Source organism: Saccopteryx leptura, chromosome 2 (genome assembly GCF_036850995.1).
Source record: "Saccopteryx leptura isolate mSacLep1 chromosome 2, mSacLep1_pri_phased_curated, whole genome shotgun sequence".
Taxonomy (NCBI): domain Eukaryota; kingdom Metazoa; phylum Chordata; class Mammalia; order Chiroptera; family Emballonuridae; genus Saccopteryx; species Saccopteryx leptura.
This window is the reverse complement of record NC_089504.1, coordinates 3,608,752-3,740,144: the sequence shown is the minus strand read 5'-3', so window position 1 is coordinate 3,740,144 and position 131,393 is coordinate 3,608,752. Positions and strand designations below refer to the sequence as shown.

The following is a 131,393-nucleotide window of genomic DNA, read 5'->3' as shown; positions in this document are numbered from 1 at the left end:
TACCTGAGCCCCCCCACTGCCTCCAGCACCCCGTTCAACCTCCCGGCGACACACCGGACACCCTCCCGGGGCTTGACAAGGGTCCCCAGGCACGGAGGGTACTCTCCGGCCACCCCCCCCCACCCCCCACCCCCGTCCCCACCGAAGGCGCCTGATGAAGGCCCCCGCCCCGCCCGCCCACCCCAGGTAACTACGGCCTTCGGGACCAGCACATGGCCATCGCCTGGGTGAAGAGGAACATTGCAGCCTTCGGGGGGGACCCCAACAACATCACCGTCTTCGGGGAGTCGGCCGGAGGCGCCAGCGTCTCCCTGCAGGTCCGGGGGCCCTGGGAGGGGGAGGGGCGGGGCTACCCCGAGGGGGCTGGGAGGGGCGGGGCTACCCCAGGGGGCTGGGAGGGGCGGGGCTACCCCGAGGGGGCTGGGAGGGGCGGGGCTATCCCCGAGGGGGCTGGGAGGGGCGGGGCCACCCGAGGGGGCTGGGAGGGGCGGGGCTACCCCAGGGGGCTGGGAGGGGCGGGGCCACCCCGAGGGGGCTGGGAGGGGCGGGGCCACCCCGAGGGGACTGGGAGGGGCGGGGCTACCCCAGGGGGCTGGGAGGGGCGGGGCTACCCCAGGGGGCTGGGAGGGGCGGGGCTGGGGTCGACGCTCGGGCTGACCGTGGCGGGTCAGGCGAGGCCGTGCTGATAGGACCTCTGTGTGTTGCAGACCCTCTCTCCCTACAACAAGGGTCTCATCCGGCGAGCCATCAGCCAGAGTGGTGTGGCACTGACCCCCTGGTCCATCCAGAGGAACCCTCTCTTCTGGGCCAAAAAGGTAGAAGGGGCTCGGTTTAGATGCCCGGGGCTGGACTTCCTCTTTGCCGCTCTGGGTCCCGTCCCCGCTGCCCGCTGCCCCAGCGCTGGCCTCACCACCTCGCCTCCCCCCCGACCCCCAGGTCGCCAAGAAGGTGGGCTGCCCATTGGACGACACCGCCAGGATGGCCAAGTGCCTGAAGGTGACCGACCCCCGCGCCCTGACGATGGCCTATAAGATGCCCCTGGCCGGCATGGACTGTGAGTGCGGCTCCGTGTGGAGGGCGGGCCCTGCCCTCAGGAAGGGGGGACACGCGGGGGCTGGGGCTGGGCCTCCCTCCGTTCTGCCACCGCCCTCGCAAACCTCAGCGGCCCCCACTGAGGTCTCTCCTCTCATCCTCCGTGGGTCACGACCCTTTTGAGAAGCTGATGAACATCTGGGGCCCACGGTCGCTGGCACACAATTTTGGGGACCCCCAGACCAAGAGCCTTTGTATTAGATGACCGTTCATTCTCTCCTCCACTCACTTATTCAACCAACACTCACGGAACAACCGCTGCAGCATCTGGCCCGTCCAGCGCTGCACTCTGGGCCCCGGGGAGGCGCAGGGACCGTCAGGAGCCTCGGCCATGTCGGCGGCGGCGGCCCAGGAGGCTGCCGTCTCTGTCGCTCATTCCTCTCAGGCCCGGTACAGGGCCCCGTGGGTGCGCCTCCCTGTCCTGCATTCAAACCACAGGTGCTGGGTAGGATGGAGCCCAAGCAAACACCATGGCCCCGAATGCAAACCAACCGACTCTTTCCTCCCCTGGAGGGAAGCTGGCCTGGGCGTGGCAAAGGCCAGCGAGTCCACTGGTCCGAGCCAGTCCTGTCGGAGGCAGTTCGGGGACCTGGGGGGCAGCGTCCGGCGGACAGAGTAGAACAAAGCCCTCCCTTTCTCCATCGGCCCCTCCATTGATCTTGGTCCCCCTCCTCCCGATTTCAGCCCAGTGAGAAGAGGGGGAAAAGACAGGGTCATCCACTGCCGTGAGGACACAGACTTGACCTCTCACCCAGTGGCTCTCAGCCTGGGCGATTTCGGCCCCCGGGACCGAGTGTCAGAGAGTCTGGGGGCAGTCTGGCTCATCACGCTGGGGAGGGGATGCCGCTGGCTGTCAGGGATGGGGGGTCTGTCAGGGCTCAACACCCACAGGGTAGCCCCACGCCAGAATTACCCTGCCCCAAAGCCAGAGTGGCGGGCTGAGGACCCTGGTCTCCATGCCAGGAGGCCGGAGTTCTCCACCTGGGCCGGGGACTGGCAGGGGGGCTCTGGACGGAGGTGTGAGGACCGGCTGCTCTTCACACAGATCCCATAGTGCACTACCTGGGCTTCGTCCCCGTCGTTGACGGAGACTTCATCCCCGACGACCCCATCAACCTGTTTGCCAACGCGGCCGACATTGACTACATTGCTGGGACCAATGACATGGATGGCCACATCTTCTCCACCGTTGACATCCCGGCCGTCGACAAAGACAAGCAGATTGTCACAGAGTAAGGGGGGCAGATTGTCACAGAGTAAGGAGGGCACCGGGCCCAGGGCCCAGGGCGGTGCCCGAGGATGCTGGGGGAGGCCTCAGCTGAGTGAGGAGGCCGGCATGTACGGTGTAGAAGGCCCCATGCAGTCCCCTGGGGGTGTGGGTGGGGAAGGTCCCCTCCCTCTGGTCCTAGGTGGAGAGTCCAGTGTTGGCTTGGTCTCGGCAGGGAGAACTTCTTCAAGCTGGTCAGCGGGCTCACCACCCCTAAGGGGCTCCGGGGCGCGAACGCCACCTTTGACATCTACACTGGTCCCTGGGCCCAAGACCCGTCCCAGGAAGCCAAGAAGAAGACCATAGTGGACTTTGAGACTGACATCCTCTTCCTGGTGCCCACAAAGATCGCCCTAGCTCAGCACAGAGCCAATGCCAAGTGAGGACCTGGGGGAGGGGGAGACCCACCTGGGGGAGACCCACCTGGGGGGGACCCACCTGGGGGAGACCCACCTGGGCAGGGGAGACCCACCTGGGCAGGGGAGACCCACCTGGGGGAGACCCACCTGGGCAGGGGAGACCCACCTGGGGGAGACCCACCTGGGGGGGACCCACCTGGGGGAGACCCACCTGGGGGAGACCCACCTGGGCAGGGGAGACCCACCTGGGCAGGGGAGACCCACCTGGGGGAGACCCACCTGGGGGAGACCCACCTGGGCAGGGGAGACCCACCTGGGGGAGACCCACCTGGGCAGGGGAGACCCACCTGGGGGAGACCCACCTGGGCAGGGGAGACCCACCTGGGGGAGACCCACCTGGGGTTATGCACCTGGGGTTACGCACCTACCCACCGAGGCCTCAGCAGCGGGCTGCCCAGCCCACAGAGGTCTGGGCTGCCCGGGACAGCCGCGGTCGGGTCCCCACCGGTGCCTGCACCTCCCGCTTTGCCCAGGCCTGACAAGGCTTGAGAGGGCCCCTCTTCCCCTGCCAGCCTCTGAGGGCTCTACAAAGCCCTCCCTCGGCCCACGGGCCTTTGCCTGGCAAAGTTCTTGAGTCTGCCTCCCACCCCTCGTGCTGCGTAGGAGAGAACCCTGCATGATGGTCTCTGATATGGGTTTTGACTTTGCCCACCCTCAAAACAACTTTGACCCGCAGCCGCATGGCAAACCTCCACATAATAATGGCCAAGGGAAATAAAATAAAGTGAATTAGGAACACATAACACGTAGGAAGATAAAATGATACCCACCCGTCTACAACGAAAGCTTTGTGGCTATTAAGCTCTGAGCTTCCCGTCAGGGCAGAGAGGGAAACATGCCTTGTCCCCTTGTCCCATCAAAGGAAGAACACAGATATGTGTGCAGAGGAAACAATCTTTCCTTTTTTTTTTTGGTATTTCTTTGAAGTGAGAAGTGGGGAGGCAGTCAGACAGACTCCCGCGTACACCCGACCAGGATCCACCTGGCATGCCCACTAGGGGGGGGATGCTCTGCCTATCTGGGGCGTTGCTCCATTGTGACCAGAGCCATTCCAGTGCCTGAGGCAGAGACCACAGAGCCATCCTCAGTGCCCGGGCCAACTTTGCTCCAATGGAGCCTCGACTGCGGGAGGGGAAGAGAGAGACAGAGAGGAAGGAGAGGGGGAGGGGTGGAGAAGCAGATGGGCGCCTCTCCTATGTGCCCTGGCCGGGAATCGAACCCAGGACTTCCACACTCCAGACTGACGCTCTACCACTGAGCCAACCGGCCAGGGCAGGAAACAATCTTTCTTGATACTGAGTTGTAGGAGGAAGACGTCTCGACACATTCTGTGGAGAGGAAGTACACACACAGTTGAATCGTAGAGTCCACACACCCTTGAGTTTGGCCTATAGCTTTCCCTTCTCCAGGTTAAGCATCCGAGTTCTTCCAGAGTCTGGAGGGATTCCAGGCCCCTCCCTGCTCCCCCGCCCCCACCCCCACCCTGCGGCCTCCCTCCAGGGCCCATCTCTGGGCTGGGCTGCCCAGGTGAGCACCCTGCCAACCTGGGGGTTTCCCTCCCCTCCTCAGGAGCGGCAAGACCTTCAGCTACCTGTTCTCGCAACCCTCCCGGATGCCTGTCTACCCCAAATGGGTGGGGGCCGACCACGCGGATGACCTCCAGTACGTCTTTGGGAAGCCCTTTGCCACCCCCCTGGGCTACCGGCCCCAGGATAGGACTGTCTCCAAGACCATGATCGCCTACTGGACCAACTTCGCCAGAACTGGGTAAGGCGGGCATGAGGCTGGAGCCAGGGCCTCCTGCCCCCTCGACCCTACAGGCCTGGGTCCCACTCCCTCTCCCCTCCCTTACACGTGACCAGCCAATGCCCAGCCAGTGCCCAGGATACAATGAGATGCCTGATAGCTCGGGTCAGCAGGGGAGGCAGGGGACTTATCCAGGCAAGCCGGGGCCAAGCCTGGCCCGGGCACAGGTCTCCAGGCCCCTGTGAGCCCTTGCCCCCCACAACAGCCTTTCCCCTCACTCTGCAGGGACCCCAACGTGGGCCCCTCGGAGGTGCCCACACACTGGGATCCCTACACCCTGGAAGATGGCAACTACCTGGAGATCAACAGGAAGATGGACGGCACGTCCATGAAACAGCACCTGAGGAGCGAGTACCTGCGCTACTGGACCCTGACTTACCAGGCGCTGCCCACGGTGACCGAGGATGGGGCCGCCCCCGTGCCCCCCACAGACGACTCTGAGGTGGCCCCCGTGCCCCCCGCGGACGACTCTGAGGCCATCCCTGTCCCCCCCTCGGGTGACTCTGAGGTGGCTCCCGTGCCCCCCTCGGATGACTCTGAGGTGGCTCCTGTGCCCCCCTCGGGTGACTCTGAAGAGGCTCAGATGCCTATAGTTATTGGCTTCTAATGTCCTGTGGCCACAGAAGGTCACACGGTGGGGCCCCAGGGAGCCACCTCCCTCCCGAGCTCTTCCTGAATAAAGCCTCAGCTCTCTGTCTGGCATCTTTCCTTGCTCTCGTGACCTCGGTGCGCCCCGCCCTGGTCTCCGGTGGTCTCCAGCACTGGGTAGAACGATGCCACCCTCATTCCAGAGGAGGAGACAGGCTCGGAGAAGTGCCAGCGCTAGGGCCGGGCCTCGGGGGCCGGTCCCTCCACGCCAGGCTGCTGGCTCTGGGGGCTGGGCTCTACCCACAGGGCCACACCTGAGCGGGGCAGGTGGCCATGGGAGGGGCCCGGCTGCGCCCCGTCCTCCGGGATGTAGGGAGTGGCTCTGCTCTAACTGGGTCTGGGGACCTGGCCTGGGAAGAGAAGCGATTCTGCCTCCAGCTGCACCCAACTCAAGGACAGCAAAGCGTCACCTTGGACTGCCAGGAGCAAAGGGGGCAAGAGGACTGGGCCCTGGGTGCCGACCGGCAGGGGCCAGGGCTGGGTGCCCGGCTGGCAGGGGGCCACGGCAGTGCTCCATGGCTCTGGCAGAGTCCAAAGGGTAGTAGGAGGCAGAGGTCCACGTCACGGCCACCCCCACCTCTGCGAGGTCTGGGCCTGAGCACTAACCTCACCAGGGCTTCACCACCCTGATCTCACCGTGGCCCCACGCGGTGGGCACCGTGACCACCACCCCGACCTCACCGTGGCCCCACGCGGTAGGCACCGTGACCACCACCCCGACCTCACCGTGGCCCCACGCGGTGGGCACCGTGACCACCACCCCGACCTCACCGTGGCCCCACGCGGTGGGCACCGTGACCACCACCCCGACCTCACCGTGGCCCCACGCGGTGGGCACCGTGACCACCACCCCGACCTCACCGTGGCCCCACGCGGTGGGCACCGTGAACACCACCCCGACCTCACCGTGGCCCCACGCGGTGGGCACCGTGAACACCACCCCGACCTCACCGTGGCCCCACGCGGTGGGCACCGTGAACACCACCCCGACCTCACCGTGGCCCCACGCGGTGGGCACCGTGAACACCACCCCGACCTCACCGTGGCCCCACGCGGTGGGCACCGTGAACACCACCCCGACCTCACCGTGGCCCCACGCGGTGGGCACCGTGACCACCACCCCGACCTCACCGTGGCCCCACGCGGTGGGCACCGTGAACACCACCCCGACCTCACCGTGGCCCCACGCGGTGGGCACCGTGAACACCACCCCGACCTCACCGTGGCCCCACGCGGTGGGCACCGTGAACACCACCCCGACCTCACCGTGGCCCCACGCGGTGGGCACCGTGAACACCACCCCGACCTCACCGTGGCCCCACGCGGTGGGCACCGTGAACACCACCCCGACCTCACCGTGGCCCCACGCGGTGGGCACCGTGAACACCACCCCGACCTCACCGTGGCCCCACGCGGTGGGCACCGTGAACACCACCCCGACCTCACCGTGGCCCCACGCGGTGGGCACCGTGAACACCACCCCGATCTCACCGTGGCCCCATGCGGTGGGCACTGTGAACACCTCCGTTTTGGACAGTTATGGGTATTCAGGGGGAAACAAGGCCCCGAGAGGGGTCATGTGCTGAGCAAGGCTTCATTCAAACTTAGGTCTGAGACTCCAAAGCCCACCACCTCGGGGTGGGTGTGGGGCGGGGCTTGTCCCCCCCCCCATTCTTTAGTCACTGTGGGGCAGCCATGAGGGCTCAGGGGAGAGAACGTTCTGGAGTCTTGAGCAGCTCAGCCCAATGGGTGTATGGATGGGGGACCGGCCGGCCACTCTCTGTCCCTCTCTAGCCCACAGAGACCGAGGCCTGGGGAAACGGGTCCCGTGGCCGCAGCCCAGAGCTGGGCAAGCCTGACCCCTGGAGGGGCAGGGGGTTCGGGCTGGCCTGCGACCACCTTGCCTGCGCTGGGCTTTCGGGCTTGGTCAAGGGCTCTCAGGTGTGAAGGGGGGTCCTTGTCAAAGACCGAGGGGGAGGGACTCTCACTGAGTGTGGGCTGCTCCTGGTGACTGTCCCTGCACTCAGCCAGTGGGGCCCAAGGACGCAGCGACGTGCCGGCCCCCTGCCACACCCATAGGCACACGACTTCTCTGAGTGTTTCCACCTGCCCGGTCTGCTCTCTGGAGCCTCCCACGCCGCAGAAGAAAACCCCTCGGACCCCAGGGCCTCCTCCGGAACCTGGGACGAGGCCCTTCCCTCCCCTGTTGGGGAAAGCACGGTCCCGTCGGCCTGTCGTTTGGGAAGACACGTCCCTGGATGGCTAGGCCGCATCAGAGCGGCTGGGACTGTTGAGATCCAGGTGTGAGCTCAGCCCTGGGCTACATGGAGGCCTCCCCAGCAGAGGCAAGCCATTGGGATAATTCAGGGTGGTCCACAATTCATCTGGCTCTACCTTCACAGGTGGCATCCAAGGGTCCAAGTTGAAAATACTTACCAAGACGCAGGCTGGGGGGTGTCCAGGGTCCTGGAGGCGCCTGCTGGGCCAGGTGTTTCCCCGCCGCTCTGATCACAGAGAAGCCCTGGACGGAGGGCCCCTGGGCGAGCTCGGGACTGCGAGCTCCCACCTGATGGGGTGTTTCGCTGGGGAGGCCATGCCCGTGGGTCAGCAGCTCAGCGGTGCTCCTTCCTCCTCCTACCCTGCATCTTCCCACCTTCCCCACGAGAACGGCTCAAACCACCCACCTGCCCCACGACATAACCAAAGCTCAGACCCGGACCAAGAACGCAGCCCTCCCAGAGTGCTGCGCGCTCTAATGGCTCCAGCCCACGGCCCCTGTTAGCAGCCGACGTGGCTACCAACACGACTGAGTCTGAAAACCGGTGATTGCCCCAGAGACGGTGGACCCCAGTACCTCTCAGCCCTGGAACTCATCCTGGCCAGAGAGGGAAAATGTGGGGGCGCTTCACCGGCAGGAGTCGGCACCATTGTCCCGGCAAACCCACACTCGCCTGGGATTCGTCGGACCTGAGCCAGGATGAGTGCCCCCCTCCCCGGCCGCCCTGCCCCGCAGAGAGAGGCGAGGGGCCTTCCGGCGCGTGGGTTTCTGGGTGCACTTAATTGTACGCAGAGGTACAGGGGTGTGGCAGAGCCTCGTCCACAGGCTGTGACCTTTTAAAAGCTGCATCAGGAACCTTCCCGCTAAACACAACACCAGCCGGAAAGGGAATTCCAAGGCCAGAGACAGGATTCCAGGAGGACCCCAATCCAGGTCAAGGATGGGCCGCGGGCCCCTCGGAGAGAACCGGGGATGCGGAGTCCCGCCTGACAGAGTCCACGGGCGAGGACGCTCCCCTGCCTTCTCCGTCCCTCGTGGCCTGCTTTGGTCTGTTTACCATGTCCCTCCCGCTTAGTGCTGATGGAGTCCAGCTTGAACTTGAAATCTACAAATTCTTTATTGTAAAAACCACAGGATAGGCCAAACTCTTGTCCAAAACTCCCTCCAAAAGAAAGTCAGCCATCGTCCTGGGTCAGGAATCAGTCCTTGCCACTGTTGTTATTATTTTTTTAATTGGGGTAAAAATATACATAACATAAAATACACTAATTTAACTATTTTTAAGAGAGCGTTGGCCTGGCGTGTGGAAGTCCTGGGTTCAATTCCCGGCCAGGGCACACAGGAGAAGCACCCATCTGCTTCTCCACCCTTCCCCCTCTCCTTCCTCTCTGTCTCTCTCTTCCTCCCGCAGCCAAGGCTCCATTGGAGCAAAGTTGGCCCGGGCTGAGGATGGCTCCCTGGCCTCTGCCCCAGGCGCTAGAGTGGCTCTGGTCGTGGCAGAGCAACACCCCAATGGGCAGAGCATCGCCCCCTGGTGGGCATGCCGGGTGGATCCCGGTCAGGCGCATGCAGGAGTCTATATCTGCCTCCCTGTTTTTCACTTCAGAAAAACACACACACACACAAAAAGAAACAAGAGTATCATTCAGGCCCTGGATGGGTAGCTCAGTTGGTTAGAGTGTCCTCCTGATAGATCATGGTTGCAGGTTTGATCCCTGCTCGGGGCACACACAAGGATCAATCACCGAATGCATAAATAAGTGGAACAACAAATCTCCCTCTCTCTCTCCCTTTCCCTCAACTCAAAAAATTTAAAAAATAGTAAGAATACAATTCAGTGACATTAACTGCATTCACATGATTATGATGGTTACTATCACTGTCTAGTTCCAAAACTTTTCATCTCCAAACAGAAACTTTGTACTCGTTCGGCAGTAGCTCCCCCCACGACCCCTACGCTTCCAGTCAATTTGCCTATTCTAGATATTTCTCATGAATGGAATCACGTGTTCAGGGTCCTTCCCTGTTGTATGTAGCATGGGTCAGAACTGTGGCTGAGTAACATTGCAGTGTGCGTTGTTGACACGGTTGTGCCCAGGGCTCTTATAAACCTTTTTATTTCTGTCGAGTCATTAGTAGTTAGGAGTACCACACCAGGGGGCCCTGTGCAGGGGGCCCTGGTCAGTAATTTCAATGGCTATGGCAATCTGTCAAGTCCCCCCGCCCCCGGGAATGAACCGTTTCCCTGTGCTTTGTCCAGCATAGAGAACGAGGTATTGAGCACTAGAACACAGTAACTATGGAGATCAGGTTCTCCCCCTCCCGGGGGGCCCCGTTCAGTGCCAGCTCAGGGATGCAGCCCTCCATTGCTACAGTAACTTTCCCAGACGATTTCTGCAGAGCCTGCATTTCCTGTTGTGTATTGTCTCTGGCATCTGTCCCCTGGTCTCTGCGGTCAGCATGTGACCCAGACTTCCTCGCCTGTTCAACTTCAGCGGCCTGGCCCTCCGTCCAGCCGCCCCCGTCTGTTGTCTGATGAAGTTTCAGAGTCCCAAATGTGAGGATTGCTGGGAGCCCCCCAGCCCTCATCTTTTTTTTTTTTTTTTTTTTGTATTTTTCTGAAGCTAGAAACCGGGAGAGACAGTCAGACAGACTCCTGCATGCGCCCGACCAGGATCCACCCGGCCCTCCCACCAGGGGCGACGCTCTGCCCACCAGGGGCGACGCTCTGCGCCTCCGGGGCGTCGCTCTGTCGCGACCAGAGCCACTCTAGCGCCTGGGGCAGAGGCCAAGGAGCCATCCCCAGCGCCCGGGCCATCTCTGCTCCAATGGAGCCTTGGCTGCGGGAGGGGAAGAGAGAGACAGAGAGGAAGGAGAGGGGGAGGGTGTTGAAGCAGACAGGCGCTTCTCCTGGGTGCCCTGACCGGGAATCGAACCCAGGACATCCACATGCTGGCCGATGCTCTACCACTGAGCCAACCGACCAGGGCCTTTTCTTTCTTTATTTTTAAAGGCACTCCAATTTCAGAGGCGGTTGCTGTGCCCTGTGAGACACCTCAGACCTGTAACACAGAAGTCCTGAGGATCGTCTCAGCTCGCTGCCCCAGTGAGCGGCGCTCGAGTCAACACGTGCTCTGCGGGAGGTGGGACTGGGTGTTTCCGCAGGAGGCCGAGGAGCTGGGCCTTGTCAGTCACCGGCTTCTCCTTACCGGAGCAGAGACGGTGCGCGCCCGCCCGCTGCGGACATTAGACATTAGCACAGGAGACGAGAGAACGAAAGCACCGTCCTGGGCTAGAGTAGAAACAGGAATTTTAATATAATATTCAAGTCTAGCGTTTACTATTTACAACAAATAAATATTGCCCCTCCCCAAACTAGTAAACATGTTTTTTTGTGGGTTTTTTTGCCTTTTATACAAATATTCAGTCCCCTCTTCTCCCCCAAATCCTTTCCCACCGACCCCCGTCCCGTGCGGCCTCGCCAGGCCCCGATGCAGCGGCGAATGGCACTTGCAGGGTGGCGAGACGTCGTCACGTCGGTGGGACTCGGCTGAGACCGCCCTCACGCGCTGGGTGGCGAGACGTCGTCACGTCACGTCGGTGGGACTCGGCTGAGACCGCCCTCACGCGCTGGGTGGCGACACGTCATCACGTCACGTCGGCGGGACTCGGCTGAGACCGCCCTCACGCACAGGGTGGCGAGACGTCGTCACGTCACGTCGGCGGGACTCGGCTGAGACCGGCCTCATGCACAGGGTGGTGAGACGTCACGTCGGCGGGACTCGGCTGAGACCGCCCTCACGCACAGGGTGGCGAGACGTCGTCACGTCACGTCGGCGGGACTCGGCTGAGACCGCCCTCACACACTGGGTGGCGAAAGGTCATCACGTCACGTCGGCAGGACTCGGCTGAGACCGCCCTCACGCGCTGGGTGGCGACACGTCGTCACGTCACGTCGGCGGGACTCGGCTGAGACCGCCCTCACGCGCTGGGTGGCGAGACGTCGTCACGTCACGTCGGCGGGACTCGGCTGAGACCGCCCTCACGCACAGGGTGGTGAGACGTCACTTCGGCGGGACTCGGCTGAGACCGCCCTCACGCGCTGGGTGGCGAGACGTCGTCACGTCACGTCGGCGGGACTCGGCTGAGACCGCCCTCACGCGCTGGGTGGAGGGCGGCCGCAGAGTGGGTCTCGTCCCCGCGGGAGGGCCGGGGTGGGCGAGCTCCCTCACTCAGTTGGCCCTGAAGCTGGAATCTTTGGTGCAGCCCGAGGAAGGCGAGAGCGGCGGCCAGGGGCCCGGTGCCCGTGGGCGCGAGGAGAGAACTGCAGTGGTCAGACCTAGTGGATGAGCAGGTGCCCGGGGTGCCCGTGGGCACAGGTGGCAGTGACCCCACACCTGGCAAGGCGTGAGGGAGGCGTAGCGAGGGCGTGCCCGGTGGTGGGCAGGGCTCTGTGCCCCTTGGCAGCTCTCCTTGGCAAAGTTGGCGAGTCCTCTGGTTCCAGAGAGCAGAAGGCACCTAAGGTGGCGAGCGGTCCACAGGAGGCCAGGTCAGCCCGTCGGCGGGCGGGCGGGCGTCAATCCCGGCAGCAGGAGAGGTCCAGGGTGAAGCTGCTCCTGGGGGTGGCCTGGGCTGGCAGGCTGGGCAGAAGGTGCCCGCCTGGCCTGGGCCACTGTCGTCTGTGAGTGCTCTGTTGCCCGGCCAGCCCACCCCTGGAAAGGCGGTCCTGTGGCCAGGCCAGCACCAGGGACCAGCTAGAAGATGCCTTTGGCGATCTTGAGTCCCTTCTGCTTCATGCGGGGGAGGGTGGAGCTGGCGCCGTGCCTGACCTTTGCCCCCTTGGTGAAGGTCCGTTTCTTCAGGACAAAGTCATAGTTGGCAGTAGAGTTCATGGCGTAGAATACATTGGCATTGTCGGGAATCTTCAGCTCTGGTCAGGGGACGGGTAGAGGGAGAGTCAGTATGAGAGGCCCCAGGGCAGGCCTGAGCCAGAGACCGAGACTCCCAACCCAGCTCCTGGGACCTCCGAGGACACCTCTTCATGACACTGGCCCGAGGAAACTCTGGGGGCCTGGTGAAACCTAACAGCTCCTGTGTACAAAGGATCCTGACTCCTCGAGTCCCCACCTTGGGAGCCGGCCAAGGGTCACCCACACTGCCCCCCGGCTGCCTTGGCTGGTCAGGGTCTCACATGGGAACAGGTTCTGCAGAACCCAGACCCCCTGCCGTGAATCCTGCCTGACTCAGGACGGGAGCTCTGGGGCCCAGCGCGGGCAGGCGTCCACGCCGCCTAGCAGCCCGCAGGTCCTCACACTCGGTTCCAACGTCCCACCCGTCCGTCCCCGCTGGCCCTGAGCCTGCGGTGCCCCCCCCCCCCGGCTGGGCGGGGATCTGTGCCCTGCTCCATCGTGGGAAAGTCACTAATAAATAATAAAAGAATAAACCCTCTTTTGTGCACTCACAACGATAACCCTACTTCCACCCAGCCCGGTACATTTTATTTTCGTCAACGGAAGAGAACACAGAGCTGAAAGCATGTGCCCGAGGTCCTGGGCCCCCTTGCTCCAGGATCCCCTCCGTCTGGCTCCGAGTCTGCGAGACTCCCGCCCCGGTTTAGAACACAGAGCTGCACCGCAGCAGCCTCTGCTGTGGACTGAATGTCTGCGTCCCCGTAAGATGACTCTAGAAGTCCTAACTCCCCACGTAGTGGGATCAGATGAGGCTTTGGGAAGGTGATGGATTCATGAGGGTGGAGCCCTTGTGAACGAAATCAGCGCCTTTCTAACAGCGACCCCAGGGAGCTCCTCGACCGTCCCCACGCAGGATACAGCCAGACACCAACAGTCTGCAACCTGGACGGGGACCCTCACCCCGCCGTGCCAGCTCCCTGATCTGGGACGTCTGGCCTCCGGAACCGTGAGAAATACATTTCTGTTGTTCCCAAGCCACCCGGCCTGTGGTGTTTTGTTATGGCGGCCAGAATGGAACGGAGACAGTGTCATGTGCGTGTGGACTTGAACATACACGACACTTTGGTTCACGGCAGTCACAGTTCTTCCGACACACGTGTCCCACCCCAGCGAGAAGCTGCCCCTTGGCGTGGCCTGTGAGCTCAGCCATCTGGCTGCCTGGCCCCAGGACAAAAGCCTTTCCTCTTCACTCCAGCTATCAACGGGGTTCACGGCCTGGGGAAGGGCACGTGACAGGCCCGGCAGCCGGCCCGGCAGGACGGTGGGGAGACACTTGGGGTGTCCGGGCCTGGCCCAGGGCAGGGTGGTGTACGCACAAAGCCGACTCCCCGCTGCTGGTGTGTGTTCCAGGGCTGTGGGCCTGGGGCTGTCTGGTGCCCCCCCCCCCCCACTGACAACCCCCTCCCCTGCTTACTTCGCTCATCCGAGATGACCTGCACCAGCTCGTAGTTCTCGGGCAAGTCCTCCTCCAGGTTGTGTTTGTCCATGGCTTTGCGGATTACAGCCGGAGCCTTATCTTGGCTGGTCACCTGGATGGGGGCAGGGGACAGACCATCAGGGCAAGGGGCGCGGAGTATCTCCCTCGGAGTGCAGCAGCCAGTGGCCCTCGGAGACACCTTGGCCGGGTGCTGGGTCGGTGGGGGTCACACCACCTTCTTCTGTCCCCTGGGAAGGCCCCCACACAGTGATGAGGGGTCTTTCCCAATCAAGCCTGTTTTTTATTTTATTTTTTAGTGAGAGAGACAGAGAGAGGGACAGACAGGCAGGAAGGGAGAGAGATGAGAAGAATCAATTCTTCATTGCCGCACCTTGAGTTGTTCATTGATTGCTTTCTCATATGTGCTTTGACCAGGGGGCTACAGCAGAGCGAGTGACCCCTTGCTCAAGCCAGTGACCTTGGGCTCAAGCCAGCGACCTTTGGGCTCAAGCCAGTGACCATGGGCTTCAAGCCAGTGACCCTGTGCTCAAGCTGGTGAGTCTGCGCTCAAGCCAGAGAGAGACCCTGGGGTTTCGAACCTGGGTCCTCCATGTCCCAGTCCAACGCTCTACCCACTGCGCCACCGCCTAGTCAGGCTCTCCTACAAGCCTGTTACCCCCCCCCCCCAAGACACACACACACTACCTGAGGAAGCCGCTTGCCCCTGGGGGCTGCTTCCCTTGACCTTGACCTTGACCTTGACCCTCCAGCAAGTTACCCAGGAGCCTGGGAAACAGAGCCCTGGGCCACCCAGGGGCTGCCTGCGTGCCAAGCCTGCCCTGGGCTGGAGCTGCGGTTGTGGTCAGCACAGGCTAAGCCCTGCTGCCTCCAGCCCAGGCTCCAGAGTGCCGGAGGGCCTTAGACTCGGGGTCATCGGGTAACTGTGCCACGGGGCACCTGACCCAGTTGTGGGGGGCGGGGGGGCAGCAAACGGTTCATCTGTAGCCACGTTCTGGAGGGTGAGGAGGGCCCCCTCCATCCCGACAGATCAATCCCACCGGCCTGATCTCAACCTTCCAATCACAGGCAGCGCCTGACACCGCCAGCCACCTCCTTGGCCCCAGGCCTGGTGCAGCTGCTGTTCTGTCCCCGAGCTGCAACAGCAGCCTCCTACCCTGCCAGTGGCCTGTCCCCTCCCCTCGGACACGGCCCCTCCTCAGGACACTGCCTGGTGCTGGCCCAGGTGTGTTATCAGCGAGGCCCTCCCCGGCTGTGACCTAACCTACACCTACTGCTCTCACCTGACTGCCACCAAGCTCTGTCCTCCCTGACCCCCCGGGAAGCCGCTCCCGGAGGGCAGGACGGTACAGGGTGTCCAATCCCTACTTCCCGTCGGGCCGAGGGGACTGAGGGGACCGCCCCCGCCCCGCTCACCAGGATGCTCTTGTACATGTTGCCGTTGTCCACGTCCAGGCTGACTCGGATGATGCAGCAGTCGCCCACCTGCTGGTTGTAGAGGGGCAGCGCGGAGCCGTAGCTGCTGACCCCCGAGACGGAGCGGCGGTGAGTGCGGGTGCTGGCCACGGGCGTGGTGGAGGCCGAGGAGGAGGAGGCACTGCTGGAGGCGGAGCTGACGCCCGAGGTCTCCGGGGACGACTGGGAGGCGCACTCCCAGCACTGTGAGGAAGGCACGGTCAGTGGCAGCCCCGAGCCCTGCAGGCCGCCCCGGGCTGGGGCCCAGCTCTGGGGGCTCCTAGGAGATCTGTTCAGCTCCTAGGAGCTGGTGGGGTGGGGAAGTCACCTTCTTCTCTGGGCCGTCAGGGGACTCGGGGACGAAGCTCACGTTGATCTCTTCCACGTCGGAGCTGGAGGAGCCGGCCGAGTGCACGCTGAGTGCGTCAGCGATGTCCCCGCTGCCGAGGTAGGGGCCGCACCTGAGCTGGTCGCAGGACTTGGAGTGTGAGCTGCCGCTGCTGCTCAGCTCCGTGCTGGGGGCCTGGCGGCTGGATCGAGGGCTGGGTTACTCGGGGGGAGGCCTGCCTGGGAGACGGCCCAGCCCTGACCCCCGCGCTCTGCGCCAGGCACTGTGCCAAGTGCTCAGTCGGTCACTGCACCCCGTTCCCCTCAGCTAGCTGACATCACTTAGCACCGACCCCACCCGTTGCAGAGGAGGAAACCGAGGGCCAGAGAGGGGAAGGGAGGTGACTCCCCCGGTGCCAGGGCTGCTCAGGGAGGACTCGCTGAGACCCCAGTGCCAGCTGCTGGCCCTGCTGCACCCCGAGCGAGCCGCCCGCCCGCGGGCACTCACTCGCTCCAGCGCTTGACAATGGCCGTGTTCTTCTTGGCTTTCAGGGTGTTGCTGGCCGACTCGGAGGGGGGCTCCAGCTCACACGACAGGTTGTAGCTACGGGACAGAGTGGCGGCTGTCAGGTGCAGGCCAGTAGCGCAGTGGATAACGCATCTGGCTGTGGGTCAGGGTGGCCACTGTGGGCCACCAGGAGCCACAGCCAGGTCCCCCTGCCAGTGACTGGAGTCTGGACACCCAGCCATCTCACCGGGCAACAGGGTCCAATGCTGACCAGGAGCCCAAGCCACAGGCTCTCTGGAGCTGGCTCCAGGGACGGCCCGCCTGCAACGGGCCCGACGCCGGCCCCAGCCTCACCTCTCGGCCTCACTGAGCCGCTCCATGGACCGGAACCAGGCCCCAAACTGCTCCTCGGGCTCGATGCTGTAGTTGTTGCAAGCTGACTGGAGCAGTTTGATCTGGGCGATCACTTCGAATTCCTGGGGCCGGGGGGGAGGGAGACCAGGACGCTGATGGCCCGAGCGGGGTGCTGGGCAGGCCCGGGGTCAGCCTCTGGGTGCCCCTCCTCTTCTCTGCTCTCACCCGAGCCGCACCTGATTCTCGGAGCTAGACAGCCCCTCCCCAGGAAATCGTCCCTGATCCTGACCTCCTGGTTTCCCTACTTTGTATCCAACCTCCCCCATCAATGTAACAGGAAGGGGGATAGAGCCAAGTGTTCCACCCAGGGGGCACCTCTGATTTCCACCACCCCCAAAGCGAGGGCTGTGACTACTCACCTTCCTCCTCTTCTCAAAGTTGATCAGTCTCCCCTGGAAGGCAGAGAGCCAGCATCCATTAGAAAGTGTCCCCTTCTTACCCATAACTCCTAGACACCCCCTCAGGCTGCAGTACCGACAGCATACACTAGGGGGCAGGGTATGCACACAAGCTTGGACCCGGGGCAGATCCTGGGCGCTGGGCACAACGTGATCACCCAACCCTCTGAGGACAAATGGAGAGACTAAGGCCTCGGGCCAGAAGGCCTGGCTTGGCCACCACGTGCCTGACCTTGGAGGGTCTGGGCCTTGCTCGTCCATGGGCACCACCTGAAGGAGAGGGCTGTGTACAGCTTGGCCAAACTCTCCTGCAGCTCTGAGCCCCACCAGCCAGATGGGGAGCTGGTTACCCACTGAGGAGCAGGTGCCCTGACACTCAGGGGCCGGGGGGCTCTCATGAGACAAGGTGTGCCATGCTGGGGGCTAAGGGCTGGGTGAGAGCACTCTCCTCTGGGGCTTCAGGGCCCCGGCCCCGCCCAGCCCCCGGCTCACTCACATACAAGTAGTCCTTCATCGCTGTGTCCAGCATCACCAGGTCCGTGAGGAACGTGCCCAGGTAGGGTATGGTGCCCTGGATGACACCCTGTGACATCGGGGGTGGGAGGTGATGAGCAGGGCCCATGGCCGGTCCCCTGGACACCCCTCAGCCCCAGCCCCGAGCCCCAGCTCCGGCCTCCCACCTGGAGCAGCCTGGGGACACTTAGGCTCTAATCCTCCTCATAGTGTCCGTGGGCCCCAAACCCCCTCTAGTAACCCTCAGCCTGGCATTTGGCAACTCCCCCGATTCTACCCCCTCGGGCCCTGCCCCTCCTCAATCCCCCGAGCCCAGCTCGTCCAGGCCTTGCTCGGTGGCCACAACTAGTTCCCCTCAAGATACCAACTGGTCAGGCAAGGTTCTGCCAAGGCCCATGGAGGCGAGGTCTGGGGCATCAGACCCGACAGCAGCGGGAGGGGCCTCGGGAGGCCAGACCCTGCCTCTCCGTGGCCACGCACACTCACCGTCTCCTTGGGCCGCTTCTGGGCTCTCTTGGGGTTCATCTCCAGGGTGGCAAACTTGGAGGTCCCCTCCTGCCAGGGTTGAGGATGGGGTCAGGGAGGCCTTCTCCCATTGCCCTCTGCCCCCCTGTGCACCCAGATGTCTGGCCATTTGACAAACACCTGGTCAGCCACTTAGGGCCCTAGCCCTTGGGCATACCCTGCAGTGCCCTGTCTCTGGGCAGGCGGGTGCCCTTCCTCTGGAAGTGAGTTCAGACAGAAGGCCTGCCCGGGGAACAGGCTGGTCTGGTCTGGGAAAGCAGCAGTGCCCCCGATGCTGTCCACCCAGCCAGCCCAGAGGACACGAGTGCCCGTGGGAGGGGCAGCGGGAAGCAGGAGACTCACCTGCCAGCTCGCCTACCCCTTCTAGGAAAGCCTGCCGCCCGCAGGCCACCCCACTCCTGGGTCTCCTGTCCCCCAAACTGACCCCACTGGCCCACAGACCACACAGATCCCCCTCTCCCCCAAAGTCCCGACAGGCCAGGCCTGGAATTTTTCAAAGAACCCCCCACTAAGAAAGTCACCCCCTCACCTTGATGAGCAGCTCTCTGCTCAGGGAGTAGTTGTTCTCGTCGGAGAAAATCTCCGACAGCTTCTGGAAGACCCGGAGGCTGTCCCTGGGGATACGACGGGGAGGGGGGCTGAGGGCAGGTCCATCTCCCTGGAGGACCCAGAGACCCAAACTGCCGGGCGGTGGTTCCACTGGGTCCTCGGGGCTCTGTGGGCTGGGGGAGGGGAGCTCTCATGTTGGTCACCTGGGTCCCACTCCCATTCCTACTGAGTGGCCTCTGTTGTCCCCAGTTTTGACTTCATGTGGTTTAATCGGTACCTGACAGATAGGGAAACTGAGTCCTGAGGCAGAACTGATGGCCTAAGGCCGACACTTAAGAGACTCTACCTACCGATGGGTCCTGGCAGGTCTCAGCCTCATGAGGGGACAGGGGACAGTGCCTAGCCCAATGGAGGGTCCCTGGCGCACCGTAGAGCTGCTCCAGAGGCCAGTGGACACTTAGAGACTCTACCTACCGATGGGTCCTGGCAGGTCTCAGGCTCACGAGGGGACAGAGGACAGTGCTTAGCCCACTGGGAGGTCCCTGGCGCACCGTGGAGCTGCTCCAGAGAGGCCTGCCTACCTGGAGACTTCTTCCCACGTCTTCTTCAGGCGGTGGATGGAGTTGCTCTGAAGAGCAGAGAGGATGGCGTAGAGTGACGAGAAGTTCTTGAGGACCCGGCACTCCTGGCAAGGAAAGAGGACAGCGTGAGGCTGGGTGGGAGTTCCTGCCCGCACCAGGGCCAGGCCCCCTGGGCTGGGACCTCCATCCTGGATGAGAAAGATGCCTCGGGGAGACCCTGAGGGGACCTGGGCCCCGATGAGTACCACTCCAGGGGGGTAGACCTGAGCCCAACCCAGGAAGGAACCCAAGGAGGAACTGGACGCCCAGACGAAGGTGGGGTGGGCAGACGAGGTCCCTGAGCCCCTGACACAGGCCTGGGGTCTCCGCAGGGGCATGCACCACAGACCACAGCCCCGAGAGAGCGTGAGGCAGCAACGGGCCCCTCCGAGGCTCACCCTGGCCACCTCGATCCAGTGCTCCACCACCCTGGCCCTGTCTCGGGCCGTCACACTCCGGTCCCCGAGGCAGGTGGTGATGACGCAGTTGGCCACACTGTTGAACTGGGTGACGGTGGCACGGACGGTGGGAGCCAGGTGCTCCTTGCCCTTCTTGTCCCGCTGGGACCAGATGGAGCCCAGGCAGTGGTAGGGCACCACCTTCTTGAACAGCTCCTGGGGAGCAAGGGGAGTGTCACCCATCTCTGCCACACCCCAGCTCAGCAAGCAGAGTCCCCCCCACTGCAGCCCCCAGGCCCAGAGGGTCCCTGGTCAATGCCGGAGCTCTGGAAACTGAGGATGGCTTCAGCTTTGCGTGGGGGTGGGGGGCCTCTGGGTTTTGCTCCTGGGCCCCTGTGGGCACCCAGAGCGCGAGGGAGCCCAGATGGAGCGATGGCAGGAAAGAGTGGCATTTCACCAGCCACCCTCACTTACTCCGAGCGCCAGACAGTGCCTCCCACCCGCACACAGCAGGTGAGACCCCCCACAGCCCCTCCCCCCACCACCACCCCGTCCAGATGCTCACGCGCTGTGGGCCTGGCCTGGTGCCTGCCAACCTGTCAGGTACACATCAGGTGCCTAATAAGTGCTGAGGCTGGCGAGGCCTCCTGGGCACGTGGGGGGTGACCCCTGGAGCCAGCTGCACCTCAGGGCGCCCCCCTCCCACAGCAGACAGCCAGGCCCACAGTGTTCTAGTGTTCCAGCTCATTCCACCCTCGGTCACGCTGGGCAGAGGGCCGGGCCAGGCGTGGGGCCCCAGCTCCACAGTCCACAGGGAAACCGAGGCCTTGGGATTAAGAAGCTTGCCCAGCCTGACTAGGTGGTGGCACAGTGGATAGAGTGTCAGACTGGGGCACAGAAGACCCAGGTTCGAGACCCTGAGGTTGCCAGCTTGAGCGCGGGCTCATCTGGTTTGAGCAAAGCTCACCAGCTTGAGCCCAAGGTTGCTGGCTCAAGCAAGGGGTTACTCGGTCTGCTGTAGCCTCCAGTCAAGGCACATATGAGAAAGCAGTCAATGAACAACTAAGGTGCTGCAATGAAGAATTGATGCTTCTCATCTCTCTCTCTTCCTGTCTGTCTGTCCCTATCTGATCCTCTGTCTGACTCTGTCACACAAAAAAAAGCTTGTCCAGATCACATGGTTTTTAATGCTGGAGCTGGGCTTTGGGCCAGGACATCAGCTCTGGACCAGGGAACGACTGGTCTGGGCAGCAGAGGCAGGTGCCCCCTCCCTGCCCACTCATGGGGAAGAGCTGCTCACCGCATCCATCAGGGTAAACTGTTCTGCCACCAGGTCAGGAGGGAACACCAAGAGGTGAGGCTTCTCCTCGCTCAGCCCGTTCTCAGCAGCCACGGGTGAAGGCCAGGAAGGCTCTGGTGCCGGAGCTGGCTCCAGCTCTACAGCTTGCGGCAGAGTAGGCTCCAGCTCTGGAGCTGGTTCGAGAGCTGGCTCAAGCTCTCCAGCCGGCACTAGCTCTTGCTCTGAAGCCAGCACTGGACTGGGGACTTGAGCTGGTGCTAGAATGGGCACTAGAGCCAGTGCTGGACTGGGGACTGGCTCTAGCTCTGGAGCTGGCACAGAACTGGGCACTACAGCCGGCGCTGGAGCTGGATCTAGCTCTGGAGCTGGCACAGGACTGGGTGCTAGAGCTGGCACTGGACTGAGTGCTACAGCTGGTGCTGAAGCTGGCTCTAGCTTGGGAGTTGGTACAGGCCTGGGCACTAGATCTAGTATAGGACTGGGCGCTAGAGCTAGTACTGGAGCAGGCTCTTGCTCTGGAGTTGGCACAGGCCTGGGCGCTAGAGCTGGTGTTGGAGCAGGCTCTAGCTCTAGAGTCGGCACGGGTCTGGGTGCTAGAGCTGGTGTTGGAGCAGGCTCTAGCTCTAGAGTTGGCACGGGTCTGGGTGCTAGAGCTGGTACTGGAGCTGGCACTGGCTCTGGAGTCGGCACAGGCCTGGGCACCAGAGCTGGTACCGGAGCTGGCACTAGCTCTGGAGTCGGCACAGTCCTGGGCACTAGAGCTGGCACTGGAGCAGGCTCTCGCTCTGGAGTCGGCACAGGACTGGGCGCTGGAGCTGGTGATAGAGCTGCAAGAGGAGGAAAGCTCAGCAACATGACTGTTTTTCCAAGACAGAAACCATACCACTGCCTTCCCGAGAGTCCTCAGTCCAGGACGTCTCCCCAACCTGCACTCCACCAGATGGGGGATCAGAGGCCAGTCTTCGCTCCTGGCTCAAGCCAGCCTCTGACGGCCCCTCCTCGTGTACCCAGCACTGACGTCCCACATGCTCCCCACCGCCTCATTCCCCTCACCGTCCAGCTCCGCCTCAGTGAGCTCTGCGTGCTCCAGCTGAGCCAGGAGGAGGTGGGCACGGCGTTCCAGGTCGGAGCCAGGCATGTTGAGCTGCACGTAGGCCACCAGCTGCTTGAGGCACGGGAAGTCCGGGGGCTGGCAGAAGTCCTCCGAGTACTGGTCCAGCCAGGTGCCCAGGATGGAGGAGATGGCACTGGGGGAGCAGCAGGGGGCAGCAGAGTCAGAGGCCTGGCCTCTTCCTCCATGTGGCCCTCCCAGGGCACACCCCTGCGGGGGCTGGACTCTGAGCCTGTCCCTGCCCATCCAGAGGCGAGTGCACCCCGCCCACTGCCCACCGACCCTGGGCTGGCCAGGCAGGGCGGGCCTGGTGAGCAGGGAGGGGCTGGCAGTCTCCAGGCAAGGGTACCCTGCAGCAATGGTGTGACCCATCCGCTGCTTCCGGGAAGCCTAACACGCTCTGTCTCTGGCCCTCCCCACTGGAAGGTAGGCTCACGAGGGCAGGGAGGGCTGGCCTGCTGTTCATGGCACCGACTGGCACACAATGGGTGCTGCATAAGCATGAGAGGGATGAGGGGACAAGGGTGTGCCCTGCCCGGTCTTCACGGACACTCGTGCACCTCAGCCTCAGCTCATGCCCGTGTGCTGCCCTACTCTGCGGCACGTGTGGGCCTCGTCATCCCTCTGACACTGTTCCGGGGACCTGGGCACAGCCCGCCCCAGCCCCACCCGCAGCTGGGTGAGCGGGGCTGGAGTGGGGTCAGTGCGTAAGCGGGGTGAGCGGGGCTGGAGTGCGGTCAGTGCGTAAGCGGGGTGAGAGGGGCTGGAGTGCGGTCAGTGCGTAAGTGGGGTGAGCGGGGCTGGAGTGGGGTCAGTGCGTAAGCGGGGTGAGCGGGGCTGGAGTGGGGTCAGTGCGTCAGCGGGGTGAGCGGGGCTGGAGTGCGGTCAGTGCGTAAGCGGGGTTGGAGTGGGGTCAGTGCGTAAGCGGGGTGAGCGGGGCTGCAGTGGGGTGAGCGGGGTTGGAGTGGGGTCAGTGCGTAAGCGGGGTGAGCGGGGCTGCGGTGGGGTCAGTGCGTAAGCGGGGTGGGCGGGGCTGCGGTGGGGTCAGTGCGTAAGCGGGGTGAGCGGGGCTGCGGTGGGGTCAGTGCGTAAGCGGGGTGGGCGGGGCTGCGGTGGGGTCAGTGCATAAGCGGGGTGGGCGGGGCTGGAGTGGGGTCAGTGCGTAAGTGGGGTGAGCGGGGCTGGAGTGGGGTCAGTGCGTAAGCGGGGTGAGCAGGGTGCTCCTACACCTCGTCCTGGGCGCCCGGACGGGGATGGGGGGCGAGCAGGGCCGGGGCGGGGTGGTGGGGACGGGTTCTCTCTGCGTCCCCAGCCTCCCTCTGCTCCACGGAGACAGGGCCCCCCCGTCCTCGGCTCTGACTCCTTTCCTGCCGCAGAAGCCCCCAGACCCAGGAGACGCGGGAACCACCAGAAGTATGGGAGCCAGGGCCCCGCCCAAGCCTGCAGCCTTGGCCCCCAAACATCCCGCTGAGGAGACAGGCGGCCCTCCCGTCACACGTGAAGCCCACTCACTTTTTCAGTTGGTCCTGGGGTCCGCCGTCCTCGTGGGAAAAAGGGAGGATGCATCCGTATCTAGAGGAGGCCGTGAGGGCGTCACATCTACCGTACCTGCTATGATGTCTCAAGTTATTGGCTGGACCCCACCCCCATCCCTGTGACCAAGAGGGCAGCCCTGGAGGGCAGGGAGTTTTCTCTGCTTTTCTCACTCAATTACTTCACGTGCCCAGAGCACAGGAGGGGCTTTATCCGTATTTGTGGAATGAATGAACCCTGCCGGGCACCTTATAGATATCTGAGTGGATCTGGGGCCCCTCAGCCAGCCCCCAGGGGTCCCTGCATGGAGGGGACCCCCAGATAGAATCTGGAACCTCCAATCAAATGGGAAGACAGTGTCACCGAAGGGCCCAGGACAGCGAGGCCGGAGGCACAGGGCTCTCTGGGCGGGAGAGGAGTCAGAGTAAGAACCAGCCCAGCCCGGCCGCCCCTCTCCCCACAGTCCTGACAACCCTGGGAGGTGGGTCCTCTGAGCGCCCCAGTTCTCACACGAGCAAACCGAGGCTCAGAGAGGTGAAGTGACATTCCCGGAGACACACAGCCGTGGGCGGAGGGGCTGGGGCGCCCTCACCTTTTGAAGAGCAGGTCCAGGACCTGCTGGGTGGTGGTGAAGGCCCGGTAGGTGCACAGGAAGATGGTGACGTAGGAGAGGTCGCTGCCCTGGAAGGCGGGCACCAGGTGCTCCACCAGCCTCTCCAGCGTGCCGGCCTTCACCGTCCGCACCTTGCAGGTCTCGTACAGGTGCAGGGCCGACTCACTCTCACACTGGGGTGGGACAAAGGGAGGACATGCGGTCAGCAGCGGCAGCAGGGACCACCAAAAGGGTGGGAGCTGGGGCTCAGAAGAACTCCCAAGTGCACAGTGACTTTGGGTGAGAGATGGGACAAGAGTGTCCCCGGCAAAAAAAAGGTCCTCAGGCTTAAAAGCAGAATTTGAGGTGGGGGGTGATACCAAATACCAGCGCTTGTAGGTCGTTTGTTTGCTGAGTAATGACAGTGCCTGCTGCATTGAGAGGCCTCCCCCGTGAGCCTGGCAGGACAGCCCAGTCTAGAGCCGAGGAAATGGGCTGATCGGGGCGGGGTGGGGAAACCACAGATTAGGACACACAGGACATTCGGGGCAGCACTGTGGGAATGGCCACTGAAAGAAAGCAGGTCCCCGGGCCCCGAAGGGCTGAGCCACCATGGTAACTGGCCTCCTTTCTGGAAGGTCAGGCCCCAGCTCAGAGCTGGAGGGGCCCCGGGGCTGTGCTCCACAAGGGAGCAGGCTCCGGCGAGCTGTACACCATCGCCTGAGCCCCCACGTTTCTAGGATGAAAACAGCCCTTCCGATGAAGCGTGGTGACGTTAAACCTCAGAGGAGGTACAGAAGGTCTATGGGGCTGACAGCCCCAGGGGACAGCTGGGGGCAGCAGTCACAACAAGGAAAACCAAGGCCAAATGCAGAAATATTCCCATACTAGCATGAAGTGAAAACAGCCTGTCTTTTCTGAGGTTCATACACATATGCAGACAGTGACTCTGCACTTGGCCAAGCCCAGGGCTGGACAGTAAGGGGGAGGGTTGGTTCCTTTGGGAGCTGGACTGTGAGACCCACAGGCAGCAAAGCCCTGGGAGGGAGCCTGGTGCAGTCCCCGAGGTGGCACCCGGAACCCAGGGCAGCCCAGGGGCAGGGCTGGCGGCCCCGTGCCACACTCACCCCGAGCCAGCGCTGGCCCTTGCTGGTGCCGTGGTGCAGTTGCACCTTGCGCAGGGAGATGGAGTAGACAACCCCGTTGACCAGCTCCTCACCGATCTCCTGCGTGGAGCTCTGTAAAGACAGTGCCGAGCCACAGGACGGCCGTGTCAGGGCTCTCCCTGGCCAGCCAACGCCGCAGGGGGTGTCCCCTGCGACCTCTGTTCCCCAGATGAGGCGCAGGATCCATGACACACAGACCGCCCGTCCTGAAGGAAACGGGACAGCCGGGATGGGACTCATAGCGGCGCCATCCCCTTCCAACCTGCCAGCCGCGATGAGCTGGGTGTCGGCAAGGGGAGCCCGCCAGGGTGTCGGCAAGGGGAGCCCGCCAGGCTCCCAACCCCCCACAGCATGCTTCTGCCCAGGCTGCCCCTACCCCTTCCCGTCCAAGACGGGTCCTGGTCCTTGGTCGTTTCACGGATGAGCACGCAGAGGCTGACAGAAGAGCAACCTGGCTACAGTCACGCCTCTGCAGGCACGTGGCAGAGCTGGGACCCCCACAGCCCTGACGCAGCCGACTGCACCCCGGGGGTACGGGCCTCCTCACCTCTGTCCCTCCTCTGCCAGCGACCCCCCGACCCCCAGCTGACCCGGCAGGGTCGCAGCCCCCCCCAGCCCACATCTGGAGCCCGCAGCGCAGGTCTGGAGCAGGTGCGGGCGCCCTCGAGGCCACATCGAGGCCACTTCCTTCCCCTTCTGCTCATTCATGGCCTTGTGCCTTCTTGGGCAACAGAGGACTTCCCAGCTCCCTGTCATCACGTGCGCGGGACTGGGTAAGAGAGAGGCCCGTGCTGACGTGCGGACTGCTGGCAGGGGGTTCCATAGAACCCTGAGGCCATGGGACTTCGGCTGCGCCAGGAAGTGTGGTCATCCGGCTGCCAACTGGACTCCGGGCAGAAGAGAAGGCCCTTGTTTCAGGAGGCAGTGGCCCCGTCCCGCTGGGCAAGCTGTCCTGGGGGCTGTGTCATCAAGGCTGGGGCAAGGTCACTCAGTCACAGCCGAGCTGGGCTTCCCAACCCCCTCCCAGCTGCCCCGTCCACGTAGGGTGAGCATGCAGCAGGAGGGAGAGCCTATGAGTCAAGATGCCACCCTCTGAGGGCTCAGGGAGGAGCGGGGAGGCATCAGCGGGCACGTGGGCACCAACCACACGGTCCATACCAGCAGCTGGGACTCGCACGGGTCACTGCCCCAATCAGGGTGGGCGTGGAGCTCGGAGGAGGCCCCGTGAAAAGTGCTGGCTCAGCCTGGGCCCCACGGACAGCCTTGCCCTCAAGCCCCCGGGCTGAGCGGGGTCCCTGGGCAGGAAGCAGGAGCCGGCATCCTGCACTGTGCCCCAAGATGCCAGCACCCCCAGGTCAGGGACCAGGGGACCGGGGCCTCTCGCCTCCTGCCCTCCCTGGAGGGCTCTCAGAGGCCCAGGAGCCGTCCTCGTGAAGTCCACGTTTTCTGGCCCAAGGCCACCCTCCCACTCTGGGCATCGTCCCAACGGGAAAGCCGCTGCCACATGCCGGGCTCCTGACCCCCCGCTGCCTCCTCCTCCAGGGAGCGAGCCAGCCGTTTCTCAGAAGTCAGCAGGGAACCCAGAGTGGCGGTCCCCCCAGCCAGCGGCACTCCCACCCCCACACACCCCGAACAGCCCACGCCTGGGGAGGGCCAGCACCTCCACCAGAGGGGAAATGCCTCCCGAAGCAGAGAAACCGAAACAGATGCACGCTGCCCCCTCCCCCACCCAGAAGAGCCCCTCGGAGGGGGGTGAGCGAAGGACACGGACTTCTGAGGTCTGCCAGCCCTGCCATCTGCTACTCCAAACGGGGGCAGTCACCAGGATGGAATCTGGAACCCAGAACTTGATCAGGACTGTGACAGCCCTGGCCACCCCCACATCTCCTCAAAGGTCCCCGAGACTGCCTCCCACAAAGCCCTGTCCCTCTCCTGGGGATTTCAGCCAACATCTGGCACAGCTGGGGGCCAAACAGCGTCCTGAGCGCCCTAGTTCTTGGCAGCAGTTTGGCAGTCCGGTGCTGGACCTGCCTGCCAGAGGGGACTGGACATGAATCCCTTGGGAGTCCATAGCACCTGGCTCCCAGGGGCCTCCATCCAGGCCTGCTGGACAGAGCGCTTCAGGGCCAGGCCGAGCCACGGGTGGGGCCAGGGCCTCAGGTCTAAATAGCAGCTCTGCAGTGAGCCACAGGCCTCGCTGGCTGCGAGCAGCTGGCTGGCCCCGACTGGGTGTCATGTGATCCCTGAGCCCTTCCCCCACCCAGGAGGGGCCCCCTCTGCCAGCCAGTTGGGGGGCAGGGCTGGATGCTGAGCCACACGTGCTGAGCAAGGGGAGTCGCTGGCCTGTCGCACAGATGGGGAGCTGCTCTAACCGGAGCGGAGCTAATCCTGGCCTCCCTGGTTCACTCACGCAGCAGCAGGCGGAACACACCCAGACGTTTGGAGCACGTCGGAGTACAGGCTCCATTTAAACCATCTACCGAGAGACGGCAGAGGGGCAGCTCTAAGCACGTTCCCCGAGCCCTGGGCAGAGCGTGGCAGAGTGGGCCATCTGCTCCTTGTTGTCACCCTCTTGCCAGGAACAGAAGGCAAGCAGCCAACAGCCCGGGCATCTGCCCCCAGGCCCATCGGGGGCAGGAAGGGCAGTGCCTGGTGCCTACAGATGACCCCGGGCACCATTAGCCAAGCAGGCGGCCCAGGAGCAGCAGCTAAGCGGGCAGCACCAGGCCTCCCAAGGATGCTTTGGTGGGGGCTGGGAGGTCTCAGCCCAGCAAACAGATGTCCTGAGGCCAGGCGTCCACAGGGCAGCACTGAGCTGTCGGGGAAAAGAGCGTCACATGGATGCTGTGTCTTCACGGGACACAGCCTCCTGTCCCGCTCGAAGCAGGCACCTGCTGATGTCCCCAGGGCCCTGGGACCCAGCCGGCAGCGACCCCTCACGTACATTGCCTGGCCTCCCACCACCTCGGTCAGGTGGAGTGAGGATGCTGGGTGCCCCCAGGCCCTGGTGAGCAGAGGCCAGCTGAACGGCACCCAGGGGGCCCCACACCCCACTGTCCCCCAGAGTACAGTCCAGAGCCCCAGGCACGAGTTGGAGAAATGACCTGGGTGGCACCTGGTCATGTGTCACCAGATCAGCCTTCTCAGGATGACGGGCCAGCAGGTTGCTGGGTCCCCTACTGATTGTAGGCCAATCCCCAATGTCCTCAAAGTAGAGCGAGGGGTTTACAGGGCGGGTCCCACCTTACTTGGGGACAGTCCTCATGGAACCCACATCGGAGTACAAGCACCATTTAAACCATCTACCGAGAGATGGCAGAGGGGCAGCTCCAAGCACGTTCCCCGAGCCCTGGGCAGAGCGTGGCTGGCCGAGTGGGCCATCTGTTCCTTGCTGTCACTCATCCTGCCTTCCCCATCCTGCCATCTTCCCCAGAAGGCAGCTCATGAATGCACAGGTGGGGACGGCACCGTCCCACACCCTGACCAGCCCTCTGCTCCGACTCAGATGCGTGTTTCCCACGTAAGCGACGAGGGTCCACAGACGCCCCTGGCGGCAGACTGGCTCCTCCCTGAGGGAAAGCGGCTCCGCCTACTCTGCAGACTCCTCCCAGGCCGCACCCGAGAATCCCTGTGCATCAGATCGCCACTCTGAGCTGCTGCTGGGGTCCACTGAGGCACAGAGGTCAGCCCCAGGCCCTGACCAGCACCCACCAGGGGAGAAGCGCATCTCTCTAACAGGGTGATGGTGGCAGTCAAGAGACACCAGCGCCTGGCACACGAAAGCGCCCAGGACACAGGACCCGATGATGTTGCTGGCACGCACGTCGGCCCCCGAGCTGACGATGACCCTTCCCCCTCCAGGAAACCTGTGGGACACCTGCCAGAGGCTCCGGGAACCTGGAGGGAGCCAGGGCCCCTGAAAACTCTGAGGTTTGGAGCAGCCCTGCAGCTTTCTGACTTTTCAGCCTTCTGCTCGAGTGCAGGAGCTCAAACATGAGACAGACCAAGACAGCTGCTCAGCCCTCAGGAACCCCAGGGGCTCCTGGGACAGTCTGAACACAAGGTCAGGAACCCATTGTACAGAGCGGGAGACTGAGGCCTCGGGGATGATCAAGTAGAAAGTGTCCAGGACTTCTCAAGGCCATAAGCGCAGGGCGTGGAGAATGGATGCACAGAGCACGCGTGACCTTGTGTGTGCGTATGGGGGGGGGGCGGCAGCTGGGTGTCCTGCACCGAGCCTGAGGGCACAGACAGGGCCCAGGAGGGGACTCCAAGTCAGCCCTTGACAAGGGTGGGTCACACTGCTGGCCCCACAGAGGCAGCCTGGGCTGGGGACCACTTGAGGTGTCTTGTTTCCAGGGCAAACAGAAGCTCAGTGATCCCAGAAACGAGTTGGGAGGGAGGGATGAGTCCCCAAAGAGGGCTGAGCCATCTCCCCACAGACCCTCCTCCCTGCCCGCCTGAGCCCAGACAGTTAAACGGACCTCAAGTGGGGAGGGAGACCCAACCTCCAGGCTGGCCCTGCCCACCACCCACACTCCTGTCCCTCCAGGTCAGCGGGCCACCAGGGGTCAGGCCTGCAAGGGGCCACGGCTGGTGTCGGCTCAGGTGGAGGGAGGCTGAAGGTCCAGTCCCAGCAGCAACCCCACGGGCCCCAGTGTCAGCACGTGCGGGTACTTCCTGGGTGCCAGGCCCTGGGCACACTCGCTGCATTTAATCCTCCCAACGCCTCACTCGGCGGACAGGGAAGGAACTGCGTGGGGAGCTCGCCCAGGTCGAGAGCTGGGAAGTGGCAGCTGGGGCAGGGACTCGAGCCCTGGCCTGTGACTCTCTCAGGCCCTATGGAAACACACCCAGGCCACGTTCTGTTAGTGGCGGCTGGGGTCACAGCCTCAGAACAGAGTCCAGCCACCGGTCACATGGACGCAGGCGAGAGAACAGTGATGGGAAGGACTTCCTCAGGTCACACAGCCAGGCGGGTTGGCCAAGCCCAGCTCCCTCATGCCAGCCCTCTCTCCGGAGAGGGGATGTCCAGGGCAGCCACGGGCCCCGAGGCCAGCGACCAGAAACAGACCTGGGGCACGCCACACTGACCTGGAGCTCAAGGCGCGGGCACTCCCCCGAATCCTTGCCAGGAAACACAACTGGGGCAGCCACCGCCTATCTAGCTCTGGCGCTGTGCCCGGCACTACGGGGACTGCTCCTTAGGTTGCTGTCTCCCTTAATCCTCACCAGAACCCTAAGCAGAGACTGGCACCAGACCCATTTTACAGAAAAGAAAACTGAGGCTCAGGGAGCAGGAGCAGGTCCAGGGCTGCAGGGGCCAAGCCAGCGTTTAAGCATGGCTCTCCCCTACCCCCCGCCAGAGCCCAAGCTCCTGACCCCTACACTCAACTCTGTCCCCCGGTTCAAAAGAACAGCAGTGTGCCTCTAGACGTGATGGTGGAGCAGGCTGGGCAGGCACCCCACACTTCCCGGAGGGGAGAGGAAAATGCCAAGGCAATGCCCGCACCCAGGTTCCCCACGAGCAGCAGCCTTGGTGCTGGGCGCTCCTGCCCCACTCACTCCTTGACCGTGGACAGGACGGGCGGGCCAGCCTCCCGCCCTAGGCTGCAGGTGTCAACTCCCAGATCCTCAGCACCGACTTGGGGGGGGAGGTCACTTCACTGGAGCTGTGTGTCCAGGAACATGGCGTTTCTTGGCCTTCAAGGCTGAGGGCCCTTGCCTGGGACAAGGTGGCCAGAGCACGGTGCCGCTCCGTGAAAGCCACCTGGGCCGCCAGCCAGCAGTCCCGTGGGAGCCAGGCCTCAACTGCCGGGGTGCAGCCCCCTGGAACCGCCCCCAGGCTGAGGAGGGTCCCTGCTAAATCGACTTCGATGAAGACAGGGCCTGGCTCTGCCCAACTTCCCGGCAGAGGGCGGGACCCCAGCCTTGCCCACAAGTGGTGCAGCAGCTCCCATGGCTGACCTTCCTGCCACCCACTCCTGCTCCGGGGCCTGTCCCTGAGCCCCCAGGGACACAGCTCAGGGCACGCAAGCATCTCCCAGGGAGAACAGCCAGCTGGGTACCCGCCCTTCTCCTGCAGCTCCTGAGATGCAAAGCAAGAGGGGAACTGGAGGGGCTGTGGAGGCCCCGCAGATGGCAGACAGAGAGACACACGTGTGCATGCATATACACGCGTGTGCACGCACCCCTTAGGCCATGCCTCTGGGCCTCCAGGATCAAAGGCCCTGGGGGTTACACTGAGGACCTGCACACCCTGTGCTCAGGAGACCAGATGACTGGGAGGGAGGCAGGGAGGCTGAAGGAGACTTCCTCCCTGTGCAGCTCCACCCCCAGAACAGAGATGCCCCCTCATTCTGTCCTGCCAACTCAGGCCTGCCAGCGCACTGCCTGGGTCAGAACCCTGCCCCTGACGCTAGCTAGCAGAGAGCCTGTGCAATTCAATTAACCTCTACAGCAGGGGTCCCCAAACTTTTTACACAGGGGGCCAGTTCACTGTCCCTCAGACCATTGGAGGGCCAGACTTTAAAAAAAAAAACTATGAACAAATCCCTACGCACACTGCACATATCTTATTTTAAAGTAAAAAAAACAAACAGGAACAAATACAATATTTAAAATAAAGAACAAGTAAATTTAAATCAACAAACTGACCAGTATTTCAATGGAAACTAGGCTCCTCTCACTGACCACCAATGAAAGAGGTGCTCCTTCTGGAAGTGCGGCGGGGGGCGGATAAATGGCCTCAGGGGGCCGCAGTTTGGGGACCCCTGCTCTAGTGCCTTCGTTGTTTCATCTGTTAAGTGGACTAGCGATCGTCCTGAACACAAAAGGACATCATGTACTAATTACTGAGCACGGGGCCTACCACAAATTCTGGCTCATACGAGCTATTATTTTAAACCTTTGGAGGTCCAGCCGTGGGTTTGCTTCTTCCAGGAAGCTCTCCCGAGTGTGCTCTGGCTCAAAGCGCCTTGCCTCCCTCTGGTCTGTAAGCATCCCTGCGCCTCACCCGACCTGGGGGGGCTTCTGGGCTGCCTGGGCCCGGTTCCATTTCCCGCACAGCTCCCATGTCCTCCCCATGAACTTCACATTGTCTCGCTAGTGATCCTTCTCTGATCCCTCTGGTCCTTTGCAGACAGTAGGCACCCAATAGAGAACAATGCCCATGTTCCTGGCTGTGTGTACAGTTAGAACCGGGGGCTTCACTTCCCAGAGCTCCAGACCCCTATCAAGTGGGGCTGGCACCTACTCTGGACGGTTGCCAAAGCCAGCTGGAAGGAGGTGGTGGCATCTGCATCCAGTAGGTGCTACAGATGCAAGAATTCCTGCTTGGCCGGGGCAGTGGCCCACCTAGAGGTGGGGGCACAGGCCAGGTGGCCTCCGGGAAGCACAGAACTGCCAGGCTGCGCTGGGTCACTGGCAGCTTGGCTCAGAATCAAGATGGTGAGTGAGCGGACGCCCAGATGTGCGAGGACATCTGGCCGCCCAGAGAGGGAAGGACTGGGCGGAGGCTTGTGGGGAAACGGGGAGCGGGGGAGGACAGGCAGAAACTGCCTGGTGGTTTCCAGAAAGGACAGGGACCACAAGCAGGACAGCTTCAGCTCTGGCACACCACAGCGACCAGGAAATCAGCCCCAGGGTGGGGGGTGGGGTGGGGGCATTGGCAGGAGGGACAGGGACTTCCCCGCCCCCTCCACCGGCCCATGGTAAATGGTCATTGTGTTTGATTTCCGGCAGTGGCCTCCTCTTCTGCCAGGACCCTGGTTTTCCTGCCTCAGCCAGAAGCTTCCCCTTTGACTCTAAACAGTGGCCATGGCCTGGATCTAGTGCTGAGGCCTGGAGAGCAGCAGCAGGAGTGCGGGGAGGGGAGGGGAGGGGAGTGGAGGCAGGGAGGAGGCAGACCCCTGGGCAAGGGTAGGGCTCAGCTGCCTCTCCCTCAGGTCCTCAGGGATGCACATGGACAGAGAGAAGAGGCCAAGCAGCTGGCCCCACCCCAGCCAGGAACCTGCCCGGCCCCTGAGAGTCGTGCGGGCCGGACCCTCCCATGCACACAAAGCCTGCTGGCTGCCAGATATAATGAAAGTCAGATGAGCACTGGGCTGGTGTCAGGCCTCCTGGGGTCCTGCTCAGTGGCCAATGAAAGCCAAAGCTTTGGGTGAATGAGGGTCCCAGGGGGAAAATGCCAAACTCAGGAAGAAAGGGTCTCAGTGCTGGGATTCCCCCACCCAGAGCTCCCCCGACGCCAGCATGGAGACACACTTGATCCTCAGGCAGATATGCATCGATGCCCTGTCCAGGTACTGGAAACACACAAAGGCACAAGACCCAGGCTACAAAGTGCCTAGGATTATTACACACACCAGGGCCTAAAGCGATGGGGGGGGCAACACACCAAGTGGGCCCTAAGTAGCACTGGGGCTCAGGAACTTGACTGTTAAGGCTCAGGCTTGGCCTTGATGTGTGGAGCCCCTTAACACAGGGCTGGCCTCTGTCCGGGCCCCAGGCCCATGCAGAGTCGGGGTGAGGGGCTCGTCCCTGGACCTGCTATCTCTGCTGCAGGTGTCAGGTGCACAGTCAGGCAGGAGGAGGGAGGCATTGCTCCCCTCAACCTGCACGACCTCGTGACTCACGGAACCCCACTGCACAGAGCACACTAGAAAGAAGAGCCCAGCCCTCACCTAGATACCGTGACCCCACCCGTGACAAACAGATCTCTGCTTCTCTGAATCCTCCCAAACACATGGTGTTAGCGCATTTTATAACCAAGCAGAAATGAGTCAGCCACCCCCTCCGGGCATGAGAGGGCCTTGTCCCACAGGTTGTTGGCCTGCGGCCCCACCACTCCCCTCCTCTGGGCAGCTAGCCCTGCGCATCAGATCCTCCGCTGACCCCATACGGGGAGGTCTGGAAGGCACTGGTTCCAATCACCTCTAAGGATTCTAGGTCTCTGCCACCCTAACCACTAGTTCGTCACCTGTATTGCGAAGCCCAAACTGCCCGTGCAAGCCGGGGCTGGCCACAGAGATGAAACAGGGCCCAGCCCCTGCTGTCGGGAAGCGGGGAGACGTCAACAGACAGTGACAGCCCGCGGAAACAGGTCTACCTGGGCTTCCGAGGCACGAGGCTGGCACACCTGGGCTCAGTGAGGGGCAGGCAGTGGGATGGATAGAGAGCGGCAGGTAGACCCGGTTCTGGTCCCTAAACTGCTGGACCGGCTGCCCTGGCGGTCCCCACGTCCACCTCGCTGGCCTTGGGGTCGGCGCAACGAGGGGGATCTCTGCACAAGGACCGTCCTTCCGGACCAATCAGGACGCAGGACCTCCCACCCACCGCCGCAGCTCACCCACCTCCAGGCGCGGCAGGTCCGGGTCGAGCTGCGTGAAGCTGTGCAGGACCACCGGGCAGCTGTCGGGGCCGCCCACCTCCAGGCGCACGGCGTCCCACACGCTGCGGCTCCGCCATGAGCCCGGAAACAGCGGCTCGCCGCCGCCCGCAGGCCCGGCCGCCTCGGCCCACATGCGCTGCACCATGGGCGGCTCGCAGCGGCGCGGGCGGCCGGCCGGGCGGCGGGACCCCGGGCGGCGCGGGCGGGGGAAGCCCGCGCGGCTCCGCGCTGCCTGCGCTGTGCGCGCGCCGCCCGGCCCCCCGGCTTAGGTCAGGCCGGGGGTGGGGCCTGTGGCGCGGAGGGGCGGGGCCTACAGCGCAGGGGGCGGGGCCCGAGGGTGCTTGTGTGTGCGCGCGCGCGCGGACGCCCCCGCGAGACTGCGGGCTGTGTGTGTCCTTTGCAGAACGGGTGTTGTGTGCGTAGTGGCTGTGGGCTCCCTGGTTTGGCACTTCATGTGGGTACGTGCGCTCGTGCGCTGTGTGTTGTGTAGGTGTGTGTGTGACTTGTGTACGTGTTGTCAAGCGGCCCCTGGAGTCAGATCCACCACCCACAGATTCCAGTTAAGCCCCTCCCTAGCTCAGTGGCCTTGTTGGACAACTCCCTGAGCCTCAGTTTCCTCTTGGAGGAAATCCCGGGGGGTCACCGATGGACAGCACAAGGCTGGTGCCTTGCCTTGCTGTGTGCTCCTGAGGCCAGGAACTGCGACCGCGTCTCTGGTGCCCACCTGCACTTGGAAGGGCTGCCTGTTGGGGGGGCGGTGTTTGGTGTGGGGAGAGGGGCCTTTGCTTGCACATCTCCTTTCCACCCTCCAGCCACCCGGAGGAGGAGCACTGAGGGAGGTGAGGGGGGACCAGGCGTCACAGGGAACACAGATTCAAGAGGAAGAGATCAAGGCCTGGCCAGAGAGCTGGGAGCACAGAGGTTGACGGTTCATCCCCCGTCAGGGCACAAACAGGAACAGATTGATGTTCCTGTCTCTCCCTCTCCCTTCCTCTCTCTCTCAAATTAAAAAAAAAAAAAAAAAACAAGGACAAATATCAGCTGCCACGGGCCTGGTCAGTGGGGCCCACTTGTGGCTTGAGTCCTCAAGGTCTCAGGGCTGAGGTGAGGCTGAGGGCTGGGAGGAAGCAGGGCTAGGGAGCCTTCTCCTCTCTAGAAACCAGCAGGGTAGGAAGAGGGATCCTAGAGTTCACAGCAGGGTCAAGAGAGTAGATGGATGAATGAATGGACAACCCCCCACACGCACACCTAACCCAATGCTGGGGCCTCAGGCCTCAACCCTCACTGAGGCCCGTGATCATGATGGGCTTCCGTTTTCCACCTGTAACACGAGAGGGCAGGACCACACTCCACATCCCACAAGCTTATCTTGTGCACACCCACCGGGAGCCCACCCGGGCAGCTTGAGCATCGGGGTGGGGTGGGGTGGGGTGTGGGGGATGTGGAGCACAGAAAACAATGTGGCAGTTTCTATTAAGGACATTAAAAAAACCTGAAAAACGCCATGCTCTTCTATGTTGGCAATCCCACTCTTAGGAACTCACCCCGCGGTGGCAATCCGAGGTGTGGACGTGGATGTCTGCATGAGCTTGTTTACGGAACCTCGGTTACAACCCTGCCCAGCACAGTGAACTCGGATGCCCTGTGCTGACGGACGGGGCCCTCCGTAACCCGAGGGTAGACCGCCCGTGACGTGGGAAGGGCTGCTATACTGTGTGTGACCTGAGGAACCAGGGTGCACTGTGTGCTCACAGGCCGTACACCCGCGCTTGTGACTAGAAGGCCCTACCCTGCCAAAGTCACGGTGGTTATTCTGGGTCGTGCTGTGCAGTTTTCCTTTTCACTTCTCAGAATCTTCTCGTATTCCTAAAATATTTTTATAATCACACGCGGAATAAATGCTGTTTTTGTTTGTGTTGAAGCTAGATTGGGCAGATTGGGTTTGGGGTGGAGGTCCCTAGGAGGCGGGTTGGGAAGCTTCCGGGACCTGCCCCTAACTAAGAAGGGTGGGGGTGGGTGGGGCACATTTAGAAGGATGCCCTCAAAGAGCAACAAAGGGGTGACCTGGATGCAGGACACTGCCCTCTGGCTAGAAGCTCCTCCTCCCACTCTTTCTCCTGGGCCAAGCTCTCGGAAGTTGCCATGTGAATCTGGCCCCTGCTGGTAGCTCACTAGATCTGTTTCTTCCAGAGAGGGGCCTGGGAAGCTAGCTCAGGCCCATTTTACAGCTGGGAAAAGGGCCCCCAGAGGCCAAGTAACTCACAGGTACACAGAGAAATGCACCTGTCACCTCCTCTCTAGGCCTTGAAGGTCCAGGATGTCAGGCAGGCGGGGGAGGTGAGGCGTGGGCAAGACCAGCACTACACATGCCCTGGTTCTGGGGCTCCCCTCTGGGGTCCTGGCGAGCCTGCTCATGACTCCGCTGTGTGCACACATGCACAGTCTCACACACACACACATACACCCCAGGACCCAGCGTGACAGGGTGGCACAGACAGGTTCAGGCACTGAAAGGCTGGCTTTGAGCCCAGCTCTGCCCTTTCTTACTGTGTGACACCCCCCCCCCCCAGCAGTCACCTCACCTTCAAGGAACAGTACTTCCTGTGTAAAGGGGGTGAAAGGAACAACACAGCACAGACAGAGCACCTCACCCAGGTGCCTGGTGCCCGCAGGCCAGGCAGACAGAGACTCTGCCCCAGTTAGTGGCAGGGCATGCGACTCACGGGTGCCTCCCCTTATACTCTCCACCACCCCAAACCTGCGGGAAGATAGATGCCTTACCAAGGGCAGGACCAGCCCAGAGCAGAGGGGACCGAGAGAGCTTGTGCCTGCTGCCCTGATTGGGGGGGACATAGAACCAGACATGAATCCAACCAGACCTCTGTGTGTAATCAGCATTTTGGAGGGAATTATGGGGAACAGAGGGACACGTTCAACACACCCTGAGGATGCAGCCCACAGATTCCAGGCGGTAAGACTCTACAGGACACGCCAGCCAGTTTCCTCAACAAAGTTCAGGGCAAAAAATAAAGGGGAAACTTAGAGATGAAAAGAAAGACGAAAGACAGCAACCAAATGCAACCTGTAGATTTTGGACTGTGGTTTAAACAGGGCAATTATTAAAGCAAAACCAAACAAAAAAACAAATCCTCAGGGACAACTGGGATCATTTGAACACTACTGGATATCTGGCAACATTTGACATCACTTCTGGGTGTGACCACAGGACTGGGTTACTATTAAAGTAACATACCGGAATATTTACGGACGGGAGGATGAGCCTGGGACTTGTGTAAACATCGTCCACTGAGCAGAGCGGGGGAGGACGCGGGGTAAAGGACAAACAAGAGTGGCCCTTCCTATGGTCATTCAGCTATAGGGGGGTGTCTTTATACCATTTTCCCCACTTTTGTGTTCATTTGGAACTTTCCACATGAGAAGTTTAAAAAGAAAAAGAAAACCACACACAGAGATTCATCCTCTGAGGCTGCGCAGGTCCCAGCAGCCGTTGAGGAAGGGCAACAATCAGAGCCTGGGCCATGACAGTGACACCTGGCCAGCTTCACTGTCCCCTGTGTTCCTAGCCCTGTGCCCAGGGGCCACCCATAGCATCCTTACAACAGAAGGGGCCAGGGGCTTCAACGTGGGGGCGGAGGTGGTAAGCAACCGGGAAACTGAGTCTGCGCAGCTCAGAGGGTGCTGGAGGCAGCCCTAGTGACAGGGGCGAGTCTGAAGGTCCAGGCTATGAGAACCTTGCCCTTGGAGGGCCTGCTGGGAAGAACAGAGTGCAGAACACTGTGCAGGACGCACGGGGTTATTCTAAGTGGGTGTCACTCCTGTCCTCCCATCCTGCTCACCCTGACCCCCGCTGCCCCAGGTTCCCAGCCTTGCCCTGCCGAGGGCACCGTCCCTCCTTGGTGGGGGGGTGGAGGGGGTCGCTGAAGCCCCAGAGGACACCGCTCCACAGCTGGGATGCTCCTTGCCCAGGATGCTCGGCAGCCAGGCTGTGAACGGACCACCGGGGTGAGACCCAGGCCAGCGCCAGCACCAGCCCCCCATGTGTGTTTTGTTTGGCTTGCAAAGTGTTTTTCAATTTGAGAGCCAACACTGAAAAAAGTCAGGTGATTTCATATAACAATCCACACTCTGGCTTCTCTTGTAACTTTGGATGACCTGGCCACACGAGGCCTGCCTCCCGTGAGCAACAGGAGGCTTGGGAGGGAGCTGGCGGCCCCTTGTCCCCTGCAGCCAGGGCCTGTCTGGGTGTGCCACAGGCCCCCTGGTTTTTGTCACTCCCGCCTTAGAGGCCTGCTGAGCAGCCACCTGCAGTTTAAGGGGAAGGTGTTCCCAGGCCAAACCCGGGACCCCCTTTTCCTTCCCACTTTCATCCCACCATGGTCCCCCTGACGCAAGGCAGCCGGAGAGGTCTTGACCCTCCCAAAGCTCCCCCTACCCCACCTGCCCCCGCCTGTCCTCAGGCTGAAGACCAACTGCTAGGCGAGGCCCCAGCTGCACGGCTGGGTCCCTCCCATAGTGTCCCTGGGGCCCCAGGCCCAGACCTCCCACCTCCGCCCGCCCTCCCTTGACCAGGTGCCTGACAGGTCAGTCAGGGCCCCAGGCGGCGGCTCAGACAAGAACTAGGCTCAAGGCAATGTTTGGGTGACCAGAGGCCCTGGCTGTCACCTCCTCCAACCTGGGCTCAGCCAAGGCCATGGAGGAAGCTGGTGGCCCAGTGAGGACCAGCAGCCAGGTACCCGGACTTGGGTCAGGTTGGTGGGAAACCTTTGACCTCTCTCTGGGCAGGTGGAGGTAGGTCACCCTGTCTGTCTGCCTTTTGTGGTCTATATTTAGAACCCAGGGAGGACACGAAGAGGGTGTGGCCTGGCCCGTCTCCTCAGTCACTTCCCCGTACAGACAGACGTCACCATTCCTGACCCGCCTGGGACCTGGGGTGGCCCTCTGTGGGTGGATGAGCACACACCTTGGCAGGAGGTGACACACCCGGGCCTGGCAGAGGGGGGTGGGGGCTCCTGCAGCAGCCGGAGCGCCTGGTTTAGCCCCGCCTCCTCTCCAGCTAGCCCCGCCTCCTCCCCGCCTCCTCTGGGAATCGCCAGGGGCCTCCGCTTCCTCCAAGGAAGGAAGGGATGTTTACCTGCGGGATGCAGCCTCCAGACCCAAGGAGACCATCTTGGGTGGAGGGTGTGACATCATCACTACCCAATATCTCTGACCTCACTGGGCGTCACTGTCCCAGGACAATCTGAACAAGACACAGCAATGCTTGAAGCCGTGGAAACCACGGCCCTGGGATGCCGTGACCTCGCCGTGGCCTTGCTGTCCTCCCCGGGGAGGGCGCTCGCAGCCCCTGCCTCTCACGCTCGGATGTTGACGGAGACCCAGAGCAAATCCACAGTCCACGGTCACTGTGACAAATGCCATCTACGGAGCGGGAATCAGGCTGCTCTGACAACTATCCCCCTTCCCCGGCCCAGAATGCTTAGTGCCCAACAGGCACTAACAACGGACACCTCTGAAGGCCACCAACCCAACAGGGGCCAGCCTCAGGCAGAGGCAGGAGATCAGAGAGAGAAGCAGAGACCCGGACGCTTCCACAGAGCCCGAAACACGGAGAACAGACGGGCAGGGGGAGAAAGGGAGTCAGTTAGAAATGGGGCCCGAGCTGGTCAGCACGGGGCACACATGGCCCGGCAGGTCCCGGTCTCAGGCCGGAACCTGTCCCCAAGCAGAGTCACCGATCAGGAGGCAACAACGTCCCACGGCAGTGCTGGGTGGGAGACGCCACAGCCTGCCTGAAAAGTTCCCGTCACACCCGAGGGACCCAGCGTGCCCTTGACCTCCCCTCCTCCGCTGGGGAGGGGGTCGGCCAGCCACCAGCCGGGAACCGTCCGGTGCCGTGGGGCCTGGGGCGACCCGGTCCCAATGGCGACCCCCTTTCCTGTACGTTTGGGAGACTCGCCCTCTGTTAAGACTTGGAGCCCAGGCTTCTGTTCAGGTCCCTGCTCTGCACCTTCCTAGCCACAGTGTCACCTCCTGAGCCTCAGTGTGTCCATCAGGAAGATGGGGACAACGACCACAATGACAATAACAGTAACAATGCCACCACCTGGTTCTCAGGAGAGCAGATGACAAAACAAAGCACAAAAGTCCTTTGCAATCTGAGAAGCACCGTCCCTCTGAACCGGAGCCGCTGAGACAGCCCCGGAGCTGAGAGACAGGCCACCGGGTGGGCACACTCAGGCCCCATAGGCAGTGCCACCCTCCCACCCATTGGCGGATGAAGACTCCCATAGCGGCTTCCAGCCAAACTCCTTCAACCAGTTCCTGCGGGCAGGAGGAAGCACCCAGCCTCTCGCAGAAGTACCGGTTGCCCGGGAAACTCACCTCGGTGTTGGCCGGGGCTAGCAGAGGTGTTGGGCAAGGCGTGGGGCTTCGGACTGTAGGGCGGGGACGGCGGGCGACAGCCCACCTCCTGGCCGTCACCACAGAGACGCAGGCCAGGAACACCCAGCCCTTCCTGCCCCTGGGCCCAGCGAGCCTGGCTGTCCAAGCCATGGCGGGGCCGGAGTCGGGCTCCCCGGGCAGCCCTCTGCCTGTCGGCCCGTCTGCCTGCCCGCCCCAGTGCAGTCGAGCACCTGAGTGCCTAGACCTGGTGTCACCCGGGTGGCTGTCATACCTGCTCCTGTGACGGGCAGGGCCAGGAATTCCCGCTCGTACCAGGCCACGCGCCAGGCAAGGAAGTGTGGACGGGGCTCTGGGCTGAGCTGGACCGGAGGCTCTCGTGGGGAGGGCCCAGCTATCTCCTTCAGCGCCTTGGGGCCCGGGGCCCGTTCCCCCGGCCCGGGGAGAAACCACACCCCGAGCCAGGAAGGGAGCAGGTGCAAGCCACTGAGGTCAAAGCAGGGTTGGGCCAGTGGGACCACCAGGAGGGTGGGCGCCCAGCCAGGCGCTGTGCGGAGCGCAGAGGACCCACTTGCTCCAAGCCACGGACTCACCCCGGAAGCCTCCCTCCTCTACCAGTCAGAGTTCCACCTCTGGCACCTGCACGCGGGATCGCGTTTTAAACTGCAGAACCAAACCAGGGTTGCCAACGGTTTAGTCTGCCAAGTAGCACACTAAAAAAAAACCAATACTGTCACCAAAATTACCACTAAAGTAATCGACACCAAAAGTAACTAGGAGGGCCGGCTGTTCGGGGGGCGAGGGCGGGGAAGGACAGTCGTTAAATGAATACATTTAAGAAAAACCCACAACATGCCTCCATTTTCTCATTTTGCTGCAAAGCAGACGCTGGAAGTCACAGAACAAGTCCAACACCCATTTGACAAATGGGAAGACTGAGGCCCGCAGGGAGCAGGGACTTGCCCAGGACCTCACAGGGAGACTCCGGGACCTGTGTCTGTACGCAGCTCTGCAGAGCCCACAGCGTTCAGAGCCCGGGTCCCCAAACCCAGAGACACCAGGGCGATCCAGGGCCACAGAGCATGGGCTGCTTCCTTACCCTCCTGGGACCCTGGCAGGCAGCAGGCTGAGTACGCAGGATCGCGGTGGCCGGGAGCAGAGGGGCACAGGCAGGGGCACAGGCAGGGGCCCCCGAGCCAGCCTGCAGGCACATGCTGGGCCCTCCTGCGGAGGTCGGGGCCCTGCATGCCGCCCTGACCCCAAACCCCGCCAGCACTGGCTCCCTGGTTCTCAGAATGTTTCACATCCTCTTCCGGTGGCTTTGTGGGGCGCAGGGGACACGGCTGAGCAGGCGGCAGTGAGCCCATGCGCAGAGACCTGGTTCCCTGTGGGACCTGCAGGTTCCTCTTCTCACTGAGCCTCGGTTTCCTGATCCATGGTGGAGGCAGAGCAGAAGAGGGGGTGACAGAGGTTTTTCAAACTCACATCCCCCCACCTGCAGCCTCAGCCGGAGCTCTCGACCGTGACCTCCCACCACAGGGCTCCGAGAATTTCCTTCATGGAAAAAGGACTATGTACACCTGAGTCAGGGGGCCCTGGGACGGGCTTCCCTAGGACAGGGTTTCACTGCCGCCAGAAAGGTCGTGCTCGTCCCCGGAAGAGCTAAGCACCCTGAGGTGGCATGAAGGTAATTACAGACCCACGATCTTGGACACATTTGCTTATGCTCAAAGAGATTTCTGCCTGAGCGGTCCCCGAAATAATTCTCCGATTTTCACCGGTCCACAAGCGTAAAAAGGTTGAAAACCACTGCTCTAGGGGGTGTGGGCAGGCGTCCAGGGATGGAGGGCTGGGGAGGGGGGGTGAGTGAGTATCTGAGAAACGGAGCTGGGGGACTCCAGGTGGACCCTCCAGCAGCCACCTCCGGTGCCCACCTTTGTGCCCAGCCCCCAGTACATATCCCCCTGTGCTCACAACCCTCCAAGAGCTTCTGTCCCACCCGCAGGAGAATCCAAAGTCCTCCCTGCCCACAGCCCCTGACTGGCCGACCGACCCCCTGTGCTCACCTCTGCCCGGGCACCCCTGCGGGTTCCATCCCCGCTCCTGGCCAGACCACTGCAGCCAGCTCTGCGTGGTGACACTTAACCCTGACCTTCGAGAAACAGGCCCTGAATCAGGCAGCTCTGGGACGCTGGGCCAGTGACTTAGCGTCTCAGGGCCTCGGTTTCCTCATCTGTCAAATGGGCACATGGGTGCTAGATGATCTGACAGGAACTCCAGTACAGGCCAGGCTCGTGGTCAGCGCTCAGGGGACCTGTACTCCGATCATCTCCACAGTCATGTGCCTGCCTGCCCGCCCCAGGGCCCGGCACGCAGTAAGCCCTCAGTGAACACTGGCAGGGACTGCTCTGCACCGGGACCACTGTAGTGTGTGCTCTGTCCCCAAGAGCGAGCTCCAGATGGCAGCCTGTGGCCTGTCTCCCTGGCGTGCGCCCTGCAACTAGGTCCCAGGGGACAACTCAGAAATGTTTTTATCAAAAAGCAGCAACCCCTGCTGGGGCTCTGCAAAGCCATCCTGGTCCCCGGGCGGGGCGGGGCGGCCGCCAGCGTGGCACAGAGCCACGCTCAGGAAGCCCCCTCCCTGGGTCCAGGCAGGCATACCCGACCGGCGGGCTCCGTCCTGAGTAGAGGCTGGCAGGACCTGGTGGGACAGGGCGCAGCGGAGCTCCGACCAGGGAGACAGCCCTGGGGAGCTGGCCTGCCCCCAACCTGGCCTCTCACGCCTGTGCTGCCAGCTGCCTGGCAGGTGACCTCAGGCATCACTTGATGCAGTCTGGCCACCCTGTCCTGTACCACGGAGCTCTCCGGAGCCTTTGGGGACCTTAGATGAAGTGGGAGGCGGGGAGTTCTTCCCTGAGCTGTGGCCTCCTCATCTCAAGATGGGACCTGGGCCCGGTGCTGTGGAAGGGACGCGTGGGCAGGTGGAGGGCAAGGCGTTTCCACCCGTGTGACTGTGTGTGAGGGTGGGGGAGAGCTTCAAGAGGCCCTGGGAGGCCAGGGGGGTGTGGGGCACAGCCCGGGCGGCCCTGTGGGTGTGCCTGTCTGGTAATGCCCGCAAGTCAGCCGGCACTCACTGAGCGCTTTCCAGGTACCAAGCCCTGCACGAGGTACCATGTCTCCCTCCCATAGCTGCTGGGCCCAAACAAGGCTCCTGGCTCTTCTCCAGCTGCCCGAGCACAGCGGTCACTCCTACACTTTCACTGCCCCAGCCTCCAGCACAGGTCGGCCTTGCCTCAGGACCCACATGGGGCTATCCCTATCAGAGCCAGGCCAGGCTCAGGCAGCCCCAGGGCAGCGGGTCTGAGTCACAGCCAGGCAGGGGAGGACCAGCAGCAGGAGGGTGGAGCCTGCAGAGGCGGGGCCTTGGGAGGGCGGGGCAGGCGCACCCACCCATCCTCCCCTGGAAAGACAGCAGAGGCCTCTTTGTTCCTCCCTGGCCTGGTGTCACCACATGGCGCTCCATGTCACGACATCACTGTCACCGCCTGGAACCACCGAAGACCAGACCGGCCACCGACCACCGAGAGCCAGGGCTCTGGGGGCGGGGGACAGTGAGGGACCCCCACCTGCACCCCCAGCACTTTGCCACGTGCAAGGGTTGGGCCTAGGCAGGACTTCCTTTGCACCTACTATGCATGGAGCTCTGTGAAGCCAGGACACCTCAAGTGCTCACACCAGCCTTGTCCACTGTCACCACAGGTGGCACCAGTCTCCCCGGGGGGCAGGCAGTGAGACAGACCTGAGCAGAGCAAGGCCAATGGGCCAGGTGCCGAAAGCCACCAGGGGGAGAGGCCCCAGGTGCCTAGCAAGGGGCAAAACTGGGACAAGGACTTGCCCCCTGGGGTGACCCTTCCTCCCCTAGCAAGCGCTGGGTGCTGGTCACTGGTCACGCAGCGTGAACCTTCCCCTGACCTCTCCTCCCCGGCCTGCTGTTTCATGTGGTAGACCCCCCCCCCCCCCCGACTGACCACTCCCTTTAACCCCTCGGGCTCAGTTGTGTTTCAGCCCCAGGCCCAGAAAAGCAGCAGAACCAGACAAGCAAAGCCATGGCTGCCTCAGGACCAGCTGCATTGACTGATGACCCCCTGCCCTGGCGCCCACCAATCAGTGGAGACCAGGACCCTGAAAGGACACAGCTGGGAAGCTGATGAGTCTTCTATTGAGTCCTCCCCTGGGACTGTCCCTAAACCCCTCAGCTGGAGGTCCCTGCACAGACTCTCCCTACAGGGAGCACACCCAAGCCTCCCCCCATCCCCCACCCCAGGCGTGTTACCTCTACCCCTCTCTCCTGAGCTCCCAGGGCCCCTTCTTTTGCCGCTGTGACTCCAGAGCTCACTTCTTCTACCTCTGTGACTTTCTAAATAAACGTTCTCCTACAATTTGAGTCTTGCCTTTGAATTCTTTCTTAGCCAGAACTCCAGTACCGGGGTTGCCACACAAGGTCCGTCTGACCCCACCAGGGTGACACCTGATGCCGTTCTCGCCACCGGCACTTTCCCCTGTCCCAGGACACCGAGGTCACGTACCTGCCAACGGCCCCACAGTGCTCTGCCCACCATGCCAGGTGGCCGTGGGAAATCGCACCTGGCCAGCCGCAAACCGGCCCAGACATAACCACTCCCAGCTCACAGACACCTGAGCACAGGTGTGTGCCGGCACGCCCCTCTTTGCAGACCCAAGCCTGGTTTGGGGGAGCGCTCCGGGGGGTGGGGGGTGGGGGACCTGCTGCAGCCCACAACTGCAGGGGCCTCTCCCCCTTCCCAGGCTCCTGGGGGTAGGCCCTGGGGGGCGGGGGTGGAGCATTGTTGATAAACACTGCACGGCTGTCGCTAGGAGCTGTGACTCAGAGCCAGAGTGGTGACTCCTCTCGAAGCTGTTTACTCAGCACGGCATCCTGTCCAGGAAGCAGATAGGAGAGGCCTCAGCTGGCTTTCGCTTGGCCTTCCTGCAGCCTCCTGACCTGACTCAGGGTCTGGCTGGAGGTTGGGGGTTGGGGCTGGAGGCAGGGAGGGTGCAGCCCAGCTCCCCCCCCCTTATTTCTGGGAATCTCAGGCCCATGATCAAGTCACTCAATGCACCGTCCCCACCAGCCTGGCTCTGTTGAGTAGGGGTGATGCCACAGCCGTGACCCAGCCTGGAACCAGGAGGAGGGCTTGGGTCCCGGCGTGCCATCTCTCTACCTGGCCTCTCTCTCCACCCTCTTCGACTCTGAGTGAGAGATGGCTAGGGGACCAGGACACTGCAAGCATGCACCGCTCTGCAGCCTAAAGGCGAACATTCGCCCACATGGGAGGCCCTGGAGACAGGAGCAGCTCCTGCGGCTGCTCCCCCTGCTCCCCAAGAGCCCAGCCTGGCCTTGCCCCAGGTGCTCCTCAATGGGGACAAAGCACTTTCCCACCTGGCATCTGATGAAGCCACTGTAATGACCTCTATTGCAAAACCGAGACAATCAAGGCCCAGAGAGGACAACTGGCTTGCCTAAAACCGCACAGCGGGTCAGCGCCAAGGTCAGGTGCCTGCCTAGGCCTGTCGGCCCCCAGGACAGCCGGTTTTCCCCCACTCTGCACCCAGCTCAGGATCACAAGTGCAGTTGTTCCCGGCAGCACAGGCAGGCTCGGGACTGCTGGGTCCCTGTCGGCCCGAGTGGCTGGTCTGTCCCCTGCACGAGGCCCAGCTCAGGGGTTCTGACTCCCGCTTCCTGTTTGCCCTCCCCACCAACCCACACTGAAGCCGGAGTCGGCGACCCCAGCCCCCCAGTATTCCTACGATTCACGCGTGTGCCGGTGTGAATGGACAGCATTTCAAGGTCACGAGACATGAGGCAGGTTTGCAGGCAAGCCTGGGGACAGAAGCTCAGAGATGGCGCCAAACTCACCCACAGCCACACGGCGGTCTGGCCGTGAGGCGGGTGCTCCCAACCTTATAAAACAAGAGCCCAGCATGAGTCCATCCTCACGGTGCCCTTCTGCGGGCAGGGGCCACTGCTTTCCGGGCCAGCCGATGGGGCCAGCGCCTCGGGGCCTTGTGGAAGGACAGCTGCTAGAAGGGGGAGACCCTGTCCCCTGCCCCAGTCTGGGGCACCCAGGGAAGCCCCAGGATGGCAGAGCCACAGGAAATGCCAGCTGGGGTGGGGGGAGGGGGGGCAGGCAAAGAGGGCCGTGCTTATTTGGGTCGTTTGGCGAGGTTTGGCGCCACTCCAGGCAGAAGAGTAGCCCAGGGCTGGCTGCTCCTGCTGCTGCTGGCTGGCTTCGTACCAACCCACTGAGTCATACAGGTTACCAAGAAGCCGAGGATCTGCAAACCCAGGCCCTGCCCCAGCCGCTGCCACTGGCACCATGCCCGGAGGGAGCCAGCACTGCCAAGGGCCCCGGCAGGCAGCCGCAGCGAGGACAGCTCCCTGCCCTCTCAGGCCTGCCCCCATATCCGGCTTGGCTCTGGCAAGGAGCCCAACCTCCAACTAGAACAAGGAGCGTGACAGCCACCAGCAGGGGCTCTGCCTTCAAACCCCCAGCCTGCCCCTTGCTGGTTGGGGACCTGGGCAATTACCTCCCTTGCTGAGCTTGTCCTGGGCCTCGCACGCACGGGAGGGCCTCCGTCTCCGAAAGCCCGCCCGGTTAAATCCAATATTGGCCGGAAGCCCTGAGGACGGGCCGTGCAGGGGCTTTGGAGGTGCTGTAACCTTAAGTAGGGTAGGTGAGCTGAGGAAGTAACACAGTAAGGACATCGAGATAATAACTCACCAACTGTGGGACAGCTTCTTGCCCTCCCGCCGCGACCACCCTCCTGGGCTCTCAGCTCCCGGAGAGCCACGGCCACACCTGTCCTGCTTGCCCCACATGTCCGAGTGCCTGAATGACACCTGCCGGCCGGCAGGGAGCTATACTGCTTGCTGATGGGCAGGCGGGCGGCTATCCCACTCACATGTACACACACAGCACGAGTGGAAATGGCACTGGTGTTCTAAGCACGTAAGTCCTTCCCTCTTTTTTTTTTTTACAGACAGAGAGTCAGAAAGAAGGATAGACAGGGACAGACAGACAAGAACAGAGACAGATGAGAAGCATCAATCATTAGTTTTTCGTTGCAACACCTTAGTTGTTCATTGATTGCTTTCTCATATGTGCCTTGACCACGGGCCTTCAGTAGACCAAGTGACCCTTGCTCGAGCCAGCGACCTTGGGTCCAAGCTGGTGAGCTTTGCTCAAGCCAGATGAGCCTGCGCTCAAGCTGGCGACCTCGGGGTCTCAAACCTGGGTCCTCTGCATCCCAGTCCGACGCTCTATCCACTGCGCCACTGCCTGGTCAGGCAGTCTTTCCCTCTTTTTAATTTATTGACTTGAGAGAGAGGGAAACATGAATTTGTTGTTCCACTTATTTATACATTCGCTGGTGGATTCCTGTATGTGCCCTGACCGGGGACTGAACTCGTATCCTCGGTGTGTCGGGACGATACTCTAACCCACTGAGCTACCTGGCCAGGGCCTTCCCTCTTTTTCAAACTGGAAAAGGGAACTCTGCTCCGACATATCTAGTGCGGCCCCCCCGCGCCCTGGGGGCTCTCCACCAATACCTGGATGAACACGTGGACTTGATGTTCCAGATGGTTCCTCCAGCTTCAAAGTTCCTGACTTTGAAAATATTCAGAGTCTAGGACCACACAGTTCCTTCTGGGAAGATCACCAGGAAAGCTTCCTGGAGGAGGTGATGAGGCTGGAGGAGAGCTTGAGGGATGGCAAGGAGGAAGAGCATGGCGCTCTGGCAACCAGCCATGAGAAGTGCGTCCCAGAGAGCGAGGCCAGCAGCGGACATGGGAGGCAGGCCCAGGGCGGGGGCTGGGGCAGGGGCAGGGGCAGCGGGCTTTTTGGGAGGGGCCCAGAAGCCAGTCAGCCCCTGGTCTCAGTGGGGGGAGGCAGGCCGTCAGTTCAGCTCTGGCATCAACCTGGTTTTTTTCTCCTTCCTACATTTGTGTGTTTCCAAGCCTTTGAGTGGGGAATGGGTCTCTGCCCACAGGGTAAGTAGAGGTCGCTTCAGTGCATTTGCACTGGGCTTAGGAGCCCCCCCGGAGAGCGCCCCCAGGGCCCGCTGGGGCTGGGGAGAGGGAGCTGAGCCCCTGTGCCCGGCAGAGCCTGGTCACTTGGGGTTTCAGGGCCAGGGAAGTTGGGACAAACGGGCCCTTGTGATGAGAAGGCTGCCAGCTGTGCCAGGGACACCGCGTGCCCGGCGCCACCGCCCGCCTGTGGGGGCTTAGGGGCTGGGAAGCAAGACTGCGCTTTCAGCGGGGGCCTCCCGAGCTGCCCTGGCCTCCGGGAAGGACTCGGGGCTCCAGCTGGCCCCCGGGAGGCGGCGGGGCCAGTGCCCGTGCCCTCTTTCCCACAGCCTCTCTCCAGCAAGGAAGTTCCCCAGGCCAGGGGCGGCCAGAGCCTTGGGTTCCCAGGGCCCTGGGGCTGAGCGACCCGTTCCGGAGACGCGGCCTTTGTTCCAGGCTCCTGCTACCCACTGCCCTTCTGCCAAACCTTGGCCTTTGCCACGCACAGCACAGGTGGCACACGATGACACAGAGGGTCAGTCCCTCAAAGCTGCACACAGTCACCAGAGGCACGGCGACGCTCCCCAGACACACAGCCCATCCCACAAGCAGGCGTGGGGTGGCACAGACCCCCAGGAGCCTCGGCGGGCCACGATGGTCAGCCCGTGTCCCCAGCACACAGTGTTCCTCAGGGCCTGCCCGGTGCCAGGGCTACGAGAGGGGAAGGCGGGAAGGCAGCGTGTGCTCTGGGCGGGATTTTCCAGTCCCCAGAGTCTGGGAAGGAAACTCCCCTCGAAATCCTCAAGTGTCCAAATCGTCCGCTCTGCGAGGGAGGCAGGCGGCAATGCCAGCTCAGCCCTTCCAGGATGGACAGTTCCCGCTTGCCGGGCCCACAGCTGCCACCTACCTACTTCCCCAGCCACCCAGGGCCTCAGGCCACTCCAGGACAACCAGAGGGTCAAAGGGCACCCCGGCAACTTCCTGCTCGGCACACCCTGTGGAGGGCTCAGGGGTCGGGAACTCTGGCCTCCTCCGGGAGGGAGGCCACCCAGGCGGGGCTCACTGTCTGCCCTGGGAAATCTGCTCAACTTCTCGGGGTTCCCCACCTGGAAGAATGTGGGCTCAGCCCAGGGCCCGCCCTCAGGTCCCCCAAGGCAGTCGAGGCTGCCCCGTCTTCACAGCAGGTGGGCCACACGGCCATCTGCCTTCCACTGAGCGCAACAGACGTTTCCTGCCACCTGCAGAGGGCCTGGCTGTGACAAGTACCAGGTGCTTTGGGAACATTTCACACACCTTGACATCCATGGGTCCCACAGGTGAGGCAACTAAGTAACACATGGAGGAATTAGGAACCTGCCTGTCTGGGCCCTGCAAGCCCACGCCAGGGCCCCCATGCACCCCCAGTTTTCAGTCTCCCCGTTCACCTCTGGACAGTCTCGACCCCCCACCAGGCCCCAGGGGCCAGGGCCCCTCCAGATGGAGAGGACGTCCAGGGACAAAGGCCTGTGGTCAGGAGGGAGTCCCGAAGACACGGGTGGTGCAGGTGCAGAAGTTGCTGGACTCTGGTTGCTCACTGGTCAAGGGCACATTCCTCTCCACCGACCAGCGCTACAGTCAGTCAGGTGGACACACTCAGACTCTCAGGCGGTGTCTACAGAGGCCCCTGTGCCCTGCTCAGGAGAAGCAACTCTGGGTCCCAACCCAGAAGCAGGCAACGGCCTGGGCTGCCCTCCAACCCCAGGGTGGGCTCTACCCCCTCTTAAGATGGGGGTAGATATGAGGAGCCTCATTCTGGTTAATTATGCACCCACTCCCCGGGGAGCAGAGGGTGCATGGGGGCCGCCCTCCCATAGGTCAGCATCTCAGTTTCCTCTGGCAGCTGCCCACCTCCTGCGCCTCCTCCCCTGGCCACCACGGAAGGGGGGCTGGCCTCTTTCCCCTCCTGGGCTGCTCTGCCTAAGGGTTCACCTCCTCCTCGCTCAGGCTCCGTGGGGACACCAGCGCAAACCAAGTAGCTCACAGGCAGGGGCACTGCCCGCAGCTCCCCACCACGGCACCCCTGGAGCCCAGCTCCTCCTCCTCTGGGCCCTTCCGCCCCCATCTTGGGCCACTGTCTGCGCCACCCTTGCCGGCCCCTCCTCCTGCCCCTCCTCCCACCGCTGGCTCCAATGGGGGTCGGCAGGGAAGAGTCAGGCTGGGCAGTGTCCTGGGCAGAAGGAGCCAGGGAGCCTGCCTCAGGCCGCAGACTCAACACGCGGGTCCAGCACAGGGCCAGGCTGCCCCCAGCTTCCTCGCGGCTCCCCCGGGACCGATGCAAGTGCGGAGGCGCAGAGCGGTGGGGTTGTGGCACAAGGTCAAACAGAAAGAATGGTCAAGGTCAGATTACAATCCCGGTTCCCTGAGTGGACCCTGAAACTCTGGGAGGAGGGTCATCAACAGCTCCACCCCCACTGCCCACCCCAGAGAATACCTTCCGGCCACCGGACCTCACACCTTTCTTACCAGCTCCCCAAAGTCCAAATCCCCCCTCTCCCCTCCATTCCACCCCTGGGCGGTTTCCTGTGGTCAGGGGCTCGGGCGCCTCCCTCCCCCCTGACTGGACACAGCCCCCATCCTGTCCTCTGCGGGACACAGGGTCAGCACCCACGAACTAAAGCCGCCCACGGGCCGATTTCCTTTCATCCCCACAGGAACCCAGAGGTGGGCATCTTCCTCAGCTGGGGGGCAGCGAACCTCAGAGGGCTGCACGCTCTAGGGGACCCACGGGGTCACAGGCGCGGAGCCAGGCGGGATACAGACTCAGGTGTCCCCTCCAAAAACAGTGTCCTCAACCGTGAGGCTGCTTACCTCCCCCGGGCCCAGAGCCACCGCCCCCTATTCCAGGGGCTCGACCCACCCCCAGCCACACACTGCCCTGCCATCCTGCCCCCAAGCCCAGGCTGCTCAAGGCTGCAGGGTACAGGGGTACAAAGCCTGCCCCCACCACTGGCTGGCACCTGGTCCCATCCACTGTGCTCTGACTCTGCGTTTTCTCACATTCTACCCTGTCACGGTCACCTGTCACTCAGGTATCCAGGAAATAGCCCCAGTTGCTAGGGGACTGGCTTGGGGCCAGGTGGCTAGTTGGCAGGATGAGGTGATGGGGGGGCTGAGATTTCCCTCAGGAAGGATGCAGGGGGCGGGGTGAGGGTTGATCAGCCCTGAGGTGTAGACGAGGTCCACACACAGGCCGTGGGAAAGTCCCCAGCCCTGAGCCTTCCTGCAGGCAAGTATTTTGGGGTCCTGCAGTTGCCAAGCAACTGCTCTGGGTTGCCATGGGAACTCTCCCTTCTGGGGCTTGTCATTTCTAGGGGAATGCCCTCTCCCCAACTTGGCTGCCCTGGGAGGAGGCTCTGGGGTTAAGCTCCCTCCCCCACCCCCACAGGGACCCACCCAGCTGTGACCCTAAGAGAAAACTTCTCAAGGTTCAAAAGCCTAGAACCTGAGCAAATGCAGACCAAAGCCTAAGCCCTTCATTGGGGGCGGGGGGGGGGGCGAAAGGGGCTCACAGCCCTGTTTACACTGTTTACATCTCCACCCCGCAGTTAACCACCACCGTGGGGCCGGCCCTGACCATTGCAAGCTCACTGTAATTGGAAGGAATCTGGTCCCAGCACCTGTGTCCACCCCTTCCAGGTTTGTCTGCGCCAGGACATGCCACTGCCCCACCAGCCCCGCCACTACCTAGCTGTGGGAGTCCCCTCACCTCCCAATGCCTCAGTTTCCCCACCTGTAAGGATGGCTGTGGCACAGTGAGACACTGCAGCCCACGGCCAGGCGCAGAGAAGGTGCCATGGGCCTGTGGTCAGTGCCAGGTCCCTCCACAGCACAGGAGAGCGGTGTGGCAGTGGCCTGGGAGGTCCCTGAATCCAGGTCCCCGGGCTTCCAGCCCAATGCCTTCTCCACAGGTTCCATTACTGCTGGTCCTGCATCCCTGTTCCTCCTCCTGCTCTACGGCCTCGTCCCCTCAGACCGGAGCCAAGGTGCTCCGCAAAGAGACCCTCCGGAAATATCAATCAACAGACGACCTGCTGTCAAGAGCGGTGGCCGGAACTGGGGAGTTAGAAGCGTGCAGGGGTCACAGTATAAAATGACCTGCACTCCAGGAGGACTCTGCTCCTTCACTGATGCCCGTGGGAGCCCACTCTCCGGTGGGGGGGCCGGGGCCCTCCCCACTTTGTCCAGGACAGGGTGGAACCCCACCAGGTGAACAGGGGGAGCTCGAGCAGCCCCGCCCTCCTTGGGGCAGGGAGTATTTCGGTGGAAGGAACCCCTCCAGCTTCGCCCTGCCCAGAGAGCCAGCCATTCCCCTCCCCCAGCTCCCTGCCGTGTGCCCCCAGCCTGGGGACACACCCCGCCCTGCAGTGACAGGAGAGCTGTCTGGAAACCACAGGTGTAACCATAGCGGCAGGGTCCCTAGGACTGCTGAGAAGGGCCAGCTCAGCTTGCAGGTGAGGGAGGAGGGGCTTCTTGGCGGCCCATCCAAGCCGCCACCCAGTGGCCCCGCCTTCTGACTTCCTTCACAGCGCGTCACCCCCAAAATGACTGTGCTCCTGGTCTGTTTCCAGTTGAGTGTCCTCTCCTGGCAGGAAACTGGAGGAGTAAGACCTTTGTCTCTGCGGGAACCACGCAAAGCAGCGCAGGGGGCGGCCCCAAGGTCACAGCGCCACCTGCTGACGCTGCTCCAAAACATGCCCAGCCCGGGGAGCCAGCTGTCTCTAGGCTCCCCCACCACCCCTACCAACCCCCACCCCACCCCGGGCTCCACTTACACCCACAACCCCCAGCCGCAGGCAAGTCTCAGAGACTGCCTCTGACCCCAGCTGCCCTTCCTGTACCCGCGGGCACCTGCATACCTGGCCTTAAGGGAAAGAATCATTCCAGTGTCCCTGTTCTGGGTTGAATTGTGCCTATCCAACCCCCACCCCAGTCCCAGCCAAAACAAACAAACAAACAAAAGATACGTTGAGGACCTAACTAACCCCGGGCACCTGTGGCTAAGACCTTCTTTGAAAATAGGGTCTTGACAGTGTAATTAAGACTGAGGACACAGGGCATTAGGGAAGGTCCTAATCAGAATCAAATGACTGATCAGAAGAGGGAAAGTTGGACACACAGACACAGAGGGCCGTGTGCAGACAGAAGCAGATTTGGAGCGATGAATCGAGAAGACGAGGAACACTGTGGAAGAGGCAGGGAGGGTCGGCTCCTCGAGCCCTCAGAGAGGCGGGGCGCACCCAACACCCTGACTTGGGATTTCTGCCCTCCAGAACAGAGAGAAAAGAAACCTCTGTTTTTTGAGCCCCCCAGTTTGTGGCACTTGGTTTCGCGGCCCCAGGAAGCTCCTACGACCCCCACTGGACACACCTCCGCAACCCAGGCCAAGTGTAGCCAATCAATGCTCCAGGCACAGCCCCAGGAGAGCTGGCTGACCAGACAGATGGTGACCTGGGGCAGTGAGGGCAGACAGAGTACAGGTGAGTGCTCAAGAGCCCCAATCATCCTCAACGCGGCCGCCCTCGAACCAACCCTGACCACAGGACACCTTCTTCTGGAGCATCTCTCTGCGCCCACCCGCCCAGAGCAGTCCTGCCAATAGCCCAGGACTGATCCTGGGGACAGAAGCCGCCCAGCAGAGCCTCGGTGGTGGAGACCGCAGCCCGGCCTCACAGGAGACCTGGAGGCAGAGGACCCTGTGGAGCCGAGATGGACCCTGGTCCAGAGACGGTGAGGCAGTCAACGCTTGGTCTTCTAAGTGCTAAGTTAGGGCAATGCTGTCACACAGCAGGACAACTAGTCTGTCCCTCCAAGCCGGGTAAGGCCCTGCCCTCCTGGCTCCCTCCCTCCCTCCCTCCTCCCCTGCTCTCTCTGGAGACCCTGGCTCCTTTCTCACAACCTCCCTGGAAAATTCTTTCCTGCCTCCCCACCTTGAGCTCCCCTACCCCACCCCCACATACTGCTCCCAGACGTGTGCAGAACTGGCTCCTCTTGTCCTTCTGGTCACAGCATAAATATCACCCTGGAGGCCTTCAGACCCCACCTAGATCGCGCATCCCTCAGCACCTGCGTCCTTTCCGCACAGCGCGGCTCTCCCCTCCCACCTGGACCTGCTTCTGAGCTCTGCCTTCCTGCCCCTCCAGGCTGTGAGCTCCCGGGAGGACAGGGACCACGTGGGGCCTGTCAACACCGCCCCCAGGCCTAGCGCGGTCCCTGCTCCTGCCTCCGAGCAGCTCACAGTCTGGACATGGAAACTAGTAAGAAATGTGCACGTTGGGCCCGAGGCAGCGGGATGCCCAGAATGACCCCTGCGCGTCCCTTCCCTGCTCCAGCAGCTCCGCTGAGCAGTGGACACAGCCCGCCCTCTGGTGGTCATCCCAAGCATTGCAGCCCCAGGCAAGAAAACCAGGAAACAAAACACACACCTTTGTTTGGATGCGGTCAAGGCAGCCGCTGTCCCTGGCGCCAGAGGGGCAAAGGAACAGGGCTGGCAGGCTCCAGGGGGGATGCCTGGTAGCCCAGAAGCCTCTCTCGCTCCCCTCTTTTTGCCCACTGTCCTGGTGTCCAGTTCATTCCCACGGCCTCCTCACCCCAGCCAGGGCAATAACTGCAGACGCTCTTCCAAAGGAGGACCTCGAGTCTCCATCAAGGATGGTCTTGTCCCTGCCCTTGGGCGAGTGGTCCAGCGCTCTGCCTTCTTCTGCACTACCCAGGTCCCAGGACCCCCAAATCCCTAGGCTGCTCAGCAGGACCTGGAGGGAGCAGAAAGCATTTCCCAAGGACTTGGAGCACAGGGGGTCATGGATGGAGAGCCAGGGTCAGCAGACTCTCCTAGGAGCCTGTGGGAACCTCCGTGCCACTCGGTCGATGCATCCCCACTTACAGAGGAATGGGCTGAGGCCTTCTCTCCTGCAGTCTCTCCACACTAGGGAGAGGGTATTTTCCTAATTCCAGGAGCCCAGAGTAGATGACACAAATCCTCTCCAAGTTGCCCTGAGGATGGCCCCAGCCCAGGCAGACCCCTACGGGCACCCTGGACATCAGTATGGCATCCCCCTCCACCCCCCGCGTATTGCTAGGAGACTAGTTGCTCCTGCCTAATGGCTGGGTTGCCTCCAGCATCTTTCAGCTTTCCCGTGACCTCCGCAGTGTGCTCTCTTCCTCTGAACCCACTCCACGGCCCCCACCTGTGAAGCCAACGTGTGTGTATGTGTCTGTGCCCACGTGGGGATGCCCAGAGGAAAGGGAAAGGGCCCGACAAGGGAGAGAGGTGGACAGGGGTTCTCCAGGATCTTAAGGACTCTCATTCCCAAAGGAAACCCCACGGGGCAGTTGAGGCTGGAACCCTCCCTCTTCCTCCGGACTCTGCCGACCTCGGGGGCCCCGGGCCAGTCCCTGCGTCTCTCCTGGCCTCAGTTTCCCAATTGTACCAGGAGGGGTTGAACGCGGAACTGCGTAAGCGCGCGCTGAGCGTGAAAGCAGCGTCGTGCTCCCTCCCGGCCGGATGGGGTGTGGCGGGGGACAAGCGGTCCTCCCTCCACCCGCGACGCCGGGGAGGGCAGCCAGGCCGGGCGTGGCACTCACCTGGCAATCTACCATCATCCTCAGCCCTGGCTGCGCATCGCCGGCCCCAGAGGGGGCCCGGGACTTGCAGAGGCCGCTCGCCTCGGCCCGCGCGCCGCACAGGGGGGCGCCTGGCTGCGAGGCTCATGGCGCGACCTCCCATCCGCGCCGGGCCCGGGGCTCCGCGGCCCCCGCCGCCAGCGCCGCTCCCATTGTTTGCGCCGCGCCGCCGGCCGCTGGGGCCCAGCCGCTCGGTTCCGCCCGGGCTCCCGGCAGCGGCCGGTGGGCGGGGTCAGCCGCGGACCCGCCCCCGCCCGCCGCAGGTGTGAGGGGCGGGCCCCGCCGCGCGAGCTCGAGAGGCGCACCGGCCTCCCACCCGTGGGTGGACCCGCCGAGGCAGCTGGGCCTGGAAACCACCGCAGGCGCGCACACGGGCACGCGGACAGCGTGTGCACGTGAGCCCCGCCTTGTCGCGGGCGCGCTCAGCGCACGGGGGTCTCCGCGCTCCGCGGAGTCCCGCGAGTCTCCTGCCCTCCCCCCTGCGACGTGCCTCCTCCGACCCCTGGGACCTCGGGCCACCCAAAAGCTAACCTGGCCGAGTCCACCGGGTGTTGGGCCACGTGGGCATAGAGACCTAGAGACACGGGAGTCCGCGCAAATAAACCCCCATCCTTTCGTCCTGGTCCCCGTATGCCACCTGCAGAGGCAGCTCGGTGGATGGCTGGGGTCAGGGGGGCCCGGAAATGGTAGTGGACACTGAGTGGAGGCAGCAAGGTGAGGCCGCCTCTTCCACCCTTCCTCTACGCCTGCCTGCCCTTTCTTCCTGGCAGGACCCCCGCCACGCGGAGCAGCCTGCCCCTGCTGCGGCCCTGGCTGGAGTAAGGGCTGGAGGAGCCCATGGAAGAGGGAGTCCCACCACCGGATGAGCGAGTGTTGGGGGTAGTTACTGTTATTCGGGAGCCGCCCCCCCCCAGCGCTCAGTGCTTTCACCCCACTTTACAGATGAGCAGTGGCCCCAGCACTCAGGGTCACTCCGCGCTGAATGACCAAGTCCAGCCATGAACTGGGGACTCAGAATCATTGCTCTATGCCATCCCAGAGCCCTGTGCTGACCATCAGAGGCCTTGTCCTGTGTTGGGACTCCCTGGCCAGAGAAGGCCTCAGGAGGAGGTGGCCCTGCCTTAGACTTGGGGGGAGGGAGAGCCCCTCCATCACTCCCAGCCCAGCTTTGAGCCAGTGTCTCTCAGAACCAGAGCCTTCCCAGCCTTGGCCCGCACCCCTGGGGACTATGGCTCACCCGGGTCCCCACCCCAGGGCATAGCCCTTTGACACCAGTGACAGGACCAACTCCTGGAACCTAACGAGGATCCAGGGTACTTCCCTAAAAGGAGCTGAGGGCCTGGGCCAGAGACGCTCCGTGGACGAGAAGAACTAAAGGAGGCAGCGGCCCAGCCCGGCCCAGCAGGGAAGTGGGAGTGTGGGCAGACAGTCCCAGCTGCTCCTGTCCGACAGGGTCAGGTCTGAGCTAAGACACCAGTCCTGCCAGGGGAGAGCAGTTCTGGGTTCTGAAGTTTTGTAAACTGCAGGGGTATTTTCTTTTTTAAGATTTCCTGACTTTGCAGAGGGGGACAGCAGAATGAGAAGTATCAGCTCACACTGGCTTCACTTTAGTTGTTCATTGATTGCTTGTCACATGTGCCTTGATCGGGCTAGCCCAGGGTTTCGAACCTGCGACCTCAGTGTTCCAAGCTGATGCTCTCTCCACTGCGCCACCACAGGCCAGGCCAAATTGCAGAGGTGCCTCTTTAAGCAATGGGCACAATGACGAGGGCAAGGCTGGACTCGGGCCGTTTCGGGCACCAGTGCACCCACAGCCTTTGGGGTCAGATAGACCTGGGTTCAAACTCACAGCGGAGCAGGGCCTGCTCCTCCCACACAGCCCTGCTTCACACTTCTGCCTCCCCTGGGGCAGGCCCAGACCGCCCTGGGAAGGGGCTTCCCACTGCGGACACACTGGCCATGGGGCTACCCTGGCCCTTTGTCCAGGAAGCATCCCAGGGCCTCTCCAACCCAGGCTTTCTCCTCACACTGGTCACTCGGTCTGCCTGACCCTTGTGATCACCAGCCAAACCGTACATTGCAGGAAGCGCGGGCTGGGGGCTGGCACACAGCTTTGCCAGGGGTTGCCCAGCAGGTGGGTAGGTGGGTGCTCATCCGAGGTGGCCACAGAGTACACACCTTCCTGCTCTCTTGTCTCTCCATGGCAAAGATGTTGCTGCTCCCGGGATGTGTGTGTGTGTGTGTGTGTGTGTGTGTGAGGGAACACTGGGTCATCAAGCCCCGAACCCACTCCTACCCCAGGGAGACAGAACCACTGTGAGGCTCTGAAGTCCTCTGGGGCCTTGCTGGCCTCACCGGTCCTCTGACCCTAGCCTGCGGCACGCCCACCAGTGGCCTCAGAGGGCTGAGGCTGACCCGGCTGCAGGAGGGCTGGCAGACACATTTGTTATCCGCTCAGGGACTGAGAGCTCTGAGGACTGCTGTTCCTCTCAGCTCAATGGGGGAGTGTGATGTCCAGCAGCATGCTGCACTTGACCGTCTCCCAGAAGAACCAGAGTGATATCCCATCATAGCAGCGGGCACTAGCCCAGGTCTTCCGGAAAAGCACCTTCCCTCCCCTAACCCACAAGGCAACTGCATTTGAGATGCAGGCTGCTGGTATCCCCTATGGCCGGCAGCAGACACTGGATGCACAGGTGGAAAACCCTGGTTAGGGCCTGGCACGTGCCACCTTTATTAAAATCACCCCAACCCTCTTATAGAAGGGGCGGCGAGGGCCAGGGAGGGAGGTCGCCATGGAGGTGGGGGCAGCTGGACAGGAAACCAGAGACAGCCTAGACACAGTCCATTTCACAGGCTCGCCCCGGGGTCCTGCGTGAGGACCTGGCTCCACGTGGTGGACATCAGGGTACTGGGAGTGCTGCAGCCGAAGGGGACCTGGCTGCCTTTCACACCAGTGGCGACAAGTGCAACTCAAAGGGCCACAGGCAACAGAAGGGGGTGAAGGCGGGGATGCTGGCCATGCTCAGGCAGACTGCAGAGCTCGCCCCAAAGGCACGAAGGCGCGTTTGCTGGGGAGCCTGGGGGCCCTGCCCGTTTTCCCACTGGTCCCCCGCCCTCCAGGCCTGGCCCACCTCTTGGGCCACATTCAAGCTCCGCATTCTCCTCATGTGGGCACAGCCCTTGACAGTTCACAGGGGCCCTTCCGCCTCCGCTTGTAGGTTGGATTCTCCTGACAGACAGGAAGGGTGGGTCTTAGCTGAGGCTTAAGAAGTAAGGCACGGACGGGCTGCTGCAAGCTGGGTGCCCGCTGGGGCTGCTGGGTGCCCCTCTGGGCTGAGCTGAGTACCCGCTGGGTACCCTCGGGGGTGAGCTGGCTGCCGGGCTTGGGTCCTCATTCACAGCAGCCCTGGCCCCGCCGTCAGCTCCGCAGCCAGTTGCTGTCCTTGTCCACAGTAGAAAAGCGGACCAGCTTCAGACCAGGTGGCCGGGGCTTCCTGTCATCCCAGAGGTACTCGGGGGACAGCACTTTGGAGGGCTTGTGTGAGATGAAGCGGCAGTTCATGTGGCTCTCCTCCTGCCGGGCTGCCATGATGCCATTGGCCTTGTCCGCCAGGATGGCCATGTGGCAGCCCCTAGTAAACTGGTACACCTTGTCCACCCGCCCCCCAAAGACCGCCCCGCCATAATAGAAGTCCCCCTGGCCGTCTGCCACAAAAGCGGTGGACACATGCCTGCGTTCGTAGGGGAACTGCTGGCGGGGTACAGTGTAGTAGCCCGGGTGGATGGCAGCCACCAGGTCTCCCAGGGTCTCAGGGCCCCAGGGGTTCCGGAACACCATGTCCACATGGACACAGAAGAGGTAGTCCACCTCCCAGTGCGCCCTCTGGGCAATGTGCTGGCTGATGGTCTCCATCCGGCGCAGGGAGATCTCCTCCCAGCGGGAGGGCTTCCGGATGGGGATGACGCTGAGGAGGCGGTCAGGGCCCAGGGGCAGCCGGGGAATGACCGCAGGGTCATCGGTGAAGACGTAGTAGCACACCCGGTAGCCGCGCATGAAGAACCGCTCGGCCGACTCCAGGAATTGCTGGACGAAGCGGGTGTACCTGGTGGTAAGAACCTGTCATCCACCATGGCCTCGGCAGGGCCACTGCTGGGTCCCCACTATGGACTGGCACCCCCTAGGGCATGGGGCCTGGGGTCAGTCTGGCTGGGTCCACCTCTCAGTTCCCCACATCGAGGAGTCACTCAGGTCTGACCCTCGGGGTCCTGGTCGGTCAAATGCCCAGTCAGAGCACTTCCCTCCTAAGACCGTCATAAGAATGACTCTAGGTCCTGGCCGGTTGGCTCAATGGTAGAGCGTCGGCCTGGCGTGCGGGAGTCCTGGGTTCGATTCCCGGCCAGGGCACACAGGAGAAGCGCCCATCTGCTTCTCCACCCCTCCCCCTTTCCTTCCTCTCTGTCTCTCTCTTCCCCTCCCGCAGGGAGGCTCCATTGGAGCAAAGATGGCCCAGGCGCTGGGGATGGCTCCTTGGCCTCTGCCCCAGGCGCTGAAGTGACTCTGGCCTGAGGGGCAGAGCATCGCCCCCTGGTGGGCAGAGCGTCGCCCCCTGGTGGGCGTGCCGGGTGGATCCCAGTCGGGCACATGCGGGAGTCTGTCTGACTGTCTCTCCCCGTTTCCAGCTTCAGAAAAATACAAAAAAAAAAAAAAAGAATGACTCTAAGTAGGGCAATGACTAGTATGCTCCCAGACCGACCTAACTTTTACTGAGCACTTACTAAGTGCCAGGCAGGGTTGGAAAGGGTTCTGCCATGATCCCATTTCATAGGCAGAGACACTGCAGCTGGGACAAGAAGCAGGTCTGGCTGCATCGGGGAAGGTGGGTGGTGCAGGGTGTGAGAGGCCAGGTGGGCCATTTATCATCTGGCCAGCACTTAAGGCCTTAGGCCCCATCATGGTCCCTCTCTCAAGAGTCCTAGAAAGGACTCAGGGAAGCTACCAGGTGGTGGCTCCCATAGGAAGGGGGGGGGGCAGGTCAGGGAGGAGAGAGGAAACAGGAGAAACCCAGAGAGCAGGAGGCACAGGGAGAGGGGGAGACGGTCCTGAGGGTGAGGCCAGCTCAGCAGGGGTCTCTGGACCTGCTGGCGGCCTGACCATGGACTCCCATTTTTAAAAATGTTTTTTTTGTTTTTTTTTTTTGTATTTTTCTGAAGCTGGAAACGGGGGGAGACAGTCAGACAGACTCCTGCATGCACCCCACCGGGATCCACCCGGCACGCCCACCAGGGGCGACGCTCTGCCCACCAGGGGGCGATGCTCTGCCCCTCCGGGGCGTCGCTCTGCAGGGACCAGAGCCACTCTAGCGCCTGGGGCAGAGGCCAAGGAGCCATCCCCAGCGCCCGGGCCATCTTTGCTCCAATGGAGCCTTGGCTGCGGGAGGGGAAGAGAGAGACAGAGAGGAAGGGGGGGGGGGTGGAGAAGCAAATGGGCGTTTCTCCTATGTGCCCTGGCCGGGAATCAAACCCGGGTCCCCCACGTGCCAGGCCAACGCTCTACTGCTAAGCCAACCGGCCAGGGCCAAAAATGTATTGATTTTAGAGAGAGGCAGGGAGAAAGAGAAACAGCGACCTCAGTCTGTTCCTGCCTGGGGAATTGAGCCCACAACCTTTGCATTTCAGGACAACGCTCTAACCAGCTTAGCTGTCCAGCCAGAGCCGGACCCCATGTATGCGAGGTGTTCTGTGTGTGTGTGGGGGGGTTCTGCTCCTTCATACCTGCCTGGACTGTTCAGGGAGGCAGAGGGCTGGTCCCCTGACACAGGCTCCTGCTGGTCCCCCGCCTGGGCTTCCTCCCCCGCCCCTTCCATGCCGGGGCCAGACCCCCTTCCTCCCACCCAGCACAGTCTCCTCTCCACCTTTCCCCTGGGCAGCGCCGGGTTCAAGGCCTCCCCGGTGCCCGGGCGGGGGGCTGCGTCCAGGTCCTGCCTCGCCCCAGGCTGAGTTCCGGGGGCTCAGAGAGAACCGGCCCACCCCCGCCCGCCCGGGGGCTACTCACCTCCCCACAGCGAACACCGTGAGCCCCACGGTCAGGTTCCGCGGCTGGTAGATGTGCTGCAGGAGCTCCCGGTCGAAGGTTCCCTCGGAGACGATGGGCGCCAACCAGGGCGTAAGCGTCAGCAGCTCCGTGGGCCTGGCGGCGGGGGAGGCGCGGGGGGGCTGGGACCCTAACGTGATCGCCTGGGGCTCACCCTGGCCCTGCCCCCCCCCTTCCCCACGCTGTGTGACCCCGGGCAGCTTCGTCCCTGTCCCCAGGGTGGTCTGCTCAGGTAGCTAATGCACCAGCACGCCAGCAGGCTCCGGCTCCGCCCCAGGGAACAGGGCTATCAGTCACCGTCATTAATGACAGCGCAGCACCCGCCCTGCTCTGCAGTGGGCACAACGCTCCACACACAGTGCACGAACCCCATCCCACCTGGTCCTCCAACCTCCTCTGAGGTGAGGGTTACTATCCCTCTGTACAGAAAAAGCTCGGAGCAGTTGGGCACCCCGCCCAAGGGTCACACAACTAGCGACAGAGCTGGACTGGAACCCAGGCCCCCGTCTACCTGAACGCCGAGGCCACCCGGCACCCCCGCCGCCTTGACGTGTCAGTCAGAGCCCTGTCCCTGCGCCTGGCGCCCAGGTCTCTCCGGGTGCACCCAGGCCCCCGTCTACCTGAACGCCGAGGCCACCCGGCACCCCCGCCGCCTCGACGTGTCAGAGCCCTGTCCCTGCGCCTGGCGCCCAGGTCTCTCCGGGTGCACCCAGGCCCCCGTCTACCTGAACGCCGAGGCCACCCGGCACCCCCGCCGCCTCGACGTGTCAGTCAGAGCCCTGTCCCTGCACCTGGCGCCCAGGTCTCTCCGGGTGCACCCAGGCCCCCGTCAGCACCTACCTCTGCTCCAGCAGCATGGGCTGAGGGTACCGTGACCTGCAACCGAGAGGGGCCAGTGCTGAGGGAGGGGGCGGCCGCCTCCCCGGGCCCACAAGGAGGGAGGTGGCAGAGTCTGCTCACCGCGTCACGGGCTGGAACGGCTTCTCCCCCCTGTACTGCAGCTTCATGTTGCTGGTGGGCAGAGGCGAGAGAGAGCCGTGAGTGCTGGGCAGTGGCAGAAGGAAGGCAGCTGGGACGAGCCCAGCACCCCACGAGGCCGGCCACCCCAGTTCCATGCAGACTCTGCGACCTGTTCCCCCTGCTCTGCCCGGGCTGGGCTCCTACAGGAGCATCTGTCCAGGGCACCGAGTGGCAGGTGGTCGGTCCCCAGAGCCGATGCTCTCAGGCCTGCCCCTCTGGAGGAGCCCAGCGCCGGGCAGGAGGGTGGAGAAGCCAAGGACCGGTGAGCCCACTTCTGCAGGTTCCTAGCCTGGGGACCTGGGGAGTTACTTAACCTGAGCCCACGGGGAGCTCAGTGGTCAGACCCAGGCACGCCCACACAGGTCAAAATGCTGTGAACGGGCCCTGGCCGGTTGGCTCAGCGGTAGAGCGTCGGCCTGGCATGCGGGGGACCTGGGTTCGATTCCCGGCCAGGGCACATAGGAGAAGCGCCCATTTGCTTCTCCATTCCCCCCCCCTTCCTCTCTGTCTCTCTCTTCCCCTCCTGCAGCCAAGGCTCCATTGGAGCAAAGATGGCCCAGGCGCTGGGGATGGCTCCTTGGCCTCTGCCCCAGGCGCTAGAGTGGCTCTGGTCGCAACAGAGCGACGCCCCAGAGGGGCAGAGCATCGCCCCTGGTGGGCGTGCCGGGTGGATCCCGGTCGGGCACATGCGGGAGTCTGTCTGACTGTCTCTCCCCGTTTCCAGCTTCAGAAAAAATACAAAAAAAAAAAAATGCTGTGAACGTATATTGTAGACATGGTTATCACCTGCACTGGCTGACTCTATGTGAAGGTTACCCCAGGTAATGGGTGGGCCCAGTACAATCAGTTGAAAGGCTTTCAGAGCCGAACTGAAGTTTCCCTGAAGAAGAAGTCCCAGTGGGCTCAGCTCCTGCCCAAGAGGTGCAGCCGCTCTTCCTGCTGGCCTGCCCCACGCTCAGACGGCAGAGCCACCCCCACAATCAAGCACGCCCTATATCTATCTATCTATCTATCTATCTATCCACCTACTTCTGTGTCTCGCTTCCCCTTCCCTCACTCCTGCTGGTTCTGTTTCTTTAGGAGAACCCTGGCTGCGACACTCCTTTTTCCTCCTCTGTAAAATGGGTCCCCATCCTTAACCCCGAGAGCTGCCGTGAATGGAACAAGGGCCCTGAGTCAGGGGCTCTCGGCCCACACCCAGCAGCCTGCATGGCCAGCCTCCGCTCGCATGTGGACGCAGGGAGGGGTCCGCGAGGAAGGAGGTGGCAGGTCGCACAGAGTCCCCGGCCCTGCCGCCTTCCGGCCCAGGGACGTGGGGCTAGACATCCGACTCCTCTGGGGCTTTGGTTCCCTTCCCCTTAAAAAATGAGAGACAATGAAATCTCCTGCAAAGAGCTGTTCCCAAGGGGGTAGAGGTGAGGCCCAGAGGAGAGACAGGGCTGCCCAAGGCCACCCAGGGAGCCAGCTCCGGGACGGGCCTGGTGTACGGCTCACACCAGCTGAGGACACGGCGTCTGCCATTCATTTGGGAATTTTCAGCATGTCCTCTAGGATGGCACGGGCTTGAGCCTCCTTCAGTTTTCCTACCTTGTTTAGTTCATGCTTTTTTTCGCGCGTGTGGTAAAATAGACGTAGCACAGACTGACCGTGTGAACCGATTTTAGGTACCCAGCTCGGCAGTGTTAAGGACACTCCACTGTTGTGTGGCCATCACCACCGCCCGCCTCCAGAACGTTCCCATCCATCTTCCCAAACGGAAGCTCTGTCCCCGTGAAACACTCACGTCCTTCCCTCTCCCGCGGCCCCTGGTAGCTACATTTCTCCCCGTGTCTCTATGAATTTGACCAGTCTAGGAATCTCCCGTAAGTACAGTCACACAGGGTTTGTCCTGCGACCTGTCTGCACCCTGGAATCAACAATTTTAAAAAGTGAGTCCGTCAGAGTGGCCCTCTGCTCTCGTGTCATGCAAACAAGCAGGTGCCTGCGCAGAAAGTGAGGGGACCCTGCCAAGGCAGTCAGCAGGGACGATGCTGACACCAGCCAGCCCAGGGTTCCCCGCTTTCCTGGCAGTGGTCTCTCCCAGCTCCCCACAAAGCCAGCCAGCTCCAGCTGCCTCAAAGAGTCCGATGTAACACACCAAAGCCAGACGGGCCCTGGCCAAAAGGAACTCCACATGTCATAGCCTTTGATGGTACTGCAACTCCACGTCCAGAAGAGGAGGAAAGATGTGCTCAGTGAAACCAAACAAAACCCTCCAACTTCAATCTATGAAAAAAAAGGCCCTGGCCAGTTGGCTCAGTGGTAGAGCGTCAGCCCAGCATGTGGAAGTACCAGGTTCGGTTCCCGGTCAGGGCACACAGGAGAAGCGCCCATCTGCTTCTCCACCCTTCCCCCTCTCCTTTCTCTCTGTCTCTCTTCCCTTCCCGCAGCCAGGGCTCCATTGGAGCAAAGTTGGCCCAGGTGCTGAGGATGGCTCCATGGCCTCCGCCTCAGGTGCTAGAATGGCTCCGGTTGCAACGGAGCAACACCCCAGAGGGGCAGAGCATCGCCCCCTGGTGGGCATGCCAGGTGGATCCTGGTTGGGCGCATGCGGGAGTCTGTCTGACTGCCTCCCCGCTTCTCACTTTGGGGGAAAAAAAACAAAAAAAACTAATTTAGAACACTGGAAAATTGGAAACAACCCAAATGCCTGAAGTTGTTTGTGGGAAAGGTGGGGAAGGACTTCAAAAATTCTGACCCAGCCCCTAGGGGAAATAAAACGATGGTGACTACAAAGAGTAAGGACACAGGCTGAAAAAAAAATGCCATTTCTGGGGAACAGGATAAAAATCACAAAAACAGCCCTGGCCAGAGAGCTCAGTGGGTTAGGCACCATCCTGAAGCACAGAGATGGCCAATTCAATCCCCGGTCAGGGCACGTACTGGAACAGATCAATGTTCTTGTCTCTCTATCCCTTCCCCTCTCTCTAAAATCAATAGAAATAAACAAACAAAAAAATCACAAAAAACATTAAGATCACAACTATCTTCAATAGCAAGTCGCCTCTCTGCTTTTAGAAGCAAGCAGATGCACAATTTGTTCATTTAGACAATGCAGGCCCTAGCTGGTGGCTCAGTGGATAGAGCATCAGCCCAGAGTGTAGACGTCCTGGGTTCAATTCCCGATCAGGGCACACAAGTGAAGCGACCATCTGCTTCTCCCTCCCTCTCTCTCTCTCCTTTCCCTCATTTCTTCCTGCAGCCAGTGGCTCAATTGGTTCGAGTGCAGACTAGCATCAGCCTCAGGTGCTAAAAATAGCTTGGTACTCAAGCATCAGCCCCAGATGGGGTTGCCTGGTGGAACCCAGTTGGGGTGCATGTGGGAGTCTACTTCATCTCCCCTCCTCTTACCTAAAAAAATAAAATATTTTAAAAAGAAAGAAAATGTAGCAACCAACAAGCTGACAACAAACTTTGGGACTGGAACAAATTTCAGACCACTGGGACCAAAGACAGTTTCTTTTTTTTTTTCTCTTTGCAGCTTCCTAAGTTGCTATTACTCTATGTTTTTATAGTAATAAGGCACGCCTTGCTAATCAGTCTATGATCCAGATGTTGAACTCTGCTTTAGCTGCCACAGAACACAGAGGACGGTGGGGCCGGATGCCCCCGGAGGCTTTCACAAGCCATTTCTTCACTCTCAACTGTCAAAACATCAAATGCGTTCTGTTCTTTGAATCCACATAGAACACAGAGTTTAGCAAGATGGTCAAATCCTGAAAGTACTCTTTCCTGAGCACCCCCTCTGTGTCAGGTGCCCCCCCCCAGCCTATGCAGACGCCATTGCACTCCCCGATCCCAGTAGCCCGGGAGGGGCACCTCTACCACCCCATCTCACAGATGCAGCAAGCGAGGCTCGGAGCTATGCAGCACGCTCTAAGTCTCACTGTGGAGAGGGTGTTGCAAGGACCCCAGAAGACCGGAAAAGGGCAGCCCAGAAATTACCCAGACACCCCTCATACTGATCGTGAGCTCTGGACCTAAGAAACCGCAGACAAGGCCCTGGCCAGTTGGCTCAGTGGTAGAGCGTCGGCCTGGCGTGCAGGAGTCCTGGGTTCGATTCCCGGCCAGGGCACACAGGAGAAGCGCCCATCTGCTTCTCCACCCCTCCCCCTCTCCTTCCTCTCTGTCTCTCTCTTCCCCTGCCGCAGTCAAGGCTCCACTGGAGCAAAGTTGGCCCAGGCGCTGAGGATGGCTCCATGGCCTCTGCCTCAGGCGCTAGGATGGCTCTGGTTGCAGTAGAGCAACGCCCCAGATGGGCAGAGCATCGCCCCATCTGGTCGCAACGGGAGCAACGCCCTGGATGGGAAGAGCATCGCCCCCTGGTGGGTGTGTCGGGTGGATCCCGGTCGGGCACATGCAGAAGTCTGTCTGACTGTCTCCCTGTTTCCAACTTCAGAAAAATACAAAAAAAAAAAAAAGAATCCGCAGACAAAGTGTCCTTAAAGGCTCTCCCATCTCCCCCACACCGTGCAGCCCACAGCCCCCCCCCCCCTCCCGGTTCCCCAGCCCCATACTTACAAGATCTCTGGGCAGGGGAGATAATAGGGGACATAGGAGAATGGCAGCCAGTTCTCGACATACACCCTGGAAGGGAAAACACCTGCTGATTCAACCGCCAGCCCAGAGGCTGAAAACCCAGTCGGTTCCCCGTTATTGAGAGTGAGGACCCCAGTGGTGCATCTGCGGTCCCCTGATCACTCCTTAAGTCGGGCTGACCTCAGAGGACCAAGCCTCTGGGTCTTCTGGCCGGCAGTCATTAGTCATCTGTGAAGTCACTCATTCTCGGGACAGGAACGCTCTTGACTCCAGGCCTGTACAGAAGAGGGTGTGTGTGTGTGTGTGTGTGTGTGTGTGTGTAAGTCACTCATTCCCGGGACAGGAATGCTCTTGACTCCAGGCCTGTACAGAAGAGGAGTGTGTGTGTGTGTGTGTGTGTGTGTGTGTGTGTGTGTGTAAGTCACTCATTCCCGGGACAGGAATGCTCTTGACTCCAGGCCTGTACAGAAGAGGGGTGTGTGTGTGTGTGTGTGTGTGTGTGTGTGTGTGTGTGTGTAAGTCACTCATTCCCGGGACAGGAATGCTCTTGACTCCAGGCCTGTACAGAAGAGGGGTGTGTGTGTGTGTGTGTGTGTGTAAGTCACTCATTCCCAGGACAGGAACGCTCTTGACTCCAGGCCTGTACAGAAGAGGGTGTGTGTGTGTGTGTGTGTGTGTGTGTGTGTGTGTGTGTGTGTGTGTGTTTGTGTGGCAGCCCCAGAAACTTCACAGAAGGATCACACAAGGTGACTCTGGGAGCATGAAGAGGAGCTCCCTCAACCAGTCTCAGAAGGATGGTCAAGGCAGAGGGCAGAGCAAGTGCAAAGGCCAGGAGGTCAGTCCTAGGCAACATTCAGAAGCCTAGTTTGGTCTAACTGGACTTGGGGTTGAGGAACAGGTATGCCAGGAGAGCACACCTCTGAAGCGGTCAGGTTGGAGGGTTGAGATGCCAGGAGAGGAGTCTGAGGTGGGGCTGGAGGCTCCATGGGGCATGCTCACCACAAAATGTAGAAGGCCATGCCCACCAGCAGGCAGAACCCCAGGCCCAGGGCCAGTTTGCTGGGGCAGTGGCAGCGCATGGTTGGTGTGTACAGCACCTGAGCCTGGGCACCTGAGGGTGGGCGTGCCTTGGTGAATCAGCCCTCCGCTCTCAGAGGAGCCTGTGTCGGTGCAGGGGACACCTGCAAAGAAATGCTCCTTATCTAGAGGGCAGTGGCCCCATCCCTGCGGACCTGCCCTGCCCTGAGCGGTCCCACCAGGGGAATGTGGACCCCAGGCCCAACTCTTGCGACTCTGGGAGCCAGCTCTCACTAGCTCAGCGCTCAGCGGAAGCCTGCCGCTGCCTCGGAACAGGCACTCGGGCCAGCCCTCTGACCCCCAAATCGGGCTCTCAGGTCTTCCTCCTAGTTTCTTGCACCGTGGTGAGTAGAGCGTCCCTGGACTCCGGCACAGGCGCGGGGCGGGGCGTTTGGGCGGAGCTTGGAGAAGGATTCCCAAAGGCCACCGTGAGGCCAATTCAACTCAAGCCCAGAGCCTGCACGGTCCCGACATCGCCAAGATTCCCGGGACAGGGCGGGGGTGGGGTGAGGGGGGGGGGGACGAGGGGTGGGCGGCAGCGCATTTCTCTGGGAGGCGAGGCCTGGTCACTCCAGGGCACCGTGGGAACGCGCTCCAGCTCTCGCTGGCTCTCCTGTCCCCACCACAGCCTCGGGGATCTCCCTGGACAAAGGGGGCTGGACTGAGGGCACGGCGAGAAGAAAGGACAATACGCACCGCCCCTGAGGATGACGTATAAGGAAGGAGGTCTGTAAAGCGCTTGTCTAGGTCCGGGTAACGGCGAGCACTGGACACAGGAGAGCCCGGCGGGGGTCCGCCCGAGGTCTGAGAAAGAGAGATCCCGGAGCTGGCGTTTCGGCGGCCCCTGGCAAGGCCGCTTCCTCTTCCTCACTCTGCGGGCCGCGGTTTCCCCACCCGGGCCAGGGCGCGCAGCGTCCTCCTCCAAGCCCCCGCATCGACTTCGGCTCCGCTAGACCCTGCCTCCCGCGGGGCCCGAGACGCCCGGGCCGCTCAGCCCACGCAGAGCCAGGCCTGAGCCCCGTCCACCTCAGCCCGGGGTCCGCACCCAGGAACGTGGGGCCGCGGCGCGCCCCTCGACTCCCGCCTGTCGGTGCGGGCTCCGGGCTCGGGGCGCTGCTCCTCCGCCCTGGCGTGGCGCGGGAACAAAGTGGGGCGCAGGGAGCGCAACTGTCCCTGCGGGGTGCAGACTCACCCCCTGCGGCCAAACTCGCGTTAGGATGGAAGGAGGGGCGCGCCCCGACGCGGAGACCAGGGACTCGGTTCGCCAGTGTCCCGCGTTACCTCGTGGCTGCGCAGCGCCTCGTTAAGAGCGTGGATTGGGCCTGACGGAAGTCGGGTGCCGGGGGCGGGGCACGGTGGGTCTCGGAGTTGGCGATACGAGCCGCTAGCCCCGCCCAGTGACCGAGCCCCCTCCCACCGGCCCCGCGTCCCTCCCACTGGCCGCAGGCCCTGTCCCTAGAAGGCTCTGCGCTCCACTAGCCTCTGATCTTGAACAAAGCAGGCCCAGGCCCGGGCGAGAAGCGCGGGTTCGGGAACTTGGTGCCATGGCTGAGACGTCAGAGAAACGACTTGGGGGAAAAACTTGAACGTCTTTAGAAGGCCATCAAAACCATCGCAGGACATACCAGCCGGACATCGCACTGATTTTCACTTTAGGATCATATTCCTCCTTTGCTCAGGACCTCTGAGCCTGGCACCTGGCCTGGGTGACCAGGAGCGGCTCCCGGAATCTCCTGGCGCCTTTCTTTCCTCCCCAGTAAACAGGGTTGACCATACCCTCCTCCCAGGGCCTGTCAGGTAGCATTGACCCTTGTTCACACCCAAATCCCTGGAGCCTCCCCCAGGGTAGGCCACCCGCATGGGCTGGAGGGCCGTGAGGCAGAGGCCTCTCTGCTGAGGTGTGGAGCAGGGGCGAGCATACAGGGGAACGAAAAGGGAGGTGCCCTGATGCCCAGAAGGTAGCAGTAAGGAGCGGGTTGTGGCAAGGAGAAACCAGGTGCACAGAACTGGCACGGAGGACAGAACAGCTGAGACTGTAGGGTCACAGTGACTCAAACCCAGGTCTGCCTGGCACTGGGGTGCAGCCTCCCAGGTCCCCCAAAGGGAGGTGTTGCCTGGATCCTTGGGGTTTTCCCTCCAGGACGGCTGGGTCCTTGAAGGCAGGGCCTGTTTCTTGGGAATCTGCAGCTGCCTGGCAGAGGCCTGGAGAGCTGGTGATGTCACCAGGAATAAATACGCTGCATTACTGATTTATCGAAAGGAGTCTGACTAGCCATGAAATAGAGCCAAATAAGAACGCACTGACAAAGTAAGCTGACGACAGGGTTCCCGTAAATGTTAAGTCCAATTTGAAAAGACAGAAAACCCAAGAACTATCGCTCACCTCTTAACCTGGTTCCCTGACATAGTTTTAAGTTTGTTTTACTGAGATGAAGAGAGACGGAGTCTGGCAGGCACTTAGACCTGAGCAGAGCAAGGAGAACGGCCAGGCACAGAAGGCCACCAGGACGGAAAGCTCCAGGTGCCTAGCAACTGGCAAAACTGGGAAACAAGAATTTCACCTTCCAGGGTGACCTCCCCCCCCCCCAGCTGGTCCTGCGGTTTAGACTCCCTGATTTCTTTTTTTTTTCTTTAAAGACTTTATTTTTTCCTTTTTTTTTTCAGAGAAGGGGGGGAGGAGCAGTAAGCATCAACTCCCATATGTGCCTTGACCGGGGAAGCCCAGGATTTCGAACCGGCGACCTCAGTGAGGAGCCACTGAGCCATTTCACATGCAGATGTTGTAAAGTACCAAAAGGCTACAGAATTAATATTAATATTTTAGGAGGCTTGGAGAACATTTTATTAATTTGGGTTAAGGTGTGCAGAGAAATTGTGAGAATAGTCTCTGTACTGTGTGATTGGCATAACCAGGATGGCTCTTGCCATTGTATTGCAAATGAAAAGGGAAGGAAAGCATAGATTCCCTGACATTCCACCACACCTGTGGGGAAAGGAGTGAATGGCTAGCCAGGTGCAGGAAGGGAAAAGCCAAAATAAACCTTTTCTTATAACTATGAGCCATTTGCGGGCATTTGTCCCCACCGAAACTACCTCTCTTATGTAAATGGATGTGGTTAATACGTCTGACTCTGGACAGAGAGATGGCGGATGAACACTAGAAAATATAGGAAGGCCTTTTAATATGTAAAGAGATATCTTTCTACCATTGTGTTGGCTTGTAAATTTTGTTTTCTCCAAAATGATGTATGGTTTGCAAATTGAACGTGGTCCTATCATGTTAAAGGACATATGACTATAACCAATAGCGGTAAGGGGCTCCTAATTGCAATTTTTGCTTCTGTACTTCCCACTTACAAAACTATAAAAACTAAGTAGAACAAAGGGCCGGCTCACTCTCCATCAGATTTCTGTCGGAGTTCCCGCTGCTTGGCCAAGCTAGACAATAAAGCTTTGATGTGTAAACGACGGACCTTGCTCCTGTCTTCCGTATTTCGGGTCCCTCCGAATTTGGATTAACATCAGCGTTCCGGGTTGATGCTTTATCCACTGCGCCACCACAGGTCAGGCTAGACCCCCTGATTTCATATCGCTGGTCATGAGGTTTGGACCCTCCCCGGACCTTTTTCCTCTGCTGACACACCACTAGTGATGTGGTTTTAGACCCCCTTAGAGGAGGAACAAACAAGGGAGCTGAAGATAACTCGGCCTCAGTTGTGTTTCAGCCCCAGGCCCAGAAAAGCAGCAGAACCAGACAGAGAGCCATGGCTGACCTCAGGACCAGCTGCAGTGACTGATGACCCCCTGCCTTGGCACTGACCAGGGCCCTGAAAGAACACACCTGGAAAGCTGATGAATAGTCTATTGAGACCCTCCCCTGAGACCTCCCCTAACATCCCCGCCTGTGGGAACCAGGCTGCACACGGACAGGGTCCTTGCTGCCCACCCCCCCACCTCACTATCTTGATTAAGTTGCTAGAGGCTGTGGGAGACTGTAAGCTGACCAAGATCCTTGCAGTTTAAGGGTTAAACCAAAGGTTAAACTCTTCCCCACAGCCTCTGATTGTTTAAGTTGGTAAAGGCAACTTACATGCCCCTCCCCACACCTCCATATTAGCTGAGATGCTGATGGTTTCTACTCCCCCCCCCCCCCAAAGAGACTGGAGGCACTTTTCTTTTTACCCTTTGTTTTGCAAAGTTAAAATGTTATGCATGGTGGAGGGTTTGGGAGGCTCTTGGGAGAATTCCTGGTTTGCCTCAGAAATGTGACTTTGTATCAGAGATCTCTTTGTTTTGCAAATGGCTTTGCTCTCTGCACTCTAAATAAAGTGTTTTGGTGGTGCAGGTTCTCTCTTGCAAGCCATCAGCTTGGCAATGAGGCCTCTGGATCCCATCCTTTTTTCTTTCTGTGTTTATTTTCTAATCCTCCACCGTTCCCACCCTAGACCTACAAAATTACCAGTTGTGCTGTGTTAGTCAAATAAGTTTGTAAATATGATTATATGTTTACTCACTTAGAGTTTGCATTGGGTGTGGGAGACAGGCTGTAAGCTGGCAAGGTCCTTATAGCCTAAGGCTTAGTTTTAAGACTAAGCCTTTCCACCCTTTTAATACTAAGATCTTTTCAAAACTAAGCTTTTCCTCATACCCTTGACTGTTGCATAATGTAGGGTGGTGCACTCTTATGAGGAATCCCATTTATGCCTCAGATAAGTGGCTTTGTGAGAGCCACTGAGCCACTTCACCCACAGGTGTTGTAAGGTACCAAAAACTACAGAATTAATATTAATATTTTAAGAGGCTTGGAGAACATTTTATTAATTTGGGTTAAGGTGTGCAGAGAAATTGTGAGAATAGTCTCTGTACTGTGTGATTGGCATAACCAGGATGGCCCTTGGCATTGTATTGTAAATGCAAAGGGGAGGAAAACATGGATCCCCAGACATTCCACCACGCCTGTGGGGAAAAGGGTGAATGGCTAGCCAGGTACAGGGAGAGAAAAGCCAAAATAAACCTTTTCTCATAGCAATGAACCATTTGCAGGCATTTGTCCCCACAGAAACTACCTCTCCTATGTAAATGCGTGTGGTTAACACGTGTGACTCTGGACAGAGAGATGGCAGATGAACACTAGATAATATAGGAATGCCTTTAATATGTAAAGAGACATCTTTCTGCCATTGTGTTGGCTTGTAAATTTTGTTTTCTCCAAAATGATGTATAGCTTGCAAATTGAACATGGTCCTATCATGTTCAAGGACATATGACTATAACCAATAGCGGTAAGGGGCTCCTAATTACAATTTTTGCTTCTGTACTTCCCACTTACAAAACTATAAAAACTAAGTAGAACAAAGGGCCAGCGCGCTCTCCCTCAGACTTCTGTCGGAGTTGCCGCCGCTTGGCCAAGCTAGACAATAAAGCTTTGGTGTGTAATCGACAGACCTTGTTCGTGTCTTCAATGTTTCGGGTCCCTCCGGATTGGGCTTAACATCTTGAGGGTTCGTCCCGGGATCGAGGGACTGCCGTCGGTCTGCACACCAAAGCTTTCTTGTTCAAACCCAGGTAAGTAGAACAAGGTCGCGACTCTTTGCCACGTGAGCCCTAGCTGACGAGCCAGTAAAAGGGCCAGTGGCCGTCTCCCCTCGGACGCAAGGTTAGGAGATTTGGGAGGGCAGCCCGCATTTAGGGAACCCCGTTTGAGTTTAGATATTCAGAGCTCAAGGGAAGTGTGACGCCTGTTTGTCTATCTGTTTTTGCTGTTTGTCTATCTGTTTTTGCTGTTTGTCTATCTGTTTTTGCTGTCTGTCTGTTTTTGTCACTGCATTCGTCTTGGTCGTATTCTCCCCACAGCCAGACATGGGTGGCAGAAGCAGCAAAGGTCCGCAGTCCCCCCTTGAATGTATGATTTCTCATTTTAAACTGGCTTATGTTCCACAGGAGGATGTGTACGGGGAGAAATTCTCCAAGGGCCGCCTTCGCACGTTGTGCGAACACGAATGGCCCACATTTGGGGTAAGCTGGCCCACCGAGGAGTTGTTCGACTCAGTCCTGGCCCGGAGGGTATGGTCAGTAATAACAGGTAGGCCTGGGCACCGGACCAATTCCCCTACATTGACGTTTGGGGCGCTGTCTGTGAGCAACCCCCTCCGTGGATGCAGAAATGCTCCCTGAAAAGAAGTAGTAGGCTGTTAGTAACTAGAGTGGCCAGGCCCCGAGAAGAACCCAGGCCGGCAGTCCTGCCTAGCGCACCGGAAGATGAGCTCCTTTTGCAGCCCCCTCCATATCGGGAGCCTCCTCCACAGGAAGAAACCCCGAATCCCCCAGATGAGCCGGAGAGGGAATCTCCAGCTGAGGAGAACAGGGAGCCTCGTCCCGAGCCCCTCCTCCCCCCCCCCCCACGGAGAACAGGGAGCCTGGTCCCGAGCCCCTCCTTTCCCCCCCGCGGAGAACAGGGAGCCTCGTCCCGAGCCCCTCCTTTCCCCCTGCGCACACCAGGCAGGGCACCCCTTACCAAGGGGAGGACAGGGACAGTGAGGCAAGCCCTGCCAGGAGGCAGGAGTCCACCCTCCTGCCCCTCAGAGAGGTCCCGGGGGTGCTTTCGTGTATGTGCCTTTCACCACTTCTCACCTGTACAACTGGAAGCACCAGAACCCTTCTTTTGACGAGAAACCCCAAGCATTAACTGCCCTTCTTGAGTCTATTTTTCACACACATAGACCAACATGGGACGATTGCCAGCAGTTGTTGCAGGTCCTGTTCACAACGGAGCAGCGGGAGCGTATCCGTGCCGAAGCAAGACGCGCTTTCCTGGCGGGCCAGGAAGCCCCAGACACCCCCGCGGGGCGGGCAGCCCTAGAAGCGGCACTCCCCACTGAGAGACCTAACTGGGACCCCAACGACGGAGGCGGTAGGGATGCGCTCACAGCTTACCACCGGTATCTCCTGGTCAGGATGCAGGCGGCAGCTCGCAAACCCACAAACTTGACCAAAGTAAGTGAAGTAACGCAGGGACCGCAGGAATCCCCTGCCGCATTCTTAGAGCGGCTACTAGAGGCACACCGCACCTGGACTCCCATCGATCCCAATGCGGAACCCAAAAGGCGTGCGGTTAACCTAGCATTTGTTACCCAGTCGGCCCCAGACATTAGAAAAAAGTTACAGAAATTAGAGGGATTTGATGGGGAAACTAGGGAAAAATTAGTAAGCATAGCCACTCAGGTGTATAACAATAGGGACACTGAAGCAATAAAAGCGGCGAAAGAGACAAGCCGGTCCCTGGTGATGGCCCTACAAGAACAAGGGATTGTAACAAAGCAGGGCAGCGGAAAGCGTAGCCGCGGGAAACCGCATAACCACCGAGAGCCCCTAGGAAAGGATCAATGTGCCTACTGCCGCGGGCACGGCCACTTCAAGCGGATTGCCCCAAGTTGAAAGGAAAAGGAACGGGCAGCCAGGGACAAAAACCCAAAGCCCTTCTGTTTGAGGAAGAGGACTGACGGGGCCGGGGCTCAATTCCGCTAAACCCCCTTGAGCCCATGGTCACAGTCCAAGTAGGGGGAAAACCCGTATCCTTCCTTGTGGACACGGGGCGGAACATTCTGTCCTGAAAGAACCCCTGGGGCCCCTCTCCAAGAACACAGTCTCCGTGCAAGGGGCTACAGGGAAAGCCGACAGATATCCCTGGACCAGGGCCCGGACGGTGGACCTGGGACGAGGGTTAGTCACTCATTGGTTCATAGTAATGCCCAACTGCCCCTACCCCCTGATGGGACGAGACCTACTGCGGAAAGTGAGTGCCTCCATCACGTTCCAAGGGGGTACAGGTGCCATTGCTTTCAACAAACCGGAGACAATCACATTCACCCTGCCGCTGGTGGAGGAGCACCGCCTGAGTGAACCGGTAACGGGGTCCCGGGCGGACGGACAGTGGAGGACTCAATTCCCCAAAGTGTGGGTGGAGGATAACCCGCCTGGGCTAGCGAGCCACCACCCACCCGTCATCGTGGCTCTGAAAGCCCAGGTGGTACCTGTGCGAGTACACCAATACCGGATTAGGCCTGAGGCCAGGCGGGGGATAGCCACCCATATCCGCCAACTGAAAGAGGCGGGGATTTTAATTTTTTAATTTTTTTTTTTCTGTATTTTTCTGAAGCCGGAAACGGGGAGAGACAGTCAGACAGACTCCTGCATGCGCCCGACTGGGATCCACCCGGCTCGCACACCAGGGGCGACGCTCTGCCCCTCCGGGGCATCGCTCTGCCGCGACCAGAGCCACTCTAGCGCCTGGGGCAGAGGCCAAGGAGCCATCCCCAGCGCCCGGGCCATCTTTGCTCCAATGGAGACTCGCTGCGGGAGGGGAAGAGAGAGACAGAGAGGAAGGAGAGGGGGGGTGGAGAAGCAGATGGGCGCTTCTCCTGTGTGCCCTGGCCGGGAATCGAACCCGGGACCTCTGCACGCTAGGCCGACGCTCTACCACTGAGCCAACCGGCCAGGGCCAAGAGGCGGGGATTTTAACTGAATGCCAATCCCCCGGAACACTCCGCTGCTGCCAGTACATAAAGGGGACACAAACGACTACAGGCCGGTCCAGGATCTTAGGGAAGTAAACGCCCAGACAGAAACCATTCACCCGGTGGTGCCAAACCCGTACACCCTCCTGGGACAGTTGTCACCCGATTTAGTGTGATTTTCGGTCCTAGATTTGAAGGATGCTTTCTTCACCATAGCCCTGGCTCCACAGAGCCAGGCCCTGTTCGCCTTTGAGTGGGCAGATCCTGACACGGGTGACTCCGGTCAATTAACATGGGCCCGATTGCCTCAAGGGTTCAAGAATTCTCCGACCTTGTTTGGAGAGGCACTGGCGAGAGACTTGGTTCCGGTCCTGGTGGCACACCCTAAAACAATTGTCCTCCAGTATGTAGACGACCTGCTGGTAGCAGCACCAAGCCTAGAGGAATGCACGGTGGCTACAGAGGGGCTACTGCAGGCCCTACAGGACCTGGGATATAGGGTCTCTTAGAAAAAAGCCCAGATTAGCCAGAAAACTGTCCAATATCTAGGATACGTAATCAGCCAAGGGACGCGGGCGTTAACTGAGTCAAGGACTCAAGTCATCCAGGCCCTCCAGGTCCCTGCGAGCAAGCGACAGCTTCGGGGATTCCTGGGCACAGTGGGGTACTGAAGGATCTGGATTCTTGGTTTTGCCCACATAGCAAAACCTCTGTACAAAGCCACGAAAGGAGAAGGGCCTCTCCGATGGACCCCAGAGTGTGCCCTGGCTTTCAAGGATCTGAAAACGGCTCTGGTTAGCACCCCCGCTTTGTCGCTGCCTGACTTAGAAAAGCCTTTCAATCTCTATGTGACTGAAAAAGGAGGGTCCGCTGTTGGCATGCTTACCCAAAAGCTAGGACCCTGGAGGTGTCCCATAGCCCACCTCTCAAAAATGCTCAACCCCATCGCAAGAGGCTGGCCGACCTGCTTGCGGCATCTAGCGGCAGCGGCAGCCCTGGCGCGAGAGGCGGACAAGTTAACCTTAGGGCAGAGCCTCACAATCATCACTTCCCACTCGCTGGCACCAGTTCTCACCCAGGCATCAGGGAAATGGCTCTCGAATTCCCGTCTCATTCATTATCAGGGCTTGCTCCTAGAAATGCCCCAGATCACCTTCGAGACTGTAGGAGGACTGAATCCGGCCACGTTGCTGCCAGAAGGAACAGTGAACTGACCAGAACATGACTGCATAGAGGTACTGAACGGGGCACAGGGAACCAGAGAGGACCTTAAGGATGAGGCTATCCCTGGGGGAAAGGACATTTATACGGACGGCAGCAGCTTTGTCCGGGAGGGCCACCAACTGGCAGGAGCGGCTGTGGTCTCGGGAGATGGGACAATCCTCTGGAGCTCAGCCCTACCCCAGGGTACCTCAGCCCAGAAGGCAGAATTAATTGCCCTGACCAAGGCCTTAGAACTATCACGAGGCGAGGTAGCCAATATTTACACAGACAGCCGTTATGCCTACGCCACAGCCCACATCCATGGACAAATTTACCAGAACAGAGGGCTTCTCACCTCAGCAGGAAAAGAAATCAAGAATAAAGAGGAGGCCCTGGCCGGTTGGCTCAGCGGTAGAGCGTCGGCCTAGCGTGTGGAAGACCTGGGTTCAAATCCCGGCCAGGGCACATAGGAGAAGCGCCCTTTTGCTTCTCCACCCCTCCGCCACGCCTTCCTCTCTGTCTCTCTCTTCCCCTCCCGCAGCCAAGGCTCCATTGGAGCAAAGATGGCCCGGGCGCTGGGGATGGCTCTGTGGCCTCTGCCTCAGGCGCTAGAGTGGCTCTAGTCGCAACATGGCTATGCCCAGGATGGGCAGAGCATCGCCCCCTGGTGGGCAGAGCATCGCCCCATGGTGGGCGTGCCGGGTGGATCCCGGTCGGGCGCATGCGGGAGTCTGTCTGACTGTCTCTCCCTGTTTCCAGCTTCAAAAAGAAAAAAAGATAATAAAATAAAAAAAATAAAATAAAAAAAAAAGAATAAAGAGGAAATCCTCAGGCTGTTAGAAGCCCTCTGGTTCCCAAAGCGAGTGGCAATCATCCATTGCCCCGGGCATCAAAAAGGGGACTCCCCTCAAGCTCACGGTAACAGACAGCGACACCACCACCAGGGAGGTCGCTGCTCGAATTCTCCCCCTCGCGGCCCATAGAACCCACCATCCAGGAAAAGCCAGCTTACTCCAAAGAAGAACAAGAGACATACCCACGAGAGGATTGGACTTTCTCAAGTGGGTGGTGGAAGAACTCCCAAGGTAAGGTAGCCCTACCACAGCCCCTAGGTGAAAAGCTTCTCGAGGAAATCCACGGAGCAACGCACCTAAGTGGAAAGAAGCTGCAGACCCTGGTGTCACCCCGGTTCCAGATTGCACATGTCCGCAGACTGGCCGAACAAGTTGCTCGCCGATGTCAGGCCTGCCTACAGGTTAATGCTGGCAGAGGCCCTGGGACGTCTGGAATCAGGTATCGGGGAACAACCCCGGGGGAACACTGGGAAGTGGACTTTACTGAGATGAAGCCCGGCAAATACGGGTACCGCTACCTACTAGTGCTTGTAGACACTTTTACAGGATGGCCAGAAGCCTACCCAACTCGGGGAGAGACTGCATCCACAGTAGCAAAGGCACTGCTACAGGAAATAATCCCCAGATTTGGCCTCCCCTTTTTCCTGGGTCCAACAACGGCCCGGCCTTCACGGCCGAAATATCAAAAGTCCTTGCTAAGGTGTTAGGAATATTTGTTTGTTTGTTTGTTTTGTTTTTATTTTATTATTTTATTTTTTTACAGAGACAGAGAGAGAGTCAGAGTGAGGGATAGACAGGGACAGACAGACAGGAACAGAGAGATGAGAAGCATCAATCATTAGTTTTTCGTTGCACATTGCGACACCTTAGTTGCTCATTGATTGCTTTCTCATATGTGCCTTGACCATGGGCCTTCAGCAGACCGAATAACCCCTTGCTCGAGCCAGCGACCTTGGATCCAAGCTGGCGAGCTTTTTGCTCAAGCCAGATGAGCCTGTGCTCAAACTGGCAACCTCAGGGTCTCGAACCTGGGTCTTCTGCATCCCAGTCTGACGCTCTATCCACTGCGCCACCGCCTGGTCAGGCAGGTGTTAGGAATAGATTGGAAATTACACTGTGCATATAGGCCTCAGAGTTCAGGACAGGTAGAGAGGTGTAATAGGACCATAAAGGAAATGGTCACAAAAATTCATCTGGAGACTGGCTTAGGTTGGGTGGAAGCGCTTCCCTATGCCCTCCTGAGGGCTCGGTGCACCCCGGGGACACATGGGTTTTCTCCCTACCAAATCCTCTTTGGCAGGGACCCCCCAATTGTCCCTCATATAGGCCTAGAGCTAACTCCAGCACTCACTAAATCACAACTTAGTTCTCACTTGAAGGCCTTTGAAGAAGCCCCTACAGGAAATCCATGACAAGGTGAGGCGAGCCCGCCCCCTAGGGGCCGCCCCCCCCCCCTTGTAATCCCGGGGATCTTGTCCTCATTCGCAGGTATACAGCTTCGAGCCTTGAGCCTCGGTGGAAGGGCCCATTCCCGGTGGTCCTCACTACCCCCACGGGTGTAAAGGTTGCTGGCCACGCAGCGTGGATTCATCAAGCTCACATCAAGCCAGTTCCTGATCAAACTGACACAGCTAAATGGAGGGCTCAACCGGACCCCAAAGATCCACTCAAGGTCAGATTTACTCGTGTCGCACCTACCACATCTGGGTCCTAGCCCTGCTGGTAGCAACAACAACAGGGAGCCCTCATCTCCCCGTCAGACGAGTATGGGAACTAGTAATCCGGATACTAACCGGGTTGTGAGCTCCATCACCAAGGTGGCTCCTGCAATGGCCAACCGGCCCACTTTTGTCTTTGACTTTTGTTCTCTAGAAGGGGGCAGAATCAGCGGGAAGTTCCAATTTGTTGACTGTGCTATTGGCTGGAGCTGCACACCTAACACTTGTGGGCAGGAGAGGCTACAGCGCCACTCCTTCTACATTTGCCCTGGGTATGGGTCCCCCTTCTGCAAGCTGGCCTGCAGAGGACCCGAGCAGTATTACTGTTATAACCCCAAATGCGCCACAATTGAGACTACCCCCTCCCCCGCCATAATTCATCAACCCGATGGCATAATGATCCGTCGGGGAGCCACCAGCTCTGACTGTAAGAACGGGTGCAATTTCCTTACTCTTAGCATTTCTACAGAGGGGCAACAACTCTCGTGGGCCACACCAAAAACATGGGGTCTCCGAGTACGGCCTGAGAACACATGGAGAACCATGGGTGGGAAAGGGCATCGTTACGGATTCACCTTTAGCATCCGCATGACAGAAACGCCTATGTGCCCCCTATAGCAATTGGACCAAACTCTGGCTTGTACCCAGTGCAGCCAAAGTCCCACCCGAGAATAGGAACTCAACCTACTACAGGGCCGTCAGCGGGGCCGAAAACAGCAATCCTTCCTTCCCCAGGACCCCTTGCTCCCCTGTCCATTATCCACCTGGCATATGAGGCTCTTAATAACTCCCTGCCGAATCTCACCAGCGACTGTTGGCTATGCCTGGCTAGCAGGCCCCCATACTATGAAGGGGTAGGCCTCAATGCCTCCATCACTACCAGCTCCATTGCAGACAGCTGCCAAGGGAACCCTGCCCATCTCACCCTGCCTTTAGTCCAGGGACAGGGTACCTGCATCGGCTCTGAAACTGCCAAATTCTCGGAGACTCTTTGCGCCAGCCGGCACCCCCTCCAGGAAGATAACTCAGCCTACTATCTAGCCCCTTCAGGGGCCTGGTGGGCCTGCCCATCGGGTTTAGCCTCCTGCTTGAACCCTCTCATCCTCAAAACCTTAAAGAAGGCCCTGGCCGGTTGGCTCAGTGGTAGAGCGTCGGCCTGGCGTGCAGAAGTCCCGGGTTCGATTCCCGGCCAGGGCACATAGGAGAAGCGCCCATCTGCTTCTCCACCCCTCCCCCTCTCCTTCCTCTCTGTCTCTCTCTTCCCCTCCCGCAGCCAGGGCTCCATTGGAGCAAAGATGGCCCGGGCGCTGAGGATGGCTCCTTGGCCTCTGCCCCAGGCGCTAGAGTGGCTCTGGTCGCGGCAGAGCAACGCCCTGGAGGGGCAGAGCATCGCCCCCCTGGTGGGCAGAGCGTCGCCCCCTGGTGGGCAGAGCATCGCCCCCTGGTGGGCGTGCCAGGTGGATCCCGGTCGGGCGCATGCGGGAGTCTGTCTGACTGTCTCTCCCCGTTTCCAGCTTCAGAAAAATACAAAAAAAAAACACAAAAAAAACCCCCAACAACAACAACAACAAAAACAACCTTAAAGGAGGCTTGTGTTCTAGTCCATATCTTTCCCCGAGTAACCTACCTATCAGAGGAGGACCTAGAGGCTCTCTATGACCAGTCACACTCTGACTCCCCTCACTGAAGAAACAGGGCTATAGGCCCCGCGGCGGTAGCTTTGGCCAGCCTGTTAGGGGCCGCCTCACTAGGAACGGGGATCTCGGCCCTAGTCGTCCAGGACTCCCGTTCAGGGCTCTTCAGGAACTCATTGACCAGGACATCACCGCCCTTGAGTGCTCAATCCGAGTTCTCGAGAAATCTTTGGGCTCCCTGGTAGAAGCTGCACTGCAGAACTGAAGGAGACTCGGCCTGCTGTTCCTGCCCAAGGAGGACTGTGTGCAGCTCTCCAGGAGCAATGCTGTTTCTTCGCCAACCATTCCGGAGTCATCCGCCAATCTCTGGACCTCCTCGGAGACCGCCTGGAGAGACGCCGTTCGGACAGAGAAGCACATGGACTTTGGGTCCCCGGGTTTACCTGGCCCTCATGGGCCACTACATTGCTCTCCTCCCTTGCAGGTCCCATTCTGGTGCTCCTTGCCGTGCTCCTGATCGGCCCCTGTGTTCTACGCACGGAGGCCACCCTGGTCAAACGCCAGCTAGGAGCCGCCAACCTCCTGGTCCTTCGACCCACGCTTCAGCCCACCTACCAGCCTCTCCCCTTGGTAGATACCATGTCTTATCCTTCCATTCAGAGGGGGGAACGAGGAGCCACTGAGCCACTTCACCCGCAGGTGTTGTAAGGTACCAAAAACTACAGAATTAATATTAATATTTTAAGAGGTTTGGAGAACATTTTATTAATTTGGGTTAAGGTGTGCAGAGAAATTGTGAGAATAGTCTCTGTACTGTGTGATTGGCATAACCAGGATGGCCCTTGGCATTGTATTGTAAATGCAAAGGGGAGGAAAACATGAATTCCCAGACATTCCACCATGCCTGTGGGGAAAAGGGTGAATAGCTAGCCAGGTACAGGGAGAGAAAAGCCAAAATAAACCTTTTCTCATAGCAATGAGCCATTTGCAGACATCTGTCCCCACCGAAACTACCTCTCCTATGTAAATGCGTGTGGTTAATACGTGTGACTCTGGACAGAGAGATGGCAGATGAACACTAGATAATATAGGAATGCCTTTAATATGTAAAGAGACATCTTTCTGCCATTGTGTTGGCTTGTAAATTTTGTTTTCTCCAAAATGATGTATGGCTTGCAAATTGAACATGGTCCTATCATGTTAAAGGACATATGACTATAACCAATAGTGGTAAAGGGCTCCTAATTACAATTTTTTGCTTCTGTAGTTCCCACTTACAAAACTATAAAAACTAAGTAGAACAAAGGGCTGGCGCACTCTCCTGTCAGAGTTGCTGCCGCTTGGCCAAGCTAGACAATAAAGCTTTGATGTGTAATCGACGGACCTTGTTCGTGTCTTCAATGTTTCGGGTCCCTCCAGATTGGGCTTAACACTATGTATCAGAGACTTTCTTATTTGTATATTGGCTTTAAGGCTTTCATTTCTACACTATAAGATAAGGCAGACCTGGAGGCTCTCTCTCTCTCTCTGATCTTGCCATTAGCATTGCAGAGGAGAGGCAGCCAAGATGGCGGAATGCTGAAGGAGAAGCCAGTTTGTGCAGAGAGGAGGAGATGGGGAACAGAGGTGAATAAGGCTGGTCAGGTAGAAAACTTTGATTCTAAGAATACTCAGATAAGTCAGTCAGTGGCTTTGGGAGCCCTGAATGGAAAGGGAAGTGTTTTCCCACTGTGTGTATTTTCTCACCCACCAGATGCAAGCTAGGATTAAAGCTAATGGCCCACCAGTTCTTGGCTCCATTGTTTTATTACCGTCTGTCTGAGTCAAATGTGAACCTGCACGGGCCAGTCGGCTGTAGTGGTGGGCGTGGCTACTGGCCTTACGTGCTGGCTCACAACCCCCACCCTAACCCTTAGGACAGAGGTCTCAGCGCACTCTCTTTCCTGGGAGAATGCCTGCACCTTTTCCTTCCCCCTCCTCTCTCTCTCCTTCTCCCCCAGGGGCATTTTCCTTGCCCCTCTTTTTCTCCTAAGCTCTAAGGGACCCCACGAGACTTGCAACCAGGGGAGCAGTGGATAGCGGCAGCTCCTCCCAGGCTCACCCCCTGACCCCGTCTCTAAGGTCCCCTTTCTGCTCTCTTCCTGCACAGCCGGTACATTCTTCCTTCACTTGCACGGTGTCTTTCCTTCAAGAAGACAAGAATCGGGGTCTTGTCAATCCCCTCATCACATCATTTAAAACCAGTGCAAGCCAGCGTCCACCTCCCTCGGGGCCGGCGTTATGCTCTTGGTGCCTGGCCAGTTCCTCCCTTGGAAAGAAGTCACTTCTGCTTCAGCCTGTCCACTCTTCGTGATTCTCTCACTGCCCGCATCTCTGGCTGACATAACACAGTGTGTTGCTCTTTATAACCATAATTCAATCTTACTAGTGTAGTCGTCTTAGTTATGTATTCTGTAGCAAATTCATAGTATAAGGCCCTGGCCGGTTGGCTCAGTGGTAGAGCGTCGGCCTGGCGTGCAGAAGTCCCGGGTTCGATTCCTGGCCAGGGCACACAGGAGAAGCGCCCATCTGCTTCTCCACCCCTCCCCCTCTCCTTCCTCTCTGTCTCTCTCTTCCCCTCCCGCAGCCGAGGCTCCATTGGAGCAAAGATGGCCCGGGCGCTGGGGATGGCTCCTTGGCCTCTGCCCCAAGCACTAGAGTGGCTCTGGTCGCAACAGTGATGCCCCGGAGGGGCAGAGCATCGCCCCCTGGTGGGCAGAGCATCGCCCCTGGTGGGCGTGCCGGGTGGATCCCGGTCGGGCGCATGCGGGAGTCTGTCTGACTGTCTCTCCCCGTTTCCAGCTTCAGAAAAATACAAAAAAAAAAAAAAATTCATAGTATATCACCAACCCCGTGCGTTCGCCTCTGGCCAAGTTCTCAGTAGAGTTAGTTAAAAGGCCTGTTCCTCTCTGGCTGACGCACATCAAGGGTTCATATCCAAGCAAGAAAAAGAAGCAGCGTAAGCTCCTGCCCTTCTCCTCACTCCCACCAGGCTGGGGCTTGTTCAGGGCCAAGGAGGACAGCTGGACTGTGGGAATCTGTGGATGTTTGTTCTACGTTCCTTGCTGGCTTCAGTTTTTGTAACAACCATGAGGAGGACGCCGCCTCTCCGATATGCCCGTTCCGGAAGACATGTGGCCTTCGATCTGTTATCTGAACAGAGTGAGTTGGTTTGCACGTAGCCCACCTCAGCTAAGAACTCTCAACCCCCTCCTTTTGATTCCTTTGTTCTAGTGTTGCTCACTCTCCCTCCTTCTCTCTCCTTATAAAAACCCGTGCTTGCACCAGGAGGGAGAGACGGGTTTTTATGGACGGGGGTCCCTCCCCTCATCTTCTCAGGCGGCTGGCACTTGAATTAACCTTGTTCCTTTGCACCGGCACCTGTGGTGCGTGCGTGGTTTTCCTGGTGACGGGCAGCTGGCCTGGGGGTCATTGTTCCCGGGTTCAGTGAGTGTTGGCTGAAAGGTCATGCTTCCACTTTTAGCTGCAGACACTGGTTCCCGGGACCTGGACTGGAACCAGCTGGTTTGTTTTTCTCACTCAGCGTGTTTGCCAAGCTCCCCGGTGTACCTTTCGAGCACTGGTGCTTCCCCCATGACGGCAGTGAGCAAGACGGGCAGGCTGAGCCCTCTGCCAACTGCCACAGCCCTCTGCCCGCCCGGCGGTACGCTCTGTCCTCCCTGCCCTGCTCCCCCGAGAAGACAACTTCCGCTCCAGGACCGGCCTGGGAGGGAGGAGCTGGTTGCCAAGGTGGGGGTCACACAGAAGGGACCTCCATGTCATATGTATACACAGATACTTTTTTTTTTTTTTTGTATTTTTCTGAAGCTGGAAACGGGGAGAGACAGTCAGACAGACTCCCGCATACGCCCGACCAGGATCCACCCGGCACGCCCACCAGGGGGCGACGCTCTGCCCACCAGGGGTGATGCTCTGCCCCTCCGGGGCGTCGCTCTGCCGCTACCAGAGCCACTCTAGCGCCTGGGGCAGAGGCCAAGGAGCCATCCCCAGCGCCCGGGCCATCTTTGCTCCAATGGAGCCTTGGCTGCGGGAGGGGAAGAGAGAGACAAGAGAGGAAGGAGGGGGGGAGGGGTGGAGAAGCAGATGGGCGCTTCTCCTGTGTGCCCTGGCCGGGAATCGAACCCGGGACTTCTGCACGCCAGGCCGACACTCTACCACTGAGCCAACCGACCAGGGCCTATACACAGATACTTTAAAAAACTTTCATTAAATAAATTTTTAGGAGGGGATGGGCTATCAAGGCCGCACTCCCCCTTTCTGACAGTGGGTGAGATGCGGTCTCACCTGTTATACTGTGAGCGCCAATGGCAGGAATGGCGTCTGGGGGCCAAGAAAATTCTGGTGGGGGGAAGACGGCTGAAGAGGCTTCATCGCTGGCACCGGAGAGGGAGCTGGAGCCATCTCCATGCAGGACAGGGGGTGCAGTGCCAGCTGCTGGTGGCTGGAGGGAGCTGGAGCCATCTCTCCATGCAGGACAGGGGGTGCAGTGCCAGCTGCTGGTGGCTGGAGGGAGCTGGAGCCATCTCTCCATGCAGGACAGGGGGTGCGGTGCCAGCTGCTGGTGGCTGGAGGGAGCTGGAGCCATCTCTCCATGCAGGACAGGGGGTGCGGTGCCAGCTGCTGGTGGCTGGCAGGAGCGGTGCAGGCGCAGGGGATGGTTCTCCCAGCAGGGTGGTCTCAATGCGCCGCCCCCTGGCAGAGCTGCCTCCACCCACATGCCAGGTGTGAGGGGCCTGGGGAGGACACTCTAGGACAAAGCTCACCAGCAGGTCAGCAACATTCCTTCTGCTGCAGGAGGGGTCACATCCCCCGGTCACAGGACTGGGAGGAGGAGCTGTCCCTGGTTCTGGTCTGTGGGCCGGCTGGAAGGGCCAGCTTTGCAGTGGTCAGAGCCGTTGTACTGGGACAGTGGGTGCCCGGGGGAGCCTGTGGTCACAGACGGCAGTGGTCTGTACCGGGGAAGGTGCTTGGGAAGTGCAGAGAGGGCGGTGCTCCACGGACGGCAGGGCTCCCTGCCCACGGACAGCGCTCCTTGGCCAAAGGCAGCCAGTCCTTTGGATCCCAGAGTGCAGAAAGCATTGGAGCCCCTGAGACGTCAGACCAGCCTGTGCACTGGCATAGTCACTGACGGCCGAGGGGGCCTCAGGATGAAAACAGCCTCTTGGCACGGCCTGGGTGGAAGGTGTCCAGGGGGTCAGGTCCACTCCAATCTGTATTAATGCCTGCCAACCCGACAGGCCACACTGCAGGCAGGATGGCCCCGTGGCTGTCTGGTTTTATAGGTGAATTCTTCCAAACATTGAAGGAAAAATACACCAATCCTCCTCAAACTGTTCAAAAAAAAATTGAAGAGAAAATAACTCTCGGGTTTTTTTTGTTTGTTTTTTTGTTTTGTATTTTTGTATTTTTCTGAAGCTGGAAACGGGGAGAGACAGACAGACTCCCGCATGCGCCCGACCGGGATCCACCCGGCACGCCCACCAGGGGGTGACGCTCTGCCCACCAGGGGGCGATGCTCTGCCCCTCTGGGGCGTCGCTGTGCTCTGACCAGAGCCACTCTAGCGCCTGGGGCAGAGGCCAAGGAGCCATCCCCAGCGCCCGGGCCATCTTTGCTCCAATGGAGCCTCGCTGCAGGAGGGGAAGAGAGAGACAGAGAGGAAGGAGGGGGGAGAGGTGGAGAAGCAGATGGGCGCCTCTCCTGTGTGCCCTGGCCGGGAATCGAACCCGGGACCTCTGCACGCCAGGCCAACGCTCCACCACTGAGCCAACCGGCCAGGGCCAATAACTCTCATTTTTACAGGGCCAGCACTTCTCTGCTACCGCAGGAGATAACGGAGACCCGAGGTCATGGGGGGCGGGGATGTGTACGGAGCGAGGCCCAGCCCTGGCCCTGACGGCTGCGTCACGGAGCCTTCCCTCGGCTATGTCACCAGCAGGAAAGGAATTACAAGGACAGAGACGAGCCTCCCAGGACAGTTCCAACCCAGGTACAGGATGGACCTCGAGCCCCTAGAGGGGGCTGAGGGGTCAAAGCCCTGCTGACCTGGAGCCCTCCCATGCGTCACCTCCATCCTGGCCTGTTTCTGCTCACATTGCATGTTTTTATCTCTTTACTGTGTTTCCTCTGTGTAGGGCTGGTGCTATTCCAGAGACTGACCGTGAAAACTACACGTGCCTGATAGCTGGTCAAAGGAAACCCCAACAAGAGAAGCAGAGAATGTCCCCTCTTGCTCCGAAGCAGCAGGAGGCAGTGGCCGTCCAGGGGAGGGACGTGGTCCCAGGGCATTCAGTGGGCGTGCTGCACCAGGGGACGCGCCTGCAGCCCCTCAGTCCCCGGCCCCGGGGGCTGTCTCTGCTCCTGGCCCGGCATCAGGAACTGAAGTGGACCTGTCCACGGAGGGAGGGGGGCTTGGGGTCCCTTTCAGGAGCCTGGGATGAAGGCGGCCCCTTCTCCCCTCTCCCACATACAATAAGCTCATGACCTGGTGAGATTTCTCAATCCGGGAGGAATCTGGGAGTCTGTGTGTCATTCCAGGTCACACAGGGGGTCAAAGAACAGAACTGCACTCCGGGGCGCTAAGAGAAGCAGGATTTTAATACCTCCGGCCGGCGGCACTTACTGTTTATAACAATAGCTGCTGTCCCCCAAGGAGGTCAGTAGGCCCTGAGAAAAAGCCGTCCGGGGGAAGGAGCGGGCGCTTCCTTCTCATCTGGCCTGAGGGGACCCCAAGAAAAGGTCCCCAGTGCCCTTCCACCCGAGCGGGAGGAGCTGGCTCTGTGCACCCCCGAGTGACTCAGCTGGGACCCTGGGGTCGAGGGAGGGGCCGCATGTGACCTGGTCTCGACACCAGAGCTGAGACCCCAGCACCTCTCGAGCCCACGCTCAGCTTGAGCCCCGAGGGAGCCCTCTCCTGCCCGCCTGCCTGGGCACTCACCCGCCCCCCGCCTGCCTGGGCACTCACCCGCCCCCCGCCTGCCTGGGCACTCACCCGCCCCCCGCCTGCCTGGGCACTCACCCGCCTCCCGCCTGCCTGGGCACTCACCCGCCCCCCGCCTGCCTGGGCACTCACCCGCCCCCCGCCTGCCTGGGCACTCACCTGCCCCCCGCCTGCCTGGGCACTCACCCACCTCCCGGCTGGACGACAGCCTGTTCTTGGTCCTGAGGGTACTGCTGGTTGACTGGGACAGGCTGTCCAGCTGGCGGGACAGGCTGCAGCTACAGGACACAGTGGCACCGGGAGCTATCACAGGACACACTCAGGTCTGCCTCCGGGCAGCTGCCCCAGGAGTCACCCCACGCAACAGGGCTGACCAGGGAGCCATGGCCATAGACCCCCTGGAATGCCCCCCCAGGGACACTCTGCCCCTGCCCTCACCTAGTTCCCGGCCCACCTCACCTCTCCCCCTGCTGAGCCAACTGCAGGGCCCAGAACCAGGCCCCAAACTGCTGCTGGGGACCAAGGTGGTGATGATCTGCAGCCACCAGAGGAGCTGATCTCCCCAGTGACTTGGATTTCCTGGGGCTGGCGGGAGAACTGGACGCCAACTGAGCCTGGCTGAGGGGTGGGGGGAGGGGCTGGGGGCTGGGGGGGAGCAGGTCCTGGGTCTGTGCTCACATGGGACTGTCCTTCCTCCGGTTCCACCCAGCCCTCCCCGCTGGGAGTTGGGGTCAAACACTCCTCCTCCAGTAGGTTGTCCTTCGGGCCAGCCCCTCCCCCCACCCACCAATGGACAGATCTCCACGGTGTGTATCCAACTCTCCTAGTAAGTCTAAAACGCAGAGGATGGACCCGTGGAGGATCCTACCCAGGTGGGTCTCTGATTTCCACACCCCACCCTCGCCAGCAGTGAGTGTGACAGCTGCTCACCTCCTCCCTTCTCTGCAAGCTGTCCGATTTCCCTGGAAGGCAGACAGACAGCCAAAGTCCATCGGAGAGAGCGCCCAGGCCTAGACCAGCCCCGCATCTCACCCTGCACTACCGCTAGTGCCCACCAGGGGGCAGGACACGCACAGGAAACAGGACTTGGACCTAGGCCAGGACGACTGACCCGATGAAGTGGAGCATACAGTATTTCTTTAGAGAAATGTCTATTTAAAATGCATTGTCCCCCCCCCCTCTTGTTTTTAATTGACTGATTTTAGCAAGAGAGGAAGGAGGACAGAGAGAGAGAGACAGGAACATCGAGCTGTTAATGTATGAACCCTGCTGGGGCTGGAACCAGCAACCTCTGCACTTCAGGGATGATGCTCTGACCAACCTAGCTATCCAGCCAGGACTGTAGTTTTAACTGGCCTATTTGTATTTTATTGTTGAGTTGTAAGAGTTTTATATTATACTCTTGCCTCTCAATCACTGACATGCCACCCACACCGAGGAAGACCTGGACATTTCGGGTCCACATAAGCCACGGCCCCGGGCGCGTGGACAAGCACAGGAAGCCCCTGGGAGGCCGAGGTGATAATGCAGGTGGCTTGCATCGTCGCAGGCTCCGCTTAGACAGGTATCACCCAGGTTACTTTGGGAATGTTGGGATGAGGCATCACCACTGAAAGGGAACCAGAGCTTCTGCCCCACTGCCAACTTTGATAAACTGTGGACCTTGGCCAGGGAGCAGACTCCGGTGCACGCTGCCCCGAACAAGACCGGAGCTGCTCCAACCACTGCGGTGGTGCGACGGGGCGCCTGCCAAGTCCTGGGGCAGGGAGGCTCCCAGAGCAGCCTGTCACCGTGAAGACCAAGTTCCTCCGCAGAGGGTATCGATGGGGCCTGTGTCCGGGCAGCTGGAAGCCACGGAGAGGGAAGTCCGTTCAATGCTCACTCGTAGCCTGACCAGGCGATGGCGCAGTGGACAGGGCGTAGGACTGGGACGCAGATGTCCCAGGTTTGAAACCCTGAGGTCGCCGGCTTGAGCACAGGCTCACCAGCTTGAGCGTGGGGTCTCTGGCTTGAGAGTGGGATCATAGACATGACCCCATGGTCACTGGCTTGAGCCCAAGGTCGCTGGCTTGAGCAAGGGGTCACTCGCTCTGCTGTAGCCCCCCCGGTCAAGGCACATATGAGAAAGCAGTCAGTGAACAAGGTGCCACAACGAAAAATTGATGCTTCTCATCTCTCTCCCTGTCTGTCCCTCTCTCTCTCTCTCTCTCTCTCTCTCTGTCAATAAATAAATAAATAAATGCATGCTCACAGTGCTTTCGTCTTCTGGGGGGTATATTATATATTCGCAGTAATAGGCCCCGATCAGGTATGGAAAGACTGGCAGACCTGTTCACTCCTTCTGTGGGTTGTCTTTTCACTCTCTTGATAACGTCCTTGGATGCACAAAAGTTTGGTTTTGATGAAGCTCAATTGAGGTATTTCCCCTTCGGTTGCTTATACTTTGGGTCTCACATGTAAGAAACCATGGCTTCATCCAGGCCATCAAGATTTAGTTCTCTGTTTTCTTCTAAGAGACTTCTAGTTTGAGGAGGTCTTGCATTGACAGCTTTGATCCATTTTGACTTAATTGTTACGTCTGGTGTGAGGTGGGGGTTTGCCTTCGTTTTCCGCAGGTGGTCATCTTGCTGTCCCCAAAATCTTGGGAAGACTATTCTTTCTCCATTGTCTTGGCATCTCGACTTATTCCAGAACCCTTGCTTGTTTGTTGGGTAGGGTTTGGGGGTTTTTTTGTTTGTTTGTTTGTTTTTTACAGGGACAGAGAGAGAGGGATAGATAGGGACAGACAGACAGGAATGGAGAGAGATGAGAAGCATCAATCATTAGTTTTTTGTTGTGACACCTTAGTTGTTCATTGACTGCTTTCTCATATGTGTCTTGACCGCGGGCCTTCAGCAGACTGAGTAACCCCTTGCTCCAGCCAGCGACCTTGGGTCCAAGCTGGTGAGCTTTTTGCTTAAGCCAGATGAGCCCGCGCTCAAGCTAGTAACCTCGGGGTCTCGAACCCGGGTCCTCCGCATCCCAGTCCGACACTCTATCCACTGCGCCACCGCCTGGTCAGGCTGTTGTGTAGGGTTTGACTTGCAATTCCTCAGAAGTGTTCTCTCCACCTGAAGGATTTTCCCTGGGCCTTCAGAGTTTCACCCACTGCATATATTGACTGGTCATGAACAAGACAATTATTTTGCATATTTGACAAATTGTCTTTTTGTTTGTGGTGGGCTCGTAAGTCCACACCTTGTTACCTTCCCCCCACCCCATGGCTGGGTGGACCACACTGCACTGTCGTCCGGCCGGATTATTACGGAATCTTTCTAATGGGGTTCTCTGCCTCTGTACTTGCCCCCCGCAATCTACCCTCCGTGCAGCAACTGCAGTGATGCTTTAGATACCCAAGTCACACCTTGATTTTGTGAAACCTCTCCAAGGGCTTTCCGGCTCACCCAGAACAATTATATCGAAAAAGCTCACGTCCTTAGGATGAGCTACAAGCTTGACCCGATCGGCCCCACCCTCTCTCTGGCCTCGTCTCTGGCCAGTCGGCCCCCACCCCACGTGCTTCAGGCCCTCTGGCCTCCATTACGGTCCCCCTGGAAGGTTCCAGGCACTGTCCCACCTGGAGACCATCACCTGATGCTCCTGGATGTCCCACCTGGAGTCCTCCTCCACCGACGGTTTCCTGCCTCACTTCCTTTGCGATCATTAATTCTGGTTTCAAATGTCGCCCTTGTGAGGCCGTCCCAGACCGTGCCGCTTAAAACACAAACTGTCCCCTTGACCCAACACTTCCCATTCAACTTGTTCCACTTTGACTTTCCCCCCTTGCCACCAATCGCCTTTAAAAATATGTACTTATGTGAATCAGCATCCAATCAGGATACAGAAACCAGACAATAGGTTGAGCAGGAATAGTTTATCCAATGAACAGTGAGCCATACAAGTTCAAGGGGAACTATAGAGTCTAGCCAAGGATTACAGCAGAGCAGCTAAGAGAGAAACAGCTTGTCAAATATGCTCAAGAATTGTCTTGTTCATGGCCGATCCACATAGGCAGTAGGTGAAACTCCAAACGCCCAGGAGAAAACCTTTAGGTAGAGAAAACACTTCTGAGGAACTGCAAGTCAAACCATACCCAGGAAACACGGGTTCTGGAATTAGCTGAGATGCCACGGCTGGATTCACACCTTGTTGGAGAAGGCATGGTTGCGCCCGAGTATGGTGGAGAAGTTTGCTGTGTTGTCCAGGGCCATCACGGTCAGGGCCATGGACCAGCGAGCAGGGAAACGCAGGTTGAGACTGGCAAGGAGACCTCTCTCCCCTCCCGGGGCAGATGGGCTGAGGCTAGGAAGCCTACAGGAGTCACAGAAAACCCACCTGTGGGGCTTGGGGTGCCACTGAGTCTCCATACGATGCCGTCCAAGGGATTCTCTGTGTTCAGTGTGGTGAGTGCCTGTGGACACCCCTTACACGTGCCGGTGCGAGTCATACAGGAGGGGAAAGAAAGAGAAAACGGAAGTGCCCGGAACCGGAGGGAAGCCCCTTTGTCCTAAGCCTCCTGCTCACAACGCTTAACCCACGCCAGGTGCAAACGAGCAGTGCCTACTGGTCCAGCTCCATGGCTGCCCAGCAACGGACGGTGACGTGTTAATGCTGCATCCCAGGGACAATCTGTCGAATGCCAGCACCATAATTCACTTACTTGTTTTATTTTTGTCCATGCCCTTCCCTCTGTGGCTCCCCGCACAGCCACGTCATCATTCTGAGGGTGTCCTCCACACGGCTCATCTGGGAGCGGGCACCTCGGGAGGCGCGAATACGGGACGGCATTATGTCTTCTATTCGTTGGAGGCACGTAATCACCACTCACCAGATCCCAGCAATCACCACTCACCAGATCCCAGCAATCACCACTCACCAGATCCCAGCAATCACCATTCATCAGATCCCTGCAATCACCACTCACCAGATCCCAGCAATCACCACTCACCAGATCCCAGCAATCACCATTCATCAGATCCCTGCAATCACCACTCACCAGATCCCAGCAATCACCACTCACCAGATCCCAGCAATCACCACTCACCAGATCCCAGCAATCACCACTCACCAGATCCCAGCAATCACCACTCACCAGAACCCAGCAATCACCACTCACCAGATCCCAGCAATCACCACTCACCAGATCCCTGCAATCACCACTCACCAGATCCCAGCAATCACCACTCACCAGATCCCAGCAATCACCACTCATCAGATCCCAGCAATCACCACTCACCAGAACCCAGCAATCACCACTCACCAGATCCCAGCAATCACCACTCACCAGATCCCAGCAATCACCACTCATCAGATCCCAGCAATCACCACTCATCAGATCCCAGCAACGATGACATTCCACCGCCCAGCGGGGAACTGGTGGGATGGATGCCGAGTGGGAGGGTCGGGTCTGTGCCAAGTGCTCAGAGGCTGGGATGGGGGTATTAAAGGTCAGCCCTGTGGGGAGCCCACAGAGCCTGGCCCAGAAGCCCCAGGTGACCTGCCGGTGACGGTGAGCACAGAGCCCTGGAGATGAAGGCCCTGTTCCTGGCCGTCGCATTCGGCCTGACCACTGCCCTGCAGGCCCAGGACCCCCTGTCCTTCTCTGGGGGACTGGATGTGAGCCTGAGAAGTCCGCGAAGGGCAGGAAGGTGCAGGGGTAAGGCCGTGCGTGCTTGGCGGGGGGCATTGGCGGGGGCTCTGTCTTAGAAGATACCACTTAGGATAAGCTTTCTGACCCTGTGCTCCTTTCTTGCAAGGAGTGGTCAGGAGGACTCTTTCCTGCTGACTCCGGGAGGTCCCTCCTCAGCTCAGGAGCTACTGACCTGATGCCCTGGGAACCCAAAGACACTGCAGGGCCCCTGGCATGAGGACTCATCGGGTGCCCGCTGATGGTTCCTGCAGAGACCAGAGTCGTGAGCTTGCAGACAGCTTTCCGGTTGGGGCTGGGAGCCCTGAGTGTGGGGCTTGTTCTGACGCAGCTGGGGGGGTGCAGCTGTGTGGGACCCAGCCTGCCTTTGGGGGCTGCAGCCAGTGCCCTGTGAAAGGCGGGGAGGTGGGGGAGGTGCCCTGGGCAGTGCCATGGTGGGCTCACAGCCTCTGCCCTGCTTAGCTCACAGGGACATGGTATGTGGAGGCCACGGGGCCAACGAGAACCTGCCTAAGGAGAAGAGGCCCAAGGACCCAAGGAGGTGCCCCTGGTGACGGCGGAAGCCCTGGATGGTGGGGACTGGGAGGCCTCGTTCACCTTCACGTGAGGGTCGCCCACCGCGGGTACAGCTGCCCTTCGCTCCACCCCTTCCCCTTCCCCTCCCCAGGCTGCGGGGTGGCCCAGGAGCGGCCCCTCATGAGGCCTTTTCCCACCCGAGTTTGGGGTGTTGGTAAAATGCACATGCTCCTGACCTTGGGGGAAAGAGTCGTGGACAGAGTCAGGGGTGGGGGTGGGAGGGGCGGGTCAGAGGTCCACCTGCCGGCTGAGCTCAGGCCGGCTCTGGGGGGTTCCCTGAGGGCGGCTCCCGCGCCCTCCTGTTCTCCAGGTAGGAGGGGCAGTGCCCCGAGAAGGGGACCGAGATGGAGAGAACGAGGAGCCGGGCAAGTCCAGCACCTGTGAGCGCCCCCTGCCGGAGCCCCCTGCCGGAGCCCCCTGCCGGAGCCCCCTGCCGGAACCCCCTGCCGGAACCCCTGCCCGAACCCCCTGCCGGAACCCCTGCCCGAACCCCCTGCCGGAACCCCTGCCCGAACCCCCTGCCGGAACCCCCTGCCGGAACCCCCTGCCGGAACCCCTGCTGGAACCCCCTGCCGGAACCCCCTGCCCGAACCCCCTGCCGGAACCCCCTGCGGGAGCCCCCTGCCGGAACCCCCTGCCGGAACCCCCTGCCGGAACCCCCTGCCGGAGCCCCCTGCCGGAGCCCCCTGCCGGAACCCCTTGCCGGAGCCCCTGCCGGAACCCCCTGCCGGAACCCCCTGCCGGAACCCCCTGCCGGAGCCCCCTGCCGGAACCCCCTGCCGGAACCCCTGCCGGAACCCCTGCTGGAACCCCCTGCCGGAGCCCCCCGCTGGGGCCCGGGCCTCCCCGTCCGGGGCGGCCTTGCTGCTCGGGGCTCCTGGTCAGTCCTCCTTCCAGGGGTCCCCGTGTCCCAACATCAGGCACTAGATGGAACAGCAGGGGTGAGGGGACCACGTCCTCCTTCTGGGTGGCCCTGGCCACTCACCCTGTGGGGAGAGTGAGGTTTGTGGGAGGGGAAGTGGGGTGGTGGGCAGCTGCTGGTCTGACTCCTCTGGTCCCTGGAGACTCCAGAGCTGGATCTGGGATCTTTCCCAGAAGGGGGCGCCCCGCCCCCAGTTTTAGGGTCCCGGGCACAGGCCTGGAAGGGACGCCTGGGTGACAGGTGCTCAGTACAGCTCAGGGCGGCCACGAAGCTGAAAGGTCTGAGTGTTCCCTACTGTGGTCCAGGGTATGTTTTGCAGGAATGAGGACTAGAGATCCCCTTTTCTCTCTGTGTCCACAGCTGGGGGCAGGAAGCGCATGGACATTGAGCAGTGGCCCGTGAGGGACCGCTACATCCTTTCCTGTGAGGGCCCGCACCACGGGCAAGGGCTCCCCACACCCGGGAAGACTCAGGGGTAGGGGCTGCCTCCCCAGGCCCTCATAGACCTGTGTCTCCTGCCCCTGCCCCACGGTCCCTGCTTCCGGGAGCCAGTGGAACCAGCAGCAGCTGCGCCCGGGCTCCTGAGTCTGATCCCGCTGCGGTGGTCCTTGTGCGCCTGTCAAAGCATCCCGCCTGGGGCTGTCGGCCCTGCTCCCTCAGTGACCGGACTGCTCACCAGGGGGTTCCGGCCACCACCGCTTCCCAGTGCCCCTTCCTGGGGGTGGGGGACCTTGCTGACAGAGGCCCTTTTTGGCAAGGGCCCTCAGGCTGGGGGGTGAAGTCCAACAGTTCTCTGGCCAGAGGGCAGTGGAGTTCTTCCAGGCCACTAGGTCCTTCCAGGTTAGGGATGTGACCCTGGAAGTCAGCTTTGGGATCAGGCCTGGGTCCAGGTCCCCAGGAGTCCCTCAGTGGCTCAGAATGTCCCCACCCATGCTACCCCTCTTACCAGGGACCTGTCAGCAGGATGGTGGCCTGTCTTCATACCTGCTCCCCGTCTACTTTCAGGGTGAACCCTCCTCTCCAAGACCCGGCTGCTCTAGGGCAAAGCCCCGGGAACTGGGGGTACTGTCTGCTCCCTGAGACCTGGGGCTCACCTGGGCACCTGCCCTGCAGGTGGAAATCCTGATGTGAACCTGGAAACCCTGGAAGCATTTCAGAACTCACCCAGGCCTGACCAGGCAGTGATGCAGCGATAGAGTGTCGGACTGGGGCGCGTCATCAGCTTGAGCCCAAGGTCGCTGCTTGAGCAAGGGGTCCCTCGCTCTGCTGTAGCCCCCAGTCAAGGCACATATGAGAATGCAATCAATGAACAACTAAGGTGCCACAACAAAGAATTGATGCTTCTCATCTCTCTCCCATCCTGTCTGTTCCTATCTGTCCCTGTCTCTGTCACAAAAATAAAGAACTTCACTCAGGGCCAAGGACTGCCACCGGAGGCATCTTAACGCCTGCCCAGATGGGGGAGGGGACCGCTCAGCCCTTCCCGTGTCCACCCCGAGCCTCCCTGTCCTGTCTCTTTCAGGTCCCTCCTGTCCCACCGTGTCCCACTGTGTCCCTTGTATCTTGTGTCCCCCATAACCCTCCTGCTCCTCCCTCTATCCCCTCTGAGGGGGAGACGTCGGTGCCCTGACATGTCACAAGGACACGAGGGGTCCTTGCTGTTGGAGTCTAAGCTGCGGGCAGTGATGGAGTCGGGCCCTTGTCCAGGTGGGTTTTTTTCTGGTTTCTACAGAAAGCTGCTTTCCTGAAGGTGATTAGAGTAAGTGACCCTTGCAGCAAACAAGACTCCTAAGTTCAATGGGATGTCAAGGTCCACCAGGGGCACCCTCAAGTGCAGACAGGAGGGACCCTATGTGGGCTAGGCAGAGCCTTCTCTGCTCTGAGATCCCCTCCCGGAGCTGGTCATCGCTTCCGATGTCTGTCCCAGACATCATTTCCAGGACAGTTAGGGACTCCTTCCTTTACTCTGCTGAGTTTCCTATTCGTGCAACTTGGGAACAACAGGTCCAGGTCTGTCCCACCTGTGCACCTGGTAGAAGCTGGATCCTGCCCTCCACCCCGGCTGCAGCCCCAGAGCCCCACGTCTGTCCTGGCCTCACTGACCCTCTCTAGGGCAGGGGCTCCACACTCCCCAGGAGCTCCGCCAGGGCTCCACCCCCAGGACCCCCTCTGCTGCAGGACGAAGGAGGACCCCATGGCCGGGGCCCACCCTGCACCGCCCGCCTTGTTCCTCTTTCCCCAGCAGCCCTGGAGTCCCTTGCCACGGCCCACACAGGGAAGTGAAGATCTGAGTGGGGGCGAGGGAGGATGAAGGAAGACGCAGAGACATAGATCTAGTCTGGGCCAGGTGGGACAGTGTGCTCTGATGGAGACACACTGCCCCTGATCCTGGAAAACCTGTGTGTTTTATTAATATATGCTTAAACAAGAGGGTGTGAGGGTATTGTGCTGGGGGTGGAGGCGATAACTCTGGAACGCTCTATCCTGCAAGCACATGGGGACATCCTGAGCCTGTGGTAGCGCTGTGTGCTTGCACCCTGCTTCTGGCGTCAGTGCCACAGACAGCCTTCAAGTTGTTTTAGTCACCTGCCCTGCCAGGTCCCTCAAAGCCGATCAGGGCCCTTGCTCCGCTCTCAGCTGCACGAGGCCGGCACAGAAGCAGTGTCTCTCTACAGTTTCTCTCCCAGTTCCATATAAAGAGCATCAGCAGTTCCTGGTGACTCTGCCTGTCTATGTGGCCCCCGGGTGCGCAGGGCACGGGGAAGGGGAGAGGAGGCCAGGGTGGGAAGGACAGGGGACCCAGCGATGTCCTGGTTCTCCATGGTGCTGCTGCAGTCTGACGGGGCAGAGGGCTGGGTGCTGCGGCTCTGCCCGCGGTCCTGGGGGAGGCTCAGGTCTGACACCCACAGAGCTCAGGTTCCGAGTGGTCACGTGGTTGGGAAGATGGGGGTGTGAGGTGACAGGGCTGGCTCCAGCCCAGAGGGGGGGACATGTGTGTAGGTGGGTCACCTGGCCCTCTGGTTCGCCACTGGCTGGAGGCTGTGGCAGGAGGATGAAGACCCCAGTCAAGGGTGCAGGCAGGAAACCAGGCTGTCCCGGGCCCACCAGGATGGGGACAGCAGGACAGTGGGACCCCAACCGGGGTGCCACTCTGCTCCTAATTATGCTATCACCACTGTTTCCAAAAATTATGCGGGGCTTTGCAATAACTGGCCTGACAGCTGCCCACTGGGGCCAGAGTCTCCTGGTGGGAGAGGTGACCCCTGCCAAGCTTCCCTAGACACTAGCAGTGTGGGGAGTCCCTCACGCAGGGTCAGGGCAACCTCCCAAATCTCAGAGGCCCGCGGTCCCTAGTGGAGAGTGGGCAGTGTCTCCTGCATGCCCCGCCCATGGGGCGTGGCCTCAAAGCCCAGGGAAGGCGGGGTCCGGAAAAGGCTCTGAGCAACACACACCCTGTGTGGACATCACAGGCTCCCTGCCGTGTTAGGTGCGCAGGCTAATGCTTCTGCTCACCTTCGGGGAGCAGCTCCTCCGGGTCCAGGCTCCAGCGCGAAGCCGTCTACAGGATGTTCCCGAGGTTCACCGCGGGGTAGCGCGTGTCGGGTCATCCTCTCCGTGCTGGATGGTATTCCACGTGGATAGGCCGCTGTGGGTCACCCGTGCTTCAGCTGATGGACATTTCGTTTGTGCCCACCTTCTTGCTGACGTGAAACGTGATGCACCGAATGTGCTTCATCGTGGACTTGAGTCCCTTGTAAGTCTTTGGGTCAGATGAGATCGCGCGCCTTCCGTGGGCTTTCTGTTCCTCTTCACCAGCTTTGCGTCTGTGTGTCCTTCTGAGGACCTTGCCCAGGAGGGAGCCCGGAACTTTGTCCTGTCCATTTGGTGGGCGCACCCTCAGCAGAGGGCCAGTGTGGCCAGGACACAAGGGTTCCTAGAAGGTCTGGGACCTGGTGGGGGTGGAGTCACCCACCCTCTGGAGTAAGAGCTGAAGAGCAGCAGGGTGTCCAGGAGCCTCACCTCAGCATGCCCAGGCACACACACACACTCGATCACACGCACACAGCACAATGTGCACATACAGATCCACGCACATATGCACACACACATGTACACAGACACGTCCATATAGCACACATAAAACATACACGTGCCTACACATACATACACAAACTACACACGAGAAAAACAAACACATGGGTACATCTGCACAGAAGACACATATACACATATGCACGTGCACACACTCATATAGACACGTGACGCAGCACACACAGACACAAACGCTGCCTGTCCACACTTCTCTGAAAAGCAATTTTTGAGACTAAACTGCTGCTGTTTTAAAGGGTACTATGGGAAACTGAGCACCTTTATTTTTGTATCAGAGATATTATTTTGAGATTATTAGAATGTTTACATGTAGGAGATGACCCTGCACTAATATAAACGGCAGTTAACTGCAGAGCAAGGGTTACTTGGAGACAGGAGATCTTGGAGTGTGTTAGCCATGGGGAGACACCGGCCTGGGTTCCCTGAATGCAAGTACGCAGGATTCTTGGAAGAATGCCCCAAGAACAAGCTGTCCTTGGTGACTGATAAGCTCTGGACTCTGACTCCTCTTGTGTCCCTGATCATGAAAGAAACAATAGACATGTAGGCTTGGGGATGAAACGCATGGGAAAAAAGGCTTGTGTAACTTTCTAGTTTTATCTGCTGAGCTGCGGCTTTGGAACTCAATAAACATGCAGTGGCGCAGTTTCTCGGGGCTGAATCCGCCCAAGAGTTTCAGCCCATTAACTTGAATCTGGTGTGTCTTTTGCCTCGCGAGCCCGAACCATAAAGAAATTCGTAACATTTACACACACACACAAAAGTATAAACATAGCCTTAAACACATAAAAGTATTCTCAGTCCTAGTCATAATATAAGACTGTCAAATACAAATATTTGGAATTATACCCTCAGGCTGTGTGTAAACAGGACCTTTTATTCAGGGTTGACAGGAAAACAAGTGGCCTCACAGCAGCAATGTGGCCATCCCTATGACACTGCAGATGCAGTGACTCTCTAATACAGTGTCCCCTGTGTGGGGGCGGCGTGCCCCAGACACCCCTCTGCACTGGACACGTGCACGTTACCCCTCGCCCCTTCTTCACACAAAGGTGGACACAGCACAGCTCCTCCAGCAGGAGGTGGGTGCGAGAAGGGTGCCCGTCCGCACCATGGCACAGGAGGTGGGTGCGAGAAGGGTGCCCGTCCGCACCATGGCACAGGAGGTGGGTGCGAGAAGGGTGCCCGTCCGCACCATGGCACAGGAGGTGGGTGCGAGAAGGGTGCCCGTCCGCACCATGGCACAGGAGGTGGGTGCGAGAAGGGTGCCCGTCCGCACCATGGCACAGGAGGTGAGTGTGAGAAGGGTGCCCGTCCGCACCATGGCACAGGTGGTGGGCAAACAGGAAGGGGAGCAGGGGGGGAAGCACCCATGTCCTGATGCAGAAAGATCGCTCCCTGGTCCCCACGGCTGGCCCTCAACGAACAGTCCCTCAGACTCTGTGCTGACTATTTCAAGCACCTCTAGAAGTAGATAGGCTGCCCAGGACTTTGGGGCCACTAAGGGTTGGAGCCCAGCTCGGCCACTGAGCAGTAGAGAGGCCCCACCCAGCCCCCCGGAAGAAGACTGTCCAGTTCCCTTGGTGAACTCAAACCCTGGCCTCCAGGAGCACAGACAGCGGGGTGTTCTGCCTTGTGTGTCTCAGAGGAGCAGGACCCATTCCCGCAGGAACCTGAGGACAGGTGTCCTCATACGCCCATTTTATGGACGGCAAAACTGGGGACAGTGAGAGAATGACCACATGGGGATGCCATGGTGGCGTGGGCACTCAGACCAAGGATCCCACGTCCCCAGGCCCCACCCGGGCTGGCCCTGAGCCGAGGACAGGGACATTTGCTAGCCTGCTGTTCCAGGCAGCAGCTCCCAACTGAGCTGGGGCCATGCCTGTGGCCTGCATTCCTCACTGAACCCCTGCCTGGGTCAGCCCCATGCGAGCAGGCACTGTGCGTGTCCACTGCCGCATTCCCAGACCAGCGCCAGGTACGTAGTAGCTGCTTCAATTGTATTGAATCAATGTAATCCTCCCTACAGCCCAATGAGGTAGACACTACTTTTGACCTTAGCCATGAAGAAGTCTTGGGTGAGCCCTGGCCAGACAGCTCAGTTGGTTAGAGCTTTGTCTCAAAGCTCAAAGGTTGCTGGCTCAATCCCTGGCAGGGCACATAGAGAAACAGATCGATGTCCCTGACTCTCTCTCTCTTTCAAATCAATAAATAAAAAAGATCTGAACAAAATTTATTTACAAAAAGAAGTCTTGGGTTGGTTGGTTGGTTCGTTCGTTCATTCATTCACTCCCCCATTCAGCACGCTCATCTGCTCCGTGCTGTGTTAATGCTTTGGGGAGCCGCAGGCCCCACCCCGGCCCTGGGAGCGCTCGGCCGGACAGTGGACCAGCACCCCGGCATCGCACCCACAGCCATAAGCGGTGACCACAGACAGGCTGTAGCCTCTCCAGCACAAGACCCTGACCTTGCCCTTGCCCAAGCTGTGCCGCTGGAGCGAGCTCTGGTGGCAGCCACACGGCTGGAGCCAGCCACCTGCAGCACGAGAACCAGCACCAGCTGGGGACGAACCGCTCGGCACCAACGACGGAGCTGGAGCAGAGCGCCAGCTGCAGACTGAGATCAGCCCTGGGGGTTGGAGCAGGTCTGGCCCGTCGGCCCGGCCTGGAGCTAAGACTGTCCACCGCCAGCTCCCCGCCAATTCGGGGCCCCCCACTGCCAGGACTGGAGCGGTCCGGGAGCTAGGCGGAGGGACACGGAAAGCAGCGCCGGCGGGGGGCTGGGCGGAGGGACACGGAAAGCAGTACCGGCGGGGGACTGGGCGGAGGGACACGGAAAGCAGTGCCGGCGGGGGACTGGGCGGAGGGACACGGAAAGCAGTGCCGGTGGGGCACTGGGCGGAGGGACACGGAAAGCAGTGCCGGCGGGGCACTGAGCGGAGGGACACGGAAAGCAGTGCCGGCGGAGGGACACGGAAAGCAGTGCCGGCGGAGGGACACGGAAAGCAGTGCCGGCGGGGACTGGGCGGAGGGACACGGAAAGCAGTGCCGGCGGGGACTGGGCGGAGGGACACGGAAAGCAGTGCCGGCGGGGACTGGGGTCCGAGGATGCGGGGTGCGGTTGCCCGGGCAGCCACTTGGAAAGGCAGCCAGATCGGGGCTCTTTCCTTCCACGTCTGCTTCGGCACCACCTCAAGGTCCGGGGCTGACCGGGCTCCAGCACCAGGTCCGGTAAAATTTCAAGAGCTAGATCCAGCCGCGCAGGCAGCGGCGGAGCCCCCTCCGGCCCCCGGGCTTGCAGCCCTCCCGTGGGCCGGCTGCAGCGACCCCTCGGCAGGCAGCGGCGGCGCAGCTGGGCGGCTGCACGACCCGCGTTAGCTTCTGCCCCGGTCCCGGGAGAGCTGCCACCTCGCAGGACGAGATGGAGCTCGAGTCACCTCAACCCACAAAGCCAGAGCCACCAAAGCCCAGCTCCTGCACCGACTGTCCTGGACGCGTGCCAGCTCCGGGGCCACGGCAGACTGGGCACAGGCCAGCGCCGCGTGGAGCACCTTGTCCTGTGGTGGTCCCTGCACCAATTCTGGCCACAACCTCAGAGTTAGAGCCGGTCTCAGAACCAGTGCCAACTGCAGAACCAGCACCAGCACTGTGGCCCTCACTCAGACCGCTACTGAATGACTGTCTGGGACAAGCACTGTGGGGTCCTCCGGGCAGCATGCCCTCCCTTGGCGGTGAGACCGTCTCTGGGACTAAACCAGCTCCAGAAGCAATGGCAGAGTTCGAGGCAGCACCAAGCTCAGAGGAAGAGCCCGCGACAGCCCCGACTCCAGCTCCGGCGTCACCTCCGGGATAGAAACAGCGCCAGGATCAGCCCCAGCACCAAAACCAGGAGTAGAAAACCCCGGTCCCCTCTGAACACAGACTCCAGAGACAGAAAAAGTTCTTGTACCGAGTCCTGTGAAAAGCCCCAGGGTCAGTTCCGGCCTCGGACTGAGCTCTAGGATCAGTTCGAACCAGAGCAGGTCCAGAACCAGCCACCCCCCGCACCGATCCCCTGCGCGGGCTCCGGAGCCGAGCGCAGCTCCAAGTCAGACCCTGACGTGGCTCCAGCACTACCTCTGCCAGCCATTCCAGAGGCGGAAGCCGACCTGTCCCCAACTCCAATGTCAGCTCTGTCGCCAGCTCTAGAGCTGGAACCTGCTCCGACACCAATTCCAGAGATAGAGCCAGTGCGAGTCTGAGCGGAAACAGCGCCAGGCTCAGCACCAGCGCCACCTCCCGACCCACCGCGGCCCGGCACCCCTGCTGCGGAGCTCACCCAGCATCGGCACCAGCACCAGCACCAGCAGCCTCCGGCACCGGAACCAGAGCCTGTTCCAGACACACCGGGTCCACAGCTACAGGAAGCTCCAACCCCACCGCCGGGGCCTTCTCGTGGGACACAGGAGCGTCAGCCCCAGGATGTCAGCATCCCCACTGTGACAGCATGCTTTTCCTTTTTTTTTTTTTTTGCCTTTTACAAACTTTAGGATCACCTGTATTTTTATGTTGCCAGTTTCACATAAAATAAAAGTCCCCTTTTAAACATCTTAAATTGTACAGTTCAGTGGCATCACTACATGGACTGCTGTGCACCATGGCCTCTCTCTAGCCCCAGAACATCTCCATCGCCCCAGACAGAAACCCCGTACCCACAAAGCAGCCGCTTCCGGTCCCCCCACTCCCTACTTCCTGGCAGCCACTACACCGGCTGGGCTTCTACTCATTATTTACCTAGTATGAATTTTTTCTATGTGTGGAATCACACAATAAGTGGCCTTCAGCGTCTCATTTCTTACACTCAGTAGAACGTTTTCCAGGCTCCACCGCCTTCTCATGCAGACACCTCATTCCTCTAATGGCGGAATATATTCCACTGTGTGAACACGCCATGCTTGCTTAGCCATTCAACTCTTGATGGACACCTGGGTGGTTTCCATCGTTAGGCTATTGGCAATAGTGGTGCGATGAATACTTATGTTTCAATATTCTGGGGGGTGAATGAAGCAAATACACATGTTCCAATGTCTGTACTAAGTTCTTTGGGTTGTCCACGAGGAGCTGACAACCTTGTCATTGCTGGATCGAATGATAATACTGTGCTTAACTTTCTGAGGACTTGCCAAACCCTTTGCCACAGTGGCTGCCCCGTTTTTTATGTTCCCCCCAGCAATGTGGGAGGATTCCAATTTCTCCAAATATGTCTTTCCGTTTATCAGTTATAGTTACTGTATAGTGGGTGTGGAAATGCTATGTCATTGCAGTTGTGGCTTACTTTTCTTTCTTTTTTTTTTTTGTGACAGAGAGAGGAACAGACAGGAAGGGAGAGAGATGAGAAACATCAATTCTTTGTTGCAGCTCCTTAGTTTCTCAGTGATTGCTTTCTCATATGTGCCTTGACCGGGGGCTACAGCAGAGCGAGTGACCCCTTGCTTGAACCAACGACCTTGGGTCAAGCTGGCGAGCCTTGCTCAAACCAGATGAGCTCGTGCTCAAGCTGGTGACCTCGGGGTCTCAAACTTGGGTCCTCAGTGTCCCAGTCCAACGCTCTATCCACTGCGCCACTGCCTGGCCGGGCTGGCTTGCATTTCTAATTGACATCAATCATCTTTCCGTGTACTTAATGGGCCGTGTGTGTATCTTTTCTGGAGAAATGTCTGTTGCTTTTCCTTGGGCAGTTTGTGTTTGTTTCTTGTGTTCTAGTTCTTTACCTATTTATGGAGACAAGATCTTTCTCAGATTTATGATTTTCTCAAGATTTTCTGGCATTCTTCGGGCTCACTTTATATTCTTTTGACACTGCCTTTCACTCACAAACGTTTATTTTGATGAAGTCCAACCTAGCTGTTTCTTCTTTCGTCACTTGTATGACCGGTGTCCCATGAAATGTACCACCGCTGAGTCCAAGGACATGCACTTTGCCCTGTGTTTACTCTAGACTCCTTTAGTATTAGCCCCTAAATTCCGGTCCCTGGTCCCCGGAGCTCACTTCTCCATACGCTGTTAGGCAAAGCTCCAGTTTTACTCCTTTGCACCTGGACATTCAGTTTCCCAGAACCATTTGTTGTTGACAGACTATTTTTGCTTCATTGAATGACCTTGATGTCCAAGTTCAAAGTCAGCTGTACGGGTTTATTCCTTGACTCTCAATTCTATCTTATTGATTTATGCCTCAAAAAAAAAAAAAAAAAAAAAGTGATCTATGCCTCCTCTGCTTGCTCCTGCAAGTGGTCAAAGAAGGTGTCCTCAACTTACTCCTGATCGTGGGGAGAAAACTCCCGTCTCTCCCCCCTGGAGTATGACAGAGATGTAAGCTTTCCACAAATGCCCTTTGTCATACTGAATAGATTCTCTCGTTCCTATGTCCCCGAGGGCACGTAGCGTGAAAAGGTTTGGATGTTTTAAAGCTTACTCTATGTCAGTTGAGACGACTGTGTGTTTCCTTTGAGGATTTTGTGTCTGTGGTCATAATGGGTTTGGGCCTGTCCATGTCCTTTCTCGTAAGGTCTCAGGAATCGGGGTAACACTGGCATCACAGAATGAGTTAAGAGGTGCTCCTGCCTCTGGTGCTTTGGGAAAGACTGGCGTCACCTCTTTCGGTGTTGGGGACAGACCACCCGGGAAGGCATGGGGTCTGGGCTTTTCTGTGTGAGGTTTGTACCCTGCTTCGGTCTGCTTACTTGTTACAGGTCTACTCAGACTTCCACTTCTTCTCAAATCAGTTGTGGCAGTTTGTGAGTTTCTCGGCATTTCTCCATTTCATCTACGTTAACCAACTGTTCAACAATGCCAAGCTGCTCAGTTTTTGTCAATTTTGTGTATCTTTAAAAGAAAGAACTGTTGGTTTCACTGGCTTCCTGGAACACTGCTCTGCCCCGCCGACCCCTGCTCTAGTCCTCACCATTTCCTTTGTTCTGCTGACCAGAGGTCACACTGATCAAGGGCATCTGCTAACCAGCCCCAGCCCCCAGCCAGCCACAGAGCCTCTTCCCCTCCACCACCCCCATCTGTGTTGTTGGGTAGGTAAGCCATGACAGGCTGCGGTGGGACCAGGCCACCGGGCACTTTCCACCATAACAGGCGACCCAGGTCACCCAGACTCCAGTTTCACCTGGACCTCTCCTGCTGCCGGCCATGAGGCCCGCCATCAACAGGCTGACCTGGCTTCTCACAGACCACTCAAAGCCACAGGTGTTATCTGTGCTTTGGGAACAAGAGGACTTGCTGAATTTTTCCAAGGAGCACTGCCTGTGGGCAGGAAGTCCTGCACAGCTGTGGGCACTGTCCTCTGTGCACTTCTCTCACACCTTCCCAGACGTGGGTCACTGTCACCTAGGCACAATGGGCACCCAAGATCAGCCAACCCAGTAGATATGACTTATTTGTTTTTAGTTTTATTTATTCATTTTAGAGAGGAGAGAGAAAGGGAGAGAGAGACACACACAGCGAGGGAGAGAGAGAGGAGAGAGAGAAGGTGGGGAGGAGCTGGAAGCATCAACACCCATATGTGCCTTGACCAGGCAAGCCCAGGGTTTCGAACCGGCAACCTCAGCATTTCCAGGTTGACGCTTTATCCACTGCGCCACCACAGGTCAGGCCAGTAGATATGACTTAGGTAAAGCTGACCCTTCATCCAGCCACCGGGCCCCCAACATGGAGCCCAGGGCCAGCAGTAGCTCCCACTGCGTGTTCTGTGACCAGCTCAGGTGGGGACTGAGCTCAGCGTGTCCTCGGCCGCCTCTCTAGCTGCAATGTGGGGGAGATCGACATGGGCTTCCTCTTCGAGTCCCGGATGGCCAGGAAAACAAGGTGACTGCTCCATCCCTTCTGACAGCCCTTGCCAGCGCCAGTCCATGCCCAAAGGGACCAGGAAGCTCCTGTTTCGAGATCCCCTGGAGTTGGAGGCTGGCCTGGGGCGCCCTGCAGGGTCCAGGGCTTCTGCAGACTGTGCTGTCCCCACAGCTGTGGACACTGACCTCCCCGTGGTCCCTGATGACCCCAACATCAGTTCGGCCTCCAGCAGCACCTCCTCCTGGTCAGCCTCCAGCACGTCCACGGCCGCCTCAGGCGCACACAGCGCTGTGTCTCGGGGTCTGCGCCCACCGCTCCTCGCTGCGGCTCTCCATCCAGCACGGGGGTGACGCTGCGTCATTCGTCAGCCTGGCCATGAAGACAGGGACGCGTTCAAGCGCATCCTGCTGAGCCGGGCGAGCCGGCTGTCCCTGGTCCCTCCCTCAGACCCCTGGGTGCTTTCCTAACAGCTACTTTGACAAGATGCCATCTCTGGGCCCTGCAGGCGGCATGCCCAGCCCTGGGGAAGGCAGATGACCGCCACAACGCCCACTGTTCACAGGAGGAAACTGAGGCAGCCTCCGCGTCCTGGTTGGTCCTTGGGAATCCATGCTCAAGTGGGGGCTGAGCATGCTCAAGTGACTGGCTGAGGCTTTGATTAGACAGTCTGCTCACGTCTCCCCACTGCAGTGAGCCCCAGCTCCTAGCCCACATTCAAAGCCCTGTGGGGTCTGGTCCAGATGCCTCTCTCCAGGGAAAAGGCCTTGCCCTGCTCAGAGCCCCCTGTCTGTAGTGCCCGGCCCCCAAGTCCCCCGTCCGCCATGGTCTCACCTCCAAGGCTGGGCTCAGAGGCCACCTCCTCAGGCTTCTGGGCAAGCACAGCCTCCGGGATGCGACTGACCTGGGTTCAAACCCACAAGAGGCCCGTATCACAACCTTGTGACAGGCAAGCTCATACGGTGACTCTCAGAACTTCAGTTTCCTCCACTAAGGATGGAGTCAGTGACCCCAACTGGGAGGGTGTGCTGAGGACTAAAGCAGAGAGATGAAGCCATCCAAATGCTCAGTTCCTGGCTATCTGGCCAGGGAGCCCCAACACAGGACAGGCCCCTGATGGTCAGCACAGGGCTCAGGGATGGTGATGGGCAATGATTCTGAGTCCCCGTTTCATGGCTGGACTTGGTCACTCAGCGCCAAGTGACCCTGAGTGCTGGGGCCGCTGCTCATCTGTAAAGTGGGGTGAAAGCACTGAGCGCCTGGGGGGGGGCGCGGCTCCCGAATAACAGTAACTACCCCCAACACTCGCTCATCCGGTGGTGGGACCCCCTCCTCCACGGGCTCCTCCAGCCCTTACTCCAGCCAGGGCCGCAGCAGGAGCAGGCTGCTCCGCGTGTCTGGGGTCCTGCCAGGAATTCTAAAAGAAGGGGGGTAGGAAAAAAGGGGGAAGAGCATCCTGACCTTCTCCTTGCCCAGACGCAATGGCCACTGCTACCTTCAGGTCCCCTCGACCCAGCCATGAACCAAGCTAGACTCTGGGAAAGAGACTGGGGACCAGGACAGCAAGGCGCGGTATATTCCGTGACTCTCCTCTCTCCAGGTCTCCATGCTCACCTTGGGGCCAGCCTGGCTAGGGTGCAGGTGGTCTCAGGGCTCAGGGGGACGTGGGAATCACAGACAACTGAGCGGAGGAAGGGAGATGACCAGGACCAGCTGCGTGGGAAGCCGTTGGTGTAGCGAGTTCGAGCGGTAGGCGGGGTCACGTGCATGCGCTGTCCATCTGCGCATGTCCCGTGTGCGCGCCTGGCTACTGACACAAGGCCGCACTGCGCCCGCGCGGGGTCAACGCGCATCTGCTTGTGGGAAGGAGGCTCCTGCACCTTTGAGGGCGTCCCCGCCACACGCACCCAAGTAGGAGAGGCAGGGCTGCGTCCACGCTGAGCTGTAGGCAGTTTCTTGTCCAACACCTCATGGCACAATTGGGAAACTGAGTCCAGGAGAGGCAGGGACTGGCCCCAGGCCCATGAAGTGGGTGGAGACCAGAGGAACAGGAGGGTTCTCGCCTTTTAATTGTCCCATGGGGTTTGCTTTGGGAATGACAACCCCTAAAATCCTGGGACCCTTTGAGCATCCACACGGGCACAGACATGCGTGCGTGCGCGTGCACGCGCGCGTACACACACACACACACACACACACACCGCCCAACTTCAGATCGTACGAGGACTGCAAACTGGGGAGCTGACAAGGGGAAGAGAAGAAAGAGGCTGGATCGGTGGCAGCTCTGCTCTGTCCCAGGGTGGGGGCACCCAGTCCCTGGGAGCACGCCTGGGGCCCCCAGCACGTGGAAGGGAGAGGCAGGCGGAGGTGATTCTGCGCTGCTGGCGCCCACCCACACACTGTCCTTCCCGCAGTCATTTACTGGGGAGCTGCTCCTGGTAGGCACTGTTGTGAATGCTGTCAGCTTGACGGGCTGACGGATAAGATCTTAACCTGAGGCCAGTGTGCCCTCTCTGCAGATGTAATGCTCAGGAGATGGGTCAGACCAGAGGCTTAAGCCAGGTTCCAGGAGTTCCAGGGCAGAGGGACCCCATGGGTACAGGAAGCTCGGGCTTGTGCTGCCGTGCAGTGTGTAACGAGTCCTTTGTCTCTGACCCTGAGCCCTGTCTTCTGTCAGCATTTAGGACATGGCGACAGGCTAGGTTTGCAGGTGGCATCAAATCTCCAACCCTTCCCAGCACTCAGTGCACCCACACAGAAGCTGCCCCGAGGCCCCACCCAGCGTGTTGGGATGCAGAACCGGGGGCTGAGGGAGAGCAGGGAAGACTTAGAGCAGCAGCTTTTCTAGGAACCATGAGATTGGACAAGAATTGGGTTTGGGGCTCCTGCAAGTGGTGGATGGTTAAGAGGAGTTAACCACGGTGGGGTGGTTAAGGGGACAGCCCCTGGACCAGGTCTCTCCAGTTCAAGTCCCGACTCTGCCGTGTTCTTTGTGCCAGTCCCTTCCCCTCTCTGTGCTTTGGTCACTTTTTAAAGGTAGGGTGCAGGTGAAGATTAATAGGTTTCTACAGGAAAAGCACTTATGACTTTGACTGGCATACCAGGATGCTATAACAGGTTATGTGTGATTGGTTCAGTAAAGGCCCTGGGGCCAGAACGGCCTGAGAATAGTGAATATCCTCCACCTGAGGCCGACCCAGCTGTCCATCTGGTTCCCCAGGCCAGTAACAGTGCTCCCTGCAGAGTTGGGGGGCTGCTAAGAGGATCAAACCCCTTGCTCCCCAATTCTCTCTTCCTCAGGATAACAGACCCCCACCCCCACCCTGGCCAGGTGGCAAAGAGAGACAAGTCACCCTGGGTGGTTTCTTTCCGGAAGGAAGGGACACTTGGTCCTCTCCCAGGAGCGGGAGAGGTGGGAGGGGGGCAGGGAGAGAAAGAGGAGCAGCAAGGAGGAGAGCCTGGACTCCCAGTGGACACCGGGCTCCCCTAGAGCGGGTGCAGAGGGGAAGTGAGATTCCGGTGGAAAACAAAGTGAAGAGCCTGACCAGGCGGTGGCGCAGTGGATGGAGCGTCAGACTGGGATGCAGAGGACCTGGGTCCGTGACCCTGAGGTCGCCAGCTTGAGCGCGGGCTCATCTGGTTTGAGGAAAAGCCCACCAGCTTGAGCCCAAGGTCGCTGGCTCGAGCAAGGGGTTGCTCGGTCTGCTGAAGGCCCGCAGTCAAGGCACATATGAGAAAGCAATCAATGAACAACTAAGGTGTTGCAACACGCAATGAAAAACTAATGATTGATGCTTCTCATCTCTCTCCGTTCTGTCTGTCTGTCCTGTCTATTCCTCTCTCTGACTCACTCTCAGTCTCTGTAAAAAATTAATTAATTAATTAAAAAAAAAAAGTGAAGAGAGCCAACGGATAAATAATATGAATTCAAGGCTTGAGCAAGGCACCTGACTCCATCTCCAAGACTGCTTTCCCTGCCCTGCCTCAGTTTCCTCACCTGGAGAAGGGGGAGGGTCGCTCTAGCTCTCCCTAGATGTGCCCCAACGAGTATAAAAAAGCTGCTGCAAAGGCGCCTGGTGCGCACGCGCTGGAGAGCAGTGGGCTATCGTTATCCCGCGCCCACTCTCAGGATGTCCCTTCCATCCCGCGACCTCCCTCCCGGTGATGTGGCGGGTGGGGACGCTGTTCTCTGCCTGGGCGGCCCGCCGTCTTTCGGATTCCTTGGCCAGGGGCCTTGCAGGCTGGGCACAGCCCTGAGGGACGGGAGCAGGCGCTCATCAGAGTCTGGGGACAGCAGTGGGGCCCCAGCGCCGGAAGTCGGAACAAGGGACTCCACCTCGCGCGGGATCGCGGAGGCTTCGGCTGGCCGGGTCGGGTCCCCTTGGGGAGAGAAGCTCCGTAGCGCGTTGGAGCCGAGGCAGCGGCGCGGCTCGGCAAGGGGCACTGGAGGACACTGAGCCCGGGACGCCAGGGGGCTGGGCATCGGGGGCGGGTCTTCGGGGACCCGGGGACAAGTGACTTCTCTGGGCTGGTGCGTGTGGTGGGGTGCCTGCGCGCGGGGAGGGGGCGGGGCGTGGAGGACCCGCTCCGGGGTACACGGCCGGGAGGGGCGCGCGGCCTCTTTGGTGCCTATGGAGGAGGCCCCACCCCGCCACCTGGGCGAGGTCCCTGGGGACCCCGAGATTTCCACCCCGGCATCGGCCCTGTTCCCTGCTGTCACCCCGCCTTGGGGGCCGCGGGGTCGTCCTCAGCCCGCCCCCGGAGGCCTCTCGGAGAAGTCTCCGAGGGCTGGCGCACAGGCAACGCAGGGGGACGCGAGGAGGCCGTGGTGGGACTTGGGGTACGGCTGCGAGGCTGCGGATGCAGGCCGGCGAGTGGCGCCCCACGGCCCCGCGGCGCCCGGGCGGGAAGAGCAGTGGCGGGGAAACGCCGCGCCCCGGATTGCTGAGCCAGGTGGGCGCCCAATGCCGGGGGATCTCCAGCGCCGCCCCGGGAGACGGAGCGGAGCGGCCGCGGGCGGAGGTGTGCAGCCGCCTGAGACGCTCGGTGGGTGCTCGGGACCCAGCAGGCAGGCGGGCGCGGTCGCCCTGTCTGGGGGAGGCGGCGGGCTCGTTTTGGGGTCCTCGGTCCTGGTTGGGTCCCTGAGAACGCGCGCCCATCTCCAGGAACTTCCTTCGCTCTCCCTTACCCGCACCAGCCTTTCCCGGAAGTGGGAGCCCGAGGCTGACCGCCGGGCAGGCTGCCCCCGGTCCCTCTTGGGGCCTCTCCTAGCGCCAGCCAGTCCTGCCCCTTTGCCTTGGTCACCGGTCACCTGTGCACCTGCTTTCGCCTGGAAGAAGAGCTCCAGGCTGGACAAGCGGAGGTGCACTGGGGAAGGCAGGGCAGCTGACATGGTTGGTGAGCAGGGGGAGCTGTGTCCCTGAAGAACACGCCTCTGTGTGGGCAGGGGGTGCAGCTGCAGGGCTGGGACATTGAACCAGGACTGACATGGCCACAGGGCTGAGCAGTCCCTTCATTTAGAGGAGTTTGTGTGTACACATTTGGGGACAGACTTTTGGGCTGAGTTTAGGAAGACATAAAATAAAGCAGAGGCCTCGCCTCGGTTTTGTGGGGAGCAGGGCCGGGTGGGTGGCTGCCCTGGAGGCTGGGGGTTTGAGCGGGACAGTTCGTGGGAAAGAACCGGGAGGGGGTGGTGCCAGGTCAGGTCCTTGCCCTCCGTGATGGGCACAATTGTTCATGTTGACTATGAACAAAAGTGGGGACTCTGCTCCGTGTGGCTGGTCCTTCGGAAAACCCTGGCTGACGATAGACCCAGGGAAAACTAGTTTAACAAGATTTAGGACATTGTCCTGAATCCCACGGGTAGGAAGGGACAGTGGAGTCTGGAATCTAGGTCTGTCCGACTACACAGACCTGCCTCTGTCCGCGTCTGGGTTCCTCCTCTCCTCCTTCTTCGGGCTTGTGTGTTATTTTGTTGCCCTCCTCGAATTATGTTAACAATTTTCTGCAATAAGCCCCACATAAAGTACACAGTTGGGTAAGCTCCAACCCACAGAGACGCCTGTGGGAGGGTCGCCCCAGTCAAGGTAAGAAGCACCTCTCCCTTCCGGAGCCTCCCTTGAGCCAGGGTGTTATTATGCTGTCTTAGTCTCAGGCTACAGGGACCAGTGGACCCTCAGAGGACCAGGCACTCTGCCGCTGGCCCCTACTCCTGGTTCCAGCGACGCCTGGCCCGTGAGGTGACTAAATATAAACTAGAAGATTCAGAGGTTCAGGTCTTTAGAGAAACCTGGCAAACAAGTCCCCATTCTGAGGTTCCTCACAGTCACCCATCAGTTTATTCACTCAGCCAATATTTTAAAACATTTGATAAGTAACAGGAGTGTGGGAAAGAAGGACACCTGCCACAGTGAGCCGGGTGAGAGGTGGCCCTAGAGACATGAATGGGGACATGCCAGCCCTGCGTGTAAAAATCTAGGGCACGAGTGCACCGAGGGAGGGGACCCAGCACAGGGGACGGTCCAGGGAAATCGCTGAATGTGTTACAAGATAGAGGGAGGACAGGGGTTTGAGGAAGGGGGACAGTCTGAGAGAGAGAGAGGCAGGAAGGGAACAACAGAGCCTTGGAGATGACAGTGAACAAGACAGATGACAAAGTTGGCAGGTGGTAAGCTCGGTGTGGGGTGACCTGGCTGCTGGGAGGGTGGTTGCGGGGGCTGGGTGGGAAAGGTGAAAGGATTTAAGAAGCACAAATTGGCAGTTACAGAAGTCACAAGTGTAGAATAGTAACTACAGATGGTGCCGGGGGGTGCAGGGCTTACGAGGGGATCACAGCATACCTTATATAAGCATCTGACCACTATGCTGCACACCGGAAACTAATATCATATAATACTGAATGTCAACTCTAATTGGAGCTGTAAAATGTTTTAATAAATAAATAAATTGTTGGCAAACAGTTAATAGTACAGTGGTACCTTGAGATACGAGCAGACCAACATACTTTTTTTTTTTTTTCATTTTTCCGAAGCTGGAAACGGGGAGGCAGTCAGACAGACTCCCGCATGCGCCCGACGGGGATCCACCCGGCATGCCCACCAGGGGGCGATGCTCTGCCCATCCGGGGCGTCGCTCTGTTGCATCCAGAGCCATTGTAGCACCTGAGGCAGGGCCCACAGAGCCATCCTCAGTGCCCGGGCCATCTTTGCTCCAATGGAGCCTCGGCTGCGGGAGGGGAAGAGAGAGACAGAGAGGAAGGGGGGGGGTGGAGAAGCAAATGGGCGCTTCTCCTGTGTGCCCTGGCCGGGAATCGAACCCAGGACTCCTGCACGCCAGGCCGATGCTCTACCATTGAGCCAACCGGCCAGGGCCCCAACAGACTTTTTTTTTTTTTTTTTTTATTCATTTTAGAGAGGAGAGAGAAAGGGAGAGAGACAGACAGAGAGGGAGAGAGAGAGGAGAGAGAAGGTGGGGAGGAGCTGGAAGCATCAACTCCCATATGTGCCTTGACCAGGCAAGCCCAGGGTTTCGAACCGGTGACCTCAGCATTTCCAGGTCGACGCTTTATCCACTGCGCCACCACAGGTCAGGCAACCAACAGACTTTTTTAAGATACAAGCTGCTACTCGGTCCGTATTTTTGTTCGAGATCTGAGCGAATTTCTGAGATACAAATCGTAATTCAGGAAGCTGCTGCTAGTTGGCGCATTGGTGCACGGGTCCAGGATTGGTAGCACAACACCAGCATCTCGTTCTTTCTCACGTTACCCGCAGAATCAGGTCGAATCTCGTGCGCTGTACTCATTCTTGCATCATTTTTGCATTTTTTTACTAACTTTTCTTGTGTGCTATCATGGGGCCAAAGAAAGTGAGTGTAAAGGACCGTGGTGAGGGCCCTGGCTGGTCAGGCACATGCAGGAGTCTGTCTGATTGCCTCCCTGTTTCCAACTTCAGAAAAATACAAAAAAAAAAAAAAGGACAGTGGTGAGAAGAAGAGAATGATGTCGATAGAAGTAAAGCAAGAAATAAAAGAAAAACATGAGCGTGATGTACGAGAGATTGAACTGGCAAGGCTGTATGACCGCAATACATCTACAATTTGTACCATCCTTAAACAAAAGGATGCCATCAAAAGCACAAATCCAGCGAAAGGAATTACAATTCTGTCCCAATTAAGGACAAATATCCATGAAGAAATGGAGAAGCTTCTGCTGGTGTGGGTGAAAGAGAAAGAGCTGGCAGGAGATACAGTGATGGAGACTGTAATACGCAAAAAGGCACGTATTATTTACAGCGACTTGAAGAAGAAAGAACCATCAACCTCAAAAGAGGCAACGTTTAAGGCAAGTCATGGCTGGTTTGAAAATTTCAGGAAGAGATCTGGCATCCACTCGGTGGTGAGGCATGGTGAAGCTGCGAGTGCTGACGTTAAGGCAGCTGAGGAGTACATCGCAGGTTTTACTGCACTTATCGCAAAGGAAGGCTACATCCCCCAACAAATGTTCAGCTGTGACGAAACAGGATTGTTTTGGAAGAAAATGCCCCGGAGGACTTTCATCACCGCAGAGGAGAAGTTGCCAGGCCATATACCCATGAAGGACCATCTGACCCTTGCATTGTGTGCAAATAGTAGCGGTGACTGTAAAATAAAGCCACTGCTAGTGTATCATTCTGAAAATCCTCAAGCCTTTAAGACTCACAAGATTCTTAAAGAAAAACTGCAGGTCATGTGGTGCACCAATGCTAGGGCATGGGTTACGCGGCAGTTTGTTATTGAATGAGTAAATTTCGTCTTTGGTCCTGCAGTGAAGAAATATTTTCAAGAAAATAAACTCCCGATGAAAGCATTACTAATCCTTGAAAATGCTCCAGCCCACCCACCTGGTCTTGAAGATGACATTCTCAATGAGTTCAAATTCGTGAAAGTCCTCTACCTCTCACCCAACACGACTTCAATCTTGCAACGTATGGATCAGCAGGTCATTTCCAACTTTAAAAAGCTTTACACAAAGCATTTGTTCCGCTGCTGCTTTGAGGTGACTGAGAATACAAATCTAACCCTTTGAGAGTTTTGGAAAGATTGCTACAACATTGTGATATGTTTACGCATTATTGACTTGGCATGGCAAGAAGTTACAAGAAGAACCTTGAACTCGGCATGGAAAAAGTTATGGCCTGATGTTGTTGCAGACAGGGACTTTGAAGGATTCGAACCAGAGACCGAGAGTGAGGTAGAAGTGTTGGAGGAGATTGTGTCCCTCAGAAAGTCCATGAGTCTGGAGGTAGATGAGGGTGACGTAAACGAGCTCGTTAAGGAATAGGAGGAGGAACTCTCAACTGAGAAGTTGAAGGAGCTACAGTTGATGCAACATACTGAGCTTCTGCAAGAGATTAGTAGTGAGGAGGAGGTAGAGTCGGAGGAAGTGATTTCTACAAGTGAAATTAAAGACATGCTGGCAATGTGGGAGAAGCTTTCAAGTTTCATTGAAAAGAAACACGGATTTTAACTGGTCGTGCTTCAGCACTTCTTAATGACGCTTGTCACATTTCCATAACATTTTAAAAGGCAGGCAAAAGCAAACCTCTTTGGATAGATTTTTATTCAAATGTTCTGAAAGTGAAAGTGCTGAAAGTGCAGCCAAAAAGGCAAAAACAGATGATGATTAAATGAAAAATACGTAATGTTAAGCTTAGGTTAAGTTTAAAGTTAAGAAAGTGCATTTTTTTACAGTTAAGTTTTTGTGGTTTCATTTTAAGTAAAGAAAGTGCAGTTTTAGTTTTGTTTAAAGAAAATGCAGTTTTAGTTTACATTTAGTGTTAAGAAAGTGCATTTTTTTACAGTTAAGTTTTTGTGGTTTCATTTTAAGTAAAGAAAGTGCAGTTTTAGTTTTGTTTAAAGAAAATGCAGTTTTAGTTTACATTTAGTGTTAAGAAAGTGCAGTTTTAGTTTACGTGTCTACAGGGCCTGCATCCCTTCCTCCCTCCTTCCTCCTCCGCCATTCACCTCCGTTAGCCACACTCGTCTGTCTCCAAGGTAAGAATACAGCACTAAATAACCCTTTTTTCTTTTATTTCATATATTTTGTTATGCATTGATAAAGTATACATGTGTGTTTCTTAATTAAAAATATGTCTTTTTTCATAATTTAGGATGGTTTGGGGATGTTTCACAGGGCTGGAATGGATTAAATCTATTTCAGTTATTTTATTTGTTTTTGTTTTTTTTTTGTTTTTATTTTGTATTTTTCTGAAGCTGGAAACGGGGAGAGACAGTCAGACAGACTCCCGCATGCGCCCGACCGGGATCCACCCGGCACGCCCACCAGGGGCGATGCTCTGCCCACCAGGGGGCGATGCTCTGCCCACCAGGGGGCGATGCTCTGCCCCTCCGGGGTGTCGCTCTGCTGCGACCAGATCCACTCTAGCGCCTGGGGCAGAGGCCAAGGAGCCATCCCCAGCGCCCGGGCCATCTTTGCTCCAATGGAGCCTTGGCTGCGGGAGGGGAAGAGAGAGACAGAGAGGAAGGAGGGGGTGGGAGTGGAGAAGCAAATGGGCGCTTCTCCTATGTGCCCTGGCTGGGAATCAAACCCGGGTCCCCCGCACGCCAGGTCGATGCTCTACCGCTGAGCCAACCGGCCAGGGCCTATTTCAGTTATTTTAAATGGAGAAATCTGTTTGATATACAAGTTGACTGACTTATGAGCTCGATTACAGAACAAATTAAACTCGTATCTCAAGGTACCACTGTATTTCCTTAAAATCCTTTTAATTTCTTTTTTTTTTTTTTCTTTTCTTTTTTTTTCTGAATCTAGAAACGGGAGAGACAGACAGACTCCCGCAAGCGCCCGACTGGGATCCACCCAGCACGCCCACCAGGGGTGACGCTCTGCCCACCAGGGGGCGTCGCTCTGCCGTGACCAGAGCCACTCTAGCGCCTGGGTCAGAGGCCAAGGAGCCATCCCCAGCGCCCGGGCCAGCCATCTTTGCTCCAATGGAGCCTTGGCTGCGGGAGGGGAAGAGAGAGACAGAGAGGAAGGGGGGGGGTGGAGAAGCAAATGGGCGCTTCTCCTGTGTGCCCTGGCCAGGAATCGAACCCGGGTCCCCCGCATGCCAGGCCGACGCTCTACCGCTGAGCCAACCGGCCAGGGCCTTAATTTCTTTTTTTTTAAAGATTTTATTGCCTGACCAGGCGGTGGCACAGTGGGCGTCGGACTGGGATGCGGAGGACCCAGGTTCAAGACTCCGAGGTCACTAGCTTAAGCACGGGCTCATCTGGTTTGAGCAAAGCTCATCAGCTTAGACCCAAGGTCACTGGCTTGAGCAAGGGGTTACTCAGTCTGCTGAAGGCCCACGGTCAAGGCACATATGAGAAAGCAATCAATGAACAACTAAATTGCCACAACGAAAAACTGATGATTGATGCTTCTCATCTCTCTGCGTTCCTGTCTGTCTATCCCTATCTATCCCTCTTTCTGACTCTCGCTGTCTCTGTAAAAAAAATAAAAAAAATAAGATTTTATTTATTCATTTTAGAGAGAGGAGAGAGAGAGAGAGAGAGAGAAAGGGGGGAAGAGCAGGAAACATCAATTCATAGTGGCTTCCCGTATGTGACTTGACCAGGCAAGCCCAGGGTTTCAAACCGGGAACCTCAGCGTTCCAGATCAATGCTTTTAGCCAATGTGCCACCACAGGTCAGGCAAATTCTTTTAATTTCTGCAAGATTGGCATTGGTGTTTCCTCTTCCACTTCTGATTTTAGTCGTTTGCATTCATGTTCCTATTCTCTCTCTCTCTCCATCTCTCTTTGTTTAAATTTGGTAAATGTAACTACAGTTTTGTTAGTATCTCTCTCTCTTCATTCAGAGGAAAGACCACGTGAGTACAAAGCCATCTGCAAGCCGGTAAGACAGTTCTCATCAGAACTTGAGTTCTTCCGGAACCTTGACCTTGGACTCGCTGGTCTCCTGCCCTGGTGTGGCTGGGCGATGGGCCCCTTCTCTGCGTCCTCGCTCAGCCTGAGCACCGAATGCAGGGAAGACGGAGCGCTTTGCTAGTTGCAGATGAATTACTCAAGGAGGATGTCACTCTACCAGATAAGAGGACATTCAGTTAGATTTGAATCTCAGTTTATAAATAAATAAAATTAATGATTGTTTGCCTGACCAGGTGGTGGCGCAATGGATAGAGTATCGGACTGGGATGCAGAAGATCCAGGTTCGAAGCCCTGAGGTCGCCGGTTTGAGCAAGGGGTCACTCGCTCTGCTGTAGCCCCCCCCCCCCCCCCAGTCAAGGCACATGTGAGAAAGCAATCAATGAACAACTAAGAAGACTAAGGAGCCGCAACAAAGAATTGATGCTTCTCATCTCTCTTCCTTCCTGCCTTCCTGTCCCTATCTGTTCCTCTGTCTGTCTCTCTCTCTGTCCTTTAGGGAGATAAGGACTTTCTCTCTCCTCCCCACTGAGCAGAACATTCCCCCCTCCATACACAGAAGCTGGGCATGTGGGCAGGGGACTGTCACAGGGCCAGGCAGGCACACTGCTGGAGGACCCTGAAGTGTGGTTTGGGTGCTGCCGCCTGCCTCAAAGCCCTGAGCCTGATGCTCTTACCTTCTGGCTCCTTCCGTGAGGCCCCTTGTAAGGTCCCTTCTGCTCACATAAGCTCATGTGGATCCTACGGTTACCCCTGAGAACTTCACCTGCATGGAGCGTGTTCACGGTCGTCCCTGTGACTGGCTGAGCCGCCCTCGCCTGCTCTCCTGACCCAGAGGGAAGGACTCCACCTTGGAGGCAGAGGGAGCAGGCCAGAATGTGTGGGCCTGCACCTTCCTTCCTGTGTCCTGGATGGCGGGCGGGGCTGCTGAGCCCAGCTGAGTTATGGAGCAGGGTGGGGGGTGGGGGGTAGGGGTGGGGCAGGTACAGGCTCAGGGTGGGTGGGGAAATGGGACAGGGCAGAGGCAGGTGGATGGGAGCCTATAGCTGCTGAGTCATTTCAGATACCTTCCCCTCCTCCACTCTCAGCCCCCTCCCACCCCCGTCCCTCCCCGAGTCCTCAGCCCCGGGGTCCTGTGGCCCTGCTTTACCAAACGAGGCTGAGTGGACCAGGTGACCTCGGGTGTAGGAAACTGCACCAGAGACCTTAAAATCCTGTTGACATTAGACCGAGAATCTCTACTTCTAGAGACCTGTCCTAAATAGAGGTTTATGGACACAGAGGTTCCCTTCATCACAAGGATGGGAGCGGACAATTGGAACAGCTCTCGTTCCACAGGAAAGGCTTTGGAAATTTTAATTTTTTTTTACAGAGACAAAGAGTCAGAGAGAGGGATAGATGGGGACAGACAGACAGGAACGGAGAGAGAGGAGAGCATCAATTCTTCGTTGCGGCACCTTAGTTATTCATTGATTGCTTTCTCATATGTGCCTTGATCGCGGGCCTTCAGCAGACCGAGTGACCCCTTGCTCGAGCCAGCGACCTTGAGTCCAAGCTGGTGAGCTTTGCTCAAACCAGATGAGCCCGTGCTCAAGCTGGTGACCTCAGGGTCTCGAAGCTGGGTCTTCCGTGTCCCAGTCCGATGCTCTATCCACTGTGCCACCGCCTGGTCAGGTGAAATTTTTAATTTTTAGATGAGAGAAGGGTAGTGAGTCAGACTCCCACATGCACCTTGACTGGGATCCACCCGGCAACCTCATCTTGAGCCAGCGCTCAAGTACCAAGCTATGTTAGCCCCTGAGGCTGACACGCTCGAACCAACTGAACCATCCTCAGCATCCGGAGCTGTGCTCAACCAATCGAGCCACTGGCTGCAGGAAAGGAAGAAGGAGAGAAAGGGGAGAGGGAGAGGAGGAGAAGCAGATGGTCGCTTCTCCTGTGTGCCCTGACTGGGAACTGAACCGGGATATCCATACGCTGGGCCAACGTTCTATCCACAGAGCCACTGGCCAAGTCCTTGGAAATTCTGATTCAGGGTCCCTGAACATACCAAGGAGGAAGAGGACTGACTGGCAATGTCCACCCCAGAGAAAGGAGGTTCCATAAAAGCCCACTCCGGCCCTGGCCGGTTGGCTCAGCGGTAGAGCGTCGGCCTGGCGTGTGGGGGACCCGGGTTCGATTCCCGGCCAGGGCACATAGGAGAGGCGCCCATCTGCTTCTCCACCCCTCCCCTTCTTCCTCTCTTTCTCTCTCTTCCCCTCCCGAGGCCGAGGCTCCATTGGAGCAAAGATGGCCCGGGCGCTGGGGATGGCTCCTTGGCCTCTGCCCCAGGCGCTAGAGTAGCTCTTGTCGCGGCAGAGCAACACCCCGGAGGGGCAGAGCATCGCCCCCTGGTGGGCAGAGCGTCGCCCCTGGTGGGCGTGCCAGGTGGATCCCGGTCGGGCGCATGCGGGAGTCTGTCTGTCTCTCCCCGTTTCCAGCTTCAGAAAAATACAAAAATACAAAAAAAAAAAAAAAAAAGCCCACGCCCAGGAATCCTCCCCACCCGACACCCACAAGTGCACACACACACATGCACGCATGGGTGCAGAACACAGCTACACACATGTGCACACCCAGGAAAAGGGCGAAAACAGTGAGCACCCGTCACGGCTCTTCTCCTCGGAAGGACTTTGTTCTTTACTTGATTCTGAATTCCTTTAGAATTCATTATTGTACTATAACAAATATTTGTTGTCCTTGCGATAAAGCTTTTTAAAACACACACACACACACACACACACAAAACCTAAATGAGCCTGACCAGGTGGTGGCGCAGTGGATAGAGCGTCGGACTGGGATGCAGAGGACCCAGGTTTGAGACCCTGAGGTCACCAGCTTGAGCGCAGGCTCATCTGGTTTGAGCAAGGGGTTACTTGGTCTGCTATAGACCCCCGGTCAAGGCACATATGAGAAATCAATCAATGAACAACTAAGGAACCTCAACGAAGAATTGATGTTTCTCATCTCCCTCCCTTCCTGTCTGTCTGTCCCTATCTGTCTCTCTCTCTGACTCTGTCTCTGCCACAAAAAAAACCCCCAAAACGTAAATGATGTGCTTTACTCCATAGTTGAGTGATAAGTAGATCAATGGATATAACTTTAATAGTCTTAGAACCACAAAAGTCATACATGTGTTATAAAAAGGGTAGACATCGCTTCAAGGAGAGGATGAGACTTGCAAGCCCCCCACCCAGGAGTGGTTTGTGAGTACCGCTCTCCGGCTCCGCCTCTCATTGTCTTTGTCACTCAGACTCGTTTACATGCATGCACATCGCCCGTTGAAATCACGTGTGTGTGGTCTAACAGGTGGGATCCTAGATGGAGAAGGTCGGTCCACACGTCTCACCTGAGAGGACCCCTGAGGTCTGTCTGGGAGCGCACAGAGACCCCCCCGCACCCACTTCAGCAGCAGCTCATCTCCCCTCGTCCATGTGGACCAGGATGGATGGATCCAACCCCTTTCTGTGGACATTAGAGCTTTTTCTAATTTCCGGAAATATCATTGCTCTGATGGGTAGTCTCGAAAAAATATACCTTTGAGAAGTTGTGCAAGAATGCCTGCGGGGTGACCTCCCAGGAGGGGCACTGCCCGGGGAAGGCACGCCCCTGTGGGACTCTGAGGGTCTCCTGTGCACTGTGTCCCAGAGGAGGGCCTTTCCCCTTCTCTCCAGGGGACCTGCTGGGGCCTCTGCTCCCTCCCCTTGTCCCCAGGGCTGCTGGCCACCAGGCCAGAAGCCTGCCAGTCCGACGCTGACCGTGCTCTCTCTGCCATGTTTTCAGGACAGGTGTCCCCATCCGGGCGGCGGGGCATCTCTGGCACGCACTGGCGTGTGCACTGCCTCTCCTTGGAAGGGCACGTTTGCCTTCGTCCCTCAGAAAACACCGACCTTTGACCTTTGGGAGTTTCCGGCACCACAGGGATGTCACACCTCCCTCCGGCCTTGGGTCGTGAGAAAAGCTTCCCCGTTTGTGGTCCAGCTGCCCAGCTTCCTGCATTTCCCTTTTGTTTTGGGCGCAGTTTCCTGAGCGGCTCTGGCTCTGAGGTCACATTTAGCACAGCGACCCCAAGATTATGCACAGATTTACTAAAAGGGCTTCTTTATTTTTTACATCTGACTGTTAACCCATCTGGGATCTCCTGTATAACAAAAATGCTATTCAGATAACTACAGACAACAAAATTGTGAGGAGACACAGAGAGGAACCGTGTCTCTGGAGTCTGCTCCTGGCCCCACGCCAACCCCTAGGGTCCTTCCTGTGTGTCCAGCCTGGCCCCCTCCCCATAGGCTCAGCTGGCCACCACCTTCTTACCCTTGGGCCCCAGCAGCTGCTGCGCCCATTTCAGGCCAGCCCTGTGCCTGCACAGACCTCTACCCGGAGGGAATGAGTGTCACCTCCAGGACTCAGGGACAGCAACCGGGGTGCACAGATGGGACCAGAGGAGTGTTTGGTCTTCAAAGTCAAGAGCCTGGGTGTGAACAAGAAGGTGACAGAGCAGAAGCCAGGACTGTGCCCTGGGACCCTTCGGCCCAGGCAGGTGGCAGGTGAGGAGAAAGCGGAGGAAATGAGGAAGAGGAAGGCACAGGTGAGACAGGAGACACAGGAGAGAGACAGAGCGACCTCCTGGGAACAAGAACTGGGTCAGGCTCCAGATTGGGACCCCGTGCTACGTGAAGAAGCCAATTTGTGCAGGACAGACACTGGAGGGCTCCACTGGCGGAGGGGCCGAGAGGTGTCCGACTCATACAGACAGGAAGGACAGGGTGGGTGCGGGAGGCGGGAGCTTCGTGGCAGTGGGTGGAGTCTCACTTGGGGAACATGAGAATGCTCTAGAGTTGGATGGTGCTCATGGCTGCATAAAATCAGAGCCTTTTATTTTTTCTTTCATTTTTCACCGAGAGGAGGGGAAGCAGACTCCTGCATGCGCCCTGACCAGGCCTCACTTGGCAAGCCCACTAGGGGGCAGTGCTCTGCCCAGCTGGGGTCCTTGCTACACTGCAACTGGAGCTATTTTTTTTTTTTTTTAGATAGCTCCTGAAGTGGAGGCCACGGAGCCATCCTCAGTGCCTGGGGCCAACTTGCTCTAATAGAGCCTTGGCTGCAGGAGAGGAGGAGAAGAGAGAGAGAGGAAGGGAGAGAGAAGTGAGAGGAGGGGTGGAGAAGCAGATGGGCGCTTCTCCTGTGTGCCCTGGCCGGGAATCGAACCCTGGACTTCCACACGCCAGCTTGACGCTCCACCACTGAGCCACCCAACCAGGGCAAATCGGAGCCTTTTATGGCTGCAAAGCACCCAGAAATGCTGAAAACATACCAAGCACAGAAGAAATAAAGGTGCTAATGTGTGAATTCCCTGCCCTTGCATGGGAGAGAGGAAAAACAGGGCCAAGAAATGCAGCATTTCACACAAAGAGCGGGCCTCAGTGAGGGGCACAGAAGACACCTTTTTTTTTTTTCTTTTTTTTTTTGTATTTCTGGAAACGGGGAGAGACAGTCAGACAGACTCCCGCATGCGCCTGACCGGGATCCACCTGGCACGCCCACCAGGGGGCGATGCTCTGCCCCTCCGGGGCGTCGCTCTGTTGCGACCAGAGCCACTCTAGCGCCTGGGGCAGAGGCCAAGGAGCCATCCCCAGTGCCCGGGCCATCTTTGCTCCAATGGAGCCTCGCTGTGGGAGGGGAAGAGAGAGACAGAGAGGAAGGAGGGGGGGAGGGGGGGAGAAGCAGATGGGCGCCTCTCCTGTGTGCCCTGGCTGGGAATCGAACCCGGGACTTCTGCACGCCAGGCCGACGTTCCACCACTGAGCCAACCGGCCAGGGCCAAGACACCTTTTCTTGACAATTACACAGTCCTGTCATCACCCAGAGATACCCGCTTTCAGTCCAGAACGGGCAGCTCCTGAGTGAACTACGAGTGCGCTGAGGTGACGGGAAGGGGGCTGCCCTGCTCCCAGTGGGCAGGGCCTTGGGCCAGACGGGCAGCGGGCATGTCACAAGAGGGTCCGGATCCGGCCTGACCTTCACCTCCTGACTGCACGCTGAAGGGGACATTTCCGCTTTGAGAGAGACTCCAGAAGAGAAACGATCTGGCCTACAGCAGGAGCAGGCTGTGTGCCCTGGGTCCCGGGACTGTGGTGCAGGCCCTTCCGTCCTACCCTGGACGTGGGCTTCCTTCATCTGGGATTCTGTCTTTGTCAGCAGGGGCCGGGACCACCTGCCTCATCACAGCTGAAGGGCCTGAGTCGCACCAGGGGCGCTGATGGCCGGGCCACTCCAGGGAATGGGGCCTGTCTCCTGCATGCCTGTGTGTGCGGTGGGGACAGGGGCAGTGGGGCTGGAAGGCCTTCATTTGGGGGTGGGGACGGTGCCAGGCCTCAACCATTTCCCTCCACAGGACAGGAGAGCGAAGCGCAGCCGTGCCCCAGAGGCTCTGACGGTTCCAATCCTGGCAGCAGCCCGGACCTCCGGCGCCCTCACACGCACCCTCCCTCAGCGGTTGCGGATTTTCTGGTGGTTCTTGGGCACCGCCAGGAACCTCAGCTTCTTCATGACGGGCGGCCGGCCCAGCAGCTGCTCATCCCACATATACTCCGGGGACAGCACCTTGGTGGGCTTGCGGTCCAGCAGGTACCTGTTCAGGTGGCTCTCGTCGTGCCAAACGGCCTCGATGCCGTGGGCCCGGTCAGCCAGCATGGCCTGGTGGCAGGCCTCGGTGAGCCGCTGAACCTCGGGCACCGACCCCCCGAAGAAGGCCCCCATGTAGTAGAAATCACCCTGGTCCCGGGGGATGTACGCCTGCGACTGCGGCCGGCGCTCGTAGGTGAAGGCCTCGCGGGCGGCCCCGTAGAAGCCGGGGTGGAGGGTGCCGAAGAGCGGGGACAGGATCTCCACGCCCACGTGGTCGCTGAAGCGCATGTCCGAGTCCGCGCACACCAGGAAGTCCACCTCGCGCAGGAAGCGCTGCGCACAGAAGCTGCTGATCATCTCCATGCGGCTCATGGACACGTCCTGCCAGCGCGCGGCGCCCGGGACCTGCAGGACCACCACGCGGCGGCCTGGACGCAGGGGCACCTGCGGCACGTCGGCCGGCCGGTCCGTGAAGATGTAGTAGTTGACGTTGTGTCCCACCATGAAGTGCTCCTCCGCCGTCTCCAGGAACAGCTTCAGGAAGACCACGTACCTATCGGGACAGGAGACCGGGAGGCAGGAGGGTCACTGTAGAGCCGGGTGGAGGGGACCGCACCGTGGAACCGCGGATGCCTGGCCTGGGGGCGTCTGCGGACTGGCCTCCCCATCCCTCTGCTCCCGGAGATGGGGGCCCTCCGCACCCCATCCTGCGAAGGAGAGCCTGCGACTCAGAGTCAGGCGTCTGGAAATAGGGGCAGCCCCTCGGTCATCAGAACCGGAGCTGGGTCACACCCTGGGCTGCACCCCCCCCCCCGAACCCCTGCAGGTCCATCTCTCCGCGGTGCCCTGTTCCCTGGCACACCCCCATGCCGCCCTGGCTTGAGCTGAGCACCTGCTGGCACAGCCCTGCTTTCATGCCCTGGCAGACTGCTGGAAACCAGAGGGCCACCACCTGCCACTTCCTTTTAAGTGGGCTGTCCCTGGCCCCCCACATGGCTGTCTGTACCCCCTAAGGGTCCTCCCTGGAAGGCTACAGGGTGTCTTGCTGACAAGGTCCTCAGTAAACTGGTAGTCCCAGGAGGGTCATGCTGAACTCTCCACCCTGGCGTCACATATCAGGCCCAGTGCTGGGGCAGGGGGGGGGAGGGGGACCCCAGGAATCAGGAGGAGGCTGGCTTAGGTCCCAACTTAGAGTCCACAGGTATCAGCTTCTAGGTCCAGTTCATAGGTCTCCCCCACCCTGGGAAGTCTTTCTTCCCTGAGGTCCCCAAGGGCGACCGGCACCCCCATCATGGGACAGCAGCTCCGCCATCATCAGGCAAACGCGCTGAGCTGTCAGAGACGCTGGGTTTCTCGGGCAGCACAGAGCAGCTTCCCCTGTGCCTGCCCCGCACCTGGCGGGTTAGTAAACCTCAGCGGGGAGGTGAACACTACGGTTAAGTAGGGGACAAGCTCGCACACGCGCGCACACACGCACACACTCCCGATGTTGAGATACAGCCCGACACCGGGAGCCCATCCCGAAAGTCAGGCTTGGCCACTGCAGTGAGTGTGCCCTGGGCTGTCACACCTGCCTCTTGGGAGGACAGGGTGGGACCGCACCCCTCTCTGCCCCAGACACAAAGATGGACCCTGATGGACTTGTCCCTCCCACCTCCGGTCTCCACCCTCTGGCATGTCACCTACTCACTTTTTTTTTTTTTTTTTTTGTATTTTTCTGAAGCTGGAAATGGGGAGAGACAGTCAGACAGACTCCCGCATGCGCCCAACCGGGATCCACCCGGCACGCCCACCAGGGGCGAAGCTCTGCCCACCAGGGGGCGATGCTCAGCCACGACCAGAGCCACTCTAGCGCCTGGGGCAGAGGCCAAGGAGCCATCCCCAGCGCCCGGGCCATCTTTGCTCCAATGGAGCCTTGGCTGCGGGAGGGGAAGAGAGAGACAGAGAGGAAGGAGGGGGAGGGGGTGGAGAAGCAAATGGGCGCCTCTCCTGTGTGCCCTGGCTGGGAATCGAACCCCGGTCCCCCACATGCCAGGCCGACACTCTACCGCTGAGCCAACCGACCAGGGCACCTACTCACTTTTTGATGGCAAACACGGTTAGACCCACGGTGACATTCTGGAGCCGGAACTGTTCATTCAGGATGTCAATGTTAAAGGTCCCCTCCCAGATGATGGGGGCCAGCCAAGGGGTCAGGACAAGGACATCTTTCCTCCTGTGCCAAGAGAGAGAGCCACAGGACAATGTATGAGCTGGCAGGAGGGGGAACACATAGGCCCTGTGCTCACTGCACCCACTGTGGACCCCCATTCAGCCCCTTCCCCTCAGTGCCCTGGGCTGACCATCCTTCCAGAAGGACTAGGCATCTGCAGGAATCCTGCCAGGTCCAATCCATATGCGAGCTTGTGCCAATCACTTCAACTTGCCCCACAAGGCATCCTGAAGATGCCAGGTGGGAGCTGGCCTTTGCCAGCAGAGGGGACCCTCCCCCTGCGAGGAAGGCCTCTCACCCTCTACACTTGCTTGGGTGAACAAAGGGCAGGAGACAGGAAACGAGGCCACAGGGGGAAGAGGACAGAGAACCTCTGTGGGGCTCTCTGTTCAGCTCGCAGACAGACCAGTGAGGAAGAAATGGGGTGGGGGCAGCTCCAGGAGAGATTTCAGGGGGCCTGCCCTGCTGCGTCTTTTTTTTTTTTTTTTTTTTTTTTGTATTTTTCTGAAGCTGGAAATGGGGAGAGACAGTCAGACAGACTCCCGCATCGCCCAACCGGGATCTACCCGGCATGCCCACCAGGGGCAATGCTCTGCCCACCAGGAGGCGATGCTCTGCCCCTCCGGGGCGTGGCTCTGTCGCAACCAGAGCCACTCTAACGCCTGGGGCAAAGGCCAAGGAGCCATCCCCTGCGCCTGGGCCATCTTTGCTCCAATGGAGCCTTAGCTGCGGGAGGGGAAGAGAGAGACAGAGAGGAAGGAGAGGGGGAGGGGTGGAGAAGCAGATGGGCGCTTCTCCTGTGTGCCCTGGCCGGGAATCGAACCCGGGACTTCTGCACGCCAGGCCGACACTCTACCACTGAGCCAATCGGCCAGGGCTCCCTGCGGTGTCTTTAG

General features: G+C 59.3%; 4 protein-coding genes and 2 long non-coding RNA genes across 25 annotated transcripts in view; 2 read left to right on the top strand and 4 right to left on the bottom strand.

Moving 5' to 3' along the window:
• Window positions 1-5,277, top strand: part of CEL (carboxyl ester lipase) — an 8,735-nt gene extending 3,458 nt beyond the window's left edge. The window contains exons 5-12 of one of the 4 annotated variants that reach the window (XM_066366815.1): window positions 187-317; window positions 708-815; window positions 937-1,054; window positions 2,138-2,324; window positions 2,535-2,738; window positions 4,348-4,545; window positions 4,810-5,026; window positions 5,126-5,277. In XM_066366815.1, coding sequence (XP_066222912.1) covers window positions 187-317; window positions 708-815; window positions 937-1,054; window positions 2,138-2,324; window positions 2,535-2,738; window positions 4,348-4,545; window positions 4,810-5,026; window positions 5,126-5,191 — 1,229 coding nt within the window. In that variant the 3' untranslated portion in view covers window positions 5,192-5,277. Of the gene's footprint in view, window positions 1-186; window positions 318-707; window positions 816-936; window positions 1,055-2,137; window positions 2,325-2,534; window positions 2,739-4,347; window positions 4,546-4,809 lie in introns of all 4 variants that reach the window. The other 3 variants (XM_066366814.1, XM_066366813.1, XM_066366812.1) reach the window with 3 other exon arrangements.
• On the bottom strand, window positions 2,601-3,622 carry LOC136394150 (uncharacterized). The gene is made up of 3 exons (XR_010749162.1): window positions 3,129-3,622; window positions 2,930-2,944; window positions 2,601-2,782 (listed from the first exon to the last, which is right to left on the bottom strand). It is a non-coding gene; the product is annotated as an uncharacterized lncRNA (long non-coding RNA).
• Window positions 5,278-10,803: 5,526 nt separating the features above from the next.
• Window positions 10,804-57,167, bottom strand: RALGDS (ral guanine nucleotide dissociation stimulator). 9 transcript variants are annotated; one of them, XR_010749159.1, is made up of 19 exons: window positions 34,678-34,971; window positions 25,286-25,396; window positions 24,159-24,352; window positions 23,546-23,644; window positions 21,976-22,169; window positions 20,923-21,749; window positions 19,623-19,838; window positions 19,186-19,289; window positions 18,585-18,669; window positions 18,017-18,085; window positions 17,514-17,600; window positions 16,979-17,011; window positions 16,560-16,681; window positions 16,206-16,301; window positions 15,699-15,900; window positions 15,332-15,574; window positions 13,895-14,009; window positions 11,153-12,440; window positions 10,804-11,055 (listed from the first exon to the last, which is right to left on the bottom strand). XR_010749159.1 is itself a non-coding variant. In XM_066366807.1 (18 exons), the coding sequence occupies exons 1-18, from the start codon at window positions 56,857-56,859 to the stop codon at window positions 12,265-12,267; spliced, it is 2,991 nt and encodes a 996-aa protein (XP_066222904.1). In that variant the 5' UTR covers window positions 56,860-57,167; the 3' UTR covers window positions 10,804-12,264. The 9 variants fall into 9 exon arrangements, 7 of the variants coding, with proteins under 7 accessions (XP_066222904.1, XP_066222902.1, XP_066222899.1 ...); XR_010749160.1 differs by having other exon boundaries at window positions 11,450-12,440; XM_066366807.1 differs by lacking the exon at window positions 34,678-34,971 and adding an exon at window positions 56,842-57,167 and having other exon boundaries at window positions 10,804-12,440.
• A 2,404-nt stretch (window positions 57,168-59,571) lies between these two features.
• GBGT1 (globoside alpha-1,3-N-acetylgalactosaminyltransferase 1 (FORS blood group)) lies at window positions 59,572-72,231 on the bottom strand. 3 transcript variants are annotated; one of them, XM_066366834.1, is made up of 8 exons: window positions 72,033-72,231; window positions 70,346-70,453; window positions 69,572-69,753; window positions 68,555-68,620; window positions 63,935-63,985; window positions 63,815-63,850; window positions 62,936-63,070; window positions 59,572-60,986 (listed from the first exon to the last, which is right to left on the bottom strand). In XM_066366834.1, the coding sequence occupies exons 3-8, from the start codon at window positions 69,649-69,651 to the stop codon at window positions 60,302-60,304; spliced, it is 1,053 nt and encodes a 350-aa protein (XP_066222931.1). In that variant the 5' UTR covers window positions 69,652-69,753; window positions 70,346-70,453; window positions 72,033-72,231; the 3' UTR covers window positions 59,572-60,301. The 3 variants fall into 3 exon arrangements, with proteins under 3 accessions (XP_066222931.1, XP_066222930.1, XP_066222932.1); XM_066366833.1 differs by lacking the exon at window positions 72,033-72,231 and adding an exon at window positions 70,842-70,971; XM_066366835.1 differs by lacking the exons at window positions 69,572-69,753; window positions 72,033-72,231 and having other exon boundaries at window positions 70,346-70,626.
• Window positions 72,232-97,168: 24,937 nt separating this feature from the next.
• Window positions 97,169-98,981, top strand: LOC136392884 (uncharacterized). Its single transcript, XR_010749004.1, has 3 exons — window positions 97,169-97,211; window positions 98,114-98,228; window positions 98,867-98,981. It is a non-coding gene; the product is annotated as an uncharacterized lncRNA (long non-coding RNA).
• Window positions 98,982-127,251: 28,270 nt separating this feature from the next.
• ABO (ABO, alpha 1-3-N-acetylgalactosaminyltransferase and alpha 1-3-galactosyltransferase) overlaps window positions 127,252-131,393 on the bottom strand; it is a 16,692-nt gene continuing 12,550 nt past the window's right edge. For 3 of the 7 annotated variants that reach the window (XM_066366778.1, XM_066366772.1, XM_066366771.1), the window contains 2 exons: window positions 130,366-130,500; window positions 127,252-128,838 (listed from right to left, as the gene is read on the bottom strand). In XM_066366778.1, coding sequence (XP_066222875.1) covers window positions 128,148-128,838; window positions 130,366-130,500 — 826 coding nt within the window. In that variant the 3' untranslated portion in view covers window positions 127,252-128,147. The remainder of the gene's footprint in view (window positions 128,839-130,365; window positions 130,501-131,393) is intronic. The other 4 variants (XM_066366774.1, XM_066366777.1, XM_066366773.1 and 1 more) reach the window with 3 other exon arrangements.

Excerpts from the sequence above, each read along its gene's own strand:
- RALGDS (XM_066366800.1), bottom strand. The coding sequence starts at position 34,860 with ATGGTGCAGCGCATGTGGGCCGAGGCGGCCGGGCCTGCGGGCGGCGGC. Across the intron at positions 25,397-34,677 it reads CGGACCTGCCGCGCCTGGAG|AGCTCCACGCAGGAGATCGG; the intron begins GTGGGTGAGCTG and ends CTGTCTTTACAG. Across the intron at positions 12,441-13,894 it reads GGTCATCTCGGATGAGCGAA|AGCTGAAGATTCCCGACAAT; the intron begins GTAAGCAGGGGA and ends TCCCCTGACCAG.
- GBGT1 (XM_066366834.1), bottom strand. The coding sequence starts at position 69,651 with ATGCGCTGCCACTGCCCCAGCAAACTGGCCCTGGGCCTGGGGTTCTGC. Across the intron at positions 68,621-69,571 it reads ATGGCCTTCTACATTTTGTG|GGTGTATGTCGAGAACTGGC; the intron begins GTGAGCATGCCC and ends TTTCCCTTCCAG. Across the intron at positions 63,986-68,554 it reads CTCCCCTGCCCAGAGATCTT|CAACATGAAGCTGCAGTACA; the intron begins GTAAGTATGGGG and ends TCTGCCCACCAG.